Raw genomic sequence first — 144179 nt, 5'->3', positions numbered from 1 at the left:
AAGTACCTGTATTACACTAAGATTATTCAACAAATAAAAGTCACACATATTGTCATGACTATTCTTATACTCACTCTAGTATACACAGTAACAGTATCACCAATCTAGTTAACCATAGGATTCGTAAAAAGACATGTTCTACATCCTTTCCAAATTTCTGATTATCCAACAAGTAATTTTAGATCTCTTCTGGTCTGCATGCATATACTCTATTATAACGGTAAATAAATAACCTTCCATGCAGCACATAATACCCCCGCCGCAGCAAACCTGCCGACTAAGCAAATTTCCATTTGTCTGAATTAATTTTCAACTAATACTTTTTTATTCTAAATAATTTTTTTCTTGAAATAGTCTAAATCTCTTTAATTAACATTAGGTTTAATGAGTACCTAGCTGCTACCAGGAAACTAATAATGTGTGGGTTTTAGTAAAATAATTATAGCTTAGTATAAAATGATTAAATTTGCCAAGTGTGTTTAAAATGTATCCATAAACAAGCATACTACAACATTTTACAACAATCTCCATAAAAATACAATGGGAATTTTAAGTTTAATTTTTTTTAATTTTCTCCGTTAGGTATTAAAAACCATACAAAAACACTTTGTTATACTAAATTATTTTTGTTTTGAGCTCTTTAAAAAGGTCAAGATAGAAGCTGGGAAATTTTGTGTTTTCGAAGGTCAAAATGGGAAAAACCAATTTTTACCCCATAAAACCCTGTTCCCATGGTCCGATCATGCTGGTTTGCAAACTAATTCAAATTTATCTCGCCTTACACTAATTAAAACAAATTTCATAAAAATCGGACAAAAATTATTCACGTTCACAGACACATATTATCTAAATATTTAAAAGGCAAAGCCCTCACTGACACACTCACTCACTCACTCACTCACTCATCACTAATTCTCCCACTTCCCATTTACCTAGGAGGCTGAAATTCGGTACACCGATTCTTTGGGCATTAAATAGGAAAACTAAGTAGTTTTTATTCTGATCGGGCTTTCGGGTTCCGCCCTAGTGGCTCTGGAGTTTCCCATGTTAACCTTATGATTTGTCATATTTAAAAGGAATTAATGAATCTTAACAGCTGTTTCTATTAAACAAGTTGGTTCTGTTCTATGATGTTCAATAGCATTAAAGTTACAAGGATTGCCAACAGGGTGCAGCACTAACAGGGTGCAGCACTATTATTTTTTTAATTTATGACAACAGCTAATTTGCAACCAAAAGGTGAGTGAGCGTAGCGAACGAACTTCAAACCTGGAGGCGAGTTAGCGTAGCGAAGGAGCCAACCCGAAGGCAAGTGAGCGCAGCGAACGAGCTCCAACCTAAATGTGAGTGAGCGTAGCGAACGATCTTCAACCAGGACGTGATTGAGCCATGCGAATACTTATGAAGTTAAACGGGGGCAAAGCCCGCGGGTACAGCTAGTATACATATATAAAAAATTTTAACAAAATACAGACAGCAAAATTAATTAAAAAAAAATAAAAAAATATCTCTTTTACATCTGTAATTTAAAGAATGCTGTAAATAGTTTACCTATGCAACAATTTTGTCCAAAATATTGTTTTTATAATTTTTTTTACTTTTATTCCATCTATACAAGTAATTTATAAGTAAGTAATACGTAATTTATAAGTAAGTAATTTAAATATAAGTAAGTAATAGGCAAGCAGGTTTTTTGTGACAATTACTCCTCCGAAACTACTGAACCGATTGACACGTTTTTGGTGTCATTGGAAAGAGCGTAGTGTGAAGTTGTGCAGGAAACTTTCTTTTTAGGGAAATAATTAGATTGTGAGGCCCTGGGGCCCTTTAAAGTTTTGCATTTCTCCATAAGATTAACATGGGAAACAAACATTGTTATGAAACTCCAGCTGTTGTCAGAAATTAAAAGTGAGAAGAACATATTATGTTAATTGTAAACAGGCAATAAGTTTGCTAATTTAACAGTTTGTTACAAATAGCCTATCTACTGACTTGGTTGAAATGAAATATTTACTATTTGAATTTGGGTTGGCCTAAATATTACAATGGAAAAAAGCGAGAGAGCCTGGATAATCTAATATATAAAATTCTCGTGTCACAGTGTTTGTCTGCAAACTCCTCCGGAACGACTTCACCGATCGTTATGAAATTTGGTGTGTAAATTCTGTAGGTATGCGAATCGGACGTAAACTATTTCCCGTTTCGAAATTCTTAAAAGGGCTCCGCCCCAGTGGCTCTGGAGTTTCCCATGTTAACCTTATGAGAAATGGAATTAATGAATCTTAACAGCTGTTTCAATTAAACAAGTTGGTTCTGTTCTAAGATGTTTAATAGCATTAAAGTTACAAGGATTACCAACAGGGTGCAGCACTATTATTTCTTTTACATTTATGACAACAGCTAATTTGCAACCAAAAGGTGAGTGAGCGTAGCGAACTAACTTCAACCTGGAGGCGAGTGAGCGTAGCGAACGAGCTAACCTGAAGGCAAGTGAGCGCAGCGAACGAGCTCCAACCTAAAGGTGAGTGAGCGTAGCGAACGAGCTCCAACCCAAAGGTGAGTGAGCGTAGCGAACGAACTTCAACCAGGACGTGATTGAGCGATGCGAACGAGATCATCTTGAAAATTAAACGTAACGGTACTTTCTTTCCATCGGTCTGTCTTAGGGGAAACCTATAACTTAGGCGATACGAAGTTCGCCGGGTCAGCTAGTTTTATATACAAAAAAGAAAACTGAATTAACACTGAGCTGCATTTCTTAGAAATCATTGAAAGTGCCGATTTGCAAACTATGGAAACATACAAAAGTCATAGAACATCACCAAGGAGAAGAAATAGAAATAGTTTTTTTTTTTTTTTTTTTTTTTTTTTATTTATAATCATTATTATGGAAAATGAGGCTATGAGTAAGGCTATTTGTAGAAAACACTAAAAAAACAAGATCAGCTTTTAAAAAATTATAAGATACTAGCAGTCATACCCGTCCTTCGTACGGGGTTGGCATATAAGTATAAAATGATTATTCCAGTTATACTCAAGCTTTGCGTTTGCAATGGGGGAAGACACAGTTTGATAAAATTTGCTTCTTTAAATTTACAGTATACTATAGTATGACACATCTACAATAGTCATAATAATCTACCACTTCACCTAAACAATAGAGAAAAACAAATTTAAAAAATTTGCTAAATATCACAAATTATTCATGAAATAAAAAAATAAACATAACTGTAAACAATCCTACTTTGACAGTTCTCATTGCTTACCACAGTTTTTTGCTGCTGCTTAATTCAAATTAGCTGTTTTCATAAATGATAAAAAAATAATAGTGCTGCACCCTGTTGGTAAATCTTAAATAACTTTTAATGCTTTTGCAAATCATAGAACCAACTTTTTCAGTTGAAACAGCTGACTAAATTCTTTAATTCCCTTTAAATATGAATAATAAGGTTAATAATAAGGTTAATAATAATAATAATAATAATAATAATAATAATAATAAGGTTAATAATAAGGTTAAAAATAAGGTTAACATGGGGAACTTCAGAGCCACTGGGGTGGAGCCCGAAAGGATTTTTGAGATAAGAATATGCCTATATGTTAATCGGGAATGTGATCTATCATCATGCCAAATTTCAGCCCAATCCATCCAGTAGTTAATGCGTGATTGAACTTCAAACAAACAAACAAACAAACAAATAAACAAACAAACACACAAACTTTCACAATTATAATATTAGTAAGATTTACAAGAAATGTTGATTATATCGATCTGTTATGTACATCTTGAGTGTGTCCATAATATTTAAGTGGAATCTTTAAAGTCATCAGAAATTATGACTGTTATTCGTTTTAAAATAACGCCTGTAATACTTAGCAATTGCTCGAGTTTGAGCAACAGGTAGTTACACTAGTTATTATTATTATTATTATTTTTTCATTCTGCTGGAAAAAACATTCCTAATACATCGGTTAAAGATATAATTCATTAAAAGACCGTTTTTACGAAGATTAATTTAGTTATATATAATCAACTACAACAATAGATGTAATAATCGGTGGATATATCTGCCTACCGTCCGCTATGCACAAAATGATATGATAGTGGATATATCCGACTATAGTCCCGGAAGGGTTAAGGAATTTTTGTATTATTATGGCCCTTTCTATATAAGCATCTGAATACTCAAACATCACGTCTAATGTACGGTATCAAAAATCAATAACTAAATTTTTTTTAAAAAATCTCAATTTTAAACTGTATAATTGATTAAATATAAGCAGTCAAAATATGTTTCTGACATTTTCTGCAATCACGGAAACAAATGCTAGGTGTTTACTAGCATTGTTAGGGTGATTGTTAGATCCAATCAGACAAAGGGATTCCAGATGACATAACTCCATGGTTTCAATCCCATGTCAGATGTCAGTTCTAGCTCCTCACAAATAAGGAGTTTTGTTGGGATGGAAATTTCCACCTAAAGGTCGGCGCACACAGAGTCAGATGGACTCATGAGAACGGACTCCACAGTCAGACAGATTTTGTTGTTACACACACAGCTGCCTTAGACCGCAACCATGCAAACTATCCATTCCCTCCTCAGACTCGTGCTTTCACAACATTCAGTCCTATGACATGGCACATAAAAATGTAGTGTGGTGCAGCCATGGTTAGAGGAGGACGACGATTCTAGTGATTTGGTATACTGTTTTACTCATAGTACCTAATAGGAAACATTGGGTGGTTCCCATTTATAAAAAAAAGAAAATTGAATGGTGAATAGCATCACCTTAAGCAATATTTATAAGAGGACGAGGGAAAGTTAATATATATATTTTTTATTATGCAAGGAAGATGTTTTACAAAGTATTGTGACATCGGTTTTACTGCGCTAATTAAAATCAAATAGAAATAAGGTATAGAGACTCCCAGACTTGTTGTTGGTTCCAGTGTGCGGAGCGTAACGTTGAAAGCACCTCTATGCGCATGTACAGTAGAAAAAGCCTGCAGGACGAGTATTAAAAATCGCCCAAGAGGCAATTCCAAAATTTCCGTCTGCAAACTCAACTGGACTCTGGCAGGCGGATGGATTCTTGTGTGCCTTGCCACATTTGATAACATGGGGAGTGAATTTTAGTCCTGCCGTCTGTGTGCATACTTATTGTGCAATGTGCATCGTATAGATATTAAATAATAGTGAACTCTTTAGTGGCTGTGAATTCTTTTAGATCAAGAAAATAAACTATGTTAGAACCTTTAACTGTATTAATACGCAAGCAGTTTTCTTTTAAAATAAATAACTTGATAAATGCTGGAAGGATTTTAATGTTTGAGGTGCCAAATTAATAGTATACTAGTGGCCTGTAGGGACATAAGTCCCTAAAAAGCTAAATAATGTAAAACAAATTATTGTAATATATAAAGACACTCGGAAATATATTATTTATGCGTCAGAATAGATATCACTGTACACCATATCTTTTGTGTAAAAAACAGTTTGTTGATTGTCTTTGTGTGCTTTTGTTGATGTAATTTTCAATAATTCTGCTTAAGGCAGCAAACATATAATTGTTTGTGAATAAATACTGGTTTATTAAGGTAGCGTTGGTCTTGTGGTTAATGGTGGTAAAAAAGGCTTCCCTGATTGGAATTTTGGAAATTGTCTTCGTCAAATATGAAAAGGCAAATAAAGGTGTGTTGAGATAAGCTTAGTTCTTGGTCAAAACCGCTAAATTAACATCCCTACCCAGTTAATGTTTTTAAGCTTATACACCTTTTGTTAAGGCTTAACATAATTAACGTAAAGTAAAGGTATTCCATTCACTAAACTTAAACCTGGATTTTTTCTGATCAACATAAAAAAATACAATTAGTGTAAGTTCATGTGGTTGTATTCCTCTTAAAGGTGCGTTTAATTTTTCATATTCTATCAAAATAGGCCTAATCATCGGCTGATTCCTAACTCCTTTGCGACTGGTTAGCGTTACATTATACAGGGTGTCCATAAAAAACGTTTCAGGACTTTGGGAAATGAATCATCATACTAAAAGGAAGAAAATATCATACATGCTAGGCTATAATATTTTAAACTTTTTTGCTTATAGCAACAGACAGTACCTGTTTAAAATCGCCAACAATATTGTTTTCCGCCCATTGGTACTTGACATAGTACTTACTTAATTAACAAATATATTTCCTGTGCGAACCTATTCCATCTTTATTCCCACGTTATTTTCTAAGAGTAGCCGTTACTGTTTTTTTGCATAATAGTAATACAAATAGGTTAACAAATATATTTCCTGTGCGAACCTATTCCATCTTTATTCCCACGTTATTTTCTAAGAGTAGCCGTTGAGGTTATTCCACTTCATACAAAATATTGACTAAAGAAAGACTACAATAAATCCCAAATTTAAAATGTTAGTGAATTTACAAAGAAAGTGTGGAATAACTTGAACATATGTTTTTAAATAAAAACAAAGCAGAAGTTTCCCATTTAATCTTGAATCGTTGATTATTTAGTCAATGTGGTTATTTCATGTTTAAAGTAAAAAATACACAAATTTGAAAAGTTTCACAGTAAAATAATTTATTTCAACATTCTATAACGTACATAACTAAAATATCTTAATTATGTTAGGTAAAGTTTTTTATATAGTACATTGCAGAATTGACTGGCAATTAAATCATCCAAATGTCAATATTGTGTAGCAACTTAGTGATAAATCGTGATCAGCTGTATTGAAGTAAACAAAAATCAGCAGGAAATGGCTCCTAATGCTTTTCTTATGGAGAACATTTTACATATCTAGTTTTGTGTTAAAATTTATGGAATTTCACTCCCGCCGTCGCGGGATCGAGACCTTTAATTTGAGCCCTCTCCTGTCGTTCTACGACTTCCCAGTCACCCACAATTTTGACGCAAAGAATCGGCTTACGTAATTAATATATAGATGGATTTCACTAATAGTCACGAAAGTGACCCATTTCGGGGCGAGATAGTGTTTTACTCAACTGTGTTACTTGATGGGAAACACCATCGAGTCCGGAAATGGGTCACTTTCGTGACGAGTATTGAACGATACTTTTTATCACGATGGAAAAAAAAACTACTTCATCAAACTTAAAAATATGTGATATTTTGAAATCCGTTCATTTTTCTAATCTAAACACAATGCGGCTGTACAATTAATTTTATTGTAAAATTCAGCTGATTGTAACTTTGTTGATGTCAGGCAATTTTGGTGTATGGAAATTGACGATTTTCGAAGATTTCATCCATATGGCAATGGGCTATTTTCGAATACAGAGTGATGAAAAAGTATTTTCACATAGATGGGCTAAGTTTGCGGAATGATGACACTATCAGTCGACATTGGATCAAAATCAATTCACTTTCTTTACAACTAAACAGGGACATAATTTGAAACAGTTCTTAAGGCTAACCACAGACTTGAAAACTTATTACTTCCAGAGCAAAGTCGGAATTTATAACAGGGCTGCAAGACTTGGATCCAGAAATTATTTTGATAAAATTTGTCAATTCAATTCCGCCTTTGCCATGGTCAGCTCAAAAGCTCATTTAAATGACAGGATCATGAAAGGAATCTACAATTTCAAGATCCATGACACCTTTTGCCATTAAGTAGGTCCTCAAGATGGTTGTGATACTAAAAACACACAGATTTATTAGTACGACGTTGACACTGGAACAAAACAGCGCATGAAACAATATACAAACAACAAATTTCATGACAATCATATGCGGGAAATAGGGTCATACCTTGAAAACACCAAATCCATGTGTCTAATCTTTAAAGACTGCGGCAGAAATTTGTAGGGTCGAGAGCTCTGAGGAGTCAAGTGAGATTCTTATATACATCATAAAAAACAAAGGAATTGACGCCACCTGTGCAGATGTTGCAGATATTTTTCAAGCTGAAAACAAAGCTCCACTTGGATTCTACAAGGAAACTTTTTTGCAACGTGAAGGCACGAAATAGTGAGCGCGTAACATGCAGGCAACGTCGTATGCGCGCGAAATACGTTGGCAGCACTGGCTGTAAATCAGCTGGTCAGCTGTTGTACTGTTGTATTTGTCACTTCACATTAAATGTTATATTAAAAGTTCACTTCTGTGTAAAAATAGGTTATGTTTCTTCACCAATTTATTTGTTTTATGGTAGCTGTAGGAAAAGTATAATGTGCAACTCGAGTTCAAAGTACAATTGCCTCACTCGAGAAACCGTTCCTCACTCGCCTATGGCTCGTGAGTAAGGATTTCTCTCGAGTGAGTCAATAGCTCACTTTTCTCACTAGTTGCACAAATAACTATACCAATACCAGGGTATGTGTCGTACCAGTAGGCGTCAAGAGAGGGATATAAGTTGCTACATAGGTCTGAAAAGCTCACTTTAGAGTGGGTGATTGACATTTCTGTGTACATAGAGGACACCAGTCTACAGTAGATAAGAGATAACAAAAGCAGTCTGAGATTGGATATTTAAATATTGTAGATTACACTATTTCATCAGAGGGGAGGTGTAGAAAGATCAAATATCAGATCTTTTGCTGGGGTTAATACATTTTAGGTTCAAGGGAAAGAGGAAGGAAAGTTGAGAAACACCAAACAGGTATTTACAAAAAAAATATTGTGTACTTGGAACTCCTATATATTGTAAAAATGTTTAATAATGTTTATCCGTTGGTAAATATTGTTTTTTGTTTCAAATGGAAAAATACATTTTTCATACAATTTTTTTTACAACATAATCTCTTTCATATTTTTTTAATAAATCTTTAACTACTAACTTTAGAGACTCTCTGATTAAGGTCTAGCTTTTTATGTTTTCGTTCTATTTATTCTTATTAAAAGTCGCAGTATTGCTCAGTTAGGCTATAGTACGTTAGAAAAGCTGATAAAATGTTTCAAAGATTAATTTTTTTCTTAACCATTAATGGAACAGATGTTTATAAATACAATAACAACTGGTTTTGTTTTTTAACAAACCCACAAACAGTAAACATGTCTTCAGGTTAACAAAATTAACAGTTTTCCCAAGTCTTCATTTCTTCAAGTTCCAGGAGCCATCAAAATTATTTGTGCTACACAGCAGAACTTACATTGAAAACCTCGCACCATATTTAAGTGTCATTTAACTTCATATTGATGTTAATTATCGTGAAAAATGGATCAAACAGTTCAACAAGTTGAGCCGCATAATAGTTGCAGGAATTTATTTGCAGTTTATGCGTATCTGATGTCGGGACTCCTAGTTACTGCACTATCAGTCACTGTTTTCCTACAAGTAGCGACTGTTGTAAGTTTTGCACAGGACCATTTTGTCATTACTATGCTCCTTACTTCATTGTTGATAACAGTGAGTTTAAGTTTATTCAACAAGGCAGTTTATCCGCAAAATAAAAACGTGAAGTTGATTTTTTACATAATCATTTGCTTTATAACTGGAATTCCACTTCTTGAAGCTGAGTCAGATGCACTTATCAAATCCATAGTGTATACAGCAATAATAGTGGTTATCCTTAGTCTGAAATCTTTTTTGGTGTCACTGAAAACTGTAAACCCTTTTATATACCCAATGACAGTGCTGCATACATTGGTATTGTTAAGTACGATTTACAGCATTTTGTTTGGATTGGTCGAGTCTACTTCTTCTAGAATGGTGACAGCGTTCTGCTTGCACGGAGGGTTTATTGTATACTCATTGCTGCTGATATGTAACACTCAACGCTTGTGCTTGTCAGCAAATTATTCAAGATTTGACCCTCTTTTTTCAGCTGTTGTAATGTATATGAACGTGATAAATCTATATTCAAGAGTGGCAACTTTTTGTTCAATGGAAACAACAACAGAAATGCGTTAGAGTGTATTGATAACTTTCTGTGTGTACAATAAAAATATGATAAAGCACAGTTTTTCTTAATTATCTTTTCTTTTATGACTTAAACCTTCCCGGACGGGATAAATCGTGACATAGGAAAGGAAAAAATTAGAGGAAAAATAAAAATTAATTTTCCTTATTTATGTTTTTCCATACAAGTATACATAAAATAAACACAATGGAACACTTCATACTGTCAAAATAATGTTTACTCGTTTTTAACTCTGCAGATATATCCGCTACCCGTCCGCGAATGAGTAGAAATGCAGCGGATATATCCGCCACCCGTCTTTGAAGATATGACCATGACAACGTTAGGCAATAAATAAAGAACAGTATGTAAACAATAAATAAAGACAACGTAATGTTGAGCGAGAAACGTCGAGAGAGGAGCCTAGGAATGGTGGTAGGTGCGTGGGAGGGGGGGTGACACAAAAGAGGGGTTGGCGCGCGAGAGAGGGAGGAGTGCGGGGGAGAGCGCAATCATGGAGAGAGCAGGAAACTGGCGCCTTGGTACCGCAAAACATCTGGTTACTGCTCAAGCACCTGCCAGTCTGTCTGAAGAGAAGGGCGGGTATGACCGCTTCCCATCCGGAACATCGAAAACCATAAGGGGATATATCCGTCACCCGTCCTTTATCGCCAAAGACTTAGGCGGATATATCCATCACCCGTCCACGAAGGGTTAAGATATTTGGGGTACTCCATAAACCAGTGTAGATATAAAGTCAATGATATCACTAAGGATCTAAAACTATTTATACTTTGTTTGTTTTGACAGTTTGTTAAGGATCTTTAACTTATTTGCAACAATTTAAGGGGAAAGAGTAATTAATCATAAAACAGTCAATTATAATAGCATTAATAAACTAACAGCAATTAAATAATCTATATTCAAATACCAGTATCCTCTCTAACTAAAAAAATAATAATAATAATAATAACTACTTATGATGCCTTAACAGGTTAACAGAATTAACACTGTGTAGTGTATCAAAAATGTTTTAAGTATTGCGACCATTGCAACTGACGGCTACTCTTTCACCACTTGAAAACTCTCTATATCAACAATCACAGATAGCTCAGTGGTAAGGTAAGAGGCTCACAAGTCGAAGGACCCGGGTTCGAGACCCGTCTGGGCCAAAAGATTTTGTTCTAGCTTTTTTGCAAAATTTGTTTTTATGAACTATTTAATCAATTTACTCAACTAATAATTGAGTGAAAATTTAAAAACGTACGTTTTCAGGAAAAGCACTTTGCAAAAATTTTTCCCCTTTTTTCAAAACTTTTATTAGTTTTTTTTTATTTCATTAACATTTGAAGTTTCATAAAATGTCCATGGTAATGCAATATCTTTGGTAGTTTTTAGCGAATTTCCCTATAGGGAAGTAGCTATTACCGTAGGTGGCACGGTAAGACCTAGACCTGGGACCGATTTATTTTTTCATTTTGATGTCCCCAGAGGCCAAAAACACCATTCGTTCAAATTTTTATATATGTATATATATATATATATATATATATAGATTTATATATATATATATATATAGATTTATATATATATAGATTTATATATATATATAGATTTATATATATATATATATATACGTCCGTGAACGCGATAACTTGAGTAATTTTGGTCCGATTTTGATGAAATTTGGTTTAAAGGTGTAAAGCGAGATAAACTTGAATGAGTTCGCAAACCAGCATGATCGGACCATGGGAACGGGGCTTTAGGGGGGGTTTTATGGGGTAAAAGTTGGTTTTTCTCACTTTTGACCCTCAAAACACAAAATTTCCCAATTTCTTTTTAGACCTTTTTAAAGACCTTAAAAAAACAAATAATTTAGTATATAAAAGTATTTTTGTTCGATTATTAGTAACGGAGAAAATTAAAAAAATTGTAAATTTAAAATTCCCATGTTATTCTTATGGAGAATATTGTCAAATGTTGTAATTTGCTTGTTTATGGATCTATTTTGATCAAACTTGGCAAATTTATTTATTTTGTACTAAGCTATCAATATTTTACTCAAAAACACACTTTATTAGGTTTCTTGTAGCAGCAAACCTAGGTACTCGTCAAACCTAATGTTATTAAAATATATTTAATTGAAAATCAATTCAGACAAATGGAAATTCGCTTAGTCGGCAGGTTTGCTGCGGCGGGGGTATTTTTTTAAGAGCATCTTTAGTGGAAAAACACAAAATCCTGTCACGACCATAACGGACGTATAAATGAATATTAAAAATAGTTAATATCATTTTTATAACTATGTTTTGCTATAAACTAATTTACTTTTATGACCATTATACAATAAAAAGGTCACTGAGCTTTTGGTATATTTGGTCTTTCTAGAAAAAAATAAAAAAACTCAAAAAATTGAAAAAAGCCAATAAAATCTTTTTAAGTTTGTATAACTCCGAAAAAACTTACCTGAGACCCGAAAAATCGTTATGTTTGTATATAGGTGTGCTTCTTTTGTGTATAAAACATTGAAATATGACGATATTTTAATTTTTGAAATTTTTATGATAGAAATCATAAACGTGATGGTCAGGGACAAGCGTTACGGTCGTGAATTGTCTGGAATAATCTAAATCTTTCTAAACAATCCTTCAATTATACTGTTAGTTATAATAAAACTATGTGTTTCAATTGAACTAAACTGTTCAATTTACAATTATATTAAAGTTATTGTCACGACCAAACACACTATAATCCATAAGGCTGGATTGGTCGTGAAAAAACCCGCGATGGTCGTGAAACTTTGGTCGTGAAATTACGTGTTATTTGGCTCTGTTCTGGCGGTAGCCCTGCACCTCATGTTCGAGGATACAAAGTGGACTTCTAGGTTAATCTAGCAATTGAAATATCTTATAAACAAAAATTAACACCATGTCTACTTCATCGAATGACTACGTACGGTCATGGACACACCAAAATTACAAAAAAACACAATCTTTCCTTTATTAATCTTGTAATTCCTCCTTTCAACTCGAAACGACCGGCACTACAATCCTGACGTACACCCCGAACTAGTCTCTAAAACCAACTGACTCCATCGACGCCAGGCTTGCCACTGTCGTGCTCCAAAGTTGAAAATTTTTCCCAAATGGTCGTGATGCCAAATCGAGGGACAGACTTATTTTGTCATGGTAGTCAGTTTGCGATGACAATAAAATTATAATATGCTCCTTTTTTGTAAGTTTAATAACCATTGATGACATAAAAATATGGCTTTATATATTTTGGCATGAATAATTAGTCTAAAAACAGCGTGAAAGTTGGAAAATGTACCCTAGGGACACGTCATGGTCGTGAATTTCGAGACTTTAAAAATACGAAAAAAATACCTAGAACCTATTTAAAACTAAATAAATGTGTGTAACATGTTGCCCCCATCCCAAAAAATATAAAAACACATAATAATAAACTACAAATCCAGTATCTACGAAGTAAAAGGCCAGGGACATGAAAACGTACGTTTTTAAATTTTCACTCAATTATGCTTTTCATACTAAATCTTTATTATTTTGTGTAAAATAAAACGGTTGGTTGGATATCAGTTGTGTTATGGTTAGTTGGCCATCAGTATTTTTGTATGGTTGGGCCATTGTTGGACAATGGTTGGTTGGAAAACAGTTTAAAGAGGTGACATTTCTACCGTTGTCCAACTGTGTGGCTCCACAATTTACCAACGGTAGCCCAACCATCTGTGCTACATGGGAGGTAAAGTAAGGCCGAGCCGTAGTCGACTCAGTGCGTGCCATGCTTAAGGAAACTTGGCGGCGTTACCTGCGTCCCAGCATGTCAGGCCTAAAATGAACAAAATTTTAATTCCTTAATTCATAAATATGAGTCAATTTATATTGTCTCCAAGACAGGGACGAACCTAAGGGCGGACCTAAGGGCCCCCAGGCCCAGGGGGGCCTTTCTTAATAAGTAAAAAATTAATTAGGTGCTACCGAATGGCCTCTCTCGTTTTGCGTAGTTGAAAATTATGATCGTGGGAAACTAATACGAATACCGGAAATTGATCTAGTAATGATGATTACGGAACTGCTGTGATCGCAGGGAATCATCACGGATGTTGACACGATTGTAGGAAATCCCCACATATTTTGGGGCGATTTTATAAAAGAGCACCAGTAAAGATAAAATCGCCTGAAATCATTGCGGATGTTGCTGCAATTAGGGAAAGCACCACAGTTGTTGCCGCAAGTGTTGTAGAATAAAGTAAAGCGGTGCAGGGGGGCCCGCAAACCTTGACCAAAATTTCTCTGGAATATTACCGGGAGTCCGAATCCGCGACAGGCCCTGCCCTGTATTTTCAAGAAATTACAAAAATGAGGTAAAATCTAAATGTCTTCAGACAAGGTTGTGCATATAAAACGGAAATAGCCATTATTGTTTTAGATAGCAGTATTTATATTGTTTCTGTTTCCCGCTGGCAATAATGCAACTTTCGCTCGCTACCTCGTGCACCGTGGTGACTCACCGTTACTGGACGGCGAAAAGATAAGAACTTCCGGCACACGGTCCGGAAGAATAACAATAGCACAATGTGATCAAATAATTTTTCATATTTTTGTGAATCGTTTCGTCATTTGTATTCATTATAGTTGAAGTTGAATTTTGGATCCGTACGGTCGATTTATTGCATGCGAACTGGCAAATGTTGGAAAGTGTGTGATCACTGACCAGTGTCGAGTGTGTGTGTTTTATATTTGCATTTTTCAGCTATGGCACAGCAACCATATAAACATTTGAGTGGTGCTCAAAAAAGAAAAATTCAGAAAAAAAGTACAGAAAAAACAGGTAAACTACAAAAGATTGAAGTTTTTTTTAACCAATTGATACAAATAATTCACCTAGTACTTCCAACATTGAAAACACAGTAGTTTTCAGTGATGGGAAAATTTAACAAAGACATTTAACTATTGGGAATCAGAAAAATATACTGTACAAGTAATAACATCAAAACTACTGATGTTTAAAAAATTAACAAACAATGTGATGAGGTTAACATTGACACAACGCTCCTAAGTGACATTGCTTGTTGTACGGGGTCCGTTTCTGTGGAAACTAAAGAAAATGTGTTATCCATGGAACCTTGCCGTCCACTTGGGGCCTTCCCTAATAGCCCAGTCAATCTAGGTTTTTACCTGGAAATGCGAGGTATAAAGCTAATTTTTTGCACAGATGTCCGTTATGGTATGTAAAACACACCCTAAAAGTCCCCCCCCCCCCCGTCCCCTGTGTGCTTCCCCCCTTTTAAGGAAATTAAGGGAGGAAGGGGGGCACGACTTATTTAAACGCACATTGAACGTGATAACTTGAGTAATTTTGGTCCGATTTTGATAAAATTTGGCTTGAAGGTGTAAGGTGGTATAAACTTGAATGAGTTGGAAAATCCGCATGATGGGACCATGGGAACGGGTGTTTACGGGGGGTTTTATGGGCTAAAAATTGGGTTTAATGGGGCAAAAATAAAATTTTCTCATTTTTGACCCTCAAATCACAAAAATATTTCTCTAAACCATTTTAAATTTAAATATTTCTCTCTAAAAGTTTAAATAATTAAATATTTTAGTATATTGAAGCGTTTTTGTAAGGTTATTGGTTACAACGAAAATTCAAAAAATTATAAATTTAGAATTTTCCATGTTATTCATATGGAGAGTTAGGTAGCCGTCTACTTGTTAGGCATAATGTTATTTAAATGTATTTAATTAAAAATCCAATCGGGCAAATGGAAATTCTTTTAGTCTGCAGGTTTGCTGCGGCGGGGGTATTTTCATACAAAGTTGCACTGTCCTAAACTTACTTTATCAATGGTTTTTGTCAACAATACACTTTATCTTTTTTCCTTAAAAAGTATATTTAAGCTGGGATTAGCATAAATAAACTCCAGAATAAACGTGGGCAATGGTCTAAAAACATGACATAAGCAATAAATTCAATAAATAATGTAGGTACAGGATAAAGTAATATTAAAAAGGTTTACTATTACATTTTTAAGTACAATCAGAAAAGATTACTATCATGAAATAATATTTGTACAAATTGGATTAATAATTAATTGAGCGGAGCGAGCGAAGCTCTTATACATCGACTCTTATGCCAGGCCCGTTTTTGACCATGTCAGCGCCCTAGGCACAAATAATAGTAGCGCCCCTTTCCAATATATAACAGGGTGACCACCAACCGGGAAATCCGGGAACTAAGCGTGAATTTTGAACCAGGAATTATGTGTTGATTTTCTTTTTCTACCAGGAATTGTCAATTTACAACAGTGACGTTTCCGTGACCACGGGAGACGGGAGGCGATAATATGTCTCTACAAGGCCTCGAGGGATGATCAGAACTTTGCCACGATCGCATGAGATGATAATAATATCTAAACGACCGCGGGATATGATCATGATTTTACCGCGATCGCGCAATACGATAATGAGATCCACAGAGCCGTGGATGATAATCAGAATATTGCCGCGATCGCATGATACGTTGATAATGTCTAAACGACCATGGGATATGATCATGATTTTACCGCGATCGCGCGAGACTATGATAATGACTAAATGACCGCGGGATATGATCATGGTCCACACAACCACGGAAAACAAAAATTTGCCACGATCGCGGAAGACGAAAATGATATCCACATAACTGCGGGATATTATTAACATTTTGCCGTAATCGCGGGAGACAATTACGATGTCTTCACGACAGCGGGAGACGATTACGATGTCTTCACGACCGCGGGAGACGATTACGATGTCTTCACGACCGAGGGAGACGATTACGATGTCTTCACGACAGCGGGGGACGATTGCGATGTCTACAGGATCGCGGGAGTTACGATAATGATGTCTACTCTACACGGCTGCGAGGGATGATCAAAATTTTACCGCAATCGCGTAAGACGATGATAATGTCCACTCAACCACGGGAAAGATCAGAAATTTGCCTCATTCGTGAAAGACGATGATGATCTCCAAACAACCGCGGGAGATGATTACCATTTGCCGCAATGGCGGGAGAGGATGACAATGCCTCACGACCACGGGAGGCGATGATGTCTTCACGGCTGTGAGGGATTATCAGAATTTTATCGTGATCACGCAAGAAGATGATAATGTTCCCACGACCCCGGGAAAAGATTACAATTTTGCCTCATTCGCGGTAGACGGTGATAATCTCATCACGACTGCGGGATGTGTTCATGTATTGCCGCGATCAAGGAAGACGATAATTATGTCCACACATCCGCTGGAAATAGTCAGAACTTTGACGCGATCGTGGGAGACGGACGATGATGACGTATATACAACCGCGGTAAATAATTAACATCTTGCCGCAATTGTGGGACACTGTTAAGGTGTCTTCACGGCCGCAAGGGATTATCAGTTTACCGCTGTAGTAAAAAACATGTGTCTTCAATTCTTTATTATTGTTTTGTTGTGTTTGTAAACAAGTCCATTATAATTCAATGTAGTATTGTTCAAGTTATTAAAAACCTTTCTAAAGGTAATAAAAGTTCTTTTCATTCATTCTTACTCTCATTACAATTTTAATAACTTGATATTGTGAAATGGATACGATCCTAAAGCCAGACAAGTTTAGTGTAGATCCAAGCTCATCATCTGCAAGTAAGGAATGGACACATTGGCACAAAACATTTCAGAATTTTGTTACCAGCATCACACCACAACCATCCGACTCCGATAAACTCAAAATACTTATAAACTTTATTACTCCAGAAATCAACGAGTACATAAGTGAAAGCGGTACGTATAACGATGCTATATCTGTGCTAAGAAGTATCTATGTAAAACCTGTAAATGAAGTATATTCCAGACATAAACTATCTGCACGTCAGCAGCAACCTGAGGAGACTATTGACCAATATCTCCAGGCTTTAAAATTACTAAGTAAAGACTGTCAGTTTAAAGCTGTCACAGCAGAAAAGAATAGGGATGATTATATCCGTGACACATTTATTGCTGGAATAAAATCTTCTGCAATTCGCCAGCGCTTACTAGAAAATGTTTCGTTGACACTAGATCAGGCATATAGTCAAGCCAGATCCCTAGAACTTGCACATGAGCAATCATTAGCTTTTCAATCTTTCCAATCTATAGTAAATGCAACTTCGTCCCAAGAAACTCAAGCGAGCAATCAGAATGTAGATGCAACTTCAAGCAGTTTAGAAAAGTGTTCTCTAGCTGCTGTGACTGAAAAATGTTTCTTTTGTGGTAATCTAAGACATCCTAGGGTCAAATGTCCAGCTAAAAATACAATTTGTCATAACTGTGGTAAACAGGGGCATTTTGCTAAGGTCTGCAGGGCAGGTAAACTACAAACCAAGCAATTGGATAAATCTAAAGAAGTAATGAACTCTATTGACCTAGCAGCTTCGCCCGGTGGGTTAACAAAGAGTACAGTACAAGCCCTAGTTAATGGTAAATCTGTCTCTGCTTTGATAGATACGGGAAGCTCTCTAAGTTTTATAAACAAATCTACTGCTCTTAATTTAGGTATTCCTATAAAACCAGGTAGGGGTACTGTCTCAATGGCTACTACATCAATCACATCCGACATAACAGGTCAATGCAAAGTAAATCTTGTCATTCTTGATCACTTTTACAAGCAAGTTAATCTTTCATTGTTACCAGATCTTTGTGCAGATATAATTGTTGGACATGATATTTTGAAAAACCATGCAAGTATTAAAGTAGTCTTTGGTGGCAACAAGTCACAACTAACCGTATGTAGCGTGGCAGCCTCAACTGTAGAACCGGTATCTTTGTTTTCTAATTTAAAACCGGAATGTAAGCCAATCGCAATCAAGTATCATCACCATAGCACCGATGATTTAAAGTTTATTGAAAACGAAGTAAGTAAATTGCTTAAAGACGATGTTATAGAGCCTAGTATGTCTCCATGGAGGGCTCAAGCATTAGTAGTTACTACTGAAAATCATAGAAAAAGAATGGTCATTGACTACTCCAGGACTATAAATCGTTTTACATTACTGGACGCTTACCCACTACCTAGAATCGATGATATCGTTAACAAAGTTGCAAATTATGAGTTTTTCAGTACTATCGACTTGAAAAGTGCGTACCACCAAGTAAAGATAAGAAATGAAGAAAAGCACTACACAGCTTTTGAGGCCTGTGGTCAACTCTACCAGTTTAAGCGTATCCCGTTTGGGGTCACTAATGGAGTGGCAGCATTCCAACGTGTAATTGACCAAGTCATCCGAACAGAACAGTTACAAGACACTTACGCATATCTTGATGATGTCACAATCTGTGGAAAAACACAAGAACAACACGATATAAACTTAAAAAAGTTTATCGAAGCTGCATCCAAATACAACCTAACTATTAATAATGAGAAGTCTTCATTTTCACTGCGATCGATCAACTTGTTGGGCTATCATATATCAAACAAAACTATCAAGCCTGATCCCAGTCGCCTAGATTCTTTGAAAAATTTACCTCCACCCAGAGACACCGCATCACTGAGGAGGACCCTAGGTATGTTTTCACATTATGCATCACTTATACCAGATTATGCTACCAAAGTGATTCCACTTGCGCGTACTACATTCCCTTTGTCCAAAGCAGGGCTCCAGTCTTTCGAAACTATAAAAAGTGAAATCATCGGATCTGTAGTAAGCTGCATTGACCCTGAAGCACAGTTCATTGTAGAAACTGATGCATCTGAGAGTACCATTGCTGCTACTTTGACTCAATCGAACCGTCCAGTCGCATTCTTCTCAAGGATACTTTCTCCAGCAGAACAAAGACATTCAAGTGTCGAAAAAGAAGCACAAGCTATTGTGGAAGCACTGCGGAAATGGCGTCACTATTTGGTTGGTAAACATTTCAAGCTGATTACTGACCAGAGGTCAGTTTCTTTTATGTTCGATAACAACCGTCATGGCAAAGTGAAAAATGAAAAGATAATGAGGTGGAAACTGGAATTGTCGTGCTTTCATTATGATATTGTATATAGACCCGGTAAAGATAATATGGCTGCAGATGCCCTGACTAGAGTATGTTCTTCAATCCAAAATCAAGAAAAACTGTTGATTGATTTACATGCGAATCTATGTCATCCAGGTGTGACACGTTTGTACCACTGGGTTCGAAGTAAAAACTTGCCCTACTCGATTGATGAAATCAGACGAATAACAAACTCCTGCAATGTGTGTGCTGCTGTGAAGCCTAGATTCTTCAAACACAAAGGGATTTTGATTAAAGCCACTTCTGCATTTGAACGGCTGAATATCGATTTCAAAGGCCCGCTGCCTTCATCAAGTCGAAACCGTTACTTATTAGTAATAGTAGACGAGTTTTCACAGTTCCCTTTCGCTTTCCCTTGTTCAGACATGTCATCGTCAACAGTTAAGTCGAAACTAAAAACATTATTTTCTACTTTTGGGGTTCCTAGTTACATACATTCGGACAGAGGGACATCATTTCTGAGCCAAGACTTAAAAAGCTACTTGAACTCACTTGGAATCTCAACTAGTAGAACCACTGCGTACAATCCAGCAGGTAATGGGCAAGTTGAAAGGTATAATGGCATTCTATGGAAAACAATTGAACTGGCGTTGAAATCACTTAACTTAGAAATAAACCAATGGGAGACAGTTTTAGAGGATGCCCTCAGCTCAGTGAGATCATTACTTTGCACAGCCACAAATCAAACTCCTCACGAGCGTATGTTCTTACATCCACGTAGATCTGGGAACAATGGTGTTTCAGCTCCTTCATGGCTTCTCAATTCCGGCCCTGTCTACTTGAAGAGATTCAATCGTACGTCCAAGTATGAGCCACTTGTTGAAGAGGTCCAACTTCTTCACGGGAATGCCGAGTATGCTCATGTTAAGTTGCCTGACGGAAGAGAAACTACCGTGTCTACACGTCATCTTGCTCCGGTTGGTGAGTACCAAACCGACATAGAGCAAACCGATTTTGAGAGTGATGAAAATATTCTATTACCCACTTCTCAACCTGAACCTGAATACTTTCCTAGTCCACAGAACCAAGAAGATGAAATGAATACTACTGCCGAGAATTTACAACCTAGACAAGAAGCTTCTAGAGGAGAGAACCATAACACATGTCCGAGAAGAAGTTTCAGAAGCAGAAGACCTCCTAATTATTTAAATGACTACGTTCATTAACATTAGGGAGGAAGAATGTAGTAAAAAACATGTGTCTTCAATTCTTTATTATTGTTTTGTTGTGTTTGTAAACAAGTCCATTATAATTCAATGTAGTATTGTTCAAGTTATTAAAAACCTTTCTAAAGGTAATAAAAGTTCTTTTCATTCATTCTTACTCTCATTACAACCGCGATCGCATGCAAAAACGGCCACAATTTTGTTCTTTTATTCCAATTTTTTGGCGCCCCCCAAAAAAGCCAATTGTCTCGCGCCCTAGGCACGTGCCTACCTTGCCTATTCGGTAAATCGTCCCTGTCTTATGCATTTCGTAATACACAAACTCCTCCTGGTGAGTGCCAACATCTATATAGTGTTAAAAAAGTGTCTCAGGAATCCGCCCCACTGGGTCTCAAAGTTTCAATGTAATCCTTATGGAAGCAGTATTTGACACATAAACAAAAACATATGATCAGCAGTTAAATTTGGAATGCAGTAGATAAAGAAATAGCTGATAGCATTAATATTAGAACAGCAACGGTATGGATCATAAATTTAATCAAATGACGACACCAGATTGAGGTCCGTGACGTAGGAAGTGGTGAAGGAAGTAGTAAAGGTGAGCAGTCTGGAGCGTTGAAACTGTTTATGACGATTAGATTTAGGTATCTGCATTCCTAAAATTCTATGGGAAGGCAGGAAAACGGGTCCGCGACGTAGGAAGTGGTGAAGGAAGTAGTCAAGGCGAGCTGTCCGGAGTGTGAAAACTGTTTATGACTATTAGATTTAGGTACTGTATCTGAATTCTTAAAATTCTATGGGAAGGCAGGAAAACGGGTACGCGACGTATGAAGTGGTGAAGGAATAAGTCAAGGCAAGCTGTCCGGAGTGTGGGAACTGTTTATGACAATTAGATTAAGGTATCTGCATTCCTAAAATTCTATGGGAAGGGAGGAAAACGGGTCCGCGATGTAAGAAGTGGTGAAGGAAGTAGTCAAGGCGAGCTGTCCAGAGTGTGGAAACTGTTTATGACTATTATATTTGCCATGGAAAGGGGGGGGGACAGGTCCGTGACGTAGGGAGTGGTGAAGGAAGGAGTAAAGGCGAGTTATCTGGAGTGTAGGGTCTGTTTAGGACCAATACATTAAGGTATTTGTAATCCAATAATGGCAATAATGCTAGGGGAAGGGAGGTAAACAGGTCTGTGACGTAGGAAGTGATGAAGGAAGTAGTAAAGGCGAGTTTTTCGGAGTGTGGTAACTGTTTATGACGATTAGATTAAGGTATCTGCAATCCTAAAATGCTATGGAAAGGGAGGGAAACAGGTCCGTGATGTAGGAAGTGGTGAATGAAGTAGTAAAGGTGAGCTGTACGGAGTGTGGGAACTGTTTATGACGATTAGATTAAGGTATCTGTAATCCTAAAATGCTATGGAAAGGGAGGGAAACAGGTCGGTGACGTAGGAAGTGGTGAAGTAAAGTAGTAAAGGCGAGTTGTTCGGAGTATGGGATCTGTTTATGACCAATAGATTAAGGTATCTACAATCTTAAAATTCTATGGGAAGAGAGGGAAACAGGTCCGCGACGTAAGAAGAGGTGAAGGAAGTAGTAAGGTGAGCAGTGTGGAGAGTGGGAACTGGAAACCGTTTGTAGCAGTTAGATTGATGTATCTGCAATGCTGAAATGCTATGAGAAGGAATAGAAGCATGACCACGACATAGAAAATTGTGAAAGATGTAGTTAAGACTAGCAGTGCGGAGTGTGGTCAATGTTTGTTTAGTAAATTGAAACATAATTAACACAACTGAATTTATTGAACTCACAAATCAGACTAAACTAAAAAGTAAACAAAACGTAATAATATAAACAGTCATCTGACAGATGTTATAAATAAAACATATGGACTTATTTATTGATACATAACACTCCTCCCCCCGTTAGGTAGTCCTTCAGATATGCCGGTGGTCGACGGATACGAACAGGTCGAGGACTCATGCTCATCGAAGTGTTTTGGGAGTTTGATCTAGAGACACGTGACCGAACAGGTTGTGGACTCGTGCTAATGCTAGTGGAGTCTTGAATTAAACCAGAAACGTTGAAACCAGCATCTTCTTGATGAGGGTTAATTGAACCTTCTATACCACTAAAGGAATTGCGAGATTGTTGGATCACTGATGGTCGCATTGGTTGTACGTCTGGTGTTCTCATCATAATAGGATTGCGAACCATTGATGGTGGTTGCACTGGACAATTAGATTAGAACAGGATCTAACAACCTGAAATTAAACAAAATCAGAATAACAATAATAGAAAGGTACATTTAAGAAAGGTAGATTAAGGTTAATTAAGGATTAAGGTAGATTAGGTAGATTAGAAAGGTAATTTAAGATACATTTGCGTATTTATGTAGTGATTTTCTGTTTTTTGGGTAAAATATTCTTGTTTATATGATGTGCTTCTGGTGTTCTCATTTGAATAGGATTCTGGAGTAGTGGGTGGAATGGTGGGTTTACTGGAGATTCAGGATTATCCAAGTGTGAGTTAGTAGATGCTTTTGATGTTTCTGAGCGAGGTCTCAATTGGTCAATATGACGTCGTATTTCAATGCCTTCTTTTGTTATCAAATGGTAGCTCAGCGGCCCGGTTATTCTAGTGACTTTAGCAGGAATCCACTTTGGTCCTCGCTGATTATAGTTTCTTGCAAATACGGAGTCATTTTCTTTAAATTTCCTCTGAGGTGACTGTTGGTAATCGTGAAGCGCTTTATCCAAGATTTTCTCTTCTTTGTCACTTGAAGAATAATCTGGGTGAACTCTGTCTAAGATGGTTCTAATACGCCTTCCGAACAGCAGTTCACTCGGTGACATATTAGTAGAACAATTTGGCGTTATATGAGATGATATTAGGAACTGAGCCAATCTTTTTTGCCAATCTCCTTGAAGTATTCGTCGCAAAGAATTTTTTGTCGTTTGGACCATCCTTTCTGCCTGACCATTCGATGACGGATGGTATGGTGCAACCACGACGTGGCGAATGCCATTGCTTTCATTAAACGATCGAAATTCTTGTGAAGTGAAAGCCGACCCGTTATCAGATACTATTGTGTCTGGAACACCATGTGTTGCGAAAAGGCTTCTGAGGACCTTTATAGTTGATCTTGAATCTGTAGAAGGCACCAAAACTACTTCTAACCATTTGCTGAAAGAATCGACAACAATCAAAAACAACTTGTTTTGGAAGGGCCCAGCGAAATCTATGTGGAGACGAGACCAGGGTTGTTTCGTTTTCTCCCAGGGTAGAACTGTTGCTCTTGGAGGGTTGTGACGACTTTGTTGACATGCTTGACAAGAATTCACTATGTTTTCTATGTCTTGATCAAGTTTTGGCCACCAGAAATAGCTTCGAGCCAACGCCTTTGTTCGAACAATGCTCTCATGTCCCATGTGTAGAAGCTTCAGAGCTTGTTGCCTGAGAGTGGATGGAATGATCACCCTAGTTCCCCAAAGTAAACATTGTTTGTATTGAGAAATTGAATTTTGACGAGAAATGAAAGGCGTAAGGTTGAGATCTGAGTTATGAGTTGGCCAACCACGTTGAGTCCATAATAGTACTTTAGATAGAAGTGGATCCTTTTCTGTTTCTTTTGCTATTATATTAGCGGTGATTGGTTTAACCTCATCGGATTCAATGTATAGCACGTCATTCAAGACTTCATTTATCTCTTGATCAACAACATTGGAGGAACATGGAAGAGGACTCAAACCATCAGCATTCGGAATAGAAATCCCCGGTTTGTATACAAGATCAAAGTCATATCCATTTAAAAGGATACTCCAGCAAATCATTCGAGGTGACAGTGTGTTTGGTGTTTGTTTATCCACAGTGAAAAGACCCAGAAGTGGCTTATGATCTGTTCTAATTTCAAAATGCCTCCCATATAAGTAATTGTGGAATTTTTTAACCCCTCCAATGATGGAAAGTGCTTCCCTATCTACTTGAGCATATCTTCGTTCTGACTGACTCATTGTCCTGGAATAAAACGCAATTGGAACTTCCTTTTCCCCTCGAACCTGACTAAGCACACAACCAATACCATAAGGAGATGTATCACAAGTTAGTATAAGATGGCTGGAGGGATTGTAATGAGCCAGTATACTATCGGAAGAAAGGAGCTTCTTTGAAGCATTGAAAGCAAGTTTATGTTTTTCCTCCCACCGCCATTTAACATTTTTGTCCAATAAGCGATGTAAAGGTTCTGCAACATTGGCTTTGTTGGGTAAAAAACAGTGATAGAAATTAAGTAAACCTAAAAATGCCTGCAGTTGTTCCTTGTTAGTCGGATCAGGAGCATCTTAAATGGATTTGACTTTGTCCGGGTTAGGACGAATTCCGTCAGAGCTCACAACAAATCCCAAGAAGTCAACTGATGTAGATAACAAAGAACACTTTTCGCTTTGGAGTGTAATCCCTGCATCTCTAAAACGAGTGAATACTTGTCTTAATGTGGTAATCAATTCGTGTATTGTTCCTGCTTTAACCAAAATATCATCAAAGTAAGGGTCATTGTCCAAGCCCGAAAGCAAACCCTCAATAAAATGTTGAAATATAGATGGAGCTGAGCTAATACCGAATTGTAGTCTTTTTGGTTTAAAAGCACCCTTGTGTGTAATTAGTGTCTAAGCTAGTGCCGACTTCTCGTCAACAACCAGTTGTTGATAAGCTTGGGCTAAATCTAACTTAGCAAAATATTTCCCTTGGTTTAAGTTTGCTAAGAGCTGAGAGATTGGTGGAATAGGATACAGATGATCTTGGATAGCTTTGTTTAACGTTGCCTTATAATCACCGCAAATTCGTATTTTACCATTGCTTTTTACGGAAACAACAATTGGTGTGGCCCAATCCGATACCTGAACAGGTTCTAACACTCCCTGATTAACTAACTTATTCAGCTCTTCTTCTACTGGGGCCTGCAATGCATAAGGTAAAGGGCGCGCTCTTAAGTGAATTGGGTTATAATTCTGGTCAATTTTCAGTTCGATTGGAGGTCCTTTATAGCACCCTAAAGAATTTGAAAATACATCGGAAAATTCACTTTTCAGATGTTGAACATCCAGCTGAGCTTTACTAAGAACTTCAGATTCATGACAGTTGATGGAAAGTACTCCGTTTACTTCAATGTTAAGACTTTTTAGCCAATTACGCCCCAATAAACTATTTCTATTACCTTCAGTTATGACTAACGGAAGGAAACCATTGAACAGTAGGTTTTAAGCAATTGTATTGAACAGTGTGTGTTTATCTATTATAAACTGAACATTAGTTAGCCTACTATCAACGGTCCTCTTCCTCTAAATCAACTCTCTGCAGTGTGTTGTTGCAGTCTCTACCTTGACAATGAGCACACATTGCCGAAAAAGCTAATCCTGACCTTATGCAATTACACGATCGGGCACACTCTTTCTTGCAATCATATGGAATAAAATTCAAGAGTTTATCAGGTGCCGGTGGCAAAGTCATTAAGGTACAAGAACACCGTCTTTTTCAAGCCAACCCCATGAACATGGATCCAGATCCTTCCCAAGTCATTTCTGCACTTTATATTAAACCCGCAAGGTGTGTAAGCGTGCGGCATCCGAAGTAATTTATGTCTGATGTTAAATTACTGAAGATCTTCATAACCTACAAATAATTCAACAATAATATTTAGATTTATTTACATAGATCTATTTACAATCTCCTTCACCTTGGAAACTGGATCATAACAATTTAACGTTTGACCTATTTTAAATGAGGAAATAACTCTGGCGTTTTGACAGCAACATTGACAGATGATTTGCCGCGTATGGTTTGGCTATGCTCTGTACGATTCGGAATAGTGGTCAGCTTCAGCAATGCGTGGTGGTGGGGGGTTGTTCCTCCAGAGAAGGTCTCGTTGCAGGGTGCAGGTTGTTGACATGTTCAAGGGTGCATTCACGACGCGCCGTCAGAGATCAATGCGTGCCACACGCGTTGAATCTTGTGAGCAATATGACTGTGTCTCTGCCGCACCGCGACCGCTGGCATCGCACCGGCACCATGCTCGCATTCGCATCCGCTTCGCATCTGGCTTCACTACTAAGCCGACGATTGCCTATAAGTTGTGTATACTTTATTCAAGAATCAAGAATCAAGAATTTATTGCAACAAATTACAAAAAGAACATTTTGTATAGTTGAGGTCAATATGAGAGTAACTTAGGCTAAGAAGTCTCAGTAATCTGCAAGGATAAAATGTCCACTGGTTAGCATATTAATTAGGGCCTATAACATTCAATAACTTAGGCTACTTTAAATAATTTAAACAACAAAGTAAGTTACACAGATTTAAGGCCTACATCAGTCAGAAACTATTAAAATGTTAAAACTTATTAAAATGTTATAGAGATTTTACATTTTTACATCAAGAAACAACACAAGTATTATAACATAAGAACTAGCTAAAAAAAAGTAAAAAAAATATTATTAGTTTTTAATGCTAAACGGTTACAGGTATCACTTGTTATCACATGACCTTTTATTAACGGACACATTTCACTGCATCTAAATCAGTTTTTTGTATATCTGTATATCTTACCGTTCTCAAGCATTGCGCGTTTAAGTTTTATTCGCCCCCTCCCCCCTTTTTTTCTTTATACCGGAAGAAGCACACAGAGGACGGTGTAGGGGACTTTTAGGATATGGTCAAGGACATCATAAAGAACATCTTTTTTGAAAATTCAGCTTTATACCTCGCATTTCCGGGTTTCCTTGATTTTTTACCTAGATTGACTGGGCTATAAGGATGCTGTATCCAAGCGATCATTTAGCACGGAATGGTTACACAACTTTAACTGAACAGAGGGTGGACATATACTGGTTGTGCTAACTCTCCAAAATTAGATGCTACTTATTGTGAGCCATGTTGGTTATTTAGTAACTGTCCAGAATCAACTTCTTGCGCTACTGGGATTCGGGATTGGCAAGGCCTTAGTAAAAAATACAAAAACATGAATGTAGCAAATCACATTTAAATGCGTGCAAGGCTTATACTTTGTGGAAAAAAATAAAAACATTGTCAACCAACTCTCCGATGAACACAGGAAGTGGAAGGAGATTTTCATTAGGATAATTGGTGTAATTAGAAAGTTAGCACTGTGTTCATTTCCCTTTAGAGGCCACAGGGAAAATATTCAATCAATTGGACCTGAAAGTGGCAACTTTTTGAACATCATTGATCTACTTAGCAGATATGATTCGCTACCTAAAGCTCATTTGACCAATGGTAAAAGTAGAAATAAGTACAACATCATGATATACAAAATGAAATCATCGGTCTGCTTGCACGTTCTGTGTTAAAAACATTTTGCTAGGTTAAATAACATCTGCACCATGTTACACACTAATTTTGGACACAACCCAAGACATTTCTCATAAAGACCAATTGAGTGTAATAATTAGGTAAATAACGCTGACAGAAAAGAGCTTTGGGGAGAGCAAGCTGGAAATAAATGAATCGTTTTTAGGTTTTACAGAAATCGGTGACCAAAAGTAGGGAAGGGTTTGAAAACAAAGTTCTAGAATTCCTCGACAAACATGGAATTGATATTCAAAAGTGTCTTGGACAGGGTTATGACGATGCCTCAACCATGAGCAGAAAGAGTACTCAGGGTTGCAAACTAGAATTAAGAAGTTAATTCCAACAGCTGACTCTGTACATTGTGCAGCTCACAACCTGAACCTTGTCCTTAATGATTCAGTTTCTAACATATCTGAGGTGAGTCAGTTTTATGACATCTTTCAACAAACGTATGTCTATTTCAGTGGAAGTTTACCTTGCTGGCAAAGCCTAACACAAACTATGGAAGAGGAGTCTCTGAAACAAAGTTGAAGCTAAAAAAAGTATGCCCTACGAGGTGGGCGTCACGCCCCGATTGCCTCTTGGCAATGAAAAACGACATCCAAGCTGTTGTCAAATGCTTGACCAAAATCATTTTGTTTAGCGCAAAAAAACCCGAGGTGGATAAAGCTGTAGCGTTGAGGAAACAACTTGACTCGTTCGACTTTATTTTAATGTTGACCCTTGAAAGCAAAATTTTGAATGCAATAACATGGTCTCGCAGAGTTTGCAGCACAAGTCAGTGGATCTGGACAAAGCCTGTTACTTCTTAAACCGAGCAATGGAAACTTTACAAGACCTAAGAGCAAATTTATCAGAGTTTCTTTCAGAATCAACGCAGTTCGGCCAAAGATGCGAACAAAGATGCCAAAGATGTAATATACCTTCTGAAATTAAGACAAAGCAACAGAGAATTGTGAAGAGATTTTTTGACGAACTTGCGTCTGATTACAGAATTGACAACCCTGGAAAATCTTTTGAGATAAAAATATTTAATGCCTCGTTGGATATTGCTATTAATCAGATAAAAAATAGATTCTCAAGTTTACAAACGATAGTGGACAACTTTTCTTTTTTGAGGCCGGAAAACCTGACAAAACTTCCTGAAAACGATATCAAGGAAAAAGCAAATGTGCTCATAATTAAGTATCCTGATGACATCAATGAACAGCTAACAGGAGAAATATTATCATTCAGATCATACAAAGAAAACCACCTATGCAGGATTGAAATTGTTACAATATTTACCAATAAGTATCCGGCAGGAGACAAATTTCTAAAAATTCAAACAACTTTTGAAAGATTTCTTAGTAAAAATTCCTTTTTATTCATTACAAGAATGTGTAGAAAAAAAAAAATATTTCATTTGAATTTCCATTTATTTTTCATAATGGACATTTGCGTAGATTTAATGTTTTAACCAGGGCCGGATTTACCAATAGGCCCGGTAGGCCCGGGCCTATGGGCGCGAGCTTTCCTGGGGCGCACGGCTGAGAGTAAAATTATTTTTTTATATTTAAAAATAAAAATAAATATCATAAGTTAACATATTTTGCGAGTTAATAAAAAAAACACTGGAAAATAATATGCATTCTGATTTTGAAGTTCATTGGAAGAAATAACTGTTCGAAAATTTACTATTTTTCAAAATTACGCATCAATTTCGTTACAACATTGGTTACGGGAGTAGGCTGTAGGGACTTTGTCAAGCGCCCGAGCGGTACGCATCGTATTGCCACTGCCCTGCCACTTTGCTCTTTGCTGGCTCAGCGCTACTGATGGAAGTGGAAGATGGAAGTGGTTAGGGGCGCATGTGTGCTAGACACTGTTACCACCCTCACCTCACAAAACAAAAGTTATTAACTAATCTTTTGGTCAGTTTACAACAACCTGCAGGATTAAGTTAAAATATAACAATACGTTTTGTTGAATATAAAAAAATTAGTTTATCTTTAAAATTGACTAACGGACAAAATATTAATCTGAGTTTGCAATAGGTTTAGACAATATAGGCAGTACCGACTAGATTAACCATAACTCAAGTCGACATCCTTATCACATTGCCAATTATAAATATTTTTTTCATGTCTAGTTCATGTTGGTGACACTGGACGTTAGTTTGGCGTAATTTTGTTTTTATTATTTTAGGGTTGGTTCTATTACGTGTGTTTGAACTTAATTTCTTGTAATATAACCAGGGGACGACCTATTGTTTATGATTAAATCGTTTTATTTTGGTTTAAATAACTCAAATAACAAGAATTGTTTTCAGCTAATCCCTAAGGATGACAAATCTACTAAAGGTGTAGGCTATGTTTAATCTATGATATCTCGTACTGTATTAAGTTCATGTTTTGGAAACTGAAATTGGAATCAATAGAAATGTTTTTTTTTTCTTCAGGAATGCTCTGTGCGTTGGATTGTTTTGTTTCAGTCCCACAAACGTGAGCATTTGCCAAAAGTGTTTAAGATGGCATTTTGTTAAGGCTAAACAAGTAAATTCTTCAAAAAACTTGCAATGATAAAATTCCGACAAGGGTTGGAATGGTGTTCAAGCAATTAACATAGACCTATTATATGCATGATTTAGTTTTTAATAAAGGTTTGTAGGAAAGTAACTGTGACCAGACTAGGGGGCGGGAAAATTATTTGGGCCTAGGGGCGCCAAAATACTAAATCCGGCCCTGGTTTTAACGTGTATGAGTTGTATACAGGGTGATTGATATAAGTGTGCCAGCCGTTTTATTCGAAAACCATAAGAGATATCAAAAAAAGTTAAAAGGTAAAAGCCTTGGATTTTTTATTTTAAAAATTTTAGTCAAGTCAAAAAAATTATTTTAGCCGCCATTTTTCCAATATGGCCGCCAACTTTGATTTTTCTTATGGAACACCCTGTATTTTATGATGTATTCTGGTAGGAAATGTAATTTTAAGACGATTTTATTCTTGTGATTTTTTTCATAAACCTCACCGTTTCAAAGATAATAATGGTTTAAGTTGTGAAATTTTCAATGGATTTCTAATAAAACAGCTGGCATGCTTGCTTAGGCCTTTATCGAAATTCTTTCTCATGCAGAAATTTCAAAACTTTAACCAGTATTATCTATGAAACGGTTAGGTTTATGAAAAAAAATCACAAGAATAAAATCGTCTTAAAATCACATTTTCTACCAGAATACATCATAAAATACAGGGTGTTCCGTAAGAAAAATCAAAGTTGGCGGCCATATTGGAAAAATGGCGGCTAAAATATTTTTTTGACTTGACTACAATTTTTTAAATAAAAAATCCAAGGCACTTACCATTTAACTTTTTTTGATATCTATTATAGTTTTCGAATAAAACGGCTGGCACACTTATATCAATCACCCTGTATAGATTTTGACTCTATTCAGATACATGTATGTTTTATATACAGGGTGATCAACTCAAGGAGGCCACCATTGGGATATCGGAAACAGTAAGAATTAGAGAAAACTTTAAAGGGGGGACATTCCTTTATTTTTTGTGGCAGTTAAGAATATGATTTTATTTTTTTGAAATTCAGCCGCCATTTTCCAAAATGGCGGCCAACTTTGAAATTTCTTATGGAACACCCTAGTAAATAAGTATAAATAAGTCAAAGAAGTCTTAATATTGCATCCACATACCAAAAAGACCATAAAATTTGTTAAAACTATTAATTCTATTATTTCCAAAATGGCGGCCATTTTCCAAAATGGCGGCCATTTTCCAAAATGGCGGCAAACTTGAAAAGTGGAAAAATGTGTATTTTATGGTCTTTTTGGTCTGTGGATGCAATATTAAGACTTCTTTGACTTATTTACACTTCGCATTTTTGCTATAAACCTACTTGTTTAGGAGCTACATGATGTAAAATGTACACCGGAAGTCATTTTTCCATAGGCTGTAACTCCTAAACGAGTGGGTTTATCGAAAAAATGTCAAGAATAAAAAAGTTTTTAAATTGCCTGTTCTATCCGAAAACATGATAAAATATAGGGTGTTCCATAAGAAATTTCAAAGTTGGCCGCCATTTTGGAAAATGGCGGCTGAATTTCGAAAAAATAAAATCATATTTTTAACTGCCACAAAAAATAAAGGAATGTCCCCCATTTAAAGTTTTCTCTAATTCTTACTGTTTCCGATATCCCAATGGTGGCCTCCTTGAGTTGATCACCCTGTATGTTATATAGGTATTGAATAAAGACTATTTGAATCTTGAATCTTGAAATCAGATATTGTTATAGCAGATTTAAAAGTATTTTTCCGGCTTAAGCCTATGCGGAAAAATAAAATATATTTCTTTATAATTTGCATCTGTATATTGTATTGTTTAACTTCTGGAAATAAATGATTTGACTGTAGACATCAACAGCCTTCTGCGACTGGAACAAGGATCTCCGACATTGGCCATTAACCGGCTAAGAGAAGAAATCACCGATTAGCGGCCTTGTCCGCCGTTCGGAATATCTGGTCCCGCCAGCTAAGCTTAGAGTCCACCAAGACACCAATATACTTGGCGGCACGGACGGTTTGGACTTCGACGTGCCCCACCCTCAACGGCACAATGGTGTCAATCCGCTTTTTGTTCAGAATGAGGATCTCAGTTTTGTTCAGCGGGATTGAGAGACCGTGATCTGCCATGCGTTTATACTTCGCATGACTCGGTTTAATTTTAGCTGGGCCAGCTCAACACCACAAGCAGCTATTAAAGCTGCAATGTCATCTGCGTACCCATCTAAAACGGTTTCCTCAGGCATTTCTTAAAAACTGCCTGATTTTCTGCATAACCTCCCTCTGTCACAATTTTATTTGCTTCAATCATCGGCATTAATTTGGCTAGTTATAACGGAAGTTATATTTAACTGAAAAATGCAGAAATGGAAGGCCTAATGTTGTTCAGATGTGGTTTTGTTCCCTTGAATGTGAATAATGTGAATCCTTCAATGAAAGTTGTATTAAGGTTTGTTTGATGTAGTCATATTATTTTTAAATCACTTAATTGACTTTTATGAAAACATATAGGTACCGGTATTTAATGTCCTTGCCGTAACAGTTTAATTTGGCCTTAGAGGGGTTTTCTTTGCCAATCATCATAAAGTTAAGTCTGTGTTTCCTACAAAATAGTAGCACTTCGGCTAACATCCTTGTTAATTTTTGTGGGAATTTTCATATTGTAGGTGTTCTAAGTATATAGGATGATAGCGATAGTAATTTTTTATTTAATCTCTATTTCTTCCACTTGGTGGCGTTCTATTACTTTCCTATGTTTCCATGGTTAACAAATAGGACTTTTTCAAAAATATAAGGCCAGTTGGCAAATCTACGTGACACGCTCTTTCCAATTAGACGTCAATGGATAAAATCGGTTAAGAAATGGCGGAGGAGTTCAACCAACATACTTCGTGTCGTTTATTAATTATATAGATTACTGCTGCATTTAAGAGGATGCAAATCTGATTAATATATGGGGTTTTATGATGAAATTGTGTTAAAACCAGTAAGAGCTCTAGGACTAGTTTACTGACACTTTGACGATCAATAGAAATTCTCTACAATTTAGGTAAAAAAACATCGTCTGCAGTCACGCAGGTTGCATCAACTGTCCTCGCGGCATGAGTGAAGGTGCCAGAAAAAGGCGAAATAATATGATATTCTATACGAAATATCTCTACGAAAATACCTGTGAGATAATGTTTTTAAAGATTATTAGGATAGGGGGGCGGGCCGGCGAACTAACTCCGTGGTGGGGGGGGGGCGCACGGGTTCTCATCGCCACCACTGCTTATACTCATACTGGGGGCCCCATATTGGCAAATTTTCCCTGGGCCTCTGAAGCCCTAAGTCCGGGCCTGTTCCAAGAATACACCTATTCAAGGTAGGTTCAAATGTGAGTGTACTCAATAACTTATCCCTGGGCCACAATAAACGTTATAACATCCCCCACATGCTGTGGCTGAAACGGCTACAGTATAAACATATACTTTGAATGTCTCTTTTTTATGGGAATATTATTCAGTAAGTAAAGTTTACATTTAGCTTCCTATCTCATATAATATAATCATATTGATAATACTAAAGAAAACTGAATTGATAATATAATAATAATAAACTAATACATCCTACTATAGACCTAACATTCAACTGATGTAACAGTACTTACCTAAATTTACATTATATTGACATTTTATTGTTATGTTTTGGGAAATTTGCAAAGTACTGATACCCAATCCCTTGTATCAAAAGATTTCAAATTTAATTAAAATGTTGAAATCAGTACTGAGTTCAGTAAGGTTCAATTAAAGAGTTCTCTATTTTCTAATAGTTTAATTACTATGGTAAAAGAGAATCAGTTTATCTGTTACATAGGACTGTAAAATTAGAAGTATGAATTGGATGATATCAAAATAAAACTGATATTGTTTTAAAATGTTGAAATTATTTGTATTTCATTATTGAGGAAATTCAAGCGGGCTTGTACATTCAATGTCAGGAACGTAGTATACAGTTTTCTTGAAGCTCTCATATTCACAGTAGTAGGTATATCCCTTGGATAAGACTTTCAGCTCGGGCCAACCACGAACATCTATAGCATTGCAGATTGGAGTAGGCTCTGTTTTTAGATAGACATTGTTGTGTCCAACAGCAACCGTGCATGACTCACCATGTTGCACAAGTTTCCAGTAAACCTGCAAAACATCAACTATTTTACACCTGGTCAAGTTTTTCAAAATTCTCATCACCATTGTTGTATCAATTAATCTGGGTTTCCTTATTTAGAATTTTATCTGAAAAAATAAAAATCATAAAAAAATGTATCAATAATTTTATTTTGTATCTTGATTCCAAGCATGTTTATGTACTTGCATTGACTGTTGAATCAGTGTTTAAGAGCTATCAATCTACAAAATATTGATACAGTTAGTACAGTTATCTTTTTTGTGGGCACTAAAAGCAATAAAAGCCAAATTTCTTTTAAGGAAGCCAAATCATGACATTTTAGTGCTGGTGACAAAACATTACTAAAAGAACACTTTTGGTCAACATTTAAAATAGAAGGACCTTTTATTAGCAATTCTAACAACTGGCTTAAATTCGTCCATGTAAAAGAAACTAACTAACTTTTAATTGAATCAGAGTTAACACGTTTGCTACCGCAACAGCACTAAATTTTTCATTTAAAAGGACCAGCGACGCACATATACCACAACCGCTTTCTACACATGGTCACATTAAAATACTACAGAGATGTCTGTCACATATATGCGTCATTGGTCTGTGGATATGATGATTAGTGACGTCATATGATAGTTGGCAAAACTGTCATATGATAGTTGGCTTTGCTGTATCACTGGCCCGTGGTCTGCTTGTATAGGTACTGTGAACCAAAAGTGACACCCGGCCTAGAATTGTGATATTAAAATGTATACCTCAGTCCGTGACGCCTGAAAATGACCGTAGTGTCGCATATATGAGGCGACCGGTATCAAACGTGTTAAACAAATAAAAAATATTGTGAGTTATAGTATTGTAAATGATAAGTTTATACCTCAGGCACTGGCAAATAATTTCCTTGATCTACATCTTCAGGCTCTTCATTTGGCTTAGGTTTGCTGTTCTTCCTTTGGGGTTTAGGTTTCCTGGCTTCCTTGGGATCCAAGTAAATCTCCTTTTCTTCTCCTCGTTTGTTCTCCAGTTTGAGTACACCGTATGTACCTGTCCACACCTTCAAAGAGGCTTGTACCTACCAATAAAATATTTAGGCTTTTACATCGAGCTTTTCATTGTTTTAATCTAATACATATAACATTTGGAAAAATAATTTTGTAATCACCCCAAGCAAATAAATTGACAATGCAATTTGTTGTCAAACCCCAAAGATGTATGATCAAATTAATTTTGATAGGGATAAGTATGAACAATCAAAACTGAAACTCTTGCCTAGAACGAATTGTGGTAATTTGTGGCCTATGATAATGATAATATTTCTAATTGTGGGGGTCAACCTACATTGGAATCTTCTATGCTAGTTATTGCATGTGTTTGCAGAAGAGTGTTAAGCAATTTGCCTAAGTGGTTTAAGGAGTTCGGAGAAGGTCATACACAGTTGCACATGAGACTGGACGTGGTTGCGTCTATCATTTGTTATAGACAGATATGGAAGTTAAAGAAACTTTGCCAGCAGATCAACATGTTTAAGAATTGAAAGAGTCCATCGTTATCTATGACAGTGTTAAAGCCTCTATGAGGCTGAAACAAAACTAATATAACGCACATGAGCCTCATCAAGCAAATGTTGACAAACTTTCTACAAAATCCTGCAACCCCTTGCACATATATGTTATTTGCATCCAAAATCTCTTTATATAGGTAACATTTAAGGTTTAACAAGTACCTAGGTTTTCTGCTACAGGGAGGCTATTAATGTGGGTTTTTAGTAAACTAATAATAGCTTAGGCTTAGTATACAATAAATAAATTTGCCAAGTTTCGTCAAAATATATCCATTAACAAGCAAACTGTAACATTATAAAACATATTCTCCATAAGAATAACATGGGAATTTTGAATTTACAACTTTTTGAATGTTCCCCATAATAATTGTACAAAAACACTTCGATATACCTACCAAATTTTTTTAAGCTCTTTAAAATGATAAAATGGAAAATTTAGTGTTTTGAGGGTCAAAAATTATAAAAATCTATTTTTACCCCATAATTACATTATTTTTGTAGCCCTGTTGTAATTACAAAACATTAAAAAAGAATCTTTATCCATTTTTCATGACATAATGATAATACATGTAACACAATCGTATTACCTTGACTGCTAAACTCCTGACAGTGCTCTCGACTTGAAGCCAGTTGCCAGCGTTGAAGGGTTGCCACTGAGGCGCGACATTGATGAAGTAGTATGTCATTTGCTGGCCTGTGTTGAAGATGAAGTCAGCATCAGGGGCCAGATGACCTCTGGCCAAGAACACCGTTTCATTCACATACCTCTTGCCTTCACCTTTCCCCAGGATAGCATCAATGGCTATCGTTTGACTTGACTAATAATCAATATTACATTTTATGATTAGAATAGCACATATTGTGAAAAAAACGTTCCTATTAACTACCATTGACAACTGTATTTAATTGTCAAAAAGCATTGCTGTGAATATCTTTGTCATTTCTTCTAAATAGCAATGACTTTATGTCTATTTAAAGCTGGATGTGAATGCAGAGTGAGTGTAGGATGGGAAGTAGATGTCTATAAGAAGCTATCATTACCAACATTATATGCAGTTCCATAACTCATTATTCTGTGAAGGAGAACCTGTCCCTGTCCTATTCCTTCAGTTGGTAATGCTGACATTCCTGATGTGGTATGCTATTTCTCATTGACTAGCTGCTGTACCCGTGCTTAGCAAGAGAAAATACCGACACTGAAGAGATAAATTTGTACTTTAAATCTGTTATATAAAAAAATTACACATACGTCATTGGTTTGAGAAACAAAATTCAATTGGACCTCTTTGTTTGATAAAAATATTTGTTTAAAGCTAGGCTAGCATGTAAGGCTACCTAATACAAATTACATGAGGCGCTAATGCAGGTACAAAAATATACTCTACCAATATAATTTAAATTTTAATGATAAGCTTACTTAAAAGTTTATTTTGTTGGAAAAAACACACAAACACCATCTCAGTTTCATATTAGTAGGCTATAGAGTATAGATTGCCATCCAAGAATCTGCTCACATGGTTGACCGCAAATCACAAGCAATATATCCACTGCAGAGACCCTGCAGACTAAGAGAATTACTACCTGGCTAGATTTCCACTAAAATATTTCTTTAAAATTGTTGGCTTATATTAATAACATTTATTTAAATATTAATAGGCAATTAAGCATGTTTCTTCAAAACCTTTTCTATCAGCTCATGTACATCGCAGGGAAAATCTACGCATATTGTTGGAAAGATATTTTCCTTTAGATGTGCAGAATCCCGTTTTAAATTAAAAACAGGTTCAAAAACAAGCACAAAATTTAGTTTTAAATAAAAAAAATTACATTTCGGCCTTATGGGTTGTCATGCTATGCTGGTGACAAAATAACAACGAAATATAAACAGAAAATCGAAACAAATTAAAGAAATTCCAATCACATGTTTTATTTACAGTGTGGAGTGAAAATAGAGAAGTCTGTATATTTCATATTTTTGATTTTGGTCGAGTTTTCAACCACTGGACGACCCCTAGTTTTAATTATTACATAGGTTTTCTGCTACAGGGAAGTTAATGAGGTGTATTTTACATTGAAACGTTGATAGCTTAGTATATAATAAACAAATGTGATTAAAATAAATATCAAGCAAACTACAACAGTTTATTTATTCTCCATAATAATAACATGGGAATTTTAAATTTACAATTTTTCTGAATTTTGCTCCATAACTTTTAGACATACAACAGCGCTTTAATATGTAAAATCATTTCTCTTTTGAGCTATGAAAATTAGTTTGAAGGGAATTTGCCAAATAATATGTTTTAAGGTAAAAATAAACTCATAAAAAACTCATAAAACCCCCCTTAAACCCCTGTTTTCCTAGTCCAATCATGTTGGTTCGCGAACTCGTTGGAATAAAATGTAGGTTTATACGTTTGTACATTTCATCAAAATCGACGCTAACGGATAAATTAGATTAATTTATGAATTTTAATGTACGCATTATGCTTTTGGCCTCTGGGAACCGCAAAATGGAAAAGTAAATCGGTCTTACCATGAAACCTATGGTAATAGCTTCATCCCTATATGGGAAATTCACTAAAAAGCAAAGGTTGTACGTACAACAATAATCAAACAAGGAATAAAATGTGACAATCAATGCATATCACAAAATGGGGCGCTCTTCCACTCCATTAAAATAACATCTGATGATACAAATCTCATGTTGTTTCCTATTAACAATAGCCACTCTCCCTTCTCCACAATCCACATACAGTGTACAGCGCTCCACCATGTGGATGTAGGGATGTAGGTACAGAGTAAGTAAATCAAAAACTGATTTATTTTGGTGTTATAATTACCTACTCAAATCTCTAGGTAAATTAGGTGGAATGGGGACTAAAAACATTAACCTAAAAATATCTTCCAAGGTTTTATCTGAAGCTCTAAAGTTATAGGTATCTTGTGCTTTGATAAAGATGTTTAAAACTCTCTTCATGTACACGTTGAACAATAAATACACTGTTATAAATGTGTGCTATATGACTATTCATCTTAAAATATTAATAACCAAGTACAGTAACTTACTTTAGAATATGCTTTATCGGCGTTTATTCCAGAGAACAAATGCAATTTTTTTGGTCCTTCAGAAAATGGCCTGCGTAGTTTAGACTGCACTGCTCCTTTTAGAGATTCCCCATGAAGTTCATGGTGAGCGTAGTATGATTCCATTTTTTGAATGTTGTGGCACACATCCACCAATGGAAACAATGTATTTTGCTCATCATCATTTAGCTAAAATCATAACAATATGTGTTAAGGTCAGACTGTGAAATAAAACTCATTATTAGGTTAACAAAATGTCAATGTAGCCTACTTGTACACACAAATTTTCTATATTTTGTAGTAGGTAGTAAAATTTCATACTAATAATTTTCCATAAAACTACATGTTTTTACATTCATGCGTTTAGCCATTTTACAAACTTTAATTGGAGGCTGAAAACTACTTTGCTGTCCATGCCAGCTGTCATCGGAATTTGGGGACCCTAGGGCTGAAAATCAGCTGTTCCCTTTTTTACTTTAAACATGAATGCATATTTAATACACAAGCTGTATCTATATGCATAGCAATAGACTTGTTTTATTGTCAGCCGCTTAGCAGCTATTTATTAATTTTTTTACTGATTCCTCTAAATACTTCTTCACATAACCTTTAAGTTTTAGTTTAGTTGACTGTTAGTGTGCATATTGCATATATTATTTTTTTTCAATATGGTATAGTGTGGTGAAAAATAGCATTCGTACCATGCATGGGCCAAAAGGGTTTTGCCGGCTTATGAGATAATTTTTTAAGTTTGAGACAAAGCCGAGAACTTAAAACGGTCAAGAGCTGCAAAACCTCATTTTGGGCCCTACGTGCAAAATATACCATTTTATTCAGACAAGACTAATCCATTGCTGGAACAGAGCATTTAATCTTTATGTGTTTTGCAAAACATATGACATTTTTTTCTGATACAGTAGAACCTTGATAACAAGACTCTCATGGGGATTGTAAAATAAGACTTGTTATCAGGTTGACTTGTTATCGAGGTTTGTAATAAAATGTGATTAAGGGTAATATAATTTTAAGGGGATTTGAAAATGACACTTGTTATCAAGGGTGCCTTGTTATCGAGGGTCTTCTTATCAAGGTTCCACTATAGGCCTATGTTTCAAGTAAAGCGGGATTTTCTTATTTTCTGCAATTTATTAGATAAGATATTGACAAACGATTAACGATTAACACATTTCTTTATTAAATCACTAAATGAGTAGAATGGTTATTTATAACAATGGTAAAAAAATTTAAAATATAATATATATAATAGTTTATACTGTATAGAAAAATTATTATATTTGGAAATAGTGGTTCTTCATAGTCTTATTTTTGGAAATGGTGGTCATTGGTTCAAATGTACTATGATGATACTGAAAAGGGGCAAACAGGTGATATTATGAGGAAGAATAAACTGTAGGAGGGGAAGGAAGCACTGTCTTTGTGGAGAGAAACAGCTGATCTTAGTCAGTAACCAAGCTACACAAGGCATCTCATTTCATTTCTACTGTACATTAATCTTTCACTCACTTGGGAGGTGTGCAGCCTTGCTATGTCATGATGAAGAAGGATCTTTTTCTTTTTTAAATGGCTACTTATTGCCTTAACTTCAGCGGTCAACCGGCTTAATAATGAGGAATATAACTTTCCAGTTATTGTTTGTCCCTCTGCCAGGTATTCAAAAGTAAATTATTCCATGAACATCCCAAAAACAGTTGCCATCATCTTGCCAGCAGATCTCACTGTCTTTGCCTATTTTCGGTGCTTATTTCCTCAATTAACCCCACTGCTTGGACTGTTCCTTTGTCACCGGAGCGTAGTCCTGAATCCATGTTTCATCTACAGTTATGTAGACTTACAGATGAAGAAACTCATCAGACAGAACAGCGCCAGAAAAGGATTTGAATCAGAATTAACCACACGGTTACACTTATTCTTCATATTGACCATATTGTGGATTTTGTCCATCATTTCAGGGGTATAGTCATTTCCACTGGCCATCCTGAACGGGGTTCATCTTGCGTCGATGTACTCCCATATAAACTCGGTTAACCTTGCCTTGAGTCTCTCGTGTGACCTGTGTAAATGGACTCATTTACCCAGTTGTGAATAATACAGAGTAGCAGATGTGCCATTAGCTTGGTCCAATTTCAGCTTTGATCTCCTTGGGTTTTAAACCTTTCAAATGTAAATGACTTATAACCGCTCAGAATTTACTTTTTTCCATTTTTCAAAATTCAATGAGGTCTGTTTACAAAATCAACAATATAAAAATTAATCAGCTTATGAATTTGGCATAAGATTTGTCAGCTATTTATAAGAGTAGTGAAATCAGGGCCGGATAGAGGATGGGGCAGGGGAGTCCAGAGCCCCAGGGGTGTGGGCTCTGAAGGGGTCCCGGCCGGTACATGTAATATGCTAAAGTCAAACATTTTAGTATGGTTTTCCAGTCCACTTTTTTTACTTAAATTGTTTAGTTAAATTCTTGACTTAAATAAAGTTGCATACCTGTGAGCATAAGAATTACTCAAACTATCAAGCATTGTTTTGTTATGTTGCTCTTTAAGATCAACTAGAGTGTAGATGTATTGTTATTTGTAAAAAAAACTGCACAGAGGTTGCTGGACACTAAATCAGGAAAATAGTGGACCGAGAACGCTCAGCCAAAGGGCCCGTGACGGCCCTGAGTGAAGTTGGCTGTAAACATACCATTTTCAATTCTATGAGTGATGTTTATAATATATTTTTCTAAGGACTTATTGAACCTCCCTCGTATCTTATATCTGAAGAAGATAATTGTAATTTAATCCCAAATTGTCAAATATTGTAGACTAATTAACTTGTCACTTTCAAGTAAAATTTAAAATACTTATAGCACAATATTAGTTTATTAAAAATGTGTTATCTTCTGAGGGTAACAAAGAATTCAATTGATGCAATTTTTCCAGGATGATAGATTGTTTCCTTTTACCAGAAGTTTTGTACTTTAATTTTTGGAAATTAATTGGCCGGTCCGGGCCCACTTATCACTGTGCTAAAAGCAATGGATGTGGCAAATGGGCATACGTGGTGACTTGGACAAACTACCAAGCTCATTGCAAGCGTTCCCTTGTGCCCAAACAGAATTAATTAATTGCATTAAGAACGGTCTTATGAAATCTATATTCTTATTTTCTTTTACTCGATAGCCACAAAGTACAATTTACCTTGAATCCCAATTCCAACTTGGTCCCCTTGCTGTTTCCTTTCCCACAAATTTCCTCAGTTTTTTCAATCCAGGATCTGGACACATCTTTGTGGCAAGACAAGGTATCTTCATCGGCTGGCTGTCCTTGTATGGTCAGTTGGCCATTTGAGCATTTCACATAATCTGTTTCTGTTTGGGAAATCTCTAGCTGATTGTCTTCTCCCATGCATGCTACCATGAGTTCCTTGCCATCAGAAACTCGGATAACACCTTGATAGGTCTTGTCATCAACTTTAATCACCTGAAAATTATTTACATTGCGCATTATTAATGTCACAAATCCATTTAAATGGTAAATGCAAGCCTAGATAATACTTTATTACCTAACTCTTTTCCATCCTGGTGATTTAATAATTCAAATGTTTATCAACTGTAGGTTTATTCATCAATAAATATGAACATATACTGTTGTATACCTAAAAAGTATATGCCTACTTCTTGTGATTATAAAGATAGAAAAATTAAATTCAAACATGTTCATCTTTTGCGATGGGTAGTAAAAACTTTACTGTTTTCAAACTGCTTCAAACAGTCATCTTATGGCTGCCTAACATTATACATAGGTCCCTCTACTTTATACTATAGCTAATGTGGCATCAAGACATAATATGATCAAAGCGTAATGAGGCACACACGCCTTGTCTGGATAACTAAACCAAACACCACTCTGCTTGTCATGACTCACACTCTAGAGCAAATACTTCACTATAAAGTAAGCATTCTCACTATGGTGGCTGGTGGCTATGAGCCTCTTCTAGGACAAAAGGCCAAAAAAGAGATTGTTTGGAAGACATCATCCTCCGTGCAGTGTATGCACATACTGACATTTCTCATACTTTTGAAATAGGCCTACTTTCTGAAGTGAATACTGTATGACACAGAACTGACACATGTAGGTGCCTACAAATCAATCCCTCATAGGCCTCACTAGGTCGCCAAGAAGTCTTACATTCCTCAGATCCTTCACCCCCCTCATCTCATTCGTTAATGCTACAAACCCTACAAACGATGTAAAGACTGGTTTTGGTTAACACACATACTGGTGCGCTGCATGGGAACTGTTTTCGGCCCAGCTCATTGCACAACTGGCAGAACCCAGCACTGTCAATACTCTATTCATTACAAAACACATAAATGTGGTTATTTGTCTAGTAGATGTAAATCAACTCGAAATTTAGGTAGTACATTTCAAGCATTAATTATCATTCAAAAGTAGGGAAGGGAGTGGAGGCGGACCACGCATCCTACACTCTGATTTAGCAATACAACAACTAACCATTGGTCACGCTATCACAACAAGACCAGAAATGGTAGTATAAACGTAGGCGATTGTATTGTATAAACACTACTGTATGCTTACCGTCATTATGAGGGGTTTTAGCGTTTAAAGTAAACAGTACCGCCCAGACAGCACACTTTATCCCAGGGACATCCCATAGTAGTCCCATATGTCCTAAGAATGTCTCGGGATATGTGCGCTATCCTCAGGATATCCCGCAAAATCCCGGGACGAGTACGAAATCCACAGGATATCCTACAATATACCGTAATGTCCCGGGATTTGTAAGTTAACCTCAGGATATCCTGTAAAGTCCCGGGATATGTACGAATGCCATAGGATATCCCAGAATGTCCCATGACATCCCGGGACATGTAAAAAATCCACTGGATATCCTGTAATGTCTCGTAATGTCCCGGTAACAAACTGAAAAAAAAATACTACCACTGATGAAATGTACAGTATATCTAAATTTAAATGTTCAACAAGGCCAATATATAATAATTTGTTTTTTTCACTAGTGCTTTCAGAATCTTGGTTTCCATCTTCAGGCTGTGTTTACACTAGTACAGAAAGTAAATATTTACTTAATAAATTAATTTTAAACAAAGTTAAAACAGATGATTTAAAGGATATTGGAAAAATAAAAAATAATATTAGAAAAATTAATCTTTTGAATTTTGGATATGTTACAGTGTTGTTCTTAATGTAATTATTTTCAGTAATTCCGAATTTATAATTGGGCCGTCTTCATTATTTAACAAATAATTTTGGTCTGTTTTTTTTTTCTAAAAATAAGATTCCCACGCATTAAGATGTTGAGGTTTTATAATTTATTTTAAAAGTTTAAGGTTTCCCAGATTGAAAATATGTCTTGTTAATACTATGGCTAGCAAGGGTTGACTTTACTTTACTGACATATTACTACCACTGAGTTCAGGAAAACTAGAGTTCTATCATAGTTGTGTGAAATGTGAATTTAATTCTAACTTTAAATTAATAAAACAACAAAAAACTAATTTTAATCATATAACAATCAATTATTACAGTGCCTAATCTAATGGTGATTAAATAATCTATATTCAAATACCAGTATCCTCTCCAACTACCAGAAAAACAATTCAACTACTTGAGGCCTAAACAGATTAACAGAATCATATATAGTCTATACTGTAGTATCAAAAATATTTAAGTATTGCGACCATTGCAACTGTCGGCTACTCTTTAACCACTTGAAAACACCCATAATCAACAAGCGCAGATAGCTCAGGAGGTAAGGTAAGAGGCTCACAAGGCGAAGGTACCAGTTTCAAAACCCGTCTGGTCCATAAACTTTTTTCTCGTTTTTTTCTTCAAAATTTGTGTTTATTAACTATTTAATCAATTTACTAACCTTATAATTAAGCTTTTCATACTAAATCTATATTATTTTGTGTTTTTTATGTTCAGGCCCAGACCGCACTTTATCCCAGGGACATCCCATAGTAGTCCCATATGTCCTGAGAATGTCCTAAGGACTACCCTGGGATGACCTCGGATGTCCCACGGATATGCGTGTGAGCTTATCCGTAGGACATCCCCGGGCGGGGACATTACGCATTCCTGTGGATATCCTGTGATATCCCAAGTTGACCATAGGACCACTATGGGATATCTTGCATATCCTGTCGCAATATCCGTGGGATGTCCTGAGGAGAAAGTGTGCTGTCTGGGCGGGGGACCGAGTCATGGCTCGGTATGTTTATTTCGATTGTAAGAGCAATACTGTATAAAGGAAACTCACGTTTTCTTTATAACTAATTTCGGCTTTTATTATTTAAGTTTCAGTGGTATTTAAAATTTTATGATAGAAATTTTTACTTGGCAATCCAACAAATTAATTTGTTTAAATCTCACATATTTCTTGCAATGTAAATAAATAAAAACAAATGTTTTAAAAAGAAGTATTTTTTTAGTTCCTATTGTAGGTTAACAAGGTTAATACAGTAGCAATCAGCTACAGCATTAATACAGCGTATTAAAAGGAGTGTGATTACCGGTTCAAAATGTTCAACGCATTTTAAATAAACGACGGAATAAATATATCTTTCAATGTACAGAAATCTCATCAATATTACAAACATCAAGCTAAAGTAGGTAATTTGATGGTGATATGTTTGGTCATTAACCTTGATGATAATACATGTTAGGTACTGCCTGACGAATCCATCCGCAGCATTATATAGATAAAAGATTATTGTGTTTGTTTGTTTCCAAATTACACGAATACTGCATTAGCCGGATTCTAAATCATTTTAAAGGGCAAGATCACAGACAAGATAAGTAATCTTTCTGCGGTAAGATGTTTATTCCCGTTTACACTAATCAACTGAGGATACACTCTTAGTTTTTTCTGCAAAAATAAAAATAAATAAGGAACATGTGATTATAAACCTAACAGCTTTACAAAATAAATATAGAAGTTTGTTCATCTTAGTCCAGCATCTATAGTAACCCAGTAACTTAAGTTAAAAATCAAGGCCAACAAAGACATGAAAGGCCCCGTTTATGCACCAAGAGCGGGAGCGGTAGCGGTTGGTTAAAGGAGAATGGAAGGGGGACACAGTCTTTCCAACTCAAACTCTGCCAAATAATTAACTCAACTATTTGTCCTAAGTGCACGTGCGCGTGGGTCAAGTTGGCATCCCTGGCTGCAACCGCTCCCGCTCCCGCCGTGCATAAACAGTCCCAGCATTTGACTCAATGTAGTTGAAAACCGCTCTATCCTAAGCAACCGCTGCGATTTCTAACTACACAGCGGGCGAATTAGAAACCGCAGCGGGAGGTCAACCGCTATCGCTATCGCTCTTGGTGCATAAACAGCCCCATATAACTCAATGGTGTTAGAAATCGCTCCCGCTCTTGGTGCATAAACGGGGCCAAAGGTGTAAAGCAGATTTTTTGCATGGTGATAGTATATATAATAGGAAGGGTGTTTTCTGAAAGTTCCCCGAATTCCCCCCCTTGCTTCCCCTTAAACCCCCCCCCTCCCCCCAAACACCAGGTTGAAAGTGTAGTGTTTTACTAAATCACCTATATATTTTTATGTAAACGAGCTATCAGCATAATTGCTTTTTCTTTGATTAAGCTTATCAACTTGCCTGTATTCCATCTCTGACTATTACCGTATATTGATTACGTTTTATCTTATTTGTAAATTACTCCACCACTCAAATCAAATGGATGATTTAAAAATAATAATCTGAACAACGAATTCCAGTACATTATCATACAACAGTTGTTATAAACCTACAGTCTGTGGTGTAATTGGTCTCCCCCAGGAAGGGTAAAGATGATGACGCAAACCACCTGAATGTCTCCAGTCGAGGGCGTCTGAAGGGAGGAGCGTTTTAATTTAATTTTATTTATATTTTATTTATATTTTATTTTATTTTATTTTAATTTTATTTTGTTATTTTATCAAGCTACTTAATAAAATAACCCTAAATGTAGCACTATCTCTTTTAGATGGGTTTATATCTGTAATATAACAAAAAATATAATTTTTTACACAAAATTGTAGATTAGGTCAAACCCTGGTTTTGCAGTAGGTAGTACGTCAATGTGTTTGAAAAAAAAATGTTTGCCTATTTTATGAGCTTTCCAAAAATGTGTAACAATATATATTATAATTTAAGTTGTTACCGAATGAAGCCCACTTAGCGCATCGTTCCAAATTGTCCAGTAAATATTATAGTCCAGTAAAAATGTCATGGAAATAGGGGGTTGCTGTGCAAAAGGTCGGGTAGTTTTGATTTTTGGATATGCTGTTTGGGCACATAACATAAATCCAAGTTATCCACCTCGAGGTACCGGGGCGCGCCACTTGTTAACGAAATAGCATAAATTTGACCATTCCTTTTGTTTTCTTGATCTATCTCGCGAACGGTTGGGTTTACTGAAAGCATTGCTTTATTAAATTAAAAGGGGATACATTTGTGACAGTTTAAGCCCAACTCCAAGCATATAGCGTAAATAATGGTCGAAATACAGACCTTCAAAATAAACAAATCTTCCAAAGATGTATAAAAATAGAGATTTTTTCAATATTACAATAACAAATATAGTTGTTTGTTCACCGCAAGCGAATTTTTATGTGCCTGATTTGATTTTCGCAAACCTATTTAAATAACATTAGGTTTAACGAGTACTCAGGTGTGCTACAGGGAAGGTGAACAAGTATATTTTTTTTACTAAAATAATAATATAATGGTAAAAAACAATTAAATTTACCAAATCTTTTAAAAAGTGTATTCATAAACAGGGTAATTACTTAACAATATTCTCTATAATAATAGCATGTGGATTTTCAATTAGATTTTTTTTTAAATTTCTCCGTAACCAATAACTGTAAAAAACATTCCAATGTACTATATTATTTGTAAAAAAAAAATTGTTTGATGGGAGTTAAATAGGTAGATAAACGGTATTTTGACTTTAAGTTTGTAATTTCAAATAAAATGTTAAATAACGCAATTATTATCGTTGATATGGGATTGTTCATTGTAAAATTTTTAAAGCAGATGCGGTTTGTAATACAATGCCGTTCAAAACATGTCTCAAGCGTGTCTAGTTCACGATATATGAGCGATGTTCTAGAACTCGCCTCAGCGCTACTTCCCCCCCTCCCACCAAGTTGTGCACCTGCTGGAAGGGCGACAACACCGACAACATCGGGTTTTGCCATCTCCAAGATGACGCAAACAACAATCAAAAGTCAAAATGCGTACACTTTCAGTACATACCCAATTTTTACAAGTCTGTACTACACGTTGATTTCTACCGCGCAGCGGCGTCACCCGCGCCCCCGTGCCGCTTCATCGGAAACCTCATAACCATGTAATATTTCGATATAATTACCATATAAAGTGACTTTACTGTGTTAAACATATTATCCACGATGAAAAACTGCACTGTTTGTTGTTTTAAAGGGGTTTTAATGGATAGTTTAACGTTATTTACGATTTTTAATTATTTTTTTAAATAAATTGTTAAATAACTCAATTAATATCATAGATACGGGACTTTTCCCAAATGTTTTTTTAAAGCATATGAAGTTGGTAATACAATGCCGTTATGTTTCTATCGTGTCTAGTTCACGAGATATACAAACTCCCCTATAAAAAACCATTAATGAATTATTTTCCAACACTTGTTAATATTATAAAAATGTTGTTTTGTACCAACAACAAAATAAATTACAAGGAATGCCAATATAACATGATGGTTTTTGATTTTGGTTTTTTGATGGACTTTGATGGTTTTACGGTGTTTTAGTTTATGTCTAGTGTAGTGGTTGTTAGGTTTAGTCTAAGCGATTTTCTAGAACGCGTCTCAGAGCACCTCCCCCCCCCCCCCTAAGTCGTGCACCTGCTGGGAGGGCGACAACATCGGTTTTTATCATCTCCAAGATGCCCCCAACAACAATCAAAAGTCAAAAAGAGTTACAGTACACTTTCAGTGCATACTCAACCCCCTATAGATGCTGGACTATCTTGTCTGCGATAAGATGTTTATTCCCTTTTACAAAAATCAACTGAGAACGCACTCTTAGTTTTCTAAAAAAATGAAAAGAAATAAGGTGTTTGTGATAGACAGCTTTACAAATGTAGAAGTTTGTCAGTAGGTATACAAAATCAATCTTATTCTACCTTAAACCACAGACTAAAAAGAGTCAGTTATAACTATAATTACAACAATAGCCTACAGAGCAATTATGATAGCCCTGCTATAACTGTATACTGTAATTACATTTTGTCCCTAGTGCGAATAGCCTATAAGGACTTAAACTCAGAACTCCCTTCCAACTTCTCGCAGGAGCTTTCAAGGCTATGGTTACAAATGTATTCTTTGTTAGCCAAATTATTTGTAATCAACCATCAAACCTTGACAGATATATTTTTTATGTTCGCTGTTTCACACAAAAGTATGACTCGTAATTTCAACTTACACTAGGATAAACCAGGTGAGGGCTTGGTCTTCCATCTCTTGTTTTGGAAACATCTAGTATTAAAGGCTCTTTCTTTGAATTGGTCTGAGTTTGCAAATTCAGCTCACAGTTTTCACCTGAAATCCATCAAAGTTAAAAAAATAATTCTTCTCAATTAATTGTGGTAAATGTTTATGCACTTCCAGTCAGGCTCCAGATTGGTAAAACATTATACAATTCATATATAGGGGAAGGGACCTATAGGGGATTCTGGGTGGTCCATCCCCCCCCACTAAAGATTAGTACAGTACTTTAATACTTTACGTTACTTTACTACTTTACTTTGAAATGCAACCATACGAAAGTAGGTATTTTAAGCCAAGTATGAATGGAGATGAGTGTAGGATGAGTGGCGCGATCTTGTAGCCATGTTAGTGACTAAGGCCGACTTATTCCTTAGACACATCTTAGACATAGCCCATAGAGCCAATGACAACTGGCAACTAAGGGACCTACAGTTTACTGTATTGTGGAATCCGAACCACATTTTTCCACGTATATACCCACATACCTACATATGCATACGATGTTCCACCTGTGATGGTAGTATCGTCCACATTCTAGATATTGTGACTTAAAATTAAAAAAATTGACTTGCAGATGCAATATGTTGGCCAACATATAATCATCCTCGTTTTCTTAAACTAATCCCGTGTTTCTTATTCTTATATAGTAACTTAGGACATAATTCACAGGACTAAAGCACATAAATTGATCAAATAAACAATTATTGAAGCCTTTCTCTAAGAATCCAAAGAAATTAGCAAACTTAATTTCACGCATGGATGGAAATGGGAAACGCTTTTACAGTAGTTGGAATCCTGAAGGAAGGTTTCGATGTGGATGTCTCTCTTAGTTCATCAGTTGAGGTGTTTTTGCTTGGTAGACGTTGCTGTCCTTTATTCACCCTGTAATGGGGAAACGAGGAGGCCAGTATGTTGACCAACATGTCCACTACATCTGCTAGTCAACGGTTCTTGAATTTTATAATGCTTGCTTAATGCCTAAACGAAACTAACAATACTTACTACCTGTCGTTTACAGCTATATTGCTATAGTAAACAGCAATATTGGTTTTTAGTATATTCAAAAACTAGATTTACGAAAGTTAGGCATACATGTTTTTCTTAGTTATTCTGGTAATCGCACTTTTCAAAATTGCCTACTACAACAAAACGTAGAATCAAAGCAGCCATTGCTACCATAAAGCACTTCCCAACAGCACAACCCAAACCGGCGGAGATAAGACATCATTGAACTGTTATTACTCTTGTTTTAACCGGGTTAATTATTTAGTTCGATTTGTCTTCCTGCGCATGTGAACGGAATTTTAATTTCACCCGTATAGCTAAATATAAAAAATGGAGCTTTTCAATCGCTTTGAATCCACTTGAAATAGAACACTTTATGAAAAGTGTTTTTTATCCCCTAATTTTGTTATTCCCTTGACATTATAGCTAAACAAGACTTCTGAAAAATAAACTAAGTATACCTCGTTTCACCTGCAGCATTAAAATAAGTTTTATATAACTAAAATTACAATTAATTGTCCCAACAAATATCCTGAAGAGTGTTATGTTACTGTACCTGCGACTATCGCGGCGAGGAAGGCGGTGAAGACTACAGTCGTGGCCGTGACAACCATCGTGTTGTGCCACGGCGGTGTCACGGCGGAGGTTTATATGCTCCTTGTGTTGCCACTGCTGTCACTAGGGTTGTACAGGTGGCGTGTCACTCTTCTAACTCTGCTAACAATAAAGCTTTTACTGACGCTAACTTGTTTTCTACTTGTTTACATCAATTTACCTTAGATTATGTTGGAATCAAAATATGGAATACGAGTTACCGCGTCGTTGAAACTCGTTCAACTTTGAATGATAACAAATGCAGTGAGATCTGTGAGAAAACAAATTAAATTAAACGTCTTAATTTGATTTTACATCGACCAAATTATGTAACTAGATTTTTAAAATACAAAAGTAAAAAATATGTGTAATGTTTTAAATCTATATTTTTGGTGTCTTAAAAATATCTATGAATTCTTAAAACAGGAAACTTTACAACAACCATTAGTGACAACAACCACTACATTTAATTAAACCTTTACCATTAGTGACAAATATTTTGAATGTATACTATATAAATTTTAAGCTCGTCTCATATTATAGAAATAAATATTCAGTGCTGTGTTTAGAGGTAGGGACGTTTTCATTTCACTCAAACAAAACTGATTGGAAATTGAATTATTATTCTAATTATGTGTTTAAAAGGCCCCAAAAAATACAGAGTTATTATGACATCGGTAAATAAGTTAGGTTGATTATTTTTTTTAGATAAAAATAATAAACAGATAACTTATACTGTATAAATACGATGACACACTTTCTTGGCTTGCGTTATTTGAATAAATTCTTGTAAATAAAATCAAACAAACTATTTACGAGTACGCTAACGTAAATAATAATATGTTCATACTTTCCTTTTATTTTCCAGTAATAGGGAACTTTGTTGATCCAAATACATAGTTTTACCTGATTGCATAACCATACGGGAAAGAACACATTTAATCAAAACAATATAATTAGAACAAGAAAGGAGATTCATGAGTATTATGGACGCAACCTAGAACCTTTAACACTATGAGTTGGAAGAATCGACCAACTTTGTGTGTATTAACAAAAAATGTCCTACATACACTCTTATGTCATAAGCAACGTAAAGAATGTACAAATATAGCAATGCAGATAAAACATATAGCCTACCAAGTATGTTTGATAGTTGTTCGTAAATATGTTTACCGATGAGATTGTAAGATGTACTTACAATTTTGACCCATCTGGTTTTGTAAACGTCGAAATTGCAAGTAGTTTGAAACAAATTTGTATTGCTACACTATACGATCTTGGGTAAAAAATATTTGTTGATTGATTTTGAAATATTTTGAATATTATGTTAGCACTATGATGGTTCGTCAAAGTTAAGTTATGGTTAAAAAGTATTAATTTGTACATTTGTTGTACTTTAACTCAGTTTGTACACTTTAACACCTACTTTATAATACTACTTAATATACTGTTCTTATAATAATGTAATACAAATAGTGATTTATTGGCTGAAAAGTATATTACAGCTCCATATTTCAATTTTCATCACAATTGACAGCTCTTCTCTTTGTGTCAATACCTCAACGTGAAGAACACAGCCCATGTGACACTCTTCTTGTCTGACAAGAAATGTCAACACACATACCACCTCAAACCTTACTTCACTTAGGCACCTTGTCGTTGTCTAATTCTTACGACTGCGTCATATTTACAAATTAATGGTCAGGTTAAATGTATTTTTGGTATGATTGATAATGGATTCAACTGTTCCTAAAGTGATAGCAAGTTCCAAATCATCCTGTCACCTCATATCTTCAGTTATAGAGCAAAGTTTATTGTTGTATACAGTACTCAGTGTACTCACAGTTAACTATTCTGAGTGTAGACTCCAGCCGCTGATGATGTTGTGGAGAGCCAAGTCGACCACCGTAGCCTACTACACGTTACTTTCACACTAACTGTAAACCCAAGAGAAATCAACAATGGTGACTAAAAATCTACACAATAGTTTTCGCGCTAAACATTGATATGATATCTTCAACAGACAGTGACATCCTAATCTAGGAGAAAAATATAGTAGATCAACTAAAAAAATCTACAGTATACAGGGTGTCCCTGATATCTCTACCGACCTTTTAATGTATCCTTCCTGGACCGAAGGCAAACTAAAATATCACATAAACAATTTTAAAAACTCATAAACTACCCAAATGACCACAATTTTATTTTAATTTTATTTTTTTATAAAAATTTGCTACAATACAAAGGCCTATTTTGGAACTAAATATAGAGGTAAACAAATTGAAACCAACTGCATTCGAGTAGCTTTGAGTTTTGGGAAATGTTTCATGTGATATTTTAGTTCTCCTTCGGCCCAGGAATGATACATTAAAAGGTCGGTAGAGAGTTTAGGCACACCATGTATATAATGCTATGGTTCTGCTAAAAAACTACATACAGTAGTAAATTGCGAAAATAGTAGGAAAGGTGTCTCAATCATTAGTTTCTGGTCTTTCCGTCCGGAACACCGGTGTGTAAAAGTTCATTGCTGTGACAATTGTTGTGACTCATTGTTGTTGTAATCCCTTTACAGTGATGTGTTTTGTTTCCAACCCATAACAGATTAGATATTTTTATGACCCAACACATCAGGGTGTGTATTGTAGGACAAAAATAAGTAAATGTTTATTGTTAGGATAATTGTTTACTTAATAACGCTATAATACTTTATCAATGTAAATCACCAATGTGCCTATTGTGTTTTCATATAGTACTAGAGGACCCATGCTGCTCTGCACCGTTAAAATACATATCATATCCGAGAAATAACCAAATTTATGATTTTTTTTTGTTGGTAGAAGATCCAAACAAATTTGGAAAAAAACCCAAATTTTTAACTCACATAAGAAATACATGGGGAACAAATTTCGTTTACGTATAAGCCGAGTGGGACTGTAGATTAATATACTGTATGCCGATGCTTGATGTGAAATCTGTGAGTGCATACCTTCAACTAACTCGGAAAAGAAAAAACAATTCTTTAAATATATAAGATTTTGATTTTGAGTCACCTCTTCTCAAAAAACTGTGGAGTTAAAATAAAGAATATTTTATTTACATGTACTCCCTAGTCATGTCAGTAGTTGATCATTAACGTCTCCAAATAAATTTTAGGGTTTGAATTGGCTGAAAATATAGGTCTATTGTTGACTCGCGTTTGGGGAAAGTAAATCAACTGGTTCTTATAAAATAAATTATCTAGTGTAATGAGGCTATTGTGTAAAATACCCTTGCAAAGTAGTGTAGTGACTTGACCAGTAGTAAATCTGAGGCCATATTCAATCATTGACGATCAAGTTGAGAGAAGAGAGGCTTAGTTTGGTTGCTCCTCACGTTTCATCTTCTGGTTTATCAGGCCAGGGCAGCTCATGATATCCTTGGAGATTCTTCTTCCTCATTTCTCAACATCCACGATACCTTAATGGATGAGGTGTTATCATTAATAGCCCAAACCAAACCCCATAGTGATAGGTGTATTTTGTGTCTACAATGTTCCTACAACTATTGTCAGAAAATATGGGATTGAACAGGTATAATAATTAATATTCCCCACTACAAAGTACATCAGGTCATTACAAATATCATAATCAAGATTAACAATTATCATCACGAACAGAACGAATTTCAATCGCCACGACAACAGATGAGAAAACATTTTGTCGTCCTTTTGCTTTTATAATTCACTAGGTGAAACCCGTCGAAATCGACGGTTAGGGCCCTCCTCGTTTATATGGTCGTGTGGCTTCATTTACAACAAATAATGCAAATGAAATAGTGAAATGTGGCATTTCCAAAGAGAAAAACATAATGTAAATTGGCGGTTAGGTAAATATTGACGATTACATGCATTGTTAATCAACGTATCTTATAAAGGATAATGTGATCTAGTTTAAAAGGAATACGACCTTTCTGTCATGACAGTAGCTGCTTAAATAGTATTTACTCTTATAGCCAAAATATCGTGTTACTTTCAATAACGTAATCAACCCAGTGGGCCACGGTCCGTAATATAGGCCACTGCAAATAATTTGTCAAGATAGGTACCATTTTAGGCAAGGTTTCTGTGTTTGGATGTTATTAGACACGATAAGAGCACACTAAACTTCTTCTGCAGATGAATAACTGTTGGAGAAATATAAGCCGAATCATAAATGTCACAATGCGAGTTTTGAGCATTTTGTAACTATATTATGAGGAAGTTACATAGTAATTTTTAGGCTGCTGTTAAGTGCACTTTAAGAGTATATTTTTTTAGATAAATTAAATTGTAAACCACTATTAATATTTGTCTTACCAGCTTAGGGGCAAACCACAACAATGAGTAAATTGTTTTTGTTGCTGAGTAGCGCTGGTAAACATGCACAACCCTTTTTTCGTTAGTCTAATAACATTCATGGTGGAAGAAAATTTCACCTTGAATAACATTCAAAGACTCTCTAAGAGTTAAAAGAAAATAACATTGCAAATACTTCTTTTGGACAATTCAGTAACTCTCAATAAACGTGTTTTGTTTAAAATACAATTTAAAAATTAACAGCTGTTTCATTAAGGTATTATCCACATGGCCAAAATGTAAACAAATCTGTGGAGGGATCTTTAAAGGCTTCTGGGGCAGAGCCCTAAGGGAATTCACTTACTTTTTCTTTTGTTAAATCATCTACAGACCAAGACCTTTCTTTGGACACCTCTACCAAGTTTCTACGTCCAGCCGTTCTCTCAAATTAGTGGAGACAAAGTTTCCAATCAAAGATTTAGTTTGAGTTAAGCCTCCGAATCACTGATCAATACGTGTACTGGTGAAATTACCTGCTGTCAAGTGATCCTTTTGACCTTGAAAGGCGACCGGTTTCGATCCTCACGGGATCATCTTCAGGCGGACGTCGTCATCGTCTTTTCGTTCTTGCGAACACGTCGTTTTTTTAAAAAACATTGAGTTGACAGTTTTTAACATTTAAAACACAAAAACACAAAACACGAAAAATGGCCAATAACTATTATGGTACCGATCGGTGGAGCGGCGGGCTAGACCAGTCTAGACTCAACTTCCGTGTCGCCCGCCGCTCCACCGATCGGTACCATAATAGTTATTGGCCATTTTTCGTGTTTTGTGTTTTTGTGTTTTAAATGTTAAAAACTGTCAACTCAATGTTTTTTAAAAATCGACGTGTTCGCAAGAACGAAAAGACGATGACGACGTCCGCCTGAAGATGATCCCGTGAGGATCGAAACCGGTCGCCTTTCAAGGTCAAAAGGATCACTTGACAGCAGGTAATTTCACCAATACAAATATTTAGATTCCCCAATGTTAATACTTATGGGAGGAAAACCAACTTTGTTGGAAAATTCTGCCGAAACTAATAAAGATATCAATAAACTAAAAACACTTTGCAAACTACAGATCAGGACCATTCTTTTGACACTTTAATCATCAAAATCGGTCCAAAGATGAGGGAGGAGTTATGTTTACAAAAATCGGCTTAGCGTATTATATATACAGATAGCACGAACAGTATGTGGTGATGCAGGATGCCCTTAGATAATGAGCTCATTCCCACACTTACACACAAAAGGGAGAAAATCTCTGAAACTTAAATAAACAATAGATCAAAATGTATGAAGTGGCATCAGTAATACCAATTGTAGACCCAAAATTCGGAAACCTTTTCTTAGTTTGTTTAGGTACATTTTAAAACAAAACATCTATCTCCTATCAATGTATCTTACTTAATACAGTAAGGGGTTTTTCTGTTAGATCCCTTTTCCAGCCGTCACGGTTGAGGGAGAGGTGACATTTTAAAGCTTATGAGCCAACGCACCTGTGAATAGTAACCAAAAGGTAATTTCCTTAAGGGCTTAGTTCCCCATGAGTATCATGATTCATTCCTGTCCCCCATTAATTGCGTTTCGATTTATTTCTAGAGTTCACTTTCGAAGATCCAGGGTTTATAATTCGTGTTTTCTAACTAACGTCCTTTATAATGGTTTAAAATATGAACTAAAGGTCGTCCAATGGTCGGAAATTCTACCAAAAGTATGTAATGTACAGAATTCTCTATTTCCATCTCACACTGTAAATAAACACGTGACTGGAATTTCTTTCATTTGTTTTGATTTTCTGTTTATATTACGATATTTCGTCAACCCAAAAGGCCCGTGTTATTATTTTTTTTTTACTTTAAATCAATTTTTTTTTTATCTATTTTAATTTATAAAGATATTCTGCACATCTACAGGAAAATATCTTTCCAGTATATATGCGTAGATTTTCTCTGCGATGCACACGAGCTGAGAAAAAAGGTTTTAAAGAAACATGCTTGCCTTTTAATATACAGGGTGTCCATAAGAAACGTTTCAGGACTTTGGTAAATGAATCCTCATACTAAAAGGAAGAAAGAAGCTCATTTGAAGGTATGTCCGAAAATGCAAATTTATATACCCAGATATTCGCCATTTTGTTTTTTATACAAAAATATTTTTATCTGCAAAATCTTTCGTTCGATGATTAGGAAATTAGGTATATAGAAAAAATAATAAAGTTGGTCCAATCGTTAACTTCAAAATGGTGGCCATTTGAATCTTTATAACTTAAAAAACTCAAAAATGGCTAATTCTGTGAACAAATATCAGGCAAACTTTTTTTAGTATTTTCAATCCCCTATCAAACGAAACTAAGATCAAAAAGATCAGACAAAAGATAATTGAAATATAAAGTTTTTTTGTGTAAAAGGTATTAAATGTCAAAGGTAAAAGTAAGGTCAAGTTAGTCAGGGTAAACTTAATTATGTCTGATCTTACAACTAAAAAAACCTTCTATTTCAGTTACTTGTCGTCCGATCGATTTGATCTTGGTATCGTTTGATGGGAAATTAAAAATGCTAAAGAAAAGTATCATTTACATTTTTTTTTATAGAATTAGCCGTCTTTGAGTTATTTTAAGTTATAAGGATTCAAACGGCCGCCATTCTGAAATTTACAATCATACCAACATTATTATTTTTTCTATAGTAGTTCTTTTGTATGTTAACGTGCTTACCAAATTTCATAATCATCGAATGAAAAATTTTGCAGATAAAAATATGTTTGTATAAAAAAACAAAATGGCGGATATCTGGGTATATAAATTTGCATTTTTGGACATACCTTCAAATGAGCTTCTTTCTTCCTTTTAGCATGAGGATTCATTTCCCAAAGTCCTAAAAACGTTTTTTTTGACACCCTGTATATTAATAGGCAAGCATGTTTCTTTAAAACTTTTCTACGCATACTGTTGGAAAGATTGTTTTTTTAGCGAATTTCCCTATAGGGAAGTAGCTATTACCGTAGGTCTCATGGTAAGACTTAAGACCGGGACAGATTTAATTTTTCATTTTGATGTCCCCAGAGGCCAAAAACACCATTCGTTAAAATTTATATACGAGGGTTGTTTTTTTTTTCAACCTCCGATAGGCTATGAACAAAAGACAATTTCATATAAAACATTAAATTTATTACCAAAAGTTTGGTCCATTTATGGTTACTTTTTGACATAATCACCAAAGAGATTGAGACATTTGCTATATCTGTGCACCAGCTTTTTAATACCCTCTTCAAGAAAAGTGGCCGCCAGTACATTCAAAAAACAAAAAAAACGCAAAAAACAAAAAAGTCAAAAAAATAAAAAAAAATCAAGAAAAAATAAAAAAAAGACTTTAAAATTTCTAGAAATTCAGTAAACAAAGCAATAATGGTGAATCTGTGGTTTATTTAACCATTCTGCCAACTTGTTGAACCAGCTCATTACTGTCGTTTCAGATGACTTGGATCAACAGTTTGACAGGATGGTTAAATAAACCACAGATTCACCTTTATTGATTTGTTTACTGAATTTCTAGACATTTTAAAGTCCTTTTTAATTTTTTCTAGATTTTTTTATTTTTTTTACATTTTTTTGTTTTTTGAATTTTTTTTGTTTTTGGAATGTATTGGCGGCCACTTTTCTTGAAGAGGGTATTAAAAAGCTGGTGCACAGATATAGCAAATGTCTCAATCTCTTTGGTGATTATGTCAAAAAGTAACCATAAATGGACCAAACTTTTGGTAATAAATTTAATGTTTTATATGAACTTGTCTTTTGTTCATAGCCTATCGGATGTTGAAAAAAAACAACCCTCGTATATATAGATTTATATTTATTTATATTTATATTTATATTTATATAATATATAAATATAAATCCGTGAACACGATAACTTGAGTAATTTTTGTCCGATTTTGATGAAATTTGGTTTGAAGGTGTAAGGCAGGATAAACTTGAATGAGTTCGCGAACTAGCATGATCGGACCATGGGAACAGGGTTTTATGGGCGGTTTTATGGGGTAAAAATTGGTTTTTCTAATTTTTGACCCTCAAAACATAAAATTTCCCAATTTCTCTCTAGACCTTCTTAAAGAGCTTAAAAAAAAACAATTCAGTACATTAAAGTGTTTTTGTACAGTTATTGGTTACGGAGAAAACTCAAAAAATTGTAAATTTAAAATTACCACGTTATTCTTATGGAGAATATTGTAAAATGTTGTAGTTTGCTTGTTTATGGATATATTTTGATCAAACTTAGTAAATTTATTGATTTTATACTAAGCTATAGTTATTTTACTTAAAAACACACTTTATTAGTTTCCTTGTAGCAGCAAACCTAGGTACTCGTTAAACCTAATGCTATTTAAATAGATTAATTGAAAATCATTTCAGGCAAATGGAAATTCGCTTAGACGGCAGGTTTGCTGCGGCGGGGGTATTTTAGTTATCATACGAAGAAAATCTCTCAACACCCAGCGACCATCTCTTGGATATTTATTTCAAATATATGTATACAATCAATAGAGATCGATTATGTATACTAGCAGAGTACCCGTCCTCCTTATGGGGTTGGCATATAAGTATAAAATGCTTTTTGCAGTTAGGGAGAGGACAGGGTTTAAGAAAATTTGGTTCTTTTAATTTATACGGTATGCTATATTATTAATATTTTACCACTGCACCTAAACCATAAAAAAGGAAAGTTTTCATTGTGTACTACAGCTTTTTGTTGATGGTTGGTTCAAATTAGCTGCTGTCATAAATACAAATAAACGGTATCAGCATTCTGACACATACTTTCTCCCATAAGTTTGTCAACAACCTTTATCATGTTTAAGCGATGAGAGTAAATATACGGAAATGGGATTTGTACAATTTTGTTCATAATTTAAAGGACTATAACATACTAAATTTTTAACAAAATCGCTCGGGCCATTTTTGGAAAAATCCTATTTTTCCGTTATTTTATGGGAAAATAACATCATTTACAATACATTTTTAACCGTAATTTTTACAGAAATGGGATTTTTACCATTTTGTTCAGAATATAAAGGACTATAACATACTACATTTTTATCAAAATCGTTCGGGCCATTTTTGGGAAAATCCTATTTTTCCGTTATTTTATGGGGTTTTATAGGAAAATCCCCATTAAAAGTCAAAATATCTAAAAAAATTAAAAAAAAAACTATCAAAATTGTAAGGACCATAACATACTAGGTTAAATCAAAACCGGATTTTTTCTAAAATACTATTTTTCGTTATTTTATGGGGTTTGTATGGGAAAATAACATTATTTACAATAACCTTTGAACCGTAATTAAAAGAAATGGGATTTTTACCATTTTGTTCAGAATTTAAAGGGCTACAACTAACTAAATTTTTATAAAAATCGTTTTGGCCATTTTTGAGAAAATTCGATTTTTCCGGTTTTTTATGCGTTTTTATGGGAAAATTCCCATTAAAAATCAAATTTTCAAAAAAAAATGAAAAAACGCCTGGAGATACCATGGATTAGAACCTACATATCAAATTTCCAACACGAAAGTTTTGACGAAAACAATACTTTCTCCATATACTATGGTATAGGGGGAGAAAGTAAAAAATAATAGTGCTGCATGTTGGTAAACCTTAACTTTATACTTTCTCCCCCTATACCATAGTATATGGAGAAAGTATTGTTTTCGTCAAAACTTTCGAGTTTGAGTTTTGAGTGGAAAACAGCTGTTAATTTTAAAATTGTATTTTAAACAACACACATTAATTGGGAGCTACTGAATCTTCTATATCATATCTATATATCTATATCTATATAATATATATATCTTCATATATAAAGCCAAAAGTACCCATGAACTTTTGAGAAAACTACAAGTCACACCCCCATAAACCATATACTTAAAATGTTCGTCATGACGAGAATCCTTGCGCAAAATTATCCATTATTACATAAATTGCCCTATAAGGTCGTAATTGCTTTCCAAAGGGAACTTTCCATTTACCTAATGATAAAAATACCTCAGCTGTTATAATTTGTTTGTATTAGGCTACCATTACTGTATTCTGTTTTGTTTATTTTATCTTAACTTAACCAATCAATAGTTGTATTAATACTAAATGTAGTAAAACGGGGTGGAGCCCGTGGGTATTGGCTAGTAGTCCATAAGAAGTATTTGCAATGTTATTTTCTGATTTTAAAATTAATTTTATTCTGTATCATGTCATGTGTTGCAATATAAAGTTCCATTACGAAATCAGTGGGAAATCCTTTTATCACAATAACTCTAACAATTGTTTCTTAGTAAACTATCTTATATCTATTTACGGGTTGGTGGCTGGCTTCTTCATACCTTTTCCCTATATTTTATCATATTATTCTAGATAGATAATTCATAGGCTTATGAGATTATTGTCATACATGCTCTCAATCATTGGAAAAATTTTCGATTGTGTAATACAATACAAAATAATACAAGTGCAGAAGAGGGCACGGTGCCCATTTGAGCCGTGTCCATATTTTGTTAAATTCATAGTGGTTTACAGCAACTGTATAAAACATTTTACAATATTTATGTAGAAATATGTGGATGATTTAGAAAGTCATTAAGCTGGAACACTACAATATACTGCAGACTTTTCAGAGAGGTAACTTCAATGTATTCATTCAGCCTAGTGAAAACATAATATAGATATGTATACAAATAAGAACTTGAACTCTTAGAGAGCCTTTGAATGTTGTTAGACTAACAAAAAGGGTTGTGCATGTTTACTAGCGCTACTCAGCAACAAAACCCATTTAAGTTTTCTCTAAAATATATTCTTAAAGTGCACTGAGCAGCAGGGCAGCAGCCTAAAAACCTATGTAACTTACCCATATAATATAGTTACAAAATGCTCAAACTCGCATTGTGACATTTACAATTCGGCTTATATTTCTCCAAAAGAAAATTCTTCTGCAGGAGAATGTTATTGTGCTCTTACCGTATATAATAACATCCAAACACAGAAACCTTGCCTAAAATGGTACCTATCTTGACAAATTATTTGCAGTGACCTATATTACGGACCGTGGCCCACTGGGTTGGTAACATTATTGAAAATAACACGACATTTTGGCTGTAAAAATGGTCCAATGAGTAAATACTATTTAAGCAGCTACAGTCATGAAGAAAGTTCATATTTCTTTTAAACTAGATCACATCATCCTTTATAAGATACATTGATTAACAATGCATGTAAACGTCAATATTTACGTTACAGCCAATTTAAATGATTTTTTGCTTTTTGGAAATGCCACATTACTATGTCATTCGCATTAGGCCTATTTGTTGCCAATGAAGCTGCACGACCATATAAATGAGGAGGCCCTTAACAGTTCAAGAATAAAAGGCCACTTCACTTCAAGTATATTCCACTACACCTAACATTCCGTAGAGAGATTATATTGACAACTTGATGTAACTGATAAGGATGAGACAACTAACTGACAATATCACAAATTATTTATTAAATTAAAAACATAAACATTACTGTAAACAATCCTACTTTGACAGTTCTCATTGTGTATCACAGATTTTTGATGCTGATTACAATTTCCTGTTATCATAATTGCAAATAAACGGTATCAGCATTCTGACACATACTTTCTCCCATAAGTGTGTCCCATAAGTTACAATAACTTTTGAACCAGAATTGTTACAATGGGGTGTTGTACTATTTTTTTTTAGAATTATAAGGACCATAACATATTAATTTTGATCAAAACGAGCTTTTCCCCAAAAATCTTTTTTTTTATGTCTTTTTTATGGAAAAATAACATAAGTTACAATAACTTTTAAACCGTAATTTTTACAGAAATTGGATTTGTACCATTTTGTTCAGAAATTAAAGGCCTATTTTATAAATGTTTAAAGTTAATAAAAAAGATATACGAATTACAAAAGGTATTTTATTGAAACAAATGAACAAACATGCAATGAAATTTAAAAGGCTAAGTTATGTTATAATGAAAGGACTGACAATGGAGTGTGGGCTGAAATTAAAATAAATAGAAGATTTAAGTTTTAAATAAAGGTTCAAATTTACAATAGTATATAATTTAGATGTGCTCTATCTCAGGGTAGGGTGTCGTGCTGGCTTGAATGCTAAGAATTAATAAATTAAATAGTGTCCAAATAATTAAGGTGTTAAACTTACAATATCCCAACAATGAAAAATCTAATTTTGATGTTGTCCAAAAGGTAAGTACAATGTGCACTGAATTTAAAAGAGCTTAAAAGAAAAGTTTATACTTAATTTTGAAAATAATGTTGGAGTTAGTCCTCTTGAGATTGGCTATAATATAACTTGGATATAAACAGTTTTTTTTCTTGATGATATTAATTATTTAATTTAGATAACATCTGGACTCCTTCTTTTAACAGTTTTAACTTCAACTAACGTTTCCTTTCTCTTCTCAATATCAATGTTCACATAAGTCTATTGTTGAACACATGGATCACTGTTTCACTGCTTCTTGAATTTTGATTCCTTAAGGACAAATTTCAAAATTATATTATAAGAAATTTTCATGTATTGCAATTCTCTCACATATTTAATAAATAATTAAGTTGTGGGCTTTGTAAAAAATATACAGTATAGGCTATGGAGTGAATATTATTAATGATTAATTGAACAGATTAGTGAAATTGTATAAATTAGGAAAATGAATACTAGGCCAGCCTTTCTGAGGAGTGATTAATAACAAAGGTGTGAGAACAAAAGTTAACATTTTAAGAAACTTAATACTAAATAATGAATGAATGAAATGAAATATTACAGATTCGAATTGATTGATGGTTCATAGAAGAGGGCTGTGGAATTATTCTTAAACACGATAAACTCCTCCATCCTCATTCTGTACAGATCCGTTGTGGGATGGGGTTCTCCCATAGTGAACACAAATATGAATGGGTTAAACGCATAATAATTTATTCCAAAGTTCACCTACCTGTTATGATGGACGAATACGTTATTTTCTGTCTTGTACGAAGTATTACGGAAAGTAGATCCCTAATCAGTAAATTAAACAATGATTTTTAATTTTACACCGAGACAATACCAACATAAAAAGCTTTCATTAGTAGAACCAACAATGGCTTGAGAAACTGTTTCAAGAGTAATAATTGCTTCACTAAACTCGGTAATGGCGGTGAAGCAAAGCTAGGTATTGTTTGTCCCGACAAACATAACACTTGGATATGACGGCTTCTCAAATACCAGATAAAACTAAATTAATTTACATCTCTGCCGCGATTTACTAAAGAGAAATATTATTTAAAAAAATAAATTACTTGTTAAAACACCTTGAAAAATTGCGTACAGAGTGATATTTTTATATTTAGTCCTATACGAAGAATTATACAGGATGATCTGGAATTCTTCATAACACCACTTAATATTATTGATACAAGCGGAGAGTAAATAAAAATACGTCTAATAACATTTTAAACATAGATTTACACTTATACTGATTTTGATTTAACAGGACGGTAAATATATATAAAAGATGGTAAGTGGCGATCGATTTCGATTGGACACTCTAACCATCATCAGACCCAATAGGCGAATGTACAAAATAAAAATATATATAAAATATGTAAATCAATAAAACGTATCATGCTGATTAAGAAGTTGTAATGATTTACTGCTTACGAAAAATAATAGTTTTACTACATATTTTTATTATTTTGCTACATGCTAAAATTATATAGGAAATATAAAGCTGTTATGAGGAGAATCAGACATTTCGTTCTAGAACAAGCGCATTCTGGTACACACGCAGACGTAGGCCTACATACAGCTAAACAGGTGAGGTGATTTCATTGTTGTGCCACTTAGCTTGAAGTTACATTGTTCTCTAAACAGATGTTGCCCTACAACGTGACCTCTAAGAAGACTAGACTTGACCCCGACTATCATTTATCTGGAAATATCTTCTACGTAGGAATTGGTGATGGAAGTAGTAAAGGCAAGCTGTTCGGGGTATGGGATCTGTTTTTGACCATTATATTAATTTATTTGCAATCCTAAAATTCTATGGGAAGGGAGAAAAACAGGTCCGTGACGTAGGAAGTGGTGAAGGAAGTAGTAAAGGTGAGTCGTCCGGAGTGTGGGATCTGTTTATGACCAATAGATTAAGGTATTTTCAATCCAATAATGCTAAGGGAAGGGAGGTAAACAGGTCCGTGACGTAGGAAGTGGTGAAGGAAGTAGTAAAGGCAAGCTGTCCGGAGATTGGGAACTGTTTATGATAAAAAAATTAAGGTATTTTCAATCCAATAATGCTAAGGGAAGGGAGGTAAACTGGTCCGTGACGTAGGAAGTGGTGAAGGAAGTAGTGTCCGGGGTATGGGATCTGTTTATGACCATTAGATTAAGGTATTTTCAATCCAATAATGCTAAGGAAAGGGAGGTAAACTGGTACGTGACGTAGGAAGTGGTGAAGGAAGTAGTAAAGGAAAGCACTCCGGACTGTGGAAACTGTTTATGACGATTAGATTAAGGTATCTTCAATCCTACAATGCTATGGAAAGGGAGAGAAACAGTTAAAGGCGAGCTGTCCGGAGTGTGGGAACTGTTTATGATGATAAGATTAAGGTATCTGCAATCCTAAAATGCTATGGAAAGGGAGAGAAAGAGGTCGGTGACATAGGAAGTGGTGAAGGAAGTAGTAAAGGAGAGTTGTCCGGAGTGTGGGATCTGTTTATGACGATTAGATTAAGGTATTTGCAATCCTAAAATGCTACGGAAAGGAAGGAAAACATGTCCGTGACGTAGGAAGTGGTGAAGGAAGTAGTAAAGGCGAGCTGTCCGGAGTGTGGGAACTGTTTATGACGATTAGATTAAGGTATCTGCAATCCTAAAATGCTATGGAAAGGGAGGGAAACAGGTCGGTGACGTAGGAAGTGGTGAAGGAAGTTGTAGAGGCGAGTTGTCCGGAGTGTGGGATCTGTTTATGACAATTAGATTAAGGTATTTGCAATCCAACAATGCTAAGGAAAGGGAGGGAAACAGGTCCGTGACGTAGGAAGTGGTGAAGGAAGTAGTAAAGGCAAGCTGTCCGGAGTTTGGGAACTGTTTATGACGATTAGATTAAGTTATCTGCAATCCTAAAATGCTACGGAAAGGATGGGAAACAGGTCTGTGACGTAGGAAGTGGTGAAGGAAATAGTAAAGTCGAGTTGTCCGGAGTGTGGGAACTGATTATGACGATTAGATTAAGGTATCTGCAATCCTAAAATGCTATGGAAAGGGAGGGAAACAGGTCCGTGATGTAGGAAGTGGTGAAGGAAGTAGTAAAGGCGAGCTGTCCGGAGTGTGGGAACTGTTTATGACGATTAGATTAAGTTATCTACAATCCTAAAATGCTACGGAAAGGGAGGGAAACAGGTTCGCGACGTAGGAAGTGGTGAAGGAAGTAGTAAAGGCAAGTTGTCCGGAGTGTGGGAACTGTTTATGACGATTAGATTAAGGTATCTACAATCTCAAAATTCTGTGGAAAGAGAGGGAAACAGGTCCACGACGTAAGAAGAGGTGAAGGAAGTAGTAAGGTGAGCAGTGTGGAGTGTGGGAACTGAAAACTGTTTGTAGCAGTTAGATTAATGTACCTGCAATGCTAAAATGCTATGAGAAGGGATGGAAACATGCCCACGACATAGAAAATGGTGAAAGAAGTAGTAAAGGCTAGCAGTGCGGAGTGTGGTCAATGTTTGTGGCAATTAGATTAACGTATCTAAAATACTAAAATGCTATGGAAAGTGATGAAAACAGGTACACGATGTAGGAAGTGGCTTAGGAAATAGTAAAGTATGAGCATATGGCCGGAACCGTCTGTGGCAGTTAGATTAATGTATCTTCAATCCTAAAATGTTATGAGAAGGCAAGGAAAGAGGCCCCTCGACGTGGGAAGTGGTGAAGGAAGTATTAAAGGCTGGCAGTGCAGAGTGGGGGAACTGTTTGGGCAGTTAGATGAATGTATCTAATACTTAAATGTCATGAGAACGGAAGGAAACAGGTCTATGACGTTGGAAATGGCGAATGAAGTAGTAAGGCTTGCAGTGCAGAGTGTGGGAACTGTCTTTGACAATTATATTATATGTATCTGCAATACCGTACTTAAAGGGAAGAGGGGAAACAGGTCCACGACGTAGGGGGTGGTGAAGGAAGTAGTAAAGGTGAGGAGTGTTGAGTGTGGGAATGGATTAATTTATCCGCAATTCTAAAATGCTATGGGAAGAGACTGTAGACTGTAGGTTAAATTTATTACGAAGCACGAATCGATACATTTCGATTCATGCAATCGTTTAAAATAGAAATTTACAAATGAGCTGACAACAGCTGATTTTTACTCCGTAGAGGCTAAAAACGATTTTTACTCCCTAAAGAGTAAAAATGCTACTGTTACTGCTACATACGATTGTTTTTACTGCAGTATTACAAAAACAATATAATATAAACCCTTGATGACTCCGCTCAATTTTGTGGATGCCTCTGCGAACGCCACCTAGTTTACAATGCTTATGAATTAACTATATCGAAGGATATAGAGAAGAAAGGAGTTTAGTTGACCATGACATCAATGATATACAGTACAGAAGGGTTTTGCAAATAGGAAGGCATGAAACCCATTTTACGTTGATAGTAGAGATTGTATCATGTATCATGTTTACAGGATACGGTATACATATATAGTTAATACGCCAACACAAAATTTTTGTCCTTTAAACTACTACGCCATTTCTTAACCGATTTTGACCATTGAAGTCTCATTGGAAAGAGCGTGTCACGTAGATTTGTAAACTTACTTTAATTTTGCTACGTCCTTTGGGCTCTGTCCCAGTGGCTTTTAAAGTTCCCATGTTATCCTAATGAAGAATATAATTGTTTACGTTATCGTCAGCGTGATAATCTAATTGCTGATTTAAGTTGCAATTCAAGGAAATGCGTCCTACAAAAATTAAATTTTACTGACCTGGTTGAAATTAAATATTTACTCTTTGAATTTGGGTTTGCGTACATATTACAATAAGAAAAAAGTGAGAAAGCCTGGACAATTTGATATATTATCCAAATAACAACATTGAATTGACTAAGTACAACAACACCACTGTACTATGTTTTTGGTACTTTGCGTTGTTATTTCTTGACAATCATTGAAAGAACCGATTTGCAAACTATGGAAACATAAAAAGTCATAGAACGCTACCGAGTAAAATAAATAGAGATAATGTTTTTAAGAATTTATTATCATTATTAGCCTATATAATATAGAACACCTACAAGATGAAGATTCCTACAAACGATGAACGAGGATGTTAGCCGAAGTGCTAAAATTTTTAGTAGGTAACATGACTTGACTTTTTAATCATTGCAGAGGAAAGCCCTCTAAGGGAATCTAGTATTAGTAAATTGACAAGAGTTATCCTGTAAAGCAGTATGTACTGAGGAACGCTTGCTCAATAAAGGCATTTTTGATTTTGATTTGATTTGATTAAGGCTAAATAAATGTGGTACGTCATGGACATTTAATCTATGTTTCCATAAAAGTCAAGTGATTTTAGAAGAATAGCCTATGACTATATCCAAGAAACCCCTAATGACATTTTCATTGAAAGATTTAATTATTATTCAAAGTTAAGGAAAACAAAAATCCAACTGAACAACATCAGGCCTTTTACTCTGCATTTTCTCAGGTAAATATAATTAACGTTATTGCAACTAACCAACAGAACGCCAATTGAACAAATACAATATTGACAGAGAGGTTATGCAGGAAGTCCTTAAGGTAATGAGAATAAATTTTATCTTTATTAAAAAATGACTGAAATTTGTAAACTTTCTGCTGGTGACAAGGGTGGTGCCATGAATGCTAGATTGTCAATAACGAAGATGAACATGGGCAACCTAAAGCAGCTATGGGTGGGAACATTTTGTAGAAAACATAAAAAATAAACGGTATCAGCATACTGACACATACTTTCTCCCATAAGTTTGTCAACAACCTTTATCATGTGTAAGCGGTGTGAGTAAATATACGGAAATGGGATTTGGACAATTTTCTTCAGAATTTAAAGGACAATAACATACTAAATTTGTTTCAAAATCGTTTGAGCCAATTTTGGGAAAATATGATTTTCCGTTATTTTATGGGGTTTTATGGGAAAATAACATAATTTACAATGACTTTTGAACCGTAATTTTTACAGAAATGGGATTTGTACCATTTTGTTCAGAATATAAAGGACTAAAACATACTAAATTTTTATCAAAATCGTTCGGGCCATTTTTGGGAAAATCCTATTTTTCCGTTATTTTATGGGGTTTTATGGGAAAATCCCTATTAAAAATAAACATTTATAAAAAATGAAAAAGAAAAAACTATCAAAATTGTAAGGACCATAACATACTACGTTAAATCAAAACTGAATTTTTGTCTAAAATCCTATTTTTCGTTATTTTATGGGAAAATAACATAATTTACCATAACTTTTGAACCGTAATTTTTACAGAAATGGGATGTGTACCATTTTGTTTAGAATTTAAAGGGCTACAACATACTAATTTTTTATCAAAATCGTTTGGGTAATTTTTGAGAAAAACCTATTTTTCTGGTTTTTATGGGTTTTTATGGGAAAATCCCCATTAAAAATCAAAATTTCAAAAAAATGAAAAAAGCCTGGAGATAACATGGATTAGAACCTACAAATTTCATCGAAATCGGACCAAAGGTGTAGTCTCTAGCTCGGTACACATCCAGACACACACACACACACACACACACCCACACACACACACACACACACAGAGACATCACTTCGAAACCCACTTTTTTGGGTCCAGGGGGACCCAAAACGAATATATCCACTCAAAACTCAAACTCGAAAATTTTGACGAAAACAATACTTTCTCCATATACTATGGTATAGGGGGAAAAAGTAACAAAGTCAGCTTTTGAAAAATGAATATTGATTATATGATCGAACTGTTATGTACATCGTGAGTATACATTAGTTACATAATCATTGAGTTGACCCTTAAAACTCATCTGAACTTATGACTGTTATACGTTTTGAAATAACTCCATTAATGCTTTGAAACTGCTTGAATTCCAACAACATGTACACTAGTTTTTATTAAATTTACAACATAGGGTAGGGACCTTCGAGAAATGCTATTCCCAAATTTATTTTCCATCTAATATAACATCGGCGTTAATACGGAAAGTCGAATATTATGAGTGTGAAAGGTTAGTATCCCAGTTGGAAAAATCCATTTTTACTTAGTTAATACTTAACCTTCTCTTAGTTTGTAAATGAGAAACCAATGGACATTCTTCAACTAACATACTGTAGCTTGTTAAAGTTTGGGTATAGATTAAAGGTGTCGACAGGAGCGAAATGAAACTACGATTTATTTAAAACTAATTTAGGCTTTTAATATCCAAGTTCCAGTGGAATATCAATTTATTATGACGGATATTTTAACATGGCAATCCACAACACATTGGGAAATTCTCAAATAATCCAGAATGTCCTTGTTAAGAGTGAAGACGTGTGTCAGTTCAACTCCGTTAATTTTGCTTAAAAAAAACATCTTTATTATTTACAGTTTGTTATTTAGAAAGTGTGTTTACAAGTTGTTCTTTAGTTTATTTTTTTATTGATAGACTTTATTTTGTCGTTTTACTTGTAGTAGTTGTGTCGTTTTGTTGCAGTGCCGGTAGTTGTTCAGTTATTATAAATTTCCTAACCTCATTACGAACCTCAAAGATCTTTCATGAATCGATCTCCACCAAGATCAAAGTTGCGTTCCGGTACTAAAGTCAAGTCGGTGCTGCTGTCCAGTGGCGGTGGCGGAAAAGACAATCTCCAACGTTCGTTATCGGATCCGGCCGCAAGCCCAACCACAACCACAACAATGCCCGCCGGTCGAAATGATAATTAGACAACGTCGACGCAGCGCTACTCGTAGACGAGTATTTGTGTTTATTGGGTCAAAATGGAAATTCAACCTTTCTTATGAAGATTTAACTTGGGGCTAATTCTATGTATTAATAGACAAGCATGTTTATTGAAAACCTTTTTCTCAGCTCCTATGCATCGCAGGGAAAATCTACGCATACTGTTGGAAAGATATTTGCCTCTAGGTGTGCAGAATCCCTTTATAAATTAAAATAGGCTAAAAAAACACAAACAATTAATTTAAATTAAAAAAACAAAGGGTTGCCAGAAAATAGTCACCAGAAAATCACAGAAAATCAAAACAAATGGAAGAAATTCCAAACACATGGGGGTGAAAATAGAGAAGTTTGCTCAATACATACATTTGGTCGAGTTTTTAACCATGGGGCGAGCTCTAGTAATATCTATATATTATTAAAGTGATACAGTCAACTTTGTGTGATAGTTTAATGCCTTTTACCAAATAATAATACATGCATATGACACATCAAAATGGAGCGTATTATGTGTAGATTCGCCGAAAAACATTATTAACATATTTTCGTAGAGCTCAGCTCCTGTGCCCCACTGACCGATTTCCAAATGGCTGCCCACGCCGTGCATGTTTCCAAAGTTAAAATTATTTGGTTAATGGAAAGGAGGTTTCTTTTTGCTTTATTTACATTGTAGAGAGCAATGAGTGTGTTGTTTAGGAAGAATATGTTAAGTTTAGTTAATCTATCTATCTATATATTAATAGGCAAGCATGTTTCTTTAAACACTTTTTTCTCAGCTCGTGTTCATCGTAGGGAAAATCTATGCATACCGTTAGAAAACTATTTTCCTGTAGGTGTGCAGAATCCCTTTATAAATTTAGATAGGCTCAAAGATAAGCACAAAAAATGAGTTTAAAAATTTGAAAATATTAACATGGATCTTATGCGTTGCCATGCTGGTAACGAAATAACAACGAAATATAAACAGAAAACCAAAACAAATGGAAGAAACTCAAATCATATGTTTTATTTACAGCGTGGGGTGAAAATAGATAAGTGAGTACATTACATATTTTTGGTCGAGTTTCGACCACTGGATGACCTCTCGTCTATATATTAATAGGCAAGCATGTTTCTTTAAAACCTTTTTTCTCAGCTCGTGTGCATCGTAGGGAAAATCTACGCATACCGTTGGAAAGCTATTTTCCTGTAGGTGTGCAGAATCCCTTTATAAATTTAAATAGGCTCAAAGATAAGCACAAAAAATGAGTTTAAAAATTTGAAAAAATTAACATGGATCTTATGCGTTGCTATGCTGGTTACGAAATAACAACGAAATATAAACAGAAAATCAAAACAAATGGAGGAAACTCCAATCACATGTTTTATTTACAGTGTGGGGTGAAAATAGATAAGTGAGTACATTACATATTTTTGGTCGAGTTTCGACCACTGGACGACCTCTCGTACTTATTTAATACGCAAGCAGGTTTTTTGTGACAATTACTCCTCCGAAACTACTGAACCGATTGACATGTTTTTGGTGTCATTGGAAAGAGCGTAACGTGAAATTGTGCAGGAAACTTTCTTTTTAGGGAAATAATTAGGAGGGCCCTGGGGCCCTTAAAAGTTTTGTATTTCTCCATTAGATTAACATGGGAAACAAACATTTGTTATGAAACTCCAGCCGTTGTCAAAAATAAAAAGTGAGAAGAAGAACATATGTTAATTGTAAACAGTCAATGAGTTTGCTAATTTAACAGTTTGCTACAAAAATGAACTGGCTTGGGTGAAATGAAATATTTACTATTTAAATTTGGGTTGGCGTAAATATTACAATGGAAAATACCCCCGCCGCAGCAAACCTGCAGACTTAGCGAATTTCCATTTGCCTGATTGGATTTACACTAAAATGTCTCCTTAAAAATATCACATTTATTCCCTATTTAAACAGAATTAGTTTAATGAGTACTTAGGTTTGCTGCAACAGGGAGGGTAAACAAGTTTTTTTAATGTAAAATGTTAAAAGGTACTGTAGTTTAGTAAGAAATTAATGTATTTTCCAAATTTGATCAAAATATGTTCATAAACAAGCAAACTATAACAGTTGACTTATTCTCCATAAGATTAACATGGGAATTTAAAATTAACATTTTTTTGAATTTTCTCCGTAACAATTAGGCGCATAATTATGCTTCAATATACTAAATTATTTGTTTTTTTAAGCTCTACAAAATGGTTTAGAAAGAAATTGTGAAATTTTGCGTTTTAAGGGTCAAAAGTGGGAAAAACCTATTTTTACCCCATAAAACCCCCCATAAACCCCCGTTAACATAGTCCGATCATGCTGGTTCGCAAACTCATTCAAGTTTATCCCGCCTTACACCTTCAAACCAAATTTTATCAAAATCGGACAAAAATTACTCAAGTTATCGTGCGGATGGACACACACACATATATATATATATATCTATATATAGATATATAAAAAATTGAACGAATGGTGTTTTTGACCTCTGGGGACATCAAAATGAAAAAGTAAATCGGTCCCGGGCCTAGGTCTTACCATGAGACCAACGGTAATAGCTACTTCCCTATAGGGAAATTCGCTAAAAGCGAGGGAGCCTGGATAATTTGATATACTAAAAAGAAAACTGAATTAACACTCTGTACTGCATTTTCTTAGTAATCATTGAAAGAGCCGATTTGCAAACTATGGAAACATAGGAAAGTCATAGAACACCACCAAGGAGAAGAAATAGAAATAATGATTTTTTTTAGAATTTATATTTGCTATTATGGACAGCCTAATGTGATGGGGAGTAAGGCTATTTTTAGAAAACACTAAAAAACAAGATCTGCTTTTGAAAAATGATAAGACATTTACAAGAAATGTTGATTATATCGATCTGTTATGTACATCTTGAGTATTTCCATAATCTTTTAATTATAAATCTTTTAAAGTCATCAGAAATTATGACTATTATTCGTTTTAAAATAACGTCTGTAATACTTAGCATTTGCTCGAATTCGAGCAACAGGTACACTAGTACAATGTAGTTATTGTTACGGAATATTGCTCTCAGTGTTCTATGTAATAATTTATATAGTTTTAAATTGATAAGTATGGTAAAACATGTTTTTCATGAACCATAAACTGAGTAATTGGTTTTGTTGCTACACTAAGGTATGTTGTTATATTTTTACCTATTGACATAAAATATAGTCTAAGTTGGTTTAGCAAATGAGTTGGTCCACACTTTTAAATGGATTTATCGTTTCAAATTAAATCATAAGACTACTGTGGCCCGTGAAAAAAACAGATCGATGCCACTAGTACACTGATAATTGCGTAGGAAACTGAAACCCCTTAACTAAATATAAACAAATAATAGTTATTATTTGTGCAACTAGTGAGCAAAGTGGCACTTTGCTGCACACGAGAGCAATGTTTACGCACGAGCCGCAGGAGAGTGCGGAATGATATCGTGTGCAGCAAAGGCCTTTTGCACTCGTGTTACACATTATATTTTTCGTTCCTGCATTCACTATAAACCATCTATATATACAGGGTGAGTTTTAAATGAGCCCCCCCCTTCTTTTTTCTACATTTCTTAATCCGCAATCCGTTTTTGGTTATCAAGCTTTCTTGATGAAATATTAACATGATCTTATTTAAAATTTCAATAATTCAAAAACCAAAAATGCAAATGAAAAACTTATTGCAACATTGGATTCAGCATAAAAAAAGAAGTTCAAAATGATGGGTCACAACACCACCTTCATATTTAAATTAATTTGTCACATTTCAAAATGGCGGCCGAAACAAATACATCCGTCATAACCAAGTGAAAATAGGTCGACAATGAATGGTGGTGTATACTTATCTTTATCTAGCACTATTTTGAGATTATGGTCTTAGTTTGTAAATGCACAATGATTAAATGGGCTAAAAATAAAGTTATAAAAAGTCCTTATAACTTTACGGTCCCATCAGTCTGCTTTCTACAATATCTAAAATTTTTGAAAAAGCTGTTTTGAATAGACTATATGACTTCCTTGAAATCCATAAACTACTTGTCCCTAATAAACATGGATTTTTTAAAAATAAGTCAACTACAAGTGCTATCCTTAGCTTAATAAATAGAATAGTGAAAGACTTGGACAACAGGCAGTATGTAACAGGCATATTTTTTGACCTAAGCAAGGCATTTGATATGGTAAACCATGATTTACTTTTGACAAGGATGTGCAACTTGGGAATCAGAGGAAAGGCACTTGATTGGTTTGCTTCCTATCTGACGGAAAGAAAACAGTTTGTTTCCATACCCAACGTTGATGGGGTTGGTTATCTGAAAAGGAATTCTTCGCCTACAGCTCTGATCAAGAGAGGAGTGCCCCAAGGGTCCGTATTGGGTCCCACGTTGTTCCTTATCTTCATTAACAGCCTACCTAAAAGTGTCAGCTTATCTAAGACTTGCCTATTTGCCGATGACACGTCCCTCACTCTTTCCAGTGCATCTATGGAATCCTTGGAACTAAAGGCATTTTTAGAGTCAAATAGTCTTCTGCAATGGTGTTATGAAAATCAGCTGATTTTAAATGCAGAGAAAACTCATATGTTGAAATTTCGCATGTCAAATAGGTCATCGTCAGCAAACAACTGTGGTCTTAACATTCTTCTAGAGGACAAAGTTGTGACCTCGTCCCAAAATGTTAAGTTTCTTGGTTTGATATTGGACGAAAATCTTAACTTTCGCCATCACATTGAAAGTGTAACCAGCAAAGTCTCCACTGGGGTTTTTGTTCTTCGAACTCTGAAACAAAAGGCTGGTATTGAGGTACTTCTGTCAGCGTACTATGGCATAGTATTTCCATATCTATCATATCATATAGTGAAAACCAAAGGACTCTGCTATTGTTTCGTCTCCAAAAGAAGGCTATAAGAGTAATCTTCTTCCTCTCAAAAAAACAATCTTGTAGGGAAATCTTTAGGCAGTATAAAATTTTAACATTTCCTTTTTTGTACATTTTGGAGACGCTGTCGTTTGTAAAAAAGAATCTTGAAATGTTTGATGTTGCTTCTTGTCACCAGTATTCTCTTCGAAACACTAACAACATTCCCATCCCCAAACTTCATTCTTCCAACATCATTTTCAGTACAACGCTACAAAGCTGTACAATAGCCTTCCTCTGGGGTTGAAGACCGAGCAGGATCACCAGACTTTCAAACGAGCAGTGAAGAGACTGCTCTTGAATGGGGTTTACTACAGCGTCCGGGATTTTTTGGCTGGTAGTCATAACCGCTTGTAAATAGTTATAAAAATGTACTACATAAGAAGTTTTGTATTTTAGTTTATTTTGACATGGCTAACGCTGATTGTATTTGGTTAATTTGGCTAAATAAATGACTTATGACTTATGACTTATAACTTATGACGGATCAAGATTTTTTTTAAACTATTTGCGGCATTGTAATCAGCGTAAAATTCTTGTTTGGAATAATGGGTCACAACCCTACCTTTACATTTGAAAAAAACTTTGTATACAATATGGCGGATCCAAGATGGCGGCTAAAAAATTATACCCAGTCAAAATGAAGTACTTACTACTTTACAATGATCTGACGTGGTCCGGAGTTGATATCTTAAAAAAATGTAGAAAAAAGGAGGGGGGGGACTCATTTAAAAATCACCCTGTATAATACGCTAAGCCGATTTTTGTGAACAGAACTCCTCCATCATTTTTTGACCGATTTTTATGATTAGTGTCAAAAGAATTGCCCTGATCTGTAGTTTTGCAAAGTGTTTTTCGTTTTTTGATATCTTTATTAGTTTGGGCAGGAACTTCCATCAAAGTTGAGTTTTCTCCCATAAGATTAACATGGGAGAATCTAAATATTTAATTGGAAACTTTGTCTCCACTAATTTGAGAGAACGGCTGGACATAGATACTTGGTACATGTGTCCAAAGAAAGATCTTGATCTGCAGATGAGTTATCAAAAGGAAAACGAAGTAAATTCTCTTAGGGCTCTGCCACAAAAGCCTTTAAAAATCCCTCCACAGATTTGTTTACATTTTGGCCATGTGGATAATACTTTTTAATAAAACATCTGTTAATTTTAAAATTGTATTTTAAACAGCACACGTTTATTGGGAGTTACTGAATAGTCCAAAAGTAGTATTTTTAATGTTATTTTCCGATTTTAAAATTGATTTTCTTCTATATCATGTCATGTGTTGCATTATAAAGTTCCATTACGAAATCAGTGGAAAATACTTTAATCACAATAACTCTAACAATTGTTTCTTATTGAACTATCTTATATCTATTTACAGGTTGGTGTCTGGATTTTTCACACCTTTTCCCTATATTTTATCATATTATTTTAGAAAGATCATCGTAGGTTCATGAGATTATTGTCATACATGCTTTCAATCATTGGAAAATCTTCGATTGCGTAATATACAAATATCCAATACAAAATAATACAAGTGCAGAAGGGCACGGTGCCCATTTGAGCCGTGTCCATATTTTGTTAAATATAGCAACTGGATAAAAAAGTTTACAATATTTATGTAGAAATATGTGCATGATTTAGAAAGTCATTAAGCTGGAAAACTGCAATATACTGCAGACTTTTCAGAGAGGGTACTTCGATGTATTCATTCAGCTTAGTGAAAACATAATATAGATATGTATACAAATAAGAACTTGAACTCTTAGAGAGCCTTTGAATGTTATTAGATTAACGAAAAGGGTTGTGTATGTTTACTAGCGCTACTCAGCAACAAAAACCATTTAATTTATCTCTAAAATATATATTCTTAAAGTGCACTGAGCAGCAGCCTAAAAAATCTATATAATAGAGTTACAATGCACACACTCGCATTGTGACATTTATAATTCGGCTTATATTTCTCCAACAGAAAATTCATCTACAAAAGAATTTTATTGTGCTCTTACCGTTTCTAATAACATCCAAACACAGAAACCTTGTCTAAAATAGTACCTATCTTGACAAATTATTTGCAGTGGCCTATATTACGGACCGTAGCCCACTGCGTTGGTAACATTATTGAAAATAACACGATATTTTGGCTGTAAAAATTGCCCAATGAGTAAATACTATTTAAACAACTACTGTCATGACAGAAAGGTCATATTCCTTTTAAACTAGATCACATCATCTTTTATAAGATACGTTGATTAACAATGCATGTAAACGTCAATATTTACGTATCAGCCAATTTAAATTATTTTTTGCTTTTTATGTCATTCGCATTATTTGTTGCCGATAAAACTGCACGACCATATTAATGAGGAGGCTCCTAACAGTTCAAGAATAAAAGCCAACTTCACTTCAAGTATATTCAACTACACCTAACATTTCGTAGAGAGATTATATTGACAACTTTATGTAACTGATAAGGCTGAGACAACTAACTGACATCCCCCATGTCAAGGAATTTCAGCCTTAACAGTAACCCCACAACCAATTTCTCAAAACTGTGCTAGAGGGTTATTTATTGGCACAAAAGTACGATATGAACTGACGCGACAAAGGAAAAATCAAACTTACACTGTAACGGATATACCTCCCTTTGAAGTTAGAACGAGTCTTCCCAACAGATTTTTTTTCAAATAAAATCAAAGATTAATCTGCATTACGCACTGATGAAACCACGGAAGTGTTTAGCTACAAAAGATCCACCAATACAGTTTTAATACTATTTAAAGGTTCTTCCAAAGGAAGGGATACCAGATAGCATACTAACAACTCCGATGACGTAGGCCTACAGTATGGGAAATATTTTATTCATTGAATGATCAACCATATTTGGTAACTAACGCAATTGATATTATTATTATTTTTACACTTATTAATATTCAAACAATGTTAAATGCTCAAAATATGTATAATTTCACCCAATTTATCGCAGTTAGATGAATTAGCATATGCCTTGAAAGTAACCGTCGATTTCACCTAGTATAAAATAAATACGTGTTCAAACACTATACAACACGTTTTTAGGTTAGGTTAAACCCAATTCATGAACGGAATGGGAAATACTGCACCAGCTGATTATAGTGGTAGTATTTTTTAAGTGTTACTAATTTTCAAGAGTACAGGTATAAACAGTAATAATCAGTATAAACACATAATAAACAAGTAGATTGTTCTTCAAAATATGCCAATAAAATATGTTCTGGCAGTTATGTAACTTTCTTACTTTACGCGCCAAGAGGAAATCAGTTCGTATGCTCGTTCATACTTCTTTCTTGAATTTTCAGGTAACAGGTTTAATGAAACATGTTTTCAGTTTCTGCTATTTCTGATCTACCATTATATTCACAATCACTTTCACTGAGTTCGTTATTTTTAAACATGTTAGGCCCACTTATAATTCATCTTTCAAATAGGTACTACACTTCTGGTTATGTTCAAACCAAGCGTTGAACGAAAATAGAACATAAACTATAACACACGAAATGACAGGTTAAATCGTAGTTATAATAGTCAATCAGCTGATCATAGTATTATTGTCTTTAAGTGTTGCCAACCTATTTCCAAGCGTACACGGATTACGTGCATTATAAAACCACGCTGTTTTGTGTTGTTTGGTTGGAATCCTGATGTGCGCCAAAGTATAAACCGTCCGACAAAGTATAAACCACGTACAACAAAGTATAAATATGCAGCAATTAGCAGCTTTATGTACTATAAACAGTACAAGGAAGCCGACTTTGTCGGGTGACTGTAGGAAAAGTGTTTACCACACTTAGTGCCTATTATAGTTGAATTAAGTTTTGTTTCTAAAATGAATAATATATGTGTGGCCATTTCATACGGCAGATCAACTAAAGGAATATCATTATTCTCCTCGTCCTCTTCCCGTTTAGAAGCGTAGGTACCTATGTCAGTTCGTACTGACTCGTATAGGCCTAAATGTGTAATGTTTCAATAAACCCATAATAGAATATTTAGAATACAACCATAGAAAACACAAAGTTAATACAGTGCGAATCGTATGACGAGTCAGTACTACGATAACGTAGAAATTTAGTTCATATGTGAGAGCGATATTCTAATAACCACGCCGCAGCAAACCTGCAGACTAAGCGAATTTCCATTTGCCTGATTTGGTTTTCAATTAAATCTATTAAAATAATATTAGGTCCCTAGTAGCACAAAAATATATTAAATACATATGAATAAATATATTTAAAATCTATTTGTTTATATCTCAAGTGTGTATTAATGTCAATTTTATATAATTTTTAAAATATATTAAATATCCTTTTAGAGTGTCGTGAGTTTGTTTTTATGTATGGATTAGATATCAGTGATACTATTGTCATATGTAAAACAACCGTAAACTACAAAGCATAAATAGACGAATTAAGTTTGTTAAAGCCCATAAAATTGTATCATGTTTGGGAGGCTACATCAGTTGACACTAACCACGTAAATGTCACAATGTATATGATACTTCAGTCTACCAACTCTCTGATAAATGCTTGACATTCAGTCCGCGGGGATCATAGTTATAAATAGTTATATTTAAAATACAATGACCATTATTTTACTTGGTTCACGTAAATGCTTTCCAAATTTATATTTAGTCCGAGTAAACTTATGAAAATTGATAACTAATAACGTAGTTTTCACAAAGTGTTGTCATTGTATTTTGAGAAAAATAAAAAAAAAAACTTAATGTAACTTTTAAAACTAGGTAGTTATTTTTTTATCAGTTTATTTACAGAGTTGTGTTACAACAAAGTTGTAACTATAAAAAGTAATATGTCCAATTTCATAACATAAAATGGTTGTTTGTTATTTCAAGTTACCTATGCTCAAGACCGAAAGTAAAATACCGAAACAGCAATAGGTCAGTGTTATTGTAATTTTAAATATTAAAAATATAATACCTCCTAATTCTGAGGAGAATGATGACATTGATAATGTCCCACTCTAATGCAATTCTAATTATCAAACTCGAAGGGAAAGGATAAAATATATGTGCATTATAAATCACGGGGACAGGACTTTCCATGTTCACAACCTTGCCACTGTCTACCCGCGCTACGTCAGTACACTGCGACGTCACCGCATAGTCAACAACAAAATATCCTCCAGGAAAACATAGCGACATAGCGTCCCACGGCCACTATGAGGACGAGGCGGTCTAAATGTGTAGATGTGAGGAGCCAGTCGAGCCTCTGACACCGACCTGACGACCTCTTGCAGTCTACCTGATAACAGAACAGCATTGTGTGGTATTCTCGGCTCTCGGCTCAGTTGAACGGAAGTGATCCCTTTTACAACATGCCCGAACGTAACCCACCGGTCAAATACATCCAGGTAACTGATAAACATTACACTGTGACTGTGTAACATGTAGATATCATGTACAGGGGAGTTAGACAAGGTTTAAGTTACCATAAAACCTTTATATAGCTGTAGTTCCTGTTGTAAGATAGATAGTTTTACTTAATCTATGGCGTCATTTAAAAGCTATAAAAACTATTAATTTACCTGCAATTGTTATTGTCAATAGTTTCTTTTCTGATGTCTTCCCAACTTATTCTTTTTTATTTGTTTTTTTTTTTTGTGTTCTGCTCTAGGTTTATTATCCTGATCCAGTACCAGGAGACCCTTGTTGAACTAAACATTAAGTCTATTAAATAAGTGCTCAATTAGCTAAATTAAAGATATTTATTATGTACCGTAGGGTTTTAATATAAACACATTTTATATGATATAAAGAAAACACTTCAATACACCTTTATTACCTAGGTTGTAATCAAAATAACCTGTATCAGCTGTTTTTATTAACTGCAGCCACAAAAAGGTATTGGCAAGGTAACTTAGGCTCTTTAAAGGGCTGTAGGGCGGAAACTGGATTTTCCCGGCCTTGTGACCAACTCCAATCGATTTCTCGTGGCAAAATACCACATATAATAAAAAAAAAGAAAAAAACAGTTAAAATCCTTGGAATAAAATAAAATTATGTCCGTACAACTGCTTGTTGTAGAGTAGGATTTCTATAATATTTTATTTGTTAAAATTTGTTGTTCATTGACTGAAGTGTCAAAATGAAATTGAAAACTTTATAGTTTTTTCAGATTTATGAAGATTTTTATGGGTTTCATTTTAAAGCCTTAGCAAAGCAGTCCAAAGCAATCTCATCAGTCATCAGAATACCAAAATAACATTAGGTCAATGATATTCCTACCAAGCAAATCACAATACATACCATACCTCAAGAATTACAGTTTAAATTTCTGAATCCACACAACACTTTGCGGTTTATTAATATTTTTTACTTTTTTCAGAACTTCATCAATAACGAGTTTGTGGACTCTGTTAGCAAGAAAACTTTCCCAGTTCTCAACCCTTCAACTGCAGATAAGATCTGTGCAGTGGCAGAGGGAGACAAGGCAAGCATTTATTAGTACTTCTTCATTTTCAGTTTAAATTTAATTGTGTAATAAAGTTTAATAAATAATAATAAAAGGTCTAAAAATTAAATTTATTTCACTCTAGGGTGAAAGATAAATAAAGTCAAAAGCTGAAATGCCGCTCAATGTAGTTGCTTGTTGGGTCACTAGGATTGGACATTCTAAAGAAAATAGTTTATTTGAAGAAAAACTTATGTCCTAAAAATCCATTTTTAAGACAGAGCTAACAAGATCAACACACAGCAACACTCATCTGGACCAAAGCACTTTTTTTGTACTAGTTTAGCTAAATTTGTGTTTTTTATAAGGGTAAAGGGAATGAAACTAAAAATGCTAATATTCTAATTTGTATCCTGTTCAAATGAGTATTTGCCAAGAAAAATATTAAACAACATTTCATTTAAGAGTAAATATCGATTATGTCAACATAGTATTTATTTTCCACAAAACTAGCAGCCAGCGTCAATTCGTGACTTCAAAATCTGTGATATATTTTAATTCATTTACAATTTTCTATTGCTCTGAGTTAAGTTAAAAATTATGTATTTTTACATGATAATCATAAACTTATCACTGACGTGTAATTATTTTACCAAAACTTCAACATAGTCTAAATTTGTAATTAGTTTTTCCAATATAGGCTAATATAAAATCATGAAAAAAGTGAAACGAACTTATGCATAAAAAAAACTCCTTTGGATAAGTGTAAGCTACGTTATTTGGGAGCGTTTCTTAAACTCCAAATTTCACAAATTCCAACGCTTAAAATATTAAATGAACAGAGCGTTTCATAATGTCCAAATTCCATAAGCTCCAAATCTATAACATTCAAATAATCATCGTTTCACAATGTCCAAATTTCACAAACAACAACGTTTAAATACCAACTAAACTGAGCGGTTCATAATCTCCAAATTTCATAAGCTCCAACTGTACAGTCTGGGCCAGAAGTCTCTACAGTGATTGGCACGGTCAGATAGCAGGCACCGTCCGCCGCCGCTCAACTACTGATTATACGTGCATTTTAATGACTGAAGAACACTTAGCTGTGTGACTCAACTATGTGTTAAAACATAGGCTAATGTGCAAATTGAATTTACCACGGTAAACCAAGGCAACCTCTGCAGCGACTTCTGGCAGAGACTGTACCGTTGGAGCTTATGAAATTTGGAGATTATGAACCGCTGTGTTTATTTAATATCCTAGTCGTTGGAGTTTGTGAAATTTGGATTTGGAGGTTGTGAAACGGTAAGTATTTTTTAAAGTTATATTTTTGGAGTTTATGAAATTTGGACATTATGAACCACTCTGTTTATTTAATATATTAACGTTGGACTTTGTGAAATAACCGTTGGAGTTTGTGAAACTTGGACATTGTGAAACGGTGCTTATTGTAAAGTTATAGTTTTGGAGTTTATGAAATTTGGAGAATATGAAACGCACTGTTTAACTTATTTAATATTTTAGACGTTGGAGTTTGTGAAATTTGGACATTATGAACCTCACCCCGTTACTTCAGCTAAAGTCCTCAATTTTGCTATGGATGTAAACAAAATTTTATCGGTGTCCTGTAAATCGCGCCCAGCACCTGGAGTCCAAAAAGTTCAACCATACCTAAAACATGTGAAAAATATAAAACCCTAAGTATATGAATCGATTTTATTTGCATAAACATTTTTTTGTGGTTTGCCGCAACAGGATATTTTTGTAGGAGTTTACAGATAAAACAAATAAACGGATTCTTATCTCTTTTTATTCATGCTTTGGAGTGGCTAAGAAACAAAATAAATTTTTTGAGGTTTAGGAGTGTTTAAAATTAGCTTAAAAAGCGTTGTCAATTTTTTCCATTACTTGTTAAAGTGGCATCTCCGTTAAAAAATTATATTCTCGATTATGGAGGTCACCCGATACCTCCGGTACAAATCAGAGTATATTCCTCTCACGCTCTCTTCTTCGCTTTGGTTACAGCCATCTGCGTACTTCCAGGCGCGAGCGTCGTCCAGAGGTCCACAAAATCGTTTAAAGTTATAGTACGTTGGTATCTCTCGTCTTAAGCATTCCTCGACACTGCTCCGATTGTTTTTATGAATATCGCCAAACAACAGTTCCTTCTGGATGTTTTCTTTTTATAATATACGAGTATCTTTTGTAGAGGGCACAAGGCTTACAATGCATGGCTGTTCGTGAATGTTCCATATCAGCTGTAGCACACTAACCGAACTGTAGTAAAGTTACTGCAATAATAAGGTTTGTGGAGAGAAATCTGGAGGAGGTTAGTAGGATCGAATACCTAAAGCATTATTCAGATCTCTTACTCAAGGGCAGGTGTAGCTCGAGAAGTAGACAATTTCTAGACCGGGCGCAATTTGCACACTTTCCTCAGTCGATTTCACTGGGCGCGATTTTCATACAACCATTGTATCATGGCCATCTATGTTGATGTAAACAAAATGTAAACTTGAAAAAGTTCAAATGATTGACAGCAGAATTCAGCACAAAAGTGTGGAATTTTAAAAACCCATTTAGAAGCACATCTAGAGGTTAAGAGCTACCCAACTGTCTGTTACTGATACCCAATATGTCTATAACAATAAATATTTAGGGGTCCATTTGCTGAATACAAAAACCCAACAAATTTCATTTGGCGACTTTAAAATCCATAATATATTTTAATTAATTTACAATTTTTTATTTCTCTGAGTTAGGTAGAAAATTTTCTATTTTTTACGAGATAATCATAAACTTATCACTCACTGACTTGTAATTTTTTTCAAACAAAACCTGAACATTATTTTGTAATTAGTTTTTCCAATACAATATGAAATCATGCATAAAAAGTAAGCGTGTCTAAAATATAAAACATCAAGCATCACAAAAACTATACACTTGATTCATTAGTCCAAGTTCAAAAAGAGGGGGGATTTACTGAATAATTGTCCATGGCTAAGGGCAGTTGATAAGAGTGAAAACGATTATTTCTCATCATATCTTTATTATTTGCATTGCGTATACCCTTGTCCTATTATTGTGTGCGCGATCTTTTCGAGGCATCTTAGAAAAATTACAAATACTAATGAAACATACTATGAAAACAAAAAATCTAACGTACTAAGTCATTTTCTTCTTTAGGCCTACATTTTAAACAAATAACATAACAATATTTTAATTGAATTCACTAAAACATCAATAAAACATACTATGAAAACACAAATCTTTTACAAGTAATTTTCTTCTTTACATTTTATACAAATAACATTAGGTATTACAGTATTTTTCTGGAGTTCACTAAAACTTCACCAAATGTAATGATAACCCCATTTTTGTATGGATGTAAACAAAATTGTACCATGGCCTTATGTTTTGATGTAAACAAATGTAAACTTGAAAAAGTTCAGATGATTGACAACAAAACTCAGCACAAACTCTGAAATTTAAAGGCCTATAGGTTGAGGGGTTTTCATGGGATATCAACCTGCAAAAGGCACATGTAATGTAGAGGATAGGAGCTTTTAATTTATCCTATACTCTAATACGAGCAATGTTTGCTTGTATGTATGCTTGCTTGCTTGCATGCAGAAAGATCTCGAAAACGGCTCCGACGATTTTCTTCGAATCTTGTAAATAGTTTATTTTTGGCCTAAAAACAAGCTTCATGCAGTTAGAACTCCCATCAAAAAACGAAACTGAAAGTCACATTTTTTTAACATTAGTCTTATGGGTTGCTAAGTAACCATGTTGGTTGAATTAAATAACAAGGAAAAAGTAAACAAAAGACTTGAAGTTGTAGCACGTGTTCATAATAAGCACACTACCCACAGTATACTAGCAAATTACAAATCCAGTACAAAAGGGAAATCATCACTTGCTACTATTGAGCAAAGATTATACCGAAGTTTGCTAGATACATTGTAGGCCTAGTAAAGGCAAGCAGTACGAAGTGTGGGATCTGTTTATGACGATTAGATTAAGGTTATCTGCAATTCTAAAATGCTATAGGAAGGGAAGGAAACAGGTCTGCGACGTAGGAACTGGTGAAGGAAGTAGTAAAGGAAAGTTGTCCGGAGTGTTGGATCTGTTTATGACGATTAGATTATGGTATTTGCAATCCTAAAATGCTATGGGAAGGGAGGAAAACAGGTCCACGACGTAGGAAGGGGTGAAGGAAGTAGTCAAGGCGAGTAGTCCGGAGTTTGGGAACTGTTTATGACGATTAGATAAGGATATTGGCAATAATAAAATGTTATGGGAAGGGAGGGAAACAGGTCCGCAACGTAGGAAGTGGTGAAGGAAGTAGTAAAGGCGAGTAGTCCGGAGTATGGGAACGGTTTATGACGATTAGATTAAGGTATCTGCAATCTTAAATGCCGTAGAAAGGGAGGGAAACAGGTTCGTGACGTAGGAAGTGATGTAGGAAGTAGTAAAGGCAAGCTGTCTGGAGTGTGGGAACTGTTTATGACGATAAGATTAAGGTATCTACAATCCTAAAATGCTATGGGAAGGGAGGGAAACAGGTCCGCGACGTAGGAAGTGGTGAAGGAAGTAGTCAAGTGAGCGGTCCGGAGTGTGGGAACTGTTTATGACGATTATATTAAGGTATCTACAATCCTAAAATGCTATGGGAAGGGAGGGAAACAGGTCCGCGACGTAGGAAGGGGTGAAGGAAGTAGTTAAGTGAGCGGTCCGGAGTGTGGGAACTGTTTATGACGATTAGATTAAGGTATCTACAATCCTAAAATGCTATGGGAAGGGAGGGAAACAGGTCCGCGACGTAGGAAGTGGTGAAGGAAGTAGTCAAGGCGAGCAGTCGGGAGTGTGGGAACTTTTTATGTGGATTAGATTAAAGTATCTGCAATCTTAAAATGCAATGGGAAGGGAGGGAAACAGGTCCGCGACGTAGGAAGAAGTGAAGGAAGTAGTAAAGGCGAGCAATGTGGAGTCTGGGAACTGGAAACCAATTGTAACAGTTAGATTTATGTATCTGCAATTAAAATACTGAAATGCTATGAGAAGGGATGGAAACATGTCCATGACGTAGGAAATGGTGAAGCAAGTAGTAAAGGCTGGCATCGTAAAGTGGGGGAATGATTTTCTCCGAGCAAAGCTCGGTCCCCAGGTACTAATCTTTAAAATAATAAAAAAATGACTTATAAATCTATATATATAAAATCCAATGTATGTTTGTATGTTTGTATATTTGTATGTTTGTATATTTGTATGTTTGTCCTTTATGGACTCCGAAACCGCTCGACAGATTGTAATGAAACTTTCAGGCATTATTAAGCATTATTCAAGGATGGTTTGTGTGAAGTTTGGTGCAGATCCGTCAAAAGGGCTCCGCCCCAGTGGCTCTGGGGTTTCCCATGTTAACCTTATGAGTACTCATATTTAAATGTAATTAAAGAATCTTAACAGCTGGTTCAACTAAACTATCTGATTCTGTGATGTTCAATAGCATTAAAAAGTTAATAGGTTTACCAACAGGGTGCAGCACTATATTTTTTTTTTTAATTTATGATAACAGCTAACTTGCAACCAAAAGGTGAGTGAGCGTAGCGAACGAACTTCAACCTGGAGGCGAGTTAGCGTAGCGAACGAGCTAATCTGAAGGCAAGTGAGCGCAGCGAACGAGCTCCAACCTAAAGGTGAGTGAGCGTAGCGAACGAACTTCAACAGCTAATTAGCAACCTAATGGTGAGTGAGCGTAGCGAACGAACTTTAACCAGGACATGATTGAGCCATGCGAACGAACTCATCTTGAAAATGAACGAGCATTTGACATAAATCCACACTAGGACAGGACGACGTCTGTCGGGCCAGCTAGTTAAGTAATAAAATAGTTTTCTTTATTGTCCTAGTAGGATTTTTAGCGCTAAGAAACACAGTAGCAATTAGTTTCTAGCTGTACAGTAGTACTGATTGATCTATTGTTGTTGCACAGGAGGATGTAGACCTAGCAGTGAAGGCAGCCCAGGCAGCATTCCATCACAAGAGTGCCTGGAGAACCTCCGATCCATCAGCACGAGCCCGTCTTCTCCACAAGGTAAGACTAATGAATGATTCCGAGTAGGAGTATACTAATGGATGGTTGTTCAGAAGGGAAAATATTATTTAAAGAAAGTAAAGTTAATGTAAGAGAAAATGAAATATAATGAGAAAGGGTAATGGTAAATTGTTCGAAGGACCCGAGGGGTAAAATGTAGAGAAATGGAGAAATATTGAGATGGAGAATATGAGAGAAAGAAGAAATGAACACACTTATTGGGTTACAAGAGAAAGACACACTTTTATTAACATTTATGAAATACAACATTATATACAATAGAAAATAATTTAATTTTATTAAGAACATATGTTGGAAGGCAAAAACATTCAAGTAGTCAATTAAACCCATACATAAAATAAAATTGAAGGTTACTGAACAAACCAGGGGCCTTGAATCCCCAGTGGATTCAACAAAAAGCAGTTCACAAATCCACAATTGGTAGAGAGAACACCTTGTGGGCAGGTCTTGTGAGCATAGAGCATACCACTAGAAGTTATATTCTCTCAAGTGAAGAGAATCACTGAATCTTTTGTTAGGAGTCTTAAGAGTACAGAGAGGTGTCAACAATCCTGGGAAGTATAGAATTTCAGCTGTTGAGAGTAGATAGACGGATGGAGTGTTGGCAGGCTGAGAAGAGGCAGATCTGGTTTCATGTGAGCAAAGAGATACAGGAGGCGTTTATACATGAGTGGATGAAGGTCGAGTTAGGTAGAATCTTGAGGCCTCTTGACGTGTTCACAGTGGAGACGGGTGTGATGACGCTTGTGACATTTAAAGCAATAAGCTTTTGACTTACATGCTTTAAAACCATGTTTCCTGAGGCTCAAGACACTTATCTTTTACAATTTTCAAATGTTTTTTTGAAGAGAGGGAATGAAAGATGACAACTACAAATCTTTTTTATCTAGTTTTACACTTTCACTGAATGAATTTTATCCTGTGAAATTAATTAAAGAAAAAATAAACCAACGTAAGGAGAATTGGATTACTCGGGGTATAATGATTTCTTCAGAGACTAAAAGAAGATTACACCAATTGGCCAAAACATGTAGACAAGAATCATTTTTGAACTATGTTAAGAACTATAAAATAATTTTCAAAAAGGTAGGTTTTCAGGCTAAGAGATCGCACAATAGTAATTTTATTGTTAAATCTTGTAACAAGAGTAAAGCTATGTGGGGAGTGTTGTGAAAAAAAACTGGGCATTAAAGTAAAAACGGAGACTACTAGTGAAATTGATGTTGGGGATAGGGTGATAAATAAACCCAAAGAAATTGCAGAATATCTTGATGTTCAATTTTCCAACATAAAGGAAATATTAAATGTGCCAAATGTCTCTTTCATCACTAATAATTCAGTTAAATTGTGTTTTTACCAGGAAAGTTTTGGGGTAGTATTGATTTTTCCATTTCTTATGTATTTCGGGGTGCTGAATCCGAATCTGAGGTTTGCCAACAAAAATTCTTGACGCAACATTGACAAAAATGAGAAAAATATGGAAAAAATGATATTTTTTTGTAATATTTGGCTTATAACTCTGAAACTATCAACTTTCCGTTATTAGACTATATTATAAAAATTAAAGTACACAAAATTTGCTACAAAATTTACCCCTAATGTGGTAATCTCCGATGAACCGTTTAGGCTCCAGAGCTATTTGAAAATTGGAACATTTTGTGTTAGTTTTTAAATTTCTCCAATTATTCTGTCAATGACATATATTAATTGTATATGCCCAGGCAAAGGTCTTATATAAATCCAAAGTGTTAAAATTGATTGATTTTGTGTTACTGAACCGTTGATTTTTTATTTAGTGTAGAGAAAAGTTACACAAACTGTTGCCGTATAAATTATCCTCGCTCAGAGGGTTGTAATGAGGCAGGTTCTAGCAAACGTTTCAATGCATTATTTGTGAGCATTCTAGCTTGTTCATCTGGACATTTAAAAAAAGTTTAAAAGTAAAAAAAAAACTATCAAAATTAAAATAACAGCAATCTGTTTATCATGTTATATTGTATGCACCTAATGACGTGATATTAAGATTTACGTAAATAATAATAATGTTATGTAAGCATATACTGTTACTAAGCATTTATATTGTGTGTAGATTTAACAAGTTAATAAATAAAGGAATGTGCGTTTGGTACCATACTTACTTTCTTACTTACTTAGACTCTAGCATCACAGCCCATTGTACATCCTCAATCGTATTGGCACTCGTTATACAATTTTCTGTGTAAAATTTCAAGACCGATGCATGCATGGCTTAGAGTGATTGGCACTGTTACCATAGGCCAATACAAATTTGTTCACCCCCTATCATTCACCCGAATGTAAATGTAAACTCTAAGCGAGTTATATCTACGCAGCTGCTTAAGTTGGGGGCAGTGAGACAATGTTGGATTTAGTTTTCTAGCCAAAATTCGTATTGACTATCTTAAGTCAATTAACCCTTACCACGCTCATGTAGGCCTATGCCCTACGCCCTAGGACCTACAACCTACAAAATCTACACACAATGTAAATGCTTAGCAACAGTATATGCCTAGATAACATTTTATTATTAACGTATATCTTAATATCACGTCATCAGGTGCATACGATATTCCATGATAAACAGATTGCTATTATTTTAATTTTGATAGTTTTGATTATTGTATTACTTTTTATTATGTGTAATTTTTTTTACTTTTAACCTTTTTTTATATGTGCAGATGAACAAGCTAGAATGCTCACAAATAATGCATCGAAATTTTTGCTAGAACCTGCCTCATTACAACCCTCTAAACGAGGATAATTTAAACAGCAACAGTTTGTGTAACTTTCCTGTATACTAAATAAAAAACCAACGGTTCGGTAACACAAAATTAATCAATTTTAACACTTTGGATTTATATAAGACCTTTGCCTGGGCATATACAATTAATATATGTCATTGACAGAATAATTGGAGAAATTTAAAAACTAACACAAAATGTTCCAATTTTCAAATAGATCTGGAGCCTAAACGGTTCATCGGAGATTACCACATTAGGGGTAAATCTTGTAGCAAATTTTGTGTACTTTAATTTTTATAATATAGTCTAATAACGGAAAGTTGATAGTTTCAGAGTTATAAGCCAAATATTACAAAAAATATCATTTTTTCCATATTTTTCTCATTTTTGTCAATGTTGCGTCAGGAATTTTTGTTGGCAAACCTCAGATTCGTATTCAGCACCCCGAAATACAAAAGAAATGGAAAAAATCAAAACTACCCCAAAACTTTCTCGCTATGAGTAAATTTAAATACAAATTTACTGGATTACACTAAATTATTGAAATGGACTGCTGACATTATTTCTGATATTATAGCTAAACTCATCAATCAATCATTTAGTGAGGGCGAATTTCCAGACTTGCTAAAATTGTCTGAAATCAGACCAATTTTAAAAAAAGGCACACATAATAATATTCAAAATTATAGACCAATTTCTTTACTCAGTAATGTATCAAAAATTTTTGAAAAAATTATTCATCTTAGAATTGCAAATTACCTGGAATGTAACTCAAAACTGTGTCAAGAGTAGTTTGGTTTTAGAAGAAATCTAAGCACACATAATGCTCTTTTTACTTTTATTAGTAGTGTCCTTGAAGCTCTGGATCGGTCACAGTTGACTGCAGGAGTTTTCTGTGACTTGTCCAGGGATTTTGACTGTGTGGACCACAGGTTGCTGCTGATCAAATTGAAGAATATTGGCTTGGAGGGAATGGCTCTAGAATTATTACGATCATACCTATTCAATCGAAAGCAGCGCACAATAGTAGTAAAAAAATCAATAAAATATTATTCTAACTGGGCCAGCGTTACATGGTGTTCCGCAAGGTTCCATACTTGGGCCTTTATTATTTATTATATTTATTAATGACTTGCCTTTCCACAAATTCCTGTGCTTTCACATTGTATGCCGATGACACAACTGCTCTTTTAAAAAGAAAAACACTAAGTGAACTTAAATTAACTTTTGACAGCACAATGAAAAAAATCAATGAGTGGTTTGAGAGCCATGGTCTGAAATTAAATGAATGTAAAACTAATATTCTTCAATTTAAACTCAGAAACAGAGTTACAGACACCACATTCAGTAATACAAAAATTGTTAAGTTTTTAGGTCTAAATTTAGACTCAAAATTAAGTTGGTCCGACGACATTCATCATCTAAATAAAAAATTAAGGTCAACAAGGTATTCACTGAGTGTTCTATCCAAGGTCAGGCCTCTAGAAATCTGCTTGACAGTATATCATGCATATGTTCATTCTTTGTTGGCTTATGGCTTCACTCTATGGGATAACTCTGCAGACGCCAAGAAAGTGTTCACTTGCCAAAAGTCCATTCTCAGAACTATTTTTCACCAGAAGTCTAAAAAAGCTGTAAACCTTTTTTAAAAAACATTCCATTTTAACATTACCATCTCTTTATATATTTGAAATAGCAAAGTATGTTCATGCAAATCCTTTCTTTTATAAAAAATATAAAATAAATCATAACTATCAAAAAACGAGTAATAACAAAACTTTTCAATATCCCAAACATTCGCACACAAAATTTGAAACCGGGCCTCTTTAGATGGTATTAAAAATCTACAATCATTTACCTAATTCATACAGAACTTTATCAAAATCAAATTTTACTTATAAGTTGAAAGAGACTTTGAGCCAGAAAGCGTATTACAAAATTCAGACGTTTTTTAAAGATAAATTTGAATAGTGTTTACTCTTGTTAGGGTATAATTAGATTAAGGAACCTAGATATAAATTGACCATGTACCAGCTTGGGAATTACTTTTGTAATTATTGTATCAGGCGTCATGTACAATAAAGCTTTGTCTATTGTTTTGTCTATTGTCTATTGTAAAGACAGAGGGACAGGGCAAAAATAAATCCTGCGAATTGTGGATGAGAAAACAAAGCAGGGGAAAGAGAACACATTTTTTGAGCTTGTGTTGACTTGATAGAGTTGGGGTAGAGATCATTTAAACTTGCTGTGCTTGAGAGGAAGAGGGATTAGGAGAAATAGGTTTCTGTTCAAATGTTGATGTATGGTTGTCATTAATTGCAGCAGACCTAGTATGTAACTGAGCGTCTTCAATTTGGTTACGTTCTTGATTTAAGAACTTGATTATTTAAACTACTTCAGGTAGAGAATGTGTTTCACAATTTTGATTGTTTCTAAAAATCTCTAGTTGTTTGAGAAGGTCGCTATCTAGTTTGGGTAAAAGTATGGTGGACAAATGAGGATTTAGAGTTTGAAGTGATTTCACAGTCAAGAGAATTTAGTGTTTCTGTATGTTCATAGAAAAAAATTTAGGAAGGTTCTGAGACATTTGTTTGAAGCAAAATTGTTTGAAGCAAAAGAAATTTTTGGCCAACCTATTAGTTTGTTGAGATGAAGTGAGGATGTCGTTAGCCTTTGAGGGTTGTAATATCTGTCTCTGAAGAGCTGATAGGCAATTGTGTGATTGGTTGATGTTATATTATAAGATTTGATGAGATTTAGAGGTTCATCTTTGAGTACACTGAGAAGGTATTGGAAATTAGAGACGTTAGACATGTTTTCATTCAGATGGATGCTTGTGTCAAATGAATTGATGAAACTTACCAAATGTAGAGGAGAACCATCAAATGTAATCAGGTCTAGTTTTGGAAGTCTTACGTGGATAGAAGATGAAGCTGAGATGTCACTAATTTGTCCTGGGTTGTTGTTTATTCCTGGAACATCCTGCGGCTGCTGTTGGAGAAGAGCTTCAATGCGAGATTTTGCCTTTCAGTGTCACTCATTCACTAAGTCCAAATCCAAGTCTTCTGAGATATGTTCAAACGCTCTTTTCAGGATCTCTTCTTGTTTAACTGTGTCAAGAGGTTGGTTAAGGTCCTGATTTGTGACAGAGAGAGAAGGGAGGGGGAAAGGCTTTCTAGCTCTTGGACCGATTTCAGGATTTTTCCAAAGAATTTGAACGGGTGATGTTTTTGGCCTCTGGAGACCTCAAAACGAAAAAGAAAATCGGTCTCGGGTCCAGGTCTTACCAAGAGACTTACGGTAACAGCTTATTCCCCATATGGGAAATTCGCTAAAAACAAAATGTTCACTGTGTTTTAAGTGAAAAGTATTTTCTCTTTTTGATGGGAAATATCCGCAATAATTAAAAGAAATTACATTAACTTACCATCAACAAAAATTAGCGTTAAAGAAAGAACTGTCAAATGATTGTGTTTCTCTATGAGGCCTCTAACACATCTAATTTGCTCTGCTTTTTGTTTATTTCTACTTCAAGATTCTACAGTAACTATAAACATATTTTGCATTGTGTTCATCTACAGTAATAATTTCAAAAATATAGTTTTTCTTGTTGATGCCTCTAACTAATTTTCTCTTCGGTAATTTTTTTATTTTAACTTAAAGAACATAAGAATAAGAAATATTTATTTCCATTGATCTTTATAAAATAAATAGGACACATAATTTGTTATACATACTTACAAGGTGATTCAGTGTTTACAGTACAATATCTAAACTTAAATTTCATTGTGGTGTGAGTAGCCTCCGGATTGCGAATAATGAGTGAAGACAATAATCGGATTGCAATAATAAGGTATTTAACCCACTATCATAGTAAACTTAAATAGCCACTTACATGAAAATAAAAGCTTTATTTCAACTTACTCTTCAAAATCTAATATTTATTTCACAACTTAAAAAATCATCAATTTTGTAAAAGGGATTTTTAACAATCCAGTCATACAGTTTAATTTTACAAATACTTTAAGAAACTAATTTTGCTTCTTCAGGCAGCTTATTAAAAAACATGATACAATTTAATTTATGTGAATGTTTGGTTTTTGCCAATCTGTGCTGCAAAATATCTATTTTATCCCTACCTCTTGTATAGTGATTGTGTAGGTCTTTTCGGAAAGAGAATTGATCAAAGTTTGACTTTGTATATATTAGAATTTGGAATATACATACAGTAACTGTAAACGTATTTTGCATTGTGTTCTACAGTAATGTTAACAATGTTGTTAAAATCATAGAGTTTGAATAAATGGTGATAACTTATTAATTACCATTTTTATCCTTTCAGCCCTATTCCTCTGGTAGCAGCACATACTCCAGTAAGCTATCTGTGTTAGGTACAGATTTACAGCAAGTCAGTTTGACCCAAAACGCTGATTTATTAATTAATTGCCCTTTTTAAACAGCTTTGATGAATATAAGCAACTATGAGATCCAGGAACAAGTGGCATATTCTTTTTGACAGTCCAGTTACCACATCTAGAAATATAAGCGCTGGTACTAAGCCATCAAAACGCCCTAGGTACCTACTCCAAATTGCTGTTGTATTATTTAGTTTTACTGCAAAGTGAGTAACAGCAATGTCCAGAAAGACTCTTTATTCTGTGTCCCCATTTTTCTTAAAAAATAAAATAGATTCATTTGTGTTCCCCAGCTCTCTGGGTTGATGGAGAGGGATGCAGATCATATTGCTAGTCTACTCACTTTGGAGAACGGAAAACCTTTTAAAAATGCAATCTGGGAGGTGAACAACGCTATCAAGACCTTACAGTACTATGCTGGCTGGTGTGACAAGATTTATGGCAAAACTATCCCAGTTGGTAAGACATTTGAAGTTATTTAAAATCCCCTAGACCTAAGAGACTCATAGTGCACTTATTTGTGCCCCCGATTATATTTCGGGGTGAACGTGGGGTTTTGACCATCAAAACATAAACCTTTGCTATTTCTTTCTTAATAATTTTGAGGGCTCAAAAACAAATATATTATTATATTGAAGCATTTTTGTACACAAATTGTTACGGTATAGAGAAAAGTTCAATAAACTGAAAATTTAAATTTGTATGTTATTCTTGGAGAATAAGTAAACTGTTGTTTTTTGCTTGTTTATAGATATATTTTGATAAAACTTGGCAAATGTATATATTTGATACTAATCTATTAACACTTCAAAAAATAAAACACTTTATTGCCATTCCTTTAGAATCAAACCCACACACTCAATAATAAACTTAATGTCACTTAAATAGGGAATAAACAGATAATTGAGCGGAGCGAGCGAAGCTCTTTGGGATCAACTTCAATGCAAACAATATAACACCATCACTCAATAACGGCTGAACACATTTCAGCCAAACTTAACAAGACTACTTAGACTAATAATGAGATGGTTTGTAAACAAACAAATTTCAATTAGATAATGCTAATGCAATTTAAAACGAACTTAAAATTTCAAATTTTTAACATTAGGCTTATGGGACTAAAGTAGCTATGACAGTTTTTTTGTTTACAAGAAAAATGTAAACAAGAGAATCATAAGGTATTTCTGAACTTTCTATACTTTTCTTTTAAACGTTTTTAAACCATTCCTATAATTTTAATAAACAAGAAAATGCCGTTAAAACATTTTTTAAGGCGCGGAATTCACTGAAAATCAAAAAATTATACGGAACTACTTTCTCAATGCGCGGAGCATAAACAAGGAGCGGAGGGATACGGACCGGTGACTACTTTCTTGGGAACCTATTTGTGTTGCCAGCTGATTAGAAACAGCCAATGTTAGAAATCAGGATTTAATAAGCGATATATCGAACCGCATCGAAATCGGTATTTAATCCGATAATACCTCATAGGTTATATTAAGTTGAATTACATCGACGGTACAGTAAGTTATTACACTTATTGATAAAACGCAGATTGAAAACTGATCTAATTTAGGCAGGTGGGGAGGTAGGTCGGGGTTTATGAGTATTCGTGACTACATTAAGTGTTTTGAAGTAAGGTTAGATTAGGAAGGTAAAGTGTAGGTTATAGGTAGGTGATCGGGTTGTTTATTTGTGTTGCACCATATAATTTTTATCTTTTGGAATGGAATAGTTGGTTAAGGTTAAACGGGGAAACGATTTCAAAAATGCTTGCATATGGTCTTAACTTAACAAACCATCTACAGTATTCTAGCTTTGACTTTATATAAAGTCAATGATTCTAGCAAATTATTACATACTGACCAAAAGAAAAGAGAACATTTGGTTTTGGATCTTTGACCATAGCAAAACTAACATATGGAATGTGAAAAGTTGTATATCATTATATACTATTCTGTAATATTAATAATTGTTCGGCAAATCCTCATTTTAATGGCTCGGCTGAAAATGGAATCTGCATTTTGTGAAACAGTTATTTGGTAACAATTCAGTCATTTCAAATGTTGATAAAATTTCCTTTCTCTTTTTCATACTTTAATGCCCTTTTTGGATGTTAATATCAGATTCCAACTACTGTAATATTTTCCTGGTCAAAACTACCTTACACTTCTCGAAGAGGTAAATTTGAATTATTATAATTTTAATCTTTAAAACCAGCATTAGTAAATAAATCTATTGACCTTTTTGCATTTAGTTACTTATACAAATATCAAATCACGTTTGTTCCGCTCAACTGGCTTTCACCTCTCTGAAAGCAAACCTAGTTTATAAAGGAAAATCCAACCAGGGAAATGGAAATTAGTTAAGCCTGCATATTTACTGCGGCGGGGTATTTTATTTTTTATGACTGAACTAGTAGACAGCAGCATGGCTATAGGTCTCGCCACCCTAAGTTGAGGCAGCCCAGACAGGCAAAGTGACTGTATTAGCCATATTATTTCAGCTAGAGAAGGGAAAATGCTTTACTCACTAAAAACATTCTAGCCAAGTTGCACTATAGGTCTCGCCACCCTAAGTTGAGGCAGCCCAGACGGACGGGCAGGGTCATTATCGGCCGGTCCCACCCGACCCTTAATAATCCGATCAAAATCGGACAATGTTTACGGTTTGTGAGCTATAAACAAAAAACAAAGTAGTGTAGATCCCAAAATCCAAAAACCGTAAACATTGTCCAATTTTGATGGGACAAAAACGGAAATGTTTGTTAAATCGACGTTATTAATGTAAAAGACTAAATTTATACATCGGTTTTTAACTTTGTTAATGAAAATTATGGAACTAGAGCGTTCATGGAAGTGTCACTAATCGGATTATAAAGGGTCGGGCGGGACCGGCCGATAATGACCCTGCCCGTCCGTCTGGGCTGCCTCAACTTAGGGTGGCGAGACCTATAGTGCAACTTGGCTAGAATGTTTTTAATGAGTAAAGCATTTTCCCTTCTCTACCTGAAATAATATGGCTAATACAGTAACAATATTGTAAAATAGAAAATAATCTTACAATATAGAAAATACTCAACACTACTGTTTATTTATTTTTTTATCCAAAATATAACCCAGTACCGGTAATATAATGCTTAATAACTACTTTCCTAGACATAGAAATATAGAGATGAGCCAGTGCCATGAGACCTAACATGCTAGTGTGAATTAATTGGATTAGTTTTTGCTTTGTAGATGGTCCATTCTTCACAATGACCCTGAGAGAGCCTGTGGGAGTGGTGGGACAGATCCTACCCTGGAATTTTCCGATAGCCTTGTTGGCAGCCAAGTGGGGCCCTGCTCTAGCTGCTGGTTGCACCACAGTGCTCAAACCTGCAGAGCAAACCCCTCTGACCATACTGTACATCACAGCTCTTACTAAAGAGGTACATTCTTTACATCACAATTAAAATTATCCGTTGAACACATTTGAACCTACGCTATGCAACTCTGGGAAACACATTTGTATTCCAACATAGTAATAATTCAAAAATTTCAATCAAAAATACTGAGAGACATTTTACAAGCACTAGGGTATGTGCATAATAATGTGCAGGGAATTAGGTAAAACTTACTGATTATTCATCAAGACGTAAAAATACACATCCACACACACACACACAGACATGACTTCAAAAACAAATTTTTTGGGTTAACGGATATATCTACTCAAAACTCAACCTCAAAATTTTTTACGATACAATACTTTCTCCATATATTAAGTATAGGGGTAGAAAGCAAAAATGTGAAATAAAATTTGAAAAAATTCAAACTTCCTGGTAATTTCAAAATAATCAATTCAAAGTCAGAATTATTATCGGGCAAAATATACAAACCTACATAAATGAAGATGATCAATTTATTTTTTAACTAACACTATAAAATAATGCATATTGCAGGCTGGATTTCCTCCTGGAGTTATCAATGTAGTGAATGGGTTTGGACCAACAGCAGGAGCTGCCATCACAAGCCATCGATCCATTGCCAAAGTTGCTTTTGTAGGCTCCACTGAGGTAATAAAGTACTCAATAAAAATAATACCATAAAACAGTTTTTAGAAGTACTTGTACCTGATATAAAACTTTTATTCACAAATTTTTTTATAGCCTTTTAGCAAATTTCCCATAATAGGGACTGAGCTATTTGAAATATAAGCACAGAATACATACCCAATCCAGAACTTTCGTTGAACCAATTAAAACTTTGCATTTCAATCTCTGTGTTTAAAAAACGTACCACTGTTTTTGCTGGTTAATTTTGTTTCAGAGTTTCGTGTTGTTAGGTTGGCCGTGTGATCGGTTGGTGGGACTTGTCAAATTAGAGGCAAGATCAAGATGGCATCATCCTGTTGACACTGTTGTTTTGTTGATAGTAAACAAAAATATGTCAACAATATGATTGCAATATAAGTTTATTTATTTATTTTAAGAGAAACCCATTTTAACAAGATCATAAACGGAAAGTAAATAAAAGAAACGTCTTATAACACTTAAAACATATATTTACGCTTATACTGTTACTCACAAGACGGTAAATATACAAAAAAGATGGTAAGTGGTGATCGATTTCGATTAGACACTCCAATCATCATCAGACCCAATAGGTGAATGACAAGAATCTTAATGGCGTCCCTACTTATACCCTATTGGCTACCGGAAGCACCGGCCAGTACATTTTTATAAGTACAACTGGAATCAAAATGTATTTGTTCATTAATCAACTTATTTCTATTTTTACATTTTCCCTTATAAATATACAATTCTTCCCAAGCATTCATTACGTATCCTTTCTTACAATTCTTTAAAATATCTAGACTATCCTCCATTTTTCCTAGTGAGTGGCCATTTTGTAACAGGTGTTGTGCGACATTTGATCTTTCCGGTTTGTTGTTCCTCCACGCAGATATGTGGTTTTTGAAGCGGTTAACGAAGTTCACAGTCTGTCCAATGTAGAAGCTATCACAACCGTTACAATTGATTTTATAGATGCCCGAAGCGTCGAATTTGTTGAAATCTTCTATTTTCGGATGCAGTATTTTACTCATGGTGTTCTGAGTACTGTAGGCTATTGAAACTCCGTATTTCTTGAATTTGTTAGCAGTCCTTTGTGTTGTAGTCCCCGTGTAGCTAAATGTGATATATCTGGTGTTTTCCTCTTTTATTTCCTTTAATGTTGTTCTGCTGTGTAGTGTATGCCCATCGATTTTCCTCCTCATCTTCCTTGCGTATGAAGGTAATGAAGGTTATGATACGTAATGAATGCTTGGGAAGAATTGTATACGTATAAGGAAAAATCTAAAAATATAAATAAGTTGATTAATGAACAAATACATTTTGATTCCAGTTGTAATAATAAAAATGTACTGGCCGGTGCTTCCGGTAGCCAATAGGGTATAAGTAGGGACGCCGATTCTTGTCATTCGCCTATTGGGTCTGATGATGATTGGAGTGTCCAATCGAAATCGATCACCACTTACCATCTTTTTTGTATATTTACCGTCTTGTGAGTAACAGTATAAGCGTATATATATGTTTTAAGTGTTATAAGACGTTTCTTTTATTTACTTTCCGTAAATTTAATAACACGTACAATGCTGATCAAGAAGTTATTTAAGATCATAAACCAATGGTAGTTCTTTAATCAAATGCCATAGGGCTAAATAAACCAAAGACTAAACCAATATCTCCAAACCAGGAAACTTGACTATTTTCACCATATTAATCATAGCTTGAAAGGAGGTAAAAAATGTAGTATTTATTTACTATCAACAACAACTTATAATGTTTTAAAATAACTTTAAATACACCGGTTTTAACTTGCAATAACTTAAAGAAGTTTTTTATATAAGTCCTTGAAATATCGGATAACCCCAAATAAATAGTATGGTTAGGTTAGAATTAATTAGAATTTGACAGCATCCCACCAACCGCTCACATGGCCAACCTAACAACACGAAACACCGAAAACAAACCAGCAAAAACAGTGGCACGTTTTTCTCTGATTTTTAACCAGAGAGTATTGACTCCAGTTATAATCTACTTATCTCAATGAATGGCAAATACTAGCAGATTCTCAAACACAGGATTTTTATTGGCTCAGGGAAGTTCTAGGTAGGGTCTTTATTCTGTGATATAAGACTTTGAAAAAATATGTAAGTTCTTTTACTTGGTGAATAATGCTAAATAAATAACTTAAATTTCATTTTAAAACAAGATTATAACACGAGAGAGACTGACGTATCTCATAAAGGCAGATCCGGAGGTAAAATGTCCCCTCCCTCACAAGAAATATTCGGGGGTATATTAAACTATTATTTTTGGCAGCTTCAAATATAAATAATTTAAAAGTGCTTTAGGAATGCCTCCAAACCTTGTGTTTATAGTGCCTATATTTTTTAAACTTTTTTGGGGGAGAAGCCACGGAAGATTTTATTACCCAGACCCTCTTCAATCAATCTTTGTATCACCCTTGCAAATATCCTGGATCAGCTCCTATAACTCACTCACTAGTATAATTTCATATCATTAGTACCATCTGCATTTAGTGTTTAGCAATTAAATTAATCGTTGCTCACTAGTCTACTGATAATAATGAGTGATACTTTTTTACTAATAATAATGATAAATACTTTAATAATTTATTTAAAATTAAATTATTTATTAATGACACTATGGTTTTATTAAAGTAACTGTGTTAAAAGTTATAGTTTTAGTTCCATATTAAAGTTCCATTGTCATATGTACTCTTGTTCAGTAAAGAAACTAAAATATGAGTTTCACGTTAATTTGTACATACTGTATAGTGGTTAGATCGTAATGGTGGCTTAATGATAGTAAATTATTACCTTTGAAATATTATATCGCAGCAGCTTAATATTTTGATACTTATATTCCAAATTGGTTAGATTTTAGCAAATTTCCAATATAGGGAATAAGCTATTACCGTAGTACTCATGGTAAGACCTGGACCTGGGACCGATTTTTTTTTCGTTTTGAGGTCCCTAGAGGCCAAAAACACCATCCCTTCAAATTCATATATATACATATTTATATTTATATATATATATATATATAACACATATTATACATATATATACATATTTATATATCTATATTATTATATAAAAATCTAATGGTGTCTGTCTGTATGTGTGTTACTATAATAGGTGCAAAAACTACTGAACCAACTTGGTTAAAAGTTTACAAAAATATAGTTACCATACCAAGGACCATTATAGGACTATTCAAATTTCGATACTGGCCGTAGGCTTTGCCCCTTTGGCTTTAAAAGTTCTGAGGCGAAGATTTTAAAAGTAAATATTGATTGGTCTCCATGGCTGCGATGAGAACACTAACAATGTTTGTTTACATTTGCTTTGACATTTAAATGTAAACAAGAAGAACTGCTAAACTGCATATTTCACAATTTCAGACAGCTGATACAAAGAAATTAAATATAATATCTTCCATAACTATGATGTAGGTTTATTTTAATCTAACCTTTTATCATGGATTATTTATTCTAAAACTATGTCAATGATTATATAAAAAAATATTCTATAACCGTTGCTGTATCAACTCCCCGTATCAACTCCGGCTCTGCTTTGGATTTTTTTAAAGCGTCTAAGCTATGAAAATAATGCTATTGATATGATTTCATGGAAACAGTATGAACAATAAAATGTAAAGATGTTTTATATGAATTTGGAGGCTACTTTAAATAAATTCTAACTGCTTAACATGTGTTAGATTACTTAACATAACTTGCACATCACATTGTTTTTTATATGTATATTTAGGTAAATTAAGTTATTGTGTTTTGCTAAACCTCTTCTTAAGTTAAACTAAAGAATATAATCAATAACTAAATTGTAAGTCGTTGATTTTTTTTTTTATCTGTTGTATATGTGTAACTATAATTATAATCATCAAATGGTAATACGAAATACTCTTATTTTATCTTAACATAGCTTTCAGTTCACATTTTCACATTTACTTTATTTGATAAATTTATTATTTGTGTTTTGCTACACCACTGACTAAATTAAACCAAGGAAAATATCATAAAACTAAGCAGTAGCCTACACAGTGTTCTTTTGTTTCTAAAATCAATGAAATATCTGTTACTATGTTTACTATGGTAAGTGTGAAAATGTAAAGGCAATGGACGATGGAACTGGTTTGTATATTATAGTTCGGCCGCTTAGAAAACGACCTGCGCGCTAATGCTAAACCAATGCTAGAGGAGGTCGCTTTCTAAGCGGCCGAACTATAAGTTGATATTTTTGTAGAGTAGAATCAGAGATGCAATGAAACATATACTGTATTTGCTGTTAAATTTTTTAGTCCTTGATGCTTTGATAATCATATTAGTTTTGTCTGCTGTCTTTAATGCTAAATTATTATTATTATTTTTTTTTTTTTTTTTGTACCTATAGATATAGTTTCTTTAATATTTCAAGAGAATGTATTGATAAGGCACAGCAATATTTCTGAAGTTTATAACAGCTTACAGTACTTTTTTGCTAATGATTTATTGTGAGTGAAGAAACTGGAGATGGAAGGATTTGTGATTTAAGAAGAGTGAAATAAAAAAAAATGTTAATTTAAATTGAATAATTAGTAGAAACTTCAAAATTGAAATTTAAAATGTCAATACAGTAATAAATAAAAAGATATGTAATTAAGGGAGATGAAATGGTGGTATCCACTACTTACCAGATTTAAAACTCATAACTTAAACGTTTCTATTAAGGCTAGAAAAGTTGAATTTTGTTTCTAAAAGCGTTGGCGAATGTGTAACTATTATAAGCAAAAGAAGTAAAGATTAAAATGTTTCTATGTTGTGTCCTCTTCCCGTTGCAAAGCACGGGTACAACAGCTAGTATATATATATTTATATGTTGAGCAATTATGTTTTGATAGTTCTGTTCACTTTTTAGGGCTACTTTTTAAACATTAATAAACTTAGTACCCAAGTAAAATTATTTATTAAAATATTTACTGACTATAGTTTCAGCTCTAAGGCCATTTTCAAAGTACACAAAAATCAAAATAAAATATGTAAATAAGTAAATAACATATGATATCATACAACTTTTCTAACTTGTAACATAATTTTGTCTTCATTGATTAATTTATATACTATATGATGTGTTGTACTTATTTTCATTAATATTTTCTCAATTTTGCTATTGTTTCATATATTGGATTATTTAATTTTGGAATCATTGTATTTAAAATATTTCATTTGTCATTTTTGTAGTTCATACCCTATAAATATTAATTTCTTCTTTTACATTCAATTTTTCTCTGTCTTTTTCAATTTCTAATATTGTTAAGTTTTCTTCAATATTAGTAAACTTATGTTTGGATTTTAGTAAATGATCTGCAAAATTTGATTTCATTGATGTTTTGTTCTTCGATTTATATGCCTGTATATGTTCGTTGAATCTAACTTTGAAATTTAGAAATACAGCCCCATTGCAATATTTGACGATGTTGATGGTATGTGCCATTTCTCAAGCATTATTAATACGTTTTTGTATTCAAACCATATATTTAAAAAATATATAAAGTCAGAAAAGTCTTATAATATCATAATTATGTTATTTATTTATTTACATATTTTATTTTGATTTGTGTTTACTTTGAAAATTGCCTTAGAGCCAAAACTATAGTCAGTAGATATTTTAATAAATAATTTTACTTGGGTACTAAGTTTATTAATGATTAATCTTTATTTATACATAGTAGCCCTATTATTTTATTTTTCATATATATACATATGTGTGTGTGTGTGTCCGTTAGCGCGATAACTCGAGCAAAAATGATCCGATTTTGATGAAATTTGGTACAAACGTGTAAACCTACGTTTATTCGAACGAGTTTGCGATCAAGCATGATCGGACCATGGGAACGGGGGTTTATGGGGGTATACCCATTTTTGATCCAAAAAACATAAAATTTTGCAATTTCTTTCCAAACTATTTTATAGAGCTTAAAAAAAAAATTAGTATATTGAAGTGTTATAATGCGCCTAATGGTTACGGAGAAAATTCCAAAAAATTGTAAATTTAAAATTCCCATGTTATTCTTATGGAGAATAAGTAAACTGTTGTAGTTTACTTGTTTATTAACATATTTTGCCCAAATTTGGAAAATGTTTTTATTTCTTACTATTAACATTTTACAAAAAAAACAAAACACTTTTACCCTCCCTGTTGCAGCAAACCTAAGTACGTGTTAAACTGATTCTATTTAAATAGGGAATAAATGTGATATTTTTAAGGAGACATTTTAGAGTAAATCCAATCAGTTAAATGGAAATTCGCTTAGTCTGCAGGTTGGCTGCGGCGGGGGTATTATTATAACTGAAGTCTTTCTCGCAGGTTGGAAGAATAATCATGGAATCAGCTGCTAAGTCTAATTTGAAAAGGGTTGGCTTGGAACTGGGTGGAAAGAGCCCCATTGCAATATTTGACGATGTTGATGGTATGTGCCATTTCTCAAGCATTATTAATACGTTTTTGTATTCAAACCATATATTAAAAAAATATATAGGCCTATTAGATAAATACACAGCAGAATATAAGGAATCCTATTCTGAAATTAAATTAAATCCTTTGTTTAATGTACAATCTAGACAGTATAGTTAAATTTAACAAAAATTAAGATTTCTTTATCTTAGGATAATATTTAGCTTAGTTGTGTAAGCATTGGAACTTGGATACATCTGAAGTAGTTGTTAATCCCAGTGTTGCTAGTATGTTATCAATCAATGACCTTTTATGCTAGAAACAAAAACACATATCTTATTAGGTCCCTGAATATATGGTTTGACCTAGAAATAATTAGAACACAAATGAAACCATTGTAGTTTGATAGTGAAAAGTATTTTGAATAACATATCAAAAGTCTCCAAAAATATCTTTGGTGGAACACCTCCATTTTTCCAAAATGGCGGCCAAATCCAGTAGTTTTTTGCTTTTTATTGAAATTCTGACTTTCCAGTCAATTGGTGAAAAGTCGTAAATACATTTTATTTTCCTCCTGAAATTATCTTTAAAATGATACCAAATACATGTACGTACAACCAAAAATAAAGCCCACAGAAATAATAAAATATTTCAAATAAAGGTTTTCCAATAAATTAATGTAATAGTCCAAGCAAACTAATAAAACAGACACAGGGATCGTATAAAATTTTGCAAGTAAACGTTTTATGGTTTTATTTTTATTTTTGTGGTGTGCAGAGTGACATATCAAAAGTTGCAAAAAATCAGTCCACGGGAAACCCCTAAATTAATTATATACTAGGATTGCTTTCAGAGCGGTGAAAGCCAGTTGAGCGGAGAAAACTTGTTTTAATATTTGTGTAACTAACTAAATAAAAAAAAACAATATATGTACTAATGCTTGTTTTATTGATTAAAATTATAATAAAAAAGTATAGATAATTTACCTCTTGACTACATCTTGTTGTGATTCAGATAGGCTACCTCTTGCAAAAGTAGATTAAATTATAATCAACGAGATTTTCTTGTTTATTAAAATCATAGGAATGGTTTAAACGTTTAAACGTTTAAAAGAAAAGTATAGAAAGTTCAGAAATAGGCTACCTTATGATTCTCTTGTTTACATTTTTCTTGTAAACAAAAAAACTGTTATAGGTACTTTAGTCCCATAAGCCTAATGTTAAAAATTTGAAATTTTAAGTTAGTTTTAAATTGCATTAGCATTATCTAATAAAAATTAGTTTGTTTACAAACCATCTCATTATTAGTCTAAGTAGTCTTGTTAAGTTTGGCTGAAATGTGTTCAGCCGTTATTGAGTGATGGTGTTATATTGTTTTTATTGAAGTTGATCCCATAGAGCTTAACCAACTATTCCATTCCAAAAGATAAAAATTATATGGTGCAACACAAATAAACAACCCGATTACCTACCTAGCCTATAGCCTACACTTTACTTTCCTAATCTAACCTTACTTCAAAACACTTAATGTAGTCACGAATACTCATAAACCCCGACCTACCTCCCCACATGCCTAAATTAGATCAGTGTTCAATCTGCGTTTTATCAATAAGTGTAATAACTTACTGTACCGTCGATGTAATTCAACATAATATAACCTATGAGGTATTATCGGATTAAATACTGATTTCGATGCGGTTCGATATATCGCTTATTAAATCCTGATTTCTAACATTGGCTGTTTCTAATCAGCTGGCAACACAAATAGGTTCCCAAGAAAGTAGTCACCGATCCGTATCCCTCCGCTCCTTGTTTATTCTCCGCGCATTGAGAAAGTAGTTCCGTATATTTTCTCGATATTCAGTGAATTCCGCGCCTTAAAAAAAATGTTTTAACGGCATTTTCTCGTTTATTAAAATCATAGGAATGGTTTAAAAACGTTTAAAAGAAAAGTATAGAAAGTTCAGAAATACCTTATGATTCTCTTGTTTACATTTTTCTTGTAAACAAAAAAACTGTCATAGCTACTTTAGTCCCATAAGCCTAATGTTAAAAATTTGAAATTTTAAGTTCGTTTTAAATTGCATTAGCATTATCTAATTGAAATTTGTTTGTTTACAAACCATCTCATTATTAGTCTAAGTAGTCTTGTTAAGTTTGGCTGAAATGTGTTCAGCCGTTATTGAGTGATGGTGTTATATTGTTTGCATTGAAGTTGATCCCAAAGAGCTTCGCTCGCTTCGCTCGCTCCGCTCAAAAATGGCGGCTTTTCCCAATATTGGACAAATTTTGCAAAAAGAGATACAGAATGCTTTTTTGCACATTTTTCGAGATATTGACTTGGGACTACTGCTACCGCCGATATTTATTGAATGGTCCGTAATTAATTTCGATAGGGGATGCTTTTTGGGCCGCCATCATGGATCTTCCATATTGGATATTAATATTATTTAATGTAATTATAGTGTTGTGACACATCATTATGAACTAGATTTCCACGCTGATTTCAATGCTAAAATCCGTTTTTAAATAGCTATTTTCTATTTTAAGACATATACAAACGAAAATTCTCCCCCATACATTGCTTATGGACGTTTCGTACTTTGACAATTTAAACACACATTGAAAACTACCACAGCCTAAGGGTGTACCATCAGGTTCAAGTATGGCGTGGAAATAGTTCACCAGCAGAACCAACAGATTGGGGTTGTTGTTTGACTGATGGTGCATATGCCCTTTATACCAGCACTACCTTCTCTATTAAAGCTCATCCACTGAAAACGTCATTCTGGTTGTGGCAGTAAGTGTAAATGCCAAAAGAGGGGTGATGATAAAAAAAAAATGGTATATGTGAGTACTTTGATACCAGAACGAACTTGTTGACATATTAACAACCCGATATATAAATCTTTTAACAAAAACTGATTTAAATAAAGGGTAATTTAATATTGTGTTGGGGGTGATGTCTACTTGTACCGGCGTCTAGTTGTACCTGCTGCATTTTGGTGACAGGCGTCTAGTTGTACCCCGTCCAAAGCTGTAGAGACAACTTGACGATGGTGCGGACGTCTAGTTGTACCTAGGTCTAGTTGTCTCTACGTCTAGTTGTACCTCTTAAAAATCTACAGATACAACTAGTCGGGAACGCCACCGTCTACTTGTACCTCATACGTCTGCGTCTACTTGTACCTACGACTACTTGTACCTACGACTACTTGTACCTACGACTACTTGTACCTACGACTAGTTGTACCTACGTCTACTTGTACCTACGTCTAGTTGTTCCTGCGGCTAGTTGTATCTCCCCTTCAACTTGTCACCAGTTTAAGGGATTTATTTTATTTCTTTAAAAATCATAGAATCTTACAACAATTTATTATAAACAACTTGCTACAAAAGCCAGGAAAATTTGGCTTGTCTGCAGCTCATTGAGAAACCCCTGTTCTTGACAACAACGTACTTGTGTCCCTTGGTACTTGTGTCCTTATCCATATTACACTTTGGTTTTCCTTTCTTTACAACCTTTTTTCAGCTCGTGAACATCACAAAGAAAATATCCGCATATCGGTGGAAATGTATTTTCCTGTCGATCTACAGAATGCCTTTATAAATTAAAATAGGCTAAAAAGTCATAAAAAAAGAATTACAAATGTTTAAAACTAACATGGGTTTAACGGGTTGCTATGCTGGTGACGAAATAACAACTAATTATGAAAATAAAATCAAAACAAAGGGAACATATTCCAATCACATTTATTATTTACAGTGTATGTTAAATGGAGAAGTGTGTAGTACATTGCATAGTTTTTGTCGAGTTTTCAACCACTGGACCTCAACTTCATTGTACACTTCATTCTTCATTGTTCAATGGGAAATCCATTGTAAACTATAAGAAATGCACACTAATCAATGCAAATACTTTAAGGTTATGTGAAAAAATATTTAAAGGAATCAGCAAAAATAGTAATACATAATTGCTGGGCAGCGGTCTATTGCAATTCATTAGGGATATACTGCTTGTATATTTAATGATATATATAAATGTTTTAATTAAATAAGCGATTTTCAGTACTAGGGCTGGAAAATTTTAATCACAACTATAGCTGCCATTTCGACCCTGGACAGCAATGCGTAGCTTTCAGCCTCCAATTAACGTCTGTAAAACTACTAAAACATTGTATTGCGGTGAAAAATATTTGCCAATCATACTCAATCGACTCGGAACACTGCAGTTCCTGATTTAATTAAGGGTATTATTAAAAAGTACTCGCGCAGTAATCAATTAAACAGGGTAACGAATTGAAGGATATATACAACTAGACTATAAGGACGCAAAATACGCGTAGGGACTACTAGACGGAGGGACCACTAGTCGTAGGGACTACTAGTCGTAGGGACTACTAGTCGTAGGGACAACTGGTCACATCCGTACAAGCTAGGTGATACTACTTGTCGGTGGGATACACGTCTAGTTGTACCTACGTCTACTTGTACCTACGTCTAGTTGTACCTCCAAACATCTGCAGGTACAACTTGTCGGGTGAGCCACCGTCTACTTGTACCTACGTCTAGTTGTACCTACGACTAGTTGTCCCTAGGCCTCGAGGTACAAGTAGACGTAGGTACAACTAGACGGAGGGACAACGAGACGCGGTCCCTTGTGTTGGGGTTTGTACCTCGTCTCCAAATAGTCTGTTTTAACTATAAATAGCTAAAATGAAAGCTCTTACATCACTGAATATTTTAAGGCTATGACGAACTGCAAGCATCAATAAGACCTGGAGAAAAATACTCTTAGATCACTGAATATTTTAAGGCTAGAACGAACCGCAAGCATTAATAAGCCCTGGAGAAAAATAATCTAAACACATTTTTAAAGTAGGATACGTCCATAAGTAATGTATAGGGGAGAGTTTTCGTTTTGATATATCTTAAGAAACGAAAAAACTTATTTAAAAACGGATTTAAGCATTGAAATCAGCGTAGAAATCTAGTTCATAATGATGTGTCACAACACTATAATTACATTAACAAACATTTATATCCAATATGGCGGATCCAAGATGGTGGCCAAAAACGCGTTCCCTATCGAAATGAAGTACTGACTACCCAATAAATATTGGTGGTGGTCCTAACTTAATATCTCGAAACAATTTGCAAAAAAGCATGTTGCATCTTTTTCAAAATCTGTCCAATGTTGGGAAAAGCCGCCATCTTTTATCATTATTTCACGGGTTTCCCGAGGACTGATTTTTGACAACTTTTAGTATGTTACTCTGCACACCCAACAATAAAAATAAAACCATAAAACATTTACTTGCAATTTTTTACACGAACCCTATGTCAGAAATTTTAGTTTGCTTGGACTATTACGTTAATTTATAAAAAAATATTATTATTTGAAATATTTTATTATTTATACGGGGTTTATTTTTGGTTGTAAGTACATGTATTTGGTATTATTTTAAAGGTAATTTCAGGAGGAAAATAAAATGTACTTACGACTTTTCACCAATATTGACTGGAAAGTCAGAATTTCAATAAAAAACAAAAAAACTACCGGATTTGGCCGCCATTTTGGAAAAAAGGTGGTGTTCCCCCAAAGATATTTTTGGAGACTTTTGATACGTTATTCACAATACCTTTCACTATCGAATAACAATGGTTTCATCTGTGTTCTAATTTTATTATTTCTAGGTTTTGCTATTTTAGCGAATTTCCCTATAGGGAAGTAGCTATTACCGTAGGTCTCATGGTAAGACCTAAGCCCGGGACCGATTTACTTTTTCATTTTGATGTCCCCAGAGGTCAAAAACACCATTCGTTCAATTTTTTATATATCTATATATATATATATATATATATATATATATATGTGTGTGTCCATCCGCACGATAACTTGAGTAATTTTTGTCCGATTTTGATAAAATTTGGTTTGAAGGTGTAAGGCAGGATAAACTTGAATGAGTTTGCGAACCAGCATGATCGGACTATGGGAACGGGGGTTTATGGGGGTTTTATGGGGTAAAAATAGGTTTTTTCCATTTTTGACCCTAAAAACACAAAATTTCACAATTTCTTTTTAAACCATTTTGTAGAGCTTAAAAAAACAAATAATTTAGTATATTGAAGCGTTATTGTGGGCCTAATTGTTACGGAGAAAATTCAAAAAAATTGTAATTTTAAAATTCCCATGTTATTCTTATGGAGAATAAGTCAACTGTTGTAGTTTGCTTGTTTATGAACATATTTTGATCAAATTTGGAAAATACATTAATTTCTTACTAAACCATAGTACCTTTTAATATTTTACATTAAAAACAACTTTTTTACCCTCCCTGTTGCAGCAAACCTAAGTACTCATTAAACTAATTCTGTTTAAATAGGGAATAAATGTGATATTTTTAAGGAGACAATTTAGTTTAAATCTAATCAGGCAGAAGGAAATTCGCTAAGTCTGCAGGTTTGCTGCGGCGGGGGTATTTTATTTTATTTTAAGGCGCCTATTATGTTATAAGTTAGTTTCAGGTGGAAGTCCATACAAACTTGTTGTCATCAACGATGATCTTGGATAACACGAAACACTTTAGCTCCAACGATGCCATAGTATTCATTGAAGGAACTCTCAACATTTTGGTTTCTATATCTGGTGTCTTTTAACAGTTTGTATGATATAGGAAATTTACCTTTCCATCCAAAACAAGTAACTAAAATTTATTATTACCATAGCCTTAGATTTTGTAGTTTTTCATGGCTGATGCATATTAATCATTATTTAAAAAAGTTTAATTGAGCTGAGCACAAGATGAGCAGATTAGATAACATAGTTTATTTTTGCAGTGGACAAGGCAGTAGACATAGCTTATGAAGCTGTGTTTATCAACGGAGGTCAGACCTGCTGTGCTGCTACTAGAACTTTTGTACAGGACAAGATCTACGATGCTTTTGTCAAGAGAGCAGCAGAACGAGCCACAAGGAGGACAGTCGGAGATCCCTTTGATGACGTGGAGCAGGGACCTCAGGTAACATTCAACTCTCAGTTGCAGCTTGCATCTGTATTATTTCATTCTATACTACTAACATTTGATCAAAATAACTTTTGTCCTTCCCGGTAGCAGCAAACCTAAGTCCAATTTGATCTCATGGTTTGACTTGTATCTAATGTTATTAAAATAGGGAATAGATCTGTCTTCAATAAGGAAGAATTGATGTAAAAATGCAATCAGACAGACCAAAATTTGCCTAGTCTTCGGGCTTGCTACGCTGGGGGTAATACTTATTAAATTGGTATTATAGTTCAACTGAAAAGATATTTTTTTCCATATTCTAGTTTGATTATGGAAAACCACAATATAAATAGAAAATCCAAACAAATTCCAATCACATGTTTTATTTACAATGTGGGGTGAAAATAGAGAAGTCTGTACATTACATATTTTTGTTTGAGTTTTCAACCACTGGTCTTGACTTGCATCGACTTCATTAGGATTCACATGAAATCTTTCAGGTCTAAGTATTTGTTCCATGAAAAAAAATTGATGTATATTTTAATAAAATATTCTTTGTTCAATAAATTGTTCTAGATTGAATGAATAAAACGAAATTACCTTTAATTAGGCTTTATTGAACAAAGAATCTAGCATGATAAAAGCTAACAATATTATCCAACTAACATCATAGTAAACAAAAACAATTTCTAAACATTTGAACAGATGCTACAATATACAGATATAAAGGAATTATATGACATTATATAAATTGTAAAAGGATACATGAATATAGGTATCCAAAACCACTTCGAAAGAACCTTTGAAAGGTACATGTGTACATATAATCAATTATTTGTAAATGCAGAACTACTGCTTTGATGTAGGGTAACTTTTGGATTACATGAATGCTGGTTAAAGACAGTTGTTAAGCTTAAGTTTTCAGACTATGCACAAAAACTATTAATTCCAACAATTTATATCAAACTTGCTCTGACATCTTAATAATATTTAGATAGTATCATTATTGTAATGATAAAATAGTATGCTTGTGCTTTTGTTAGTTAATTTACAACTATACACAAATTTATAAACCTGCATAATTCCTGACCTTAACCTTGGATGGATTTACTGCTGTTTATAAACAGTCTATCTAATATTCACAGAGTTCCTGCCAAGGATTTAAATGTTATTTACATAAATCAAAATGTGTAAGAAGCCTCTCCTCCCGTCCTTACAATTTCACAACTGGTTTGTCAAAGATTGTTTCCTCCTCTGAATACCTTCAGCATGACTGGTTAGTGGCATGGATAAAAAATAGTGGTTACTAATATATCAGCCTTAATGCTAGTGTGTGTGTGTATGAACAAGGTAGTTGTAGTGTGTGTGAACAAGGAAAACTTTTTTCCCCTTTTAATGCCAAACATTTTTAGCTGTTTGCATGAGTTAATAAAAGTTAAATTTTTAGGAGTTAATTTTTTTAATAACCTTTTATGGTGCTAATTGTGTACCTGTTTATTATTTCATGTTACAAACTAGCAAAAATGATAAGGCTACAATGGTTTTATAAATTCCAGATTGATGAAGAAATGTTTACCAAAGCTCTGAGCATGATAGAGGCCGGTAAAAAAGAAGGAGCAAAACTTGAAGCTGGAGGAAGTCAATTAGGAGACAAAGGGTACTTCATCCAACCAACAGTCTTCTCCAATGTAACTGATGACATGAAGATAGCACGCGAAGAGGTTAGATAAATAGCAAAATACGTGTAGGCCTACTATCATTGAGGAACTCCAATTAGGCTATTCAACTTTAAAGTCACAAAAGACCATGACTAGTCAAAACAAAATTAGGTACTATGATTGTAAGTTTCTTCACATCCTCTAATCTGAGGTTAAATACACTGCATAAAGCAATCGAGAGAATTGTTGTCACAGTACTGTATCTTAGCTGCTTCGTTGCTTGGTTATTTTCATATAATCAATGGTATTAGCGAATTTCCCTAGTAGGAAGCCAGCTAGTACATTGTACTCGTATTTTGTAAGACATAAGTTTGGGACCATTATAACTTGTTTTCATTTTGATGCACCTGGAAGCCAAAAACAACATTTAAGTTATTTGTTCTAATTCAGGGTTATTTTCGAAGACACGGATTACCTTCACGGAGACATTTTTGTGTGTTGTCGTTCCAGATATTTTTGTGAAAATCCAATGTTTCTGTTATTCAAGGGGTTATATAAAAAAATTACAATAATAAACCCAAATAAAAAAACATTTAAATAAATGTCTGAATATAACATAGATTATTATACCTACATCCAAAATGTAGTCTGTAGCTCTGTGCACATACACACAGATATTACTTTGAATAACACTATTTTGGATTCAGGGGAACCCAAAATGGATATTTCTATCCAAAACTCGTAACTCAAAATTTTTGATGAAAACAATACCTTATCCATATAGGCTACAATGTATAGGGAGGAAGACGATGTAATACCACTGTTTTTATAGTAAATGTTTTTCCCACTACCTCAAAAAAGTTATGGAATTTCAATTAAGGGGAGATGTACGTCCCTATGCCTGTAATGATAAAATTATGCATGCAATTGACCCATTATCTCAGAAAGTATATGAGATACATCATTTAAATTTTCCCACATAATTATATATGCTACAATAAAGACACCCAAGTAATTTTATTAAATTTAATCTATGGTATGGCATTATTTTAATAATTTATAAAATTAAAAAATATTTCTGCTGTAATTTCTGAAAAAAGATTTTTTTATTATTTTTTGTTTTGAGCTAGATGACTAATTCTACTAGGGGGTGTGTATATACATATATGTTAAATACACAGTAAACATTTGAATGATTTTGGCCAACTATTTCCTGAGATAATGGGATCTTTATGTTTAAAAATTCAACTTTCGGGGCTGCACTTTACTTGACGTCCTACACTCATTCGATTGTTTTTTCGATTCGATATTTTCATTCGATTGTTTCATTCGATATATTGTTTGGTTAGTTAGGTAGGTTAACCTTACCTAACTAACCAAACTATATATCGAATGAAGAAATCGATATATCGATCGATATTTTCATTCGAATGAGTGTAGGACGTCAAGTAAAGTGCAGCCAACTTTCGGTAAATCGCAAAAACACAGGAGAAATCGTGAACTTATACATTCCAGCTTCATAATCTTGCTTTTTTTAAGTGTCCAGGAGATTTTTTTCTTATCATCCTGTTTCTTTTCCTTATTATACTACCTAATGTAACATGTTTGTTCCCTCTAAAGCCTCTTTTCATCCAATTGTTTTTATATTTAGTCATTTTACAAAGTAAAACTCAACTCACGTTTGCACTTTCAAAACACAACTTCCACAAATAACAAATAACATAACTAATCTTTGTTTGTAAACAAAACATAAGCAGAAATGTCACTCCTCTGATCGTCAAAAAATACCAGACCTTCTTGATTTTTTTGTTACAAAAGGTGTATCCCGAGATTTTGTGACAATCGAGCAATCTCTGGACCTTTCCTCAGACCACTCACCTGTAATTTTAACGATCGCTTCAAATGTTATATTTAAACCTATTCCACCACATTTGTGCAACAAAAATACAGATTGGAATTATTTTCGTGAATTAATGGATCAAAATTTAAAGATTTCTGTGTGTTTGAAGAGCGAAGAAGATTTAAATCTTGCTGTTGAACATTTCAACAAAACAGTTCAAGACTCCGCTTGGAGAGCAACTCCAGACCAGAATAAACATACCGTAATTTAAAATCAGGAATACACTATCCAATTGAAATTAATAGGAAAATAGCCGAAAAACGCCGACTCCGTAGAATATGGCAAAACTCTAGAGACCAGACGGATAAAAGAAATCTAAACAGGGCCACTCAACAACTGAAAAGGTTACTGTTTAAATTAAACAATGACAGATTTCAAGATTTCACATCAAACCTTTCTCCATCTGAAGCTAGTGACTACTCCCTTTGGAAAGTTACAAAAAACTTAAAATGTCCACAAATTTGCATTCCACCTATTCTAAAAGAAGACGGTTCTTGGGCCAAAAATAACATCGAGAAAGCAGATGTATTTGCTTCATACTTCAAGGAAGTGTTCAAGCCATATAATATTAATTCAAATGTTGAGCAAGAAATTTTGGAATTCCTCGATTCTCCAAATCAACTTGATTTACCAATAAAATTGTTCACACCATCTGAAGTAGCTAAAGTAATAAAAGACGATTTAAACGGCAAAAAAGCCCCCGGTTATGATCTGATAACAGGTAAAGTGGTGAAAGAGCTTCCTAGAAAAGGAATAGTTTTCCTTACAGTACTTTTCAATGCAGTTTTACGCCTTGAATACTTCCCAATACAGTGGAAGGTTTCACAAATTGTTGTTATTCCGAAACCTGGTAAACCTTTAAATCAAGCATCCTCGTATCGGCCTATATCCCTTCTTCCTGTGGTTTCCAAAGTTTTTGAAAAACTTTTCTTAAAAAGACTCCAAATTATAATTGATGAAAAAGAATTGTTGCCTTCCCATCAGTTTGGATTCCGCCGAAGGCATTCTACCATTGAGCAAGTGCATAGAATAGTGAATGTAATCAAGGAAGATCTTGAAAATAAACGTTTTTGTTCATCTGCTTTTTTGGACGTAGCCCAGGCGTTTGATAAAGTCTGGCACACAGGATTATTGTTCAAAATTAAAACTTTGTTGCCCCATACATACTATGGAGTGTTGAAATCGTATTTGTCCAAACGCTTTTTTCAAATTAAATATCAAGATATAGTTACAGATGTGCATGAAATTGAATCAGGTGTACCACAAGGCAGTGTTCTTGGACCTATTTTGTATATTTTGTTCACTTATGACCTTCCAAGTACTCAGGGTATTACGGTTGCAACATTTGCAGACGACACTGCTTTTTTATCATCAAATCAGGATCCTATTCTGGCATCATCAAACCTTCAGGCTGCATTAGACGATTTGTCTCAGTGGCTACAGAATTGGAAAATTAAAGTAAATGAAACCAAATCCGTTCAAGTTACATTTACTATGTCTACAAGAACTTGTCCCCCAGTAACATTGAATAATGTCATGCTTCCACAATCCAACGAAGTTAAGTACCTTGGTATGCATCTCGACAGACGGCTTACATGGCATTCACACATTTGGAACAAACGACTTCATTTAAATTTAAAAACAAACAAACTAAATTGGCTCATTGGTCGAAATTCAAAATTATCTGTTGAAAATAAATTACTTTTATACAAAATTATATTGAAACCTATTTGGACCTACGGTATCCAACTCTGGGGAACCACTTCCAACTCAAACATAGAAATAGTTCAAAGGTTTCAATCGAAAACACTGAGAAAAATTTTACAAGCACCTTGGTTTGTCACAAATAAAGTAATTCATCAAGATACGAAATTACCCTATGTTAAAGAAGAAATAAAGAAACGAAGTGAAAAATACCAAAGAAAATTAGAAACCCATCCAAATTTCCTGGCTGTTAACCTCCTCGACAATAGTGAAGCTACATATAGGCTCAAAAGAGTCAATCCAATAGACCTTCCAAATCGTTTTTAGTTAAACTTTTTAAAAGGTTTTGTATGTTAGTGCACTTGATGGAGTGTAACTAACCCATGTTAAAATGGTTATTGAATTTACTTATTATTCTAGTATTGAATAGATTGTAAATAAATACTTGTAAAAAAAAAAAAAAATAAATAAATCAGGTGACATGTACAGACAGACCAAGGGAAGAAAATTATCAGGTTAGCCAACGGTATCAACAGAAAGCTTTTAGTAATTGAGTATATGACAATACGTTGTTGTTGGTTGCTAGGTGACTATGCAAACATTTTTTCAAAACATTATTTCTATATTATTTTTTATTCGAGTATGTATGTATTATATATAATTTTAATCACAAAATCCTAACCAATAAAAGCAATCAAAAACAAAATTTTTCAAAATTTTAGGTTTTTGGCCGTGCATCTCCCCTTATCCCAGGAGGGTACCTAGTTTTGGCCTTAATGTTTGCCTATTTTTTGCACATTTGCAAGGTTTTATTAAAACGGATCTGAGAAGCTTAAAAACAATGTTAATTATACTGTTCTATATACCATTTTGTTTGGAAAATCATGGGCTTCAATATTATGCATAAAACATAAGGAACATTTGTTACAAAAAAATCTTTTAGGTAAAAAAAAATTTTTTTTGAAAATTTTCAAAAAAAAAATAAGTTCGCGCTCAATGAAGTTGTATAAATTATAGGCCTATAAATATTTGAAGATAGCCACTTTGTTCTAAATTTTATGAGGATTACAAATATATAGTCATATAAGGAAGTAGATCTGCAAATAAATAAGTTATGGGCAAAAAACAGATTTCGGTACATAGCGTTTAGCTAAGAATGCATAGCCTAACCATAGCTAGGAATCTGGCTGATAATTTACATCAATATCACTACCTACTTCTTCAGGATCATCAACCAGCCCTTCAAAATCACTTAAATCTTCTTATAATGCACCACGTATATCACTACTTTTGATTTTTAACTCTAAAACAATGATAAACATAATAAAACACATCAGTCATCGGTCCAAGGTTAACTAACCTGTTTACAAATATGCACGTCAGCTGTCTGCTACAATTACGATCGGCTCGGAGAACATACAGCGCTTAGAGACAGACCTTTAGAAAGCTTAGAATGTAACGAAAAGAACGATACCTAACTCGATCCAGTTCAATCCGATTTTGTCAGTCATAGAGCCTTTGCTGTAAACAGTGTTTGTGAGTCGAAAAATCGACACAAAACACTACACAAAGTGTGTTGTGTCGATTTTTCGACACATAACACTCGGAGGGTTATAGAAAATCTGTTGACATTATCACAATTTGGTATGATAAATGCATACATGCATGTTGTATAGTCAATTATACTCAACCATGCCACATTCATGTTTGAAAGAAAAATGAAATAAACTCTTATCTTGTAGTGTTCCAAGTTCTTTTAGTCCTTTATAGATTAATTCCAAGTCATAAAATCATTCTCACAGTCTACAATTAATTTTATATTTAATATTAACCAGGTAAAATAATACAATTTTTACAATTTTGCCTGTTTGAATCAGATTTTTGGGCCAGTGCAGCAGATACTCAAGTTCTCCACTATAGAGGAGTTGGTGGAGCGAGCTAACAACACGAGCTACGGACTGGCAGCTGGCATCGTAACCAACGACCTCAACAAAGCTCTGGCATTTGCTAGAGCAGTGCAAGCTGGCTCTGTGTGGTGTGTTAAGAGTCCTTAGAGGCTAGCGGCCATCTTGGATAATTTCAAACTACTGCTAAAGAGTTATTTATCATCCCAAAATATTTTTTCAAACCCCAAAATGATTATAATTTAAATATCTAGTATACTGTGAGATTAGAAATGTGCTTTGTAGTTTTTAATTGTTCTTCAAGGGAGTTCATGGAAGCTAACGGCCATCTTGGATTTATTTATAATATAATAATACAATTTACCTCGTCACAGCTCTGAAGTTTCCGTGTATTATGGCCGTTTCGGCATCAAAATGCCATCCTGAGATATGTATATCCACCAGAATTGGCGTCGTCAAACTTTACACACACACGAAACACGATAAAAAACATTTAAAACATACAAAACAAGAGGCAGGCCTGTCGCGCACATGATGACCGATACGAGTACGGAAGCTGATGTGTTTCGTGTGTGTGTAAAGTTTGACGACGCCAATTCTGGTGGATATACATATCTGAGGATGTCATTTTGATGCCGAAACGGCCGTATTATACGGAAACTTCATCGCTGTGACGAGGTAATTATATTACTATATTATAATCATCAATTCAGCTTAGGGGCTAAACCATCTCTATTGATCTTTAATTTGCCTGTCATAAGAGCAATGTTAATTTTAAACAGCCGCTGAAGAGCTATTTACCGTCAACAAATATTTTTTATACTGTGGGATTAGAAATTTTCTTTGTAGTTCTTTAATTGTTTTATGAGTAAGAACGTCTAGGCTCCAAGGACTATTAATTTCTTACCCACATTAACTATGAATTTAAATTACTATAAACATAATCATGAAATATAAGTTCCTACAATCAATGTACCCTCACTACAGGGTAGCAGAGTGGTTACAATGTTTTTCTTCAAGTCTCAAGGTTGTTAGTTCAATTCCAAACAGAGTTGGTTTTGGAAGCATATGCCATTTGTCATTGGGCTATCTTATGCTATTATGCTATCTAACAAAAGGTCAACGTTACATAGTAAACAAATCAAAGTTCCATTTCAAAAATAAATTAAAATTTCAATGGCATAAGAATGTGCAAATTAAAAGAAAGAAATATTTTTGTGTGTAAAAGACCTTTTTTGGCAAAAAATTGCAAAAACTTAAATCAAACTGGGTGAAGCAAGGGGTGGGCGAGTACTAAAGTGGTCGAATATTTAAAAAAAAAGTATTTCAGTACTCACATCAACTCGAGCTTTTAATGAGTTTGCTTACCTTTTACTACTTAGTTGTTAAACTGAGAGAAGTATATTGCTTGGTTTGGATACCGCAAGGAAAAAAAACACCGTTGCAAACCTGCACACATAGCGAATTTCAGTTTGTCTGATTGGATTTTTGCTACAAAAAATTCAATAAACATTTAGCTGATATACATGTGATTTGCAGTTGGGAGGGGCCGTGGAGGGGAAAGTTTGGTTCAAGACTACCGTATGAAATAGTTCAAAATCTTTTATCGATTGTATAAACAAAATTCAATTGCACCGCTTTCGTCATATAAAAGTATGTATTTTTTAAATTGTATTTTGGTAAGTGTGGTAAAACTTTGATATGCTATTAAGTAGGTACAATATGAGTAGAACCCTTGACTATACACAGAATATACTTCCCATGTAATGTAAAAATTTGAAGCCAAAAAAACTTTGTGCAGTCTGTTGAGATGGTCACCAACTAATGACAATATTCTGTGTTAAGTGATAAATCAATCAGCTGTTTGCTATGATACTGCAATGGTTTTAATTAATATTCAACCCAATACACTAGTAGACTCTGGTGAGATGGTCCCGCGAACTTCATCTATTTTCTTGGCTTCAAACTTTCATTACACATGGGAAGTCTATGTAACACAATGGACGTATGAAACTGTATGGTTCTTTACTTTAAGTAAGTTACGCTTATTTAAAAGAGTATTTATTTGAAAAAAACCTACGTATATTTAAATTAGTGATGTGCGATACGTATCGTATCGTATCGTAATATCGCGATACGCGAGGGACGATACGATATTTCGATACGATATTTGAAAAACGATACATATCGTATCGCCTAAAATGATATTTGTATTTATATCGGCACACAGAGCGATACGATTCATGCCAAAACGATATTTTTAAGCTTTTTTTGTGCAGGCCGGGCAAACTGCAAAATCTGTACTCTGTGGATGTGTAGTTTGAAATAGGAGTTTTTGACGTCTGTATTTTTGGTTTTTACTTGATAATGTACCAGTCCCATCCCAGTCCAGTCCATTTCCACTAGCGTGCTATTTAGCACTAGCAGTGCAGAGTGTGGGAACTGTCTGTGGCAATTACATTAATGTATCTGCAATCCTCAAATGCTATGGGAAGGATAGGGAAACAGGTCCATGACATAGGGAGTTGTGAAGGAAGTAGTAAAGGCGAGCAGTGTGGAGTGTGGAAATGGATTAATGATTAATGTATCTGCAATACTAAGACTGTTTTCAGAGTAAACTAATGATTTTCCCCGAGCAAAGCTTGGTCCCCAGGTACTTATTAAAATTTGCCGTTTCTAGGTTAGGTAGGGGAGGGGGGAAACGATACTTTTCGATATTTTTGACGATACGATTCGCGTATCGCGATACAGACGCCCGATTCAATATGGCGAAACGATATTTTTTCCCGATACGTATCGTATCGCTGTATCGCGATAGGTGTCCGTATCGCCCATCACTAATTTAAATAATGTTGCATGAGGGTGCACTGTAAAGCAACAAATCAGTTGGTTGACATTGGTGTAATATCAAATAGATGTGATTTAGGCTACCCAAAAAGCTCTATTATCCCTGAAGCTCATTATACCAATCGATTATTACTTGAATTTTATTTATGCTATAGAGGTTATAGAACAAGGCCTAAAGCATTAGTTTTTTCTTGAAATTATAAACTGCAAGCTTAATTTGAAATCGGTTTGTAAATGGCTACAAAATACCTCATTTATTATTCTTGGAAGCTTTATTTTTATACTAGCAGAGTACCCGTCCCTCGTAAGGGGTTGGTGTACAAGTATTAAATGCTTATTGCAGTTATACTCGGGCTTTGTGTTTTCAATGGGGGAGGACACGGTTTGAGAAAATTTGGTTCTTTTAATTTACGGTACCGGTATGCTATAGTTTAACACATCTACCATAGCCGTAATGTTCTACCACTGCACCTAAACAATAGAAAAAAATAAATTATCAAACATTCGCACAATATCACTAATTATTTATAAATCAAAAAATAAACATAGCTGTAAAAAATCCTATTTTGTCAGTTTCTGTTGTGTATCACAGCTTTTTGTTGCTGCTTGGTTCAAATTAGCCGTTGTCATAGATGAAAAAAATAATAGCGCTGCACCCTTTGGTAAACCCTATAACTTTTTAATGCTATTGATTATCATAGAACCACCTTGTGTAGTGAAACAGCTGGCAAAATTATTTAATTAATTTAAAATACGAATACTGGTAAGGTTGACATGGGAATCTCCAGAGCCACTGGGGCGGAGCTGGAAAGGATCTTTGAGATCAGAGTATGTCTATATGTTAATCGGGAACGTAAGCTATCATCATACCAAATTTCAGCTCAATCCAACCAGTAGTTAAAGCGTGATTGAACTTCAAACAAACACAAAATTTCACATCTTAATACATAAAAGAAAGTTGTGTTGGTTACAGCGTTTATAACCAGAAAACTACTGAACCAATTGGCATGAAAATTTACAGGGATATTCCTTAGGTACTAGAATAACATAATAGCCTGTTTCCGTTTCAAAAACCCTTAAGGGAAGCGTCCTATGGCCCTTTGCAGTTTACATGTTAATCTTATGGAAGAATGTTTTATTTTGATTAACATGCCATGTTTGTCATTTCTTGATTAAATTAAATTAAGGAAACAGCTGTTGTAATGATAACCTAATTTTTAAAAACAAATCTATTCATAACAAATGAGAGCTATCAAATAGGTTTCTATTCCATTTGTTTTTTACAAATATTTGTTGTTAAATGTAACTGAAGGCAAGTGAGCGCAGCGAACGAGCTCCAACCTAAAGGTGAGTGAGCGTAGCGAACGAACTTCAACCAGGACGTGATTGAGCCATGCGAACGAGCTCATCTTGAAAATGAACGAGCATTTGACATAAAACCACATTAGGACAGGACGACGTCTGTCGGGCCAGCTAGTTTATAATAATAGTAAAGCAATCATGCAAAGCTCAAAGCTTGCAATTTTTTTTTTTTTTTGTCCACTTACATTTTACAATTCACTAGGCGAAATATTATAACATATTTATTAAATTATCTCTTTATGCTATGTACTGCTTGTCATAACATTTTACAAATTACTGGTAATTTTGAAACAGTTTAATACAAATAATAAATTTTATATTCCTTTAAAGTTTTAACTATTCATATCAGCTTAAAAAATTAACGATATAGATTTACAATATAGATGTTACATTCCTATTCTATAATCTATGACATGAGATACCAAATGTGCTAAAGCTTATATAGCAATAGGTACTCCTTCCTGATAATTTATAAATAATTTAGTATATTGAATCGTTATTATGTGCCTATTGGTTACGGAGAAAATGTAAAAAAATTTTAATTTTAAAATTTCCATTTTATTCTTATGGAAAAAAAGTAAACTGTTGTAATGTAGTTTGCTTGTTTATGAACATATTTTGATCAAACTATTAACATAAAAAAAACTCAATTTTTTATGCGATTTTCTTTAACTTGGTGTTGTTTGATACCAAAATAAAGCTCATCAAACAGGCAAAACAGACCTCGGCTTCGCCTGGCGCATTAAACTTGAGCTCGGACCAAAAAGAGTCACTTAGGCCCTAGTAACGAAATATACTTTTTATTTTTCATCTAATCAAAACTGTATTTTTCTATTTAAAATATTTTCCAGGGTGAATTGTTTCAACATAGTGACATACCAGGCACCGTTTGGCGGGTACAAAGAATCTGGGTTTGGAAAAGACATGTAAGTTAAACTGTTTTTTTTTCATTATAATGAAATTAGAGGGATCTTGAATTATTTCATTGAAAGTTGTAGTTATAACAGACACACAAAACTACATAATTATTTACATAATACAGATATTAAGGGGTGAATATACAGTGTGATTGAAAAGTTCCAAAACGGTGTAATATATTTTACCATTATAGATCAAGTAATGAGACTTCGAATATCAATAATAACCATCAATGTCTACTCTTTTAAGCTATTATCACTTTTTTATCTCCGAATGGCGTGGCCCACGAGGAGTCAGAGAAAATTCTTAAATAGCAGCATATTTTTTATATAGGTACTGTTCTTTTATGTGATTTTACCTACGACTGTTTCTGTTTTTTAAGCTAGTCGTTTCAATTCAATTCTTAGAATTGAAAACATTCACTTAACATTAATGGTTTTACTTAACAACACAAGTGACCAATGAGGTTCAAGGATTGAGAGAATTAAAAATTGTAAGAAGTAAAATTGTAATGCTTTGAACTTCAACTAATCAGCTGTTTACCATTCAAGTTTTTAATGATCGGTACAATTAGTGGTTTGTACTGTTACATAATAGTATAGCCTATAATATCTTTATATATAGTAGCCTACCTTTGCTATTAAAGGACTCTATGATACATAAGGCTGTGGTGTGAGGTGTACTATTTTTGTAACTCAATGTAGGAAGAACTAACTTATGATGATGTAATAAATGTACTTCAATGCTTAAGCATGGTGTATTAATATTATCCAAGTTAATCTTGTTTAATTATAAATATTACTTAAGTAATATTGAACATGGTGTAGGTGTGGCGTAGGTGTTATTTTTTCATCTACATAACATCGATGTTAAAGACTTTGTTATAGAAATGTAAATGAATTGGAAACTAACCTAACATGGATTTCAAGCCGCCGCGTGGGTTAGTAATTGATTCAAATGATTCAAATGATTCAAATGATTCAAATGATTTATTTGGCCATTCAGTTCATATACAGGACAATAGGCTACGTCAATACAATAAATAATAAATAACATGCCAAGCTTCTTCTAGCATTCTTGACTGACAAAATTAAATTGAAAGCTGAAAAAAAAAAACACATGCAGGATCTCAAAAACATGCAAAGCAGTGCATGCAACTAAAAATACAAATAAAATGAAAACCACATGCTGCAAGCCATGCAAGGCAGAGAAAAATAAATACGATAATGACGATAATGTTGCTAACAATTGGACATTATTTAAACAAAAGTTCAAAAACTTTCTGCTCGCCTCAGGGAATGAAAGCAAAGAAGACAAGGTGAAAATAGCTATGCTGCTAAATTGCATAGGTGATGAAGGTATAGAAATCTACAACACATTTAAACCCGAAGAAGCTGATACACTGCAGAAGGTAAATGAACAGTTTGATAATTATTTCATGCCCAAGAAGAATATTGTATATAACAGGTATAAATTTTTTACAAGAATTCAGCAAGAAAATGAATCAATTGAACATTTTGTAACTGCTCTGAAGAGTCTAGCAAAGCCGTGTGAGTTTAAAGAAGACGAGGAGAGTCTAATTCGTGATCGTGTAGTGATTGGTATAGTGGATAAACAGCTTCAAGAAGTACTTCTTCGAGAAAGTGACCTAACCTTGACTAAAGCTTTAAATCAGTGTCGAGCCGCTGAACTAAGTAGACAGCAAGCGCAAATAATGCAAGGTAAGGTAGGCCTAAGTTCATATAATAGCATAGGCTTACATGCCATTAATAATACAAGACCTAAGTCGTACAATAATGGAAGAAGTTTTAATTCTCAGAATAAAGCTAGTAATACTAGGCCTAATCAAAAACAAAGCTACCAGTCTTCTACAGTACGTGAAGATAAAAAGACAGCTCAAACATACAAGTGTTATAAGTGTGGAACTGAACATACAAAGGCTAACTGTCCAGCGTACGGAAGAACGTGTAAAAAATGTGGACTTAAGAATCATTATGCCATTGGTTGTCAAAGAAGTGCCAATAAAAGTAAGCCAAATCATAATAAAACTGTTCATGAAGCTAAGCTAGGGCTAGAGGAAATGGAAGATATTTTTATAAGTGCCCTATTCCAAGAAGACACAAGTTCACAGTCCAGTCCGCAGCATGCAGCCCAAGGAGGAGTCCAGTTCAAAGATGTGTCCAGAGAGGTCGTCGAGAAGATCAACAGCATGGAGAACAATAAAGTGAAAGTGTCATCGTGGATGCAACAAGTTAAAATTAATAATCAAAGTGTTAGTTTTAAACTAGATAGTGGTGCTGAGTGCAATGTGTTACCTGAACATGTAATGGATCAGTTGCAGCTATCCAAGGTCAGTTTAGAGCCTAATTATAGCAAAATCCTAAGCTATGATAATCAGGAGTTAAAATGTTTAGGAAATGTAATTCTTGATTCGGAGGTCAATGGAGTCAAATACAAAATTAAATATGTAGTGGTCAAAACTAAAAGTGTTCCAATACTAGGGTTAAATGCTTGCATAAAGTTAAATTTACTTCAAAGAATTAATAATTTAGAGTTAGATTCAGAGAGTTTAGCGTCTAAAATGAAGTTTGTAGACAAGCATAAAGAAGTTTTTACTGGTATAGGTAAATTTCCTAGGAAATTACATCTCGAGCTCAAAGATGGTGCTAAACCTGTTGTAAATTCAGTCCGAAGAATTCCTGAATCAGTCAAGCCTAAGCTTAAAGAGGCCCTTGATAGGCTAACAGAATATAATGTAATTGAACCAGTTGATTATCCAACTGATTGGGTAAATAATATTGTAATAGTAGAAAAACCAGACAAGTCCTTACGAATATGTTTGGATCCAATTCAGCTTAATGAATGTGTAAAGTTAGATCCGTATCCAATTCCATCGTCAGATGAGTTAGAACTATTGTTACGAGGAAAGTCTTATTTTACAGTACTTGACATGAAAGATGGTTTTCATCAAATAGAATTAGACAATGAAAGTAGCTTGCTAACTACATTCATAACTCCTTTTGGAAAGTTTAAGTACAATAAACTACCATTCGGGTTACGAGTAAGTCCAGAAATTTTTCAAAGATATAATGTTCAAATGTTTGGTGACATTCCTAATGTAGGAATCTATTTTGATGATTTTATAATTGCTACGGAAACAGAAACAGAACATAACACAGTCTTAAATCATGTAATGGAAAGAGCGTTAAAAAACAATGTTAAGTTCAATGCTAAAAAGTTACAGTTTAAAGTAAGTAGTGTTAAGTATCTAGGCATGATATTTTCAAAAGAAGGTGTAACTCCAGAACCAGAACGTGTAAAAAGCATTATTGCATTAGAAGAGCCTAAAAGTAAAAAAGAGCTACAAAGTGTTTTAGGGGTAACTAACTATCTATCTAAGTTTGTTCATAACATGAGTCAGTTAACTGAACCTTTAAGACAACTTTTAAAGAAAAATGTTGATTTTGTTGGACAAAAGATCATACAAAAGCATTTGAGACACTTAAGTCTAAGATTGCTGAAGCGACATCGCTTAAAATATTTGATCCTAAAATAGATTGTGAAATTTTTGTTGATTCATCCAATTATGGGTATGGAGCATGTCTTTTACAGCAAGGCTGTCCGATAGCGTTTGCGTCTAAAGCACTAACCGATACAGAGTTAAGGTATCCAATAATAGATAAAGAAATGGCAGCTATGTGTTTTGCGTTGTCTAAGTATCATAAATTCATTTATGGTCAAAAGGTTACTGTGTATACTGACCATAAGCCTCTAGTTTCGATTGTTTCCAAGAACATGCATAAAGTTTCCAATAGGTTACAGAAGTTTAAACTAGAACTACTCAAGTATAACATTGAAGTAAAATACTTACCTGGTAAATCTAATGTACTAGCAGACTTATTGTCAAGGAAAGTTGATAAGAACATGAATGATAAGAATGATAGTTATTTAAACAGTGAACTTGAAAAATCTGTAATGGTACATAGTCTAAGTAATCAGTTAAGTATGTCTGAGAGTAAAAAGCTACAGTTTAAAATTGCTACTGAAAATGATGAAGTTTTGAACAAGGTTATCAAATACGTTAATGAAGGGTGGCCTGGTTATAAAGTATTGGATAATGCATTGAAACCCTATCATAAGATTAAGGATGAAATTTCCCATGAAAATGGTTTGCTATTTTTTGGTAACAAGATCATTGTTCCTTCTGTATTGCGACAAAGTATGCTAAACCTAATTCATGAATCACATCTTGGTGTAGTTAAATGCAAAGCTAGAGCAAGACAAATTTTGTTTTGGCCTAACATAAACAGGGACATTGAAAACCTAGTTTTAAGTTGTCAAATATGTGAAAAATATAGGTTTGCAAATGGCAAAGAACCATTGTTAAATCATGAAAAGGCTACTAGGCCTTGGCAGTTTGTATATAGTGACATACTAGAGTATGGTGGAAAAAATTATTTGGTTGTAAATGATGCTTATTCTAACTGGGTAGAATTAAGAAAGCTATTTGACAAATCAGCTAACAGTGTCATAAGAGTTCTAAAACATATTTTTTCGCAGTTTGGCGTACCAGATCGTTTTGTTTCAGATAATGTTCCTTTTAGTTCTCACATGTTTAAATCGTTTGCAAATGAATATAATTTTGAAAGTGTGACCAGTAGTCCTTTTTATCCAAGAAGTAATGGTAGATCTGAGAAAGCAGTGGCGATATGCAAAAATCTGTTGAGAAGGGCAAAGGACAGTGGTAAAGATATCGAATTGTTGCTATTGGATTATAGAAACACTCCCCTTAACAATGTTAATATTAGTCCAGCACAGTTATTTTTAAATAGAGTATTGAAGTCAAAAATGCCTATAAATACAAAGGCATTAAATCCAAAAATAGTTCATGTCAACAGAGATAGGTTAGATGAAAAATCTAAGTTGTATTACGATAGGACATCAAAGTCACTATGTCATTTTGATAAAGGTGATAATGTTTTGATTCAAAAAGGTAAAGAGTGGATAAGTGGTAAAGTCATTGAAAAGTTAAACTTTCCCCCCAGAAGTTATGTTGTTCAGGATAGATATGGTCAAGTGTATCGTAGAAATAGAATTATGTTAAGAAAGTGTTATTCTAAGGTTATTCAGTCTGATTATTCTGATCTAATCGCACAAACTAATTTTGGGTTAGAAAATATTGAAAGGCCTAATCAGAATGAGTTTGAGAATAATGTTAACATACCAGTACCAGTACCTAATGTTTTACCTAATAGGCCAGTAACAAACCAAACCACTAGATTCGGTCGAACCATCAGAAAGCCTAACCATTTGAAGGAATATGTTTAAGTCTGTCTGTTCATTTGTTTAATCAACATTTGTCTTTATGGATTTAAATCATTTTGATTAAAAAAGGAGGATGTTACATAATAGTATAGCCTATAATATCTTTATATATAGTAGCCTACCTTTGCTATTAAAGGACTCTATGATACATAAGGCTGTGGTGTGAGGTGTACTATTTTTGTAACTCAATGTAGGAAGAACTAACTTATGATGATGTAATAAATGTACTTCAATGCTTAAGCATGGTGTATTAATATTATCCAAGTTAATCTTGTTTAATTATAAATATTACTTAAGTAATATTGAACATGTACAATAGTGTTGCATCACTGTCAGTGGCAATGAGAGGTTATAAACAAAAACATAACCTCTCTTATAAGTTATGAGTAATGATTTTTAGTAATTAAAAAACAGTCGTAAGTAAAGTAGTGTATGCAACTCGCATAGATAGTCTTAACGGTACTCACAGAAGTTTTTAAGGCACTCGCCAAGGCTCGATTAACACTATCTTTACGATATCCTTGCGTTAACTACTATATCACAATCAGTAAGTGATTATTTATTTTTTTTACATATTAATTTGTATTTTATTTCTTTTATTGCTCTAACATTATTGCCATTGAAATGGCAGAGCATAACTATGAATTTTATATTGTTATCACTTTTGAAAAATAATGACATGTAAATAAATTGCATAGTTAACCTTTATAAAACATTTTCTGTTTCCAAAAATGTTTGATTATACTGACATTCTTGGCTATCTTTACCAGTATACCTTAAATAATGTAGAGTTATGAAGACCATAACTTTACATAGGTAATCAAAGGTATACTGGTACTAAGAGCTCAAAACATGTTTATAAGTTACAGTCAAAAATGTTAATCACAGACAAAAGAAATCCAGGTCCTTGAACTTCAAGTTAATAGTGTATTGTAGTACATTAAGTACAAATGAAAATTGACTTGGTAGAGTGAGACTTTTCTGAATTTTAAAACATCAATTTGTTTAAGTAGGCTATATTTCTATCATTCATAATAATGCTCAACCAATCGCTTTTCAGGGGTGAGGAGGCAATAGAAGACTACCTGAACATCAAAACAGTGACAATTGCCTTATCACAATAACTTTCTGTACTCCAATCAATGAACAAAAATCAGTCAAAAAATATGATCAACACAAGACAAAATACACAAATACCTGAAATACAAAACAAAAAAAGCTTCCAGGATGTCGATTGTTGATAAGTAGAGAAATTTGTTTTAATCTCGTTCAAAGGTGTTCCTTGTAAGAAAATATCTTCTGTACAGTCACCAAATATAGGACAAATATTATACAATGTTACAGCCTCATGTAAACTTCTTATTTATTTAATTAGTTTGCTTCCCAATCAACCACATGCACACTGTGACAAATCAGTTGTTTTCTAACAAAATTGCATTGCCTTCAGTTCAATGTAGTGTCACAATGATAGATTTTGCCTTCTTACTTAATAATTTACTGTGGTTAAATAATAATAAACATACAAGAAGTTAAAAAAGTTTTTTTACAAGTCTAAATTGTGTTTTCTTTTGCTCCTTCCTTATGCCAATTGGTGTGTCCTAACAGGGATTTTCAGGACAGAAATTTGAATTGTGGGATAGTACAGGCAAGCACATTATGCCACTTAGTTTTTCAGATGTTGCATGATATTAGGGTCTACCTCAAATTGAAGCAGAATAGAAGCAGAATCTCTTATGCAGCCCATAGGAGTACAAATAAGCCTTTAAGTTTCTTCTTCTTAAAATCAGTTGTTAATTGCTGAAAAGCTTTATAGTCCTCTGGGGTGGGTTTCTCATAGTATTCACTTTCGTTACAAGACCATACACTGTTGGATGAATTATAAATTTCCTTACATAAACACTGTAGTAAGCTGACAGATCTATCAGCTGACAGATGTTTTAAATATTTTATTGAATTTTGGTTGCTAAGAAGAAAAAAATTAACAAATAGATTCTTTTCCAACAAAAGTGGTTCATTTTTATTTGCACTAAACAATTATTTGTTAATTACTTTTAAAAATATGTTAAATTAAAACAATAATATTTAGTGGAAACCTCTTGACTTTATTTCAAGTATTCTCCTATTTAAAAGTGGTTCTTTCCATTAAAATTGGTGACCCCGATTTGAACACATCAAGAACACATAATGGAAGTCAATGAAGAAGTATTGACAAGACTAAAACTGATGGAAGAGCAAAACCAAGATCTCAGAAAACAACTTAATGATGTCATTGGAGTTGACTCTGAACATTCAAGACAAAATCATGATTCAGAAGAAGATTTTTTGGTTAATCCAATGAATCAGAAAATTCAAGAAAGAAACAATTCAGTAAATCCAAGACCGTCTGACAACACAACTTCAATGCAATCTCCACAATTAAAATTTCCCCATTTTTGGCGTAAGAAACCAGCACTTTGGTTCACACAGATTGAGGCGATTTTCTCTTTATGGCACATTTTTGATGAGAGCCTTCGTTTCACACACGTTGTGACACACTTAGATGAGATGACTGCTTCCGAAATAGAGGATTTACTCTCAAACCCAAATCTAGAAAACCCTTACACGAGCCTGAAGAAAGAATTAATAAGAAGATTATCAGTCTTGAAACATAAGAGAATTAAACAGTTACTCGTAGAAGAAGAACTCGGTACAGATACGCCATCACACTTTCTCAAAAGACTGAAAACGTTAGCTGGCAGCAGCGTTCAAGATGACTTGCTGAGTATCATCTGGATGCAGCGACTTCCTGCGCATATTCAAGGCATCCTGCAAACCCAGTTAGGCGCTGGTGTCAGTACCGAATCATTGGCCGTTACAGCGGACAAGATTCAGGAGGTTCAACCGCAATAAGCTGTGACGCTATTTTGTCAAATCGAGGTGAGCCAACGGATACCTTTTCTCAGACCCCACATAGTCACAACAATCTCAATCAAGGAGGAGGTTTTGAGGCAATTTTGGAGAAACTTTCAATGCTAGAGGAGAAAGTTAACTGTCTTTCAGACGACTTGATGACATATAAAAATAAAATAAAAATAGTAAGTTCAGATCACAAAGTCAAAGCCAGCCCGGTAAACAGCATAGTACCTCACCCCACAATGACATCTACTGCTGGTATCATAAACGTTATGGATCATGTGATGGTAGGACGACTTTAATTTTGGGGAAGTATGTAATTTAATAATAAACTTAAAAATTCATATTGTAAATGATTTTCAATCAATCAAACAATTGTAGAAGTATCAGTTACAGCAGTTGGTTGTGTAAAGTAGATTGCTGAGTGTAAGCAGTTTTGTGCTGCTTCTTGCATTCAGTAGGTTCAATACCCAACAAATTGCTGATTATGGCCTTACCCTCTCTCTTTGCAGCCAAATTGAAAGTACCATCGGTGGTAGACCTTTTACCAATAGTTCACTCTTCCTTAGGAACCAGCGCCGGCTGGCCAAGGTAAGGCCGTTATACTCTTTTAATATTTTTGGACTTAGAGCACAGATAGATTTGAAATACTAATAAAAAAACACTTAATACTTGTCATATTAAATTCATATTTTTAATAACACAGAGTTATTTGAAATATTATATATAAATTTACCAATTTCTATTGCCTCTTTGGTTGAATAGTTATTTTGAGAATAATAACATAAACAATTATATTTGATTGGAAATCATATTTTGTCATTTAGTATTTGCCATTCATTGTTCTTGATATAATATCTATATTCTATTTTTCCCTTTATCTCTGTAATTATAAATAATACTTGTGTTGACAATATAATATAGAATTTTGTATAATCGAATCTCGAGTACCTTTCTTTGTGCTCACTGCCAAGCGAGCTCATCCCCCACAATATATTATATAATAATAAACATCATTTAAAAGAAGTAACACCTAAAAACTAACCGTTACAATCACGAGCCACCAAATGCGTGACTCCATGCACTTATCCTTCTACAAAAAACGAACTAGGCAACTAGATGCGGTGTCGACTAGTTGTCATGTGCCTAGACGCCAAACTCATGAACCACCCGGAGTTGACAGCAACCACAGCAACAGGTTACAAGTAATTGATAACAATTCAGGCTATAAGTTTCTGATAGACACAGGTTCAGACGTAAGTTGTATACCACTAAATTTAGTAAAAAGACCCTTAAAACCATCCGGGATAGAACTCAGAGCTGCAAATAACTCTGAAATACCCACTTATGGTAGTTTATGTCTCAACTTAAATATTGGTCTACGAAGAACTCTAGTCTGGAACTAGCTGTTGTACCCGTGCTTTGCAACGGGAAGAGGACACAAAATACAAACATTTTGATCTTTACATTTGTTGTATAAAATAGTTACACATATAGGCTACCACTTTTAGAAACAAAATTTGGCTGCACTTTAGTATCTGTCCTACACTCATAACAATGAAAAATATCAATATAGGCTATGGATTATTCTATATATTCATTTAAATTAATAGTACTGTGCCCTGTCAGTAAACTTTATAACTTGTTAATGCGAATTTGATATCACAGAACCAACTTGTTAGTCTAGTCAATAAAGCGATTGTAGAGGACATGGAGAGGGGGAAATTTTTTTTTGCGGGAATGTGTTCGGGGTAGTTAGAAGATAAAAATACCAAAAGTCCCCGCCCCTGGCCCTGCTGCTTCAGCGGGGGGAGGGGGGGAAAGACCCCATTTTTTAGTTTTTTACTTCTACACTGAAAACCGTGCATCGTACGGAAAAAATGTAAATTATAAAAAGAAAGATGATGAAATTCTCTACAAGAATTGTTGTATTCATTTTTCCGTATATGCATTGGTTTAAAAGATATTCTCAAAATAATATAAAAATTCTTAAATAAATTGATTTTTCACGCGTTTTTTGTCAAATAAGTTTATATATTCCATTAGCCTGTTGTTGTTTCACATCAATCAGGATAGAAAACAGGTTTTTGAACACTAACCTATATAATATAATATATCAATCGTATAAATTGTGTTAAAAATAGTTTATATAAATTTAAATAAATTATGTATATTTGTCATGGAAACAAGTAATTTTGGCATAATTATTACACTAAAAATTAAAAAGATTATGTTTGTAGCTATATTTGTCCAGGTTTATTTATATCAATCACCGAAACCAAGACTTAATACCGTCCATATAACTCCCATATAATATTGAGTCGTGGATCTTTCCATAATCCAATTCTTATTCATTAGACTCAATATCTATACTGTTAATACTGTTCTATGAAATGGCAACCATACAAAGTAGGTATTTTAAACCAATTGTGAATGGAGATGAGTGTAGGATGAGTGGTGCGATCTTGTAGTCTTGTTAGTGACTAAGGCCGACTTATTCCTTAGACACAGCTGTTAATTAATAGCTTATACAGCTAATGGCAACTAAGGGACCTACAGTTTATAGTGGAATCCGAACCACATTTTTACGTTGGTAATTACGAATTGGTCTAATTATCAGGATAGTACTGCGGATAGTCGTAGTACTCACCCGTGTGGACGTTAATCCACACCAGGGAGTATCGCATCCACCTTGCATGCCTATAAATATCTACAATTCGTATAAAGGGGGGGACATAACCGTATCTATATCATTATTATAGATAGCTGTGTGCCCGTTCTACGCACGGGGATCTTATAGTAGTCAGTTGAAACCTTCTTATATTAAGATTAAGAGCAGCAATTAGTTTGCATATTTGCAGATATGCTGGCAAAACTATTATATATAAACCTTCGCAAATACAGTATCTGACAGTTCAAGCCAAAATAAATGCTTCGCAATTAAATGTCGCCCGGATCGTGTTGGTCCATATGTCCAATGATTAAACTTAAAAATGTTTTATAGATCCATGAAGCGTAGCCCTAAAGAAGGCCTATAATTGAAAGTTACTTTCCACATCAGTTAACTTAAACGTATTTAAAGTACTACCTCAACCTCACCATTTAACACTTTATTCCGGTTGACATTTTCAGTATCAAAGGTGCTCTTGTCCATTCCGTGAAACACTGAGAAATAAGGACATTAATGCGTTACCAACATACAACAAAACAACACAATACAACAATCCAACAAAGGCCACGAACTATTGTTACATAAACAATATAAAGGCGTAAACAATTCATGATGGTTTGCCCAACAAATGTTTTACTCAAATAGGTTATCATTTTCTTAGCATACCGGGTAAGCTAAGATTTGGAATCCAGGCAGAAAAAGCAAAACTTATACAGAGTTAAGACATCACTTAAATTGAATACGGACGGCTCTAATAAATAAGGTGCAACACCAACGATATCTAATTTGTAAACTACCGGTTCTAAGGAAAAGAACCAGTACCTACGTAAGAACCTACCTAAGAATTACAGTAAATCGGACCAATTAAATACATTAATATCTAGCTTCGAGGTTATTGATCTCTTGCTTTTGGATTTTCTCGTAAAAAGTTATAGCGTAAACTTATCGGTGTCAGTTTGAAAAAAAAGCAACCTTACCCAAACAACTTTTTGTTATTTAATAGATTACGCATTCTCTAAACAATGATTAGTATATCTATTAACATTAGAAGGAACTGTGACGAAAATCACACAATGTTGGGGTTTTGGTCATTTGTAATTTTATTTTTTAAGTAGGTAGGCCATGTATTCTTTGGAAAAGTACCGGTATCAAGGATCGTCGTCAAAAAGGTTGTTATGAATAAATATGTAGGCTTACGTACCCAAGATATGAGCTATGGGCCTATTGGCTGTATGGTCCAGCGATTGCATCACACGGTGAGTAGAAACAGAAAGTGACACATTGGAAAAGCGAGTTTAGCACTTCCTCTGTTAAACCTCTGTTACAATCACCCACTGCAGTTGTGATTTTTTACTTTACACTTTACACAATCGCCATTGAAGCGCCGTCAATGAGTGGAAACCTTTTTTGTAAGCTATTAGCGACGATCATTTCAGTGTCACAGCCCTATACAACACTGATTCAAGGTCTTCTTCTTTCTGGTTGTCAAAACTCAAGAAACATTTTATACTCAAAGAATTTCTGGTTCCGATTTGGACGATGTCTAGTTATTAAATTTCATTTACGGTTACACTATTAGACTATATTATTGCACTTGCGAGTAATTAAATCCGTTATGTAAGAAAAACGTTTTTAATCTCACTTGGTTGGGATTTGCTTTCAAAACGTGATTCGAAATAGTTGCGGTATTTGTAAACAGCATTTGTAAACATGTCATTGACAGCTAGAAAAAATAATCTTGATCCGAACAGCTGTTCGTTATTTCATAGACGATTCTGTGATAAAAGTTGAACGAAAATTTGACAAAAATCGCACAAAACTGCATTTTTGAACGTCCATAATTTTATTTACAAAGTAGTGAGGCTATATTTAAATCACTAAAGACACTCTCGCCAATCCAGTGAATACATTAAAATGGCTTGGATCTTGATATGTACTCTGGTTTTCACGGAGAAGATTGCGTAAAATGCCATCTTGAGTGTTACAGACAAAGGGACAGACAGACAGACAGAAATTGAGATAAGACTCGTTTCTGCTTCTTTAATGTATAAAACGTAAAAATAACCTAAAAGTATATAATTCTGAGCAATGTACAGACAAAACTCTAATTTTATTTATATAGATTCCATAATTAATAGCTATAGTAATCACTCCAATCATTGGCTCTGACTTCCTAGCTCACTATTTTTTATTACCTGATTGTAGTAACGGTTTCTTAATTGACAACATTACACAATTAAAAAGTAAATGTCAGTTCATGAATACTCAGCAATTTAGTATTAAATTAATTACTTCCGACCCATCAAACTTTCCACTGTTATTGGAATTTCCAGAAATCACAAAACCTTTAGGAGTACTGTTTGAGCATTCTCAAATTAGGTCTAAACTTAAATTTATTTTAAATAAAATAATACTTGTTTTGTCATTTAAATAATAGATATTTAAATGTTTTGTGTGTAAATAAATAACTGCACTTTTTGGTTCAATTCAGAATAATATTTTTAAGTGAGTTCATAAAATAAAATTGTATTAAGTTAAGCCAGAGAGAGAGAGAGAGAGAGAGAGAGATAGGCAGACAATGCAGAGGAATGTGCATCAGTTCCAGCCGACATGATATAGACTGACCAGTGGCTTTTCCTGTACACTGCTCCAACTCACTCAGTTACTATGCAGTATTCATGTGAAAAACATTATGACGGTCTCTGAATCCCTCTAACTATTTTACCATGGGTCTCAGTATCCCATATTAAATCATCAATTAGTGACTCTATTGTTTCTACAGAAGTTTTATTTAACCGTGAGGAACATTCACCAGAAGTTTGTGTGCACACAGTGTTATATTTTATTTTCTCAAGAAGTGTTAATCTCCATTACTTGGTATTAACGAACATTCATTAATTTCTTCTCTTTGAGGTCGTACATCTCTACACATCATTCCTCTCTATCTATTTCAATTTGGACTTAAATATCTCATCAAGAGATTAGTTTGATTTTAATATTTTTATTGTAAAGGATTAATTTAATTTTGTATTATTATAATATTTTCTTAACTCAAATGGATTTATTATTTTTCCAATAGTAACTCACTGTTTAGACAGATCAATAAACTTGCTTTCTACTATATTAACAAATATCAATTGAACCAGCAATTATTCAGTTTGGTAGCAAAGTCAGGAATTTAATTTTTAATTCCCCTTTGTTCATACAAGTACCAAGATTTATTCCTCATAACACAGTACATTACATAAATACGACTCCTGGAACTGCGTGTCGATCCAAAAGCCCATGGTCATCACCACTTCATATGGTACCTAAAAAGAATGATGAGTGGCAACCATGTGGCGATTACCGAGCAGTGAATGCCCGCACTATTCCAGATTCTTACCCTGTTCGACATATCCATGATTTCTCAAATTGTTTACACGGTAGTAAAGTTTTCACTGTGATAGATCTTGTAAAGGCATATACGCAAATCCCGGTTAATAAAGAAGACGTGCCCAAGACCGCAATAACAACCCCATTCGGTCTCTTTGAGTTCCGTTCATGTCTTTCGGGTTGAGGAATGCTGATCAAACCTTTCAAAGGTTTATTGATGAAGTCGTAGAGGGACTCAGTCTTTTCTCAAAAGATCCTGTTGAGCACGAAGAACACCTCCGTATTCTGTTCAAGAGGTTAGTCAAATATGGCGTCCTTATAAATGTGAAGAAATCCGTATTTCACTTACTCAGTAGTTTTTTTGGGATATCAAGTCACCGCCAACGAAACCAAGCCTGTGCCTGATCGCATTGATGCCCTTCAGAACTATCCTTTGCCACAAACTGCCAAAGGTCTTAGGCGATTTTTGGGAATGTTGAACTTTTACCGCAGGTTTATTCCTCACGCTGCAGAATTTCTAGCCCCTCTCCACACTGTCCTTTCGTCATTAAAAGGGAATCAGAAAGTCCCTTGGACCGATGTATTAACTGAAAAATTCAGTAAATGTAAGGATCATTTAGCCAAAGCTACATTACTTTGTCGCCCCAACACTAATGCTATATTAGCACTTTTTTGTGATGCATCGAATATTGCAATAGGATCAGTACTACAACAATTGAATCAAGATGGAATATGGGAACCTCTGTCCTTCTTTTCCCAAAAACTAACACCCAAGCAAGCCAGTTTGCCCGCTTATTATAGGGAATTGTTTGCCATCTATTCGTCTGTTAAACATTTCAGACAAATATTAGAAGCTAACCCCTGTACCGTCTATACTGATCACAAGCCCATCACTTTCGTTTTTCAACAAAAGAAGGACAAACTACCGCCTGTTCAAACTAACCATCTTTCATTTATATCACAGTTCACGACTGACATTCAACATGTTTCTGGTGCTTCAAACATAGTAGCAGACAGTTTTTCTAGGATAGAATCTATTTCTGTCAACAAGAATAGTAAAATTGATCTGCATCTCTTGGCAGATTCTCAATCTAATGATGATGAACTTAAGTCTATTCTCGAAAACAGTACTTCACTTTGTCTTCAACCAGTTCCAGTTCCTGGCTCTGATGTTTTCGTCTACTGCGATACAAAGAACGGTAGAGAACGATTGTATATCCCAAAATGTTTACGCAGAGAAGTGTTTAATTCAATCCATAACTTAAGTCACCCTGGAATAAAATCCATGAATAAAATGTTAAGTTCAAGATATGTTTGGCCTTCAATAAATTGTGATTGTAAAGAGTGGACCTTGTCCTGTCGAGAGTGTCAAAGTTCAAAAATTACTCGTCATGTTCAAACACCTATCAACGATTTCCCTTTGCCAAATTGTAGATTTGAACATATTCATGTGGATATCATCGGCCCATTACCCCAAGTTGGAAATCTTCGTTACTGTCTTACAGTAGTAGATAGGTTCACCAGATGGCCGGAAGCACACCCCTTGCAAGGTATCTCTGCCGAAGAAGTCTTGTCAGCTCTTTTCAATTGTTGGATATCAAGGTATGGTGTTCCCTTGCGAATAACAACAGACCAGGGTAAACAATTTGAATCTGCACTCTTTGCTCAGTTGGGAAAATTGTGTGGATTTTCAAGATTAAGGACAACAAGTTACCACCCGTGCGCAAATGGCATGGTGGAACGTTTCCACAGACAACTCAAGGCGGCCATCATGTGCCACTCCACCTCCACGTGGGTCAAATCCTTACCCACAGTGCTTCTTGGAATAAGAAATGCTTTCCGTGTGGACCTGAACACCTCGTCTGCTGAAATGGTTTTTGGAGAGGTTTACGTCTCCCTGGCGAATATTTTATGCCAACAACCCAGCTGGCACCCTTAGAGGATCCGACTAATTTTGTGTCTCGATTACGACTCAAGATTTCATCAATAAAACCAACAAATATCAAGAGACACGGCATTAACCGAAGCTTCATTTTTCGTGATTTGGACACATGTTCGCACGTTTTTCTGAGAGTGGATGCTCAGACACCGGACCTCATCCAGTGATCAAGAAAGACAGTAAAACTATCACAATAAAAGTGAATGGTTCTAATGTTAAAGTTAGTCTTGACAGAGTTAAACCTGCCTATGTCCTTCAGAATGATGAAGTTAAGCCCTCAACTGTATCTCAAACTTCAAAAGATGTTGATTTTCAAATGTCGTATACGACAAAGTCTGGAAAAAAATGACATTCAAGAATCCAATTTCAGTTTGATGGAAATCGCCTTTGTCCTTGTTGTTATTATTATTTTTCTTTTTTTATTATTAATTTGTTTTTTTTTTTGTGACTTTTTGGAACCCTCCAAAAACTCCAGACTTCCAGTCTTCGCGGGGGGCTCCTGTAGTGAGCTGACAGATATATCAGCTGACAGCTGCCATGCCAGCTGTCATTGTAATTTGGGGACCGAGCAGGTTTTTACAGCCCATGGGCTGTAATTTGGGATCTTGAGGATATTCTAGACTTCGTCTCGAACTTAAAAACTATCTCGAGCCGGCAAAACCTCATTTTCGGCCCTAGGTACGAAATATACTATTACGGGTTGGTGTCTGCCTTTTTCACACCTTTCCCTATATTTTATCATATCATTCTAGACAGATCATCATAGGTTCATGAGATTATTGTCATACACATGTTTTCAATCAATGGAATAATCTTCGGTTCTGTAATACAATACAAAATAATACAAGTGCAGAAGGGCACTGTGACCATTTGAGCTGTGTCCATATTTTGTTAGATTAATCGTAGTTTACAGCAACGGGATAAAACATTTTACAATATTTATGTAGAAATATGTGTAGGATTTAGAAAGTCATTAAGCTGGAATACTGCAATATACTGCAGACTTTTCAGAAAGGTTACTTCGATGTATTAATTCAGCTTAGTGAAAACATACAAATAAGAACTTGAACTCTTAGAGAGCCTTTGAATGTTATTAGACTA

General features: G+C 34.5%; 4 protein-coding genes across 4 annotated transcripts in view; 2 read left to right on the top strand and 2 right to left on the bottom strand.

The window, feature by feature from the left end:
* LOC128983252 (dopamine receptor 1-like) overlaps window positions 1-341 on the top strand; it is a 24707-nt gene extending 24366 nt beyond the window's left edge. Inside the window, exon 5 of the mRNA XM_054402487.1 lies at window positions 1-341. This exon is cut by the window's left edge and continues 1985 nt beyond it. The gene's annotated coding sequence lies outside the window, so the exon portion shown is untranslated.
* Window positions 342-23496: 23155 nt separating this feature from the next.
* On the bottom strand, window positions 23497-25119 carry LOC128997420 (uncharacterized protein K02A2.6-like). The gene has a single exon (XM_054423059.1). It carries the CDS (start codon window positions 25117-25119, stop codon window positions 23497-23499), a length of 1623 nt encoding a protein of 540 aa, XP_054279034.1.
* A 9810-nt stretch (window positions 25120-34929) lies between these two features.
* On the bottom strand, window positions 34930-52083 carry LOC128983249 (uncharacterized). The gene is made up of 7 exons (XM_054402485.1): window positions 51966-52083; window positions 50340-50455; window positions 43031-43312; window positions 39813-40019; window positions 37331-37561; window positions 36060-36254; window positions 34930-35199 (listed from the first exon to the last, which is right to left on the bottom strand). The coding sequence occupies exons 1-7, from the start codon at window positions 52021-52023 to the stop codon at window positions 34963-34965; spliced, it is 1326 nt and encodes a 441-aa protein (XP_054258460.1). The 5' UTR covers window positions 52024-52083; the 3' UTR covers window positions 34930-34962.
* A 30402-nt stretch (window positions 52084-82485) lies between these two features.
* On the top strand, window positions 82486-133744 carry LOC128983246 (aldehyde dehydrogenase 1A1-like). Its single transcript, XM_054402480.1, has 12 exons — window positions 82486-82721; window positions 83696-83800; window positions 89760-89861; window positions 97350-97515; window positions 100296-100486; window positions 101000-101113; window positions 107491-107593; window positions 114417-114598; window positions 116140-116304; window positions 121723-121880; window positions 126810-126884; window positions 133262-133744. Exons 1-12 carry the CDS (start codon window positions 82686-82688, stop codon window positions 133323-133325), a joined length of 1461 nt encoding a protein of 486 aa, XP_054258455.1. The 5' UTR covers window positions 82486-82685; the 3' UTR covers window positions 133326-133744.
* Window positions 133745-144179: the final 10435 nt, after the last annotated feature.

Source organism: Macrosteles quadrilineatus, unplaced genomic scaffold (genome assembly GCF_028750875.1).
Source record: "Macrosteles quadrilineatus isolate MER2022 unplaced genomic scaffold, UCM_ALF_1.0 Scaffold_1__1_contigs__length_201487025, whole genome shotgun sequence".
Classification (NCBI taxonomy): Eukaryota; Metazoa; Arthropoda; class Insecta; order Hemiptera; family Cicadellidae; genus Macrosteles; species Macrosteles quadrilineatus.
The sequence above is the reverse complement of the archived record's forward strand: the minus strand, read 5'-3'. Positions and strand labels throughout refer to the sequence as shown.

Excerpts from the sequence above, each read along its gene's own strand:
- LOC128997420 (XM_054423059.1), bottom strand. The coding sequence starts at position 25,119 with ATGAGTCAGTCAGAACGAAGATATGCTCAAGTAGATAGGGAAGCACTT.
- LOC128983249 (XM_054402485.1), bottom strand. The coding sequence starts at position 52,023 with ATGGTTGTCACGGCCACGACTGTAGTCTTCACCGCCTTCCTCGCCGCG. Across the intron at positions 43,313-50,339 it reads CTCACCTGGTTTATCCTAGT|GTGATTAAAGTTGATGACAA; the intron begins GTAAGTTGAAAT and ends AATAATTTTCAG. Across the intron at positions 35,200-36,059 it reads ATTATTTGCCAGTGCCTGAG|GTTTACTGGAAACTTGTGCA; the intron begins GTATAAACTTAT and ends GATGTTTTGCAG.
- LOC128983246 (XM_054402480.1), top strand. The coding sequence starts at position 82,686 with ATGCCCGAACGTAACCCACCGGTCAAATACATCCAG. Across the intron at positions 82,722-83,695 it reads CACCGGTCAAATACATCCAG|AACTTCATCAATAACGAGTT; the intron begins GTAACTGATAAA and ends TACTTTTTTCAG. Across the intron at positions 121,881-126,809 it reads GTGCAAGCTGGCTCTGTGTG|GGTGAATTGTTTCAACATAG; the intron begins GTGTGTTAAGAG and ends AATATTTTCCAG.